A 144179-nucleotide genomic window follows, 5' to 3' on the forward strand; every position below is an offset into this window, starting at 1 on the left:
TTGAGTCCATTATGGACCGGGAGGGGGTTACATTATTGCTATTGCTTTTCAGTTCAAGTAATGCAAGGGAATTTGTAAATGGAGAATACATCTTGTGCTACATTACTGGATAGTCGAATACATAATCAGTAAAAATATGGGGGATGACGTCACAATATCACGAATAATATAATACTCGTGAAAACAGACAAGAAGAAAATAAACAACAAACAAGTACATAAGTCATAAAATAACCAAAGAATACATAAATAAAACCATCTTAATCTAAAAAGTGTCACCTGAGTACAAAGTACCCATTCTATGCTTTCAGGCAGACCTCGTAAGTTGAAGCCATATACGTTGCTTCAAACCATAGCATCAAAATCGACAGTGAGCTGACAAGATGAAATGCCTTGTTGCCGAGGTTCTGATCGACCGCAGTGTTCACCAGCACTGTATTTTCCATTCTTGCAAGCCTGGGAACTGTCAGTCCGTGTAGCTGCATTAACATCCGATGATATTAAGGAAATGTTTCTTTTTTCCATATTTCATGGCACCTAACTTATTTCTGTCCTGAATACGATGTGGTGTACGTTGAGTTCAAAACATACACCACTATATTCTTGTCAGTGGAACATTATATACGCCTCCAAAACTTAAAACCTGAACTCTGTGTCGTCTCATCTCCTGATGATCACTCAACTCCGTTTAAACGTTGGTGTTGCAAAGCGAATCATCAGCAAAATACTTTCCAAGACATTGCGTTGCATATGTTAATGATTAACTTTTACCCGAAATATAGACGAAGGGAGTGCACATCAACGTTTGTCAAGATCTATGCGAGAACATCAATGGCGCATGTATATGTGTTACGGCACGGTCCTAAGACTTTTAACATTTCAGTGTAGTCGGGGTCAATTTGAGGAAGTTCTGATTTAAATGACTTGATATTTGGCAACTACAGTACATTTTTAATGGAATGTGTAGATCTTGAGATTTCCGCCAAGTCACATGACTAACAGGCCATATTTTCCCGCCAAAATCACATATGGAATTTCCAACCACTGAAAACAAATTCGTTAATTGATGTGATATATATATCATTAAAGCTTGTTTGGCAACCGTTGACTGACACAAAGTTGTGATATTGTAACAAACTGATTCTTCAAAAATCTCAAAAATTCAGGTTGTAGTTTTTCCATTGGACATTTGATTCTTCAAAATATTTATTAGATATGTCAAATTACTTTGTTTTGGATTTTGAGATTAGTAACTGATACTCTCTCTCCAAATACGTAGAAAAATATTTAGTACAAAGAGCTCTGTGTGGATGTGTGGGATTCGAAATTTTTGGAGGTCTGTGTTTCCCGATTGATTAAGCTCTACAGTGTAGACCACATAACATATGGAGGAAGAGTGCGTCATGGAAAACTATACCAGGATCTCGCTCCCCTTCGAATCAAGACTCCCCTTTTCAAAACCTTGCGCATATATATAATATAATATATATATATATATATATATATATATATATATATATATATATATATATATATATATTTGGAATTTCTTTCATTGTGACATTCCACAAGCATCCATTGTGAACAGCTTCAAGTATAAAATCAAGACTCATTTGCTTGCCAAGGCATATAATGTACACTGACTCAACCACGCCTTTGAGATAACATGGCTTACTGGTTTTAGTGCGTTCTACTTGGTGTTATCTCCATGGTTATATTTCATTTCAAACACCTCAAAATATCGTTTCTTTTCCTTTATTAAGATAAGTAACAGTAAATGATACCTCACGCCACTTTTCATTTTATAATCTTTATTTACTGTCACAAACAACACAAAGTTTACACTGGAATATATATGTTCATAAATACAGACACATATCATTAATACTTTAAAACTGGTACTACTTCATACATCCCTCTCATTGTTCCTTCATAGTTAATACTTTTGAAAATTCTCAAATCCAATGATAATCTCTAATAATCTGACGTAATCCACGATAGTAAGTTATATGAGAAATAATGTACCCCCTCGCAGTGCATAATGGATGAACAAAACTTTGTACGAAGTAATATATACGAGGCGAAGCCAAGTACTTTACAGAGTACAAAGTTTGCTTGAGACCATTACTGGCCGGGGGGGGGGGGGCATTATTGCTATTATTTTATAGTTTTGGCCATGCCAGTGAATTTGTAGATGTAGGAACATCTTTGGCAAAATACTAGATATTCAGATACATTATCAGTAATAATATTAAATAATGATGTCACAAAATTCTCTGACATTGAAAGTGCTATGATATAAAGGTGATACTGTCGACTAGTCTTAAGCAATCATAAATCGGTTGTGATGATAAAGACAATAGACGAAGAAAAGAATTGAAATAAGCCGTATCGTTCGTATCACTTTCCTAAAACGTGATATTTTGCATTCTATTATAAACAGTTACACTTTAATTCCTCTGATAGGCTAATAAGGTATTTTACATGGTAACAATATTTGATTCTGAATGTTGCGGTTACACAGACTGGTTGCCGTCGCAAAATTTAAAATGCCATGGAATTGTGAATGACAGTGGGGGAGTCGAACTTCCGCCATCCATTTCAAATAAAATGGAAAGTACTGAAAATGTACATTTACAGCATTGAATTGCAATCAGTTGCTATGTGTAGGTATGTTTTTGTTTTGTAGATGCATACGACATTGTAATTGCAAGCTTGTAACCGTACTGTAATAAAATTTTGAACTTTTCTCAATTACGTGAAAAGGTAACATTTAAATGATAATATCACGGTTCATATTCATTTTTATACGACTTCAATTCCCAACCGTCGATACACTTAAGTCAAATGTGTCTACACAGTCTTGTTTTCTGGTTGAACATGAAAGTGCAACATCATCAACATCATCAACAACAACAACAACAACAATAGACCTTCTGAAGAAAGTTCAAAGCAATCCATAAAACAAATTCTCTAGGAATGGTATTTGATCCGTCGGACACACTACAGCCCATTTTCTTTTTTTAATAATTCCATAACAATGTAAACAAATCTCCGAGAGAACCTTCGCACTTCGCAGGTAGGAGTCGTACTTGTATAGCAATTGAATAAGCTGTGCTTCACAAGGATATAGTCGAAAAAAGTCAACGAATTTGCAAAGATGTATCTCAGATAGATTAATGCATATGATTATCGGTCGAAAGTGAATATATAAACAATCTACCTTATCTCTTCTTTATGATGTCACTTGTTACATGATACATTGAATAAACTAAAGAAATTAGTAGCATTATTTAAATAATTAATTAATTAATTAATAATTAATTGGCATCTTACGATAAAGTAATGCATGTTCACTGACCATATAGTGAAGTAACTAGAAATTGATTTTACCCATTGGTAATTTAGAGATCGCGGCCATTGAACATTTTCTTACTAATTAACCATCAGGGACACAAGGAACAGTAAATGTACCAAGAATATCTCACAACGGTTGTAATCGGCATTGCTTTTCACAAGTCTCGTATCATTCAACGACTTCTGATTGTTGTCGATAGACACTGACATGCAAGTTTGAGTATCAAGGTCAAAAATTTCAACTTGGCTGCATTGAAAATTTTGGGTGAATGAATCACTTTCAAAACCATCGATATTTCTTGTCATGGTCACAATCCCGTCGAAACGTACTTCAATCGACATGGTGCAGTATTCTGCAATTATTATCTCACTATCGAATTGCAAATCTAACCCACAGTCAATTGTAATTCGTCTCGACAACGCTCCCTTAAGGTTACATAAATAGCAATGGGAATTTCGATATGTATCCCCCGAAATGAAATCGTGTACGGCAGAAAAATCGGACAAACACGAGGCGTTGTCAATTTGCACAAAGGGAAATTTGATTTCCAAACTATCATCACAACGTTCTATCACATCTTTACCACAAACTCTTAGCTTAGCGCCGGTTTTGTCCCTGGCAGTAGTGAATTTCGGTACAACATGATACGTGCTAGAAGAGTTCTGCCGAGTCTGCATCATGAAATCGCTGACGGGTTCGGAACTATTCGGTAAATGACGCATGAGGGAATTCCATTCGTCCGCAGTCGCTTCGAAGAACACTTCCACCTCCCAAGGAACCATGTCTGATGGAGTCAAGCCGTTGCAAATAGAGCAATAAACATTTCGATACACCTTTAATCCAGCTGTAACCGGTATGTTTACGCCCGCAAACCCTATTTGCAAATCAAAATATATAGAAACATTTCAGTCGAAGACATATTCCAGTCAGATTTCCCTGCATGAGTTGGACTTTTCATGACATTATCGACAGTTATTAATAACAGTAACATTACAAAAACATATCAGGTATTGATAATCCGTGATATTTGGCGATGATTTGGCCGAGAAGTGTTGAGTGCAAAAATTCGTTTTTAGGTGATTCTGGTGACATTATGGGCAAGATGTGAAAATGCAAAAAATGTCAAAGTGTTACGAATTAATCTTATGTTACTACACGGCCTTGTAGATGGGAGCAACTTCATTCGTTTGGTCATCATTCATTTGTGGGTGGTTTACTAGAAGCTGTTTGCAAGTGTCGACCATAAAAAACTTAGTATGGAAAAGGAAATATGGCGACAACTGTAAAAGTTGTAGTGTAAATTAGTTCTCTCACGATTTAATTTGATAAGTCACAGCATGAGGGCTACTTATATTTTTGCTCAAATAAATCCGTGGACGCCATGCGTCAGGCACCCTTTACACCATTTCTGAGCGTTTGCAATCGTTCTTGCTCATCAAAGTAGCACGCCCCCGATGGAACGAGACCAAGTCGATCAGGGCAAATGAAATGGTAGCAGAGATGCGAAGAGAGACTTGTATAGGTGGAAATAGCAAATTTCTATTACGATACATTACTTTTGGCGTACGTATGTATGTGGCCGTCGGAATGTGATGTGGCTAACTTGTGTACAGTACATCCATGGAGGGTTTTCGACATGAGAATGATGATGATAACATCATTAATCTTTTTATCTAATTCAAATAAATTCCCCGCGGTCACGTTTTGGGAGCCTTTAGTTTCGCAGAAAACGTTATTTTCAAGGGAGACTCTGATTATAATTCAACGAGCCAAGCGGTCACAATAGCAAAGTGAGGATCGAAAATTCATCAACGTGTAACAGAACAATAGCATTTTCAATATTGCTTCGAATATAAAATGTTGGGTTTCATAATCTAACAATTAAATGGCCGCAAAATGTACCGCACATGCTGCAAATTCTAAAAAGTTATAATGATTGAGTTTGGTTTGCCAAAAAGGAGCATATGACGATCAAGAACGTCCGATATGTCGATCGTCATGCAGAATATGGATACATCAGTATAAATAGGGATGGACCGAAAGTGCAAGTGAGAAAATCAGATAGGAAATTGGGTAGTTGCCGAAATACCGATATGTCGATATACCGATTTCAACAAGATGTGTCGTTTGGCCGCGAAATGTCATGGATTTTCTTAAAGTCTGCAATCTTGAGACCAATAGACATAACTAAATTATCATTATTTCTTCACTCTCATTTATATTGTTGGGACGTACTATGAGAGAGAGAGAGAGAGAGAGAGAGAGAGAGAGAGAGAGAGAGAGAGAGAGAGAGAGAGAGAGAGATTTTCCAAATAGTAATGTGCAAGTTGTCTTAACTTCGCACGAAAACATACCGAAATTGTTACTGCCTTCGCATTTTTTTCTTGTGACGTCATCTTCATATGACTCAGGACATTTGCTAATCATCCAAATGCCGAACTGATGTCCGTCACTGAACTTCTCGCAGCTTTCCATATCTGTGTCCTTTTCAATCGCTGATCCACTATTGCTACCCGCAGGTTTATGATCAGACTGACCAAGGCAGGCCTGTTGATAGTCGTGACAACAGTCTCCATACTTCATGCAGTCTTCGTCGCAGTTGCAACTCCAGTGAGTGAAGTTGGTTTTCTGATTGTGGTCTGCCAACATTCCACACATTTGATTTTCTTCATTGGTGAAACAGGACTCCATTATTCTTCTGTAAGGATCGGTTTGGCATATCTTGTCGTACGTGTCGCCGTCAGCGGATACCACGGAATAGAGAAATAGGAGTAAACAGACGAAGACCAGCTGACTCTATAAAGAAAGGGTAACAAAGATAAATACCTTATTTAATGCTTACTTTGCATGCACATACACAAACACAAGATTCACGATCTCATGAAACCAGAAGGATTTAAAATGACCTAACTACAATCATGACATGTTTATGTTTATTCAAGTAACATTAATTATTTATTTTGAGGTAGAGAACGAGAGCAAAGTTATACATGTTGAAGCATACATGATGTTTACAAGAAACGAAGTCATTGATAGGTCAAGCCCTCTATTTCTAGTCTTACAAATCCAATCGATACATATGTACTCTCTATATGCAGACAGAAGGATAAAGCGATAGACGACAGATAGATAGATAGATAGATAGATAGATAGATAGATAGATAGATAGATAGATAGATAGATGGATGGATGGATGGATGGATGGATGGATGGATGGATGGATAGATAGATAGATAGATAGATAGATAGATGGATTGATGGATTGATGGAAAGATATGTTTGCACATAGGTCGGTCAACGCAGAGGTAAGGTAGATACTACAGGCGTACGGACATTTCAGCAAAGACAAACACACACAGACACAGACACAGAGACACACGCCAGCTCAAACTGCCTACGTACCGACCCACTTACCCACATACCTACCTACCTCCTCCTAACTCACTACTCACAGAAACAGACACATGCATGTGGACACACACTACCTACCTACCTACCTACCTACATACATACATACATACATACATACATACATACATACATACATACATACATACATACAGACAGACAGACAGACAGACAGACAGACAGACAGACATTCATACAGACATACATTCATAAAGACAGTCACGCACCTTACGACGTACGTCGGACATACAAACATATGGACGGACGGCTGTCTAAATTCTTAATCAGTAGAAATTTTTCTATTGAATGAAGCATCTGACATTTTGTCTATGACAATCACACATTGAACCTATTTTACTCTATTTATAAAGATTTATAGGAAAGAGTAAATTTCTAGGCACGATGTTCACAAAGCCATTTAAATTCCTTGCAAAAATTAGGTCTGAAAAGATGAAAGACACGCTTGAATTATTCTTCCACCTAAAAAGCGAAGACCGTGGTCTTCACATCCATACCATGTTTACATTTTAGATATCGGTCGTCAAGAAACTATACAAAAGGTAACGCCAAGGATGCCTTAGTTTTCTTTGAGGCAGCATCCACATTGTCCCCAAATGTTACATTCAAGACTAGTTGTTAAGTTGAACTACCTGCCTTTTACTAAAACGTACAACTTTATTCCTGCTCAGTAAGTGAAATGTCAAACTCAGACGTTTACCTGTTGTTTAAATAACTCAATCGAATCTTTACTTGAACAGCGTTTCTTGTAGGACGCTTGAGTGTTTGTAGAACTTAAAAATTAACGTATTTCTCAGGCACCACATAAACTTATAAGACAAGACAGTCACAACGCACGAGCAAGTTTAACACGTACAACCGAGCTTTTTTCCCAAGGAATCGTCCCCGAGGCTTTCTTCCGCCCAGTAAAAGCGATGTATTCATCGTCGCTTCGATAAAAGTTTGTGTGAGATGTAGGAAAGTGTGTGTACTAGTGTGTGTGTGCTTCACGAACTCTACGGCGATCGATTGGCGAGGGCGCAGTCAGAATTGCAACATCTTTAGCCCGGTTATTGAACCAATCTTTATATGAGATTGGGGATTTAGCCGAACGGTTCTGTTTGCAGCCTCTGCTGCTAGGTGATTGGGTACCGTGCGTTGTTGGTTCGAGCCCGATTGAAAACCATCGTATCCCATATATTTGACGACAAGTGGTTAGGCCAATAATGAGTAGTTCTTTAATCCTTTTGCGGGTGAAACAATCAGCGTCACTCCGTTCGCTTGAAGAAAACCTAAATCTTAAAAAAATTGCCAATGTACTGTGTCACATTTGATAAATATGTATGATAAAATGTTTGCATTTTGAAAGCCATAACGAACGCTTACCAGAATATTTAAATTGCTCATTATAATATCACGAATGCCCATCACAACAAATGTTACAACATATCGCACATTAACTGCGTTTAAGACAGCTGTGGATTTCTATTTACGCCTTTCAGGTTTTACAAATAAATTTATCCTTGTCATCTTCCTGTGACAGAGTTCCTTACATCGATAGTCGTTATATTCAAAACTTCGAAGTACTGCAATTAATGAAGGGCAGACAATTCATACACATATTTTTGTGCTTAGACGGTAACTTTCCTGCGCTAGAAGCGTTTATTGTTCTTCAGGTGGAATGGTTATTTCTGACAGAGCATATTTCCCATGCAATTAATTTTCAAAGTTCATTGACTGATGAAAACAACAAAGATAATGAACATAACAAGAAGTGAGTATACGGTGGATTGCCAGTGTGTGAAAAGGCCCCACAGAAAATCCAGTACGAGTCTCTATACGCCAAACTGTTTTTTTTTACTTCGATGACAGTAAAACTTTGTGGACAATACACAACTGCAAAATGCAAAAAACTCTCTCTCTCTCTCTCTCTCTCTCTCTCTCAAAACAAATAAATTATTCGAGCGTGGATGAACAGTTTGCTAGTATACTCTAAGAAATAAATGGGTTTCGTACAAGCCAAGAAAGAACAATTCGGTGGATTGTACATTTGGTAGTATGTCGTGACAATACATCTATACTCACCGGAGACATCTTTTCTTCCGGCAAAGACTTGCCGGCCCGGCAGCGATGAGAGCGGAAAATACGAAGTGGCCGTACCTTCGGCGTTGTCTCATATAAATGTGTAACTGAAGGACACGTCAACACCAAGACATGACAGGTTGTTGAATCTTTAAGATACTTCACAATATGGAGAGCTTTAATTTGCATGGTTGACTAAATGAACAACTTAGAACTCTCACGGTCTGCGCAAAACGATGACAACCTTATATAAATAGAATATATATATATATATATATATATATATATATATATATATATATATATATATATATATATATATATATAGATACGATAGATAGATACGATAGATAGATAAAATGTACTACTTTCATATATTAGTACTTTACTTCTATGCAACTTATATATAAAGAAGCACAAATACATACATAACGAAACATATGTATGTATGTATGTATGTATGTATGTATGTATGTATGTATGTATGTATGTATGTATGTTACGAAATACACATACATACATGCACGCACATACGCACGCACGCACACACACACTCACATGCATACATACATGTCATAATACATACATGCATACATACATACATACAGACAGACAGATAGACAGACAGACAGACAAACAATGTCCAAAGCAGATGAATGTTAACTGGATCATTTTATTGTTGCTCAACATGTAATTATACTTCATGGCCAAGAAAATACAATAATAATTTTATACAATAAATTTTCAATCTTTAATGATGTAGTCGACTTCAAGACTCGATTTTAAACGAATATCTATCGCACAACTGTCGTTCTGTAACACATTAAAGGCAATTTTTTACTTGACAACATTTCTCTTCTCTACAGTAATTCCATGAGAGAGCAACTCGATAACCATGAGCACTCCTGCCGGAATCAATTTAGAACGGTTTCACGATCTTCGAAGTGGGGTAGAAGACGAAAGGAGTATTGGTTTTTGCGTTGTGTGTGGCAGAAATGAGGGTGTGTCAATAATTTCCCCACGATTCATTTGATTCATGAGTTGTAAAATATCAGCACATTTTTCATACCAAACTTTCTTTCCATTTGCAGTCGCGTTGATCAGAAGGGGCGAGTTTGAAATTTCACCGCCATCTTCCACCTTTCTACTAAGTTGCAGCAATTGTTACCAAAATGTGAATGTCCTTTGCCTAGTATTGCTTGTTGCTTTAAATAAGACAGTATGTAGAGTATAACTGTGTTATGTTTCATTGATAAATATCAACCGATGAAAACATACAACGCTTATTACAAATGATATTCCTCTGCACATAGTTAATTGCTCTCAATAATTTTAATGTAAATGTTTACTATCAATGGAACTTTACTCCATGTTAAAAAAATCATCCGCAACATTGTTTTTACCCTTCATAAGCAAAAGTAAAATAATACTAAAATCAGTAAATTGGACTGCCACTGTTGATCAGTAAAACTTATGGTCAATGAATAAACAGTTAATGTAGTATCAATAGAATGACTGATTGGTTGGTTTATATATCAATCTGGCAATCAATAAATTGATTGATTGATTGATAGGTGGTTGGATCATTTATAAATATAAGTAGTGGAAGAACACCTTTGCGTCGTTTCGCTATTTTCAGTGTATGCAGCTTGAACGTTCAACGCAAGTAATACATGATAAATAGTTTACAGTCACATCCAATTAAAGGGGCAATGTCTGTAAGTTTTGATGATTTTTCTACTATTTTTGTTCTTCATGTCGACTTCAGTTTCTTGTTCTACTCTCCAAAGCATGTTGAGATACACAGAATCCTGCTTGTGAACTCAACCTGTACAAGTGTAAACTGCATTGTCATTGTTGACTAGTGAATTCTGGTCCGGACTAGAATACAAATGTAAACACTGTGTTGACAGGCTAAATAGTAGGTGTTTCAATACGCAGAGGGTAGAATACGGAGCTATAGTTGACATCGTAAACAAAAACTAGTGAAAAAATAATCAAAACGTTCCACAGCACTGACCCTTTAATGCGTCTGAGCCACATCTTTTTATTATTAAGGTATTGTACAGGAATGTTAATCTAAGCTGGACAGTTGCCTAATTTACTTTTACTTTTTTGTGCAGCACACGCATCTTGTTTAGATAACATTGTAGTTAGAGAGAACCGAGTATTTTGAGTGTTTGGATAGAGATGTCGAATTACTTATCGAGTTCATGAGATCCTAACAGAGACTGAAGTTAATTAAGACAACACTTTGGGTAGACAAAATTAAATATGTATGCAGACGGATGCCATCGGTTTTTATGAGACGCACAGGTAAATTGTGAGTGGAATGAATGGATGCAGTCATTCAGACGTTTGTGATAGACACACCTGTAACTTTTTAGCGTCTATGTTAGTTACACAACTTGTGTGTGCTACATACAAAGGTAAATGTACATATAGGCAACTGTCCAGCTCGGCTGATCTTCCCTGTAAAATGTTGACTTGGGCGGCACCAGGCTTGGCCTTTTTCAACTGCAGATGCGTTGCATAGTTGGAGATCCATCAGCTGTGTCAGTCGATTTATTTCCAAGGTCGTATTTTTATTTCTGTAGAGTTATTTTGCCTACTCCGAAAATGGCCAAAATACCTGGCCTTTAACTTGTGAACACATCCGATGTGTGTATTATTTCAATAGTTCTTTTACCGGTTGCATGATGCAATGCGCTATGGTATACAAAGCCTTTTAGTCGAAGGGTATACGCAGGGTACGTGCCTCAAATCGGCATAGTAGAAGCCGCGAGCATTGTTAACTCTTCTGTCCCAACATTATCAAAAGTTACAGGGATTTCTTCTTTTTTTTAGGTCTGTAATCACTTCGTGAATACTTTGATTTGATTTGCACTTCGCTCCGTGACAGCGACCGTGAACGAGCCATCTCCGTGATCTCTGACAGCCACGCAGTAGGGCCAGTTCAGCTCACCTTCAAAGAGGTAGCTGTCGAGCTTGCCCTCCGGGGTCAGCCTGACAATTCTTCCGTTACCGCTGTCGCAGACATACACGTAGCCTCTCTTGTCCAGAGCAAGGCCGCTCGGAAACGAAAGAGTGTCCTTACCTCGACCTTTGTACAGGTATAGAAAGTTTAAGTCCGTGTCAAAGAACTTGATACATGAGTTACAGTTGTCAGAGACGATAATTTGGTCCTTGTCATTCACGACAACCGCGGCGGGCATTCGAAACTGCTTGTCGCCGAAACCATAGCTTCCGATCTCTGCGATGTGTTTGCCGTAGGTGGTGTACTTCATCACTCGGTTGCCCTTCAAGTCGGTGACTACGAAATACTTCCCGGCCACGGCAATGCCCGAGGGACTGACGTCTTCACCGAGACTGTAAAGTCCGATGACTTGTGAATTCTTGTCACAAAATATGATTTGGGAGTTGCCGTCGTCGACGAGGAAGTAGTAGTTTCCAAACAGCACAGATACGTCCCATGGTAGGAACGGCTTGGCGAATTGAGAAAAACACAGAGAAAACGAGTACGTGTAATCGCTGTTGAGAATCAAGATCGAGTTCTGCCCTCGGTCGCAGATGACCAGCTGGTCGCCGTTCCAAACTATGCCGATCACTTGCTTAAACTTGTGTTCTGCGTCTGCGCATGACTTTTCTCCTTCCAGTATCTGCAATGACCACTCCGAGGTACCTTTGCAACAGAAAACAAATAAAAAAATACAAAAACAGATGATTTGTCAATATGTGGTGTTTTGATCTTACTTTCTGTCAGTTGTGTTGCTCCAAGTATGAATTATCGCTTTTTATCCATTCTCGCATTCATGGTCGGTCGCACACTATTGGGCCCGCCCTCACAGAGTCCTTGCATATGAATTGTGGAGTAAGTTACATGCTGTCAAGCACGGTCCCCTTTTGTGGAGGGACCGTGTGTCAAGGTAGTATGCGCCTCAGAAGTGAAAGACTTTAACTTTTGCTCAAACTTTCCTCAACGAAACTTTCAACCATATCCTAACCATACTCCTACCAAATCGACCATAAAAATGGGGCGTCACAGTACGTGCAAAGTTTAGTACTAGAGGAACAAATTACAAAACATATAATAATATTTATATTCAAAATGGCCACCATCCCTATGTTAACTCTATAGGGGATAGAATTTTCGAATTTTGAAATTTTAAGACCGTAATTTTTTTCTTACCCCAATGAGACCAAGGGTTGGGGAAGTTTGAGAGTCCGAATATTTGTGCCCGAGACACATTCTACCCTAAAGGTGACATGCTTCCTTAGATGGCACGGGTCACAGTGTAGTGTGGTACAAAATTTATGTTTTCAAAGTTTTTATTTTACCAGCGAGCAAGCTGAGTTCGCCTTTTAGGGCTGAACCATTAGATCTTTGGAGTGGTCAGGATGCCGACATATTTTTTTTCACATCCCGATTGAAAAAATAATTTTCTGATATTGTGCAGTATGCACACTGTTAGTTTCAAAATGTGGACACTATTCATCGGCTGATAAAATAATTTGTTTTAAATCAACTTGGTTGACAGTTTCTGAAGATATTTCTCCATGTTGACCGCACCTCCTCAGATCTAATAGTCAAGCTCTGAGAAGCGCGACTTTTGGCAGGCTAAGATGGCAGCTGTCCCACATAATAATAATAATAATAATAATAATAATAATAATAATAATATTTATTTCTTTAAAGCGCACTACACATACGTCTCAGTGCGCTTTACACATTTAAAATTGATAAAATACCAGCAAAGCATGACAAACTAAAATGTAAAAACAATCAAATTAGGCTAAAAACATAACTGGTTAAAAATGATGAAAATTTCTGCAGAGTAAAAACAGTCAAAATACAAAAAACATTTTAAAATTATACAGAGTAAGTAGCAGAAAACGTTAAAATAAATCAAGCATCAGCGGTTCCGGTAAAATGGTGACCCTTCCAAAACATTAGTAATAGTGCTTTGCAAAAAGATGAGTCTTTAAAACGCGCTTAAAACAGTCAACGGAGCTGGCATTACGAATATCAGGAGGCAATGAGTTCCATAGAGAAGGTGCGCAGACAGAGAAAGCTCTCTGCCCATATGCCTTGTTGAACGTTCCACGCGGTGGCACTAAGCGTAACGAATTACTCGATCTGAGATCTCTGGTAGGGGTGTATATCTCGATCAGATCCATGAGATAAAGTGGAGCAGCACGATGAACTATTTTAAAGGTAGTCAACAAGATTTTGAATTTAATTCTAGCTTCTACGGGCAGCCAGTGTAGATCAATGAAAACAGGTGTGATATTATCAAATTTTCGAGTACGCGAGACAAGGCGAGCTGCAGCATTCTGAAGTGATTGAAGGCGTCCGAGCTGAAATTTCCCAACACCATACAAAAGGCTGTTGCAGTAATCCAGCTGAGAAGTTACAAATGCATGGACCATCTTTTCTGTGGTGGGTCTGTCCAACAATTGACGGATCTTGCCAATTCTTCGCAATGCATAAAATCCATTCTTACAGATGTGGCTGATATGGTCTGACATCGAGCCGTCATGGGTAAGTTTCACACCGAGATTGCGAACTGTAGCAGAAGGGGCAATATCTGACTCGCCAATCCTTAGACTTGAAAGTTTCACTGCATCAGATCTGAGACGAGACGAAAACTGAACAACTTCTGTCTTCTCATCATTAAGTATAAGCATATTGGATTTCATCCAGCAGAGGATTTCGTTGGCGCATCCCTCGACAGAAACTCGAACTTCATCAGGTCTGCTACACACAACATAAATCTGTGTATCATCCGCATACATCATATGATTAAAACCATGCTGGACGATGATGTCTTCAAGTTATTACATATTACTCTCTCTGAAAATGTTGACCTGTCAAATTAATACAAGCGTAAGCAAAGCGCGCAGTTTGTGCTCAAAAGAAACCGGAACTCATGTGTGATTTCGTGTTCTGCCCTCGGCTCTTACTCGATCAAAATGGAAGCTATTTTTAGCTCTTTGTCTGATCTCGTTACTACCGTGAAATCGAATGAAATCAAGATAATAAGGGTGGAGCATGCCGTAGGACGGGTATACACGTATGACCCCCTTTCTTCCTCATTTTGACTTTTGATCCAGGAAAAGTTGACAAATATAGACTTGTGAACCCTGGCTGCACCCCAATGCCATGAGGACCAATCAGTATATGTAGTAAATATTAAAAGTGGCGTCAGTGTTGGGACCAAAATGTAGACTTAATGACACTGATTTAACGGAAAATTATAGAGGTTGTGCTTGTTAGTTCGAACAGTTATTCATTAGGGTACATTCTGTACCCAAATCGAGCTTGTGTGCTCTCAACCCCCCTCCCCCTCCCCACCCCGGCCGTGTGAAATAACTCATCTGCATGCAAATGCACAAAAAGATCCTCGTAGGATATTTCGCCTAATATTAACTGATACCCACTTAAATTCTGCGTTGCTGACCGGGAACTTTCCATGCAAAGTTACTGCTCAACATCGCAGAATTTTAACTAGATTTTAAAGGGACTTGTATAGTCAAAAGATGATGATCTGCACAATACAACCAATCAGGTTTGGGATGGATTATATATCATTCTGTGGAAGGAATTTTCAAAACCCGGAAAAAATGTGCAAAAACAAAAAAAAATTAAAACGGTTTTGCGCAGCCGTGCTGATTTTCTGAACAAATGTTCACATGAAGGTCAGCCGAAAACAAGTCGTTCACTTTGGTGAGGACTCTAGCCCATACACGCGATGCGAAAACATGCGTCATATTTTGGAATGCCAAAACACTGCATATCAGCACCATAGCTAGTCACCCCTAAAGATGCAATGGTCCTTCCCTAAAGCAACAGTAGCTGAACCATTTGCTGATTTTTTTCTTACAGGAAGTTTCTTACATAGCTCTTTCACTTCCTGCAAGTTCCCCCTTTTTTCATAGCAGTCACATTATATTCCTTCTGGTTGTCTAAGGCTTCTGGTCAGCAATTGTAATATCAGTTCCTCTTTCCATGCAAAGCAGACGTGCTAGTGTTCCTCGGAGGACTTTCAGTGAAAACATTAATAATTCACTGGTCTTTAATTTCGTTATTTTCGCTGAAACATAAAATCTGCTAAATTAAATCCCAGTGAAAATGTTAAATAACAATAGAACTTATTGTCTTACTGGCAAAAACAGTGAACTTAAATCCTAGTGAAATGTCTCAAATATCAAAATTAAATACCGTAAGAATTAATGATTTTACAGTAGTCGACATCTGACTGATTTAAATTTCTACAACATGTTATCTTACTCAGACATCTTCAAAAATACCAAGCTTTATTGGAGTTATAGTTGTTAAAATACTAAATTTCTCCAAAGTTTGCCGATGAGGATGAGGTAGGATGCGCCTCTGAAACAGATATTCGGGCTCTAAAACTTTTCAGTACTTTTCTGATCTACCACTTGTGAAGGATTTTTTTAAAAGCTCTTGGCGTAAGAAGTTTTTTACTGTCTTAGTTTTTCGAAAATCTAAAATTTTATTTTTCCCCGTAGAGTTAACACAGGGATGGCGGCCATTTTGAATTTTAAATTTCGGGAAATGTTCGGTAATTTTGATTCTCTAGTGCCAAACTTTGCACAGTGAACCATTATTTTAAATCTTTATTTGGTATAAAAATAGTTGAAAGTTTCATTGAGGAATTTTTGAGCAAAAGTTTAAGTCTTTCACTTTAGAGGCGCATACTACCTTACTTAAGAAGAGGCGATATTTCTCCTCGGTCGAGGTTATCGTCTGATGTTTTTCATGTTAGTTTTCAGTATTTCAGTATTACGGTGACATCTTTTAGTTTTGTTGATAAATTTCAATCAAAAATTTCATTATATATTTTGTTTTGAAGAACAGGGGCATTTTGGTCCCTTTTCCTCGAGAGTATGATGAAAATATAAAATGTTAGCCACACAAACAAAACTGAGTACAATATGTTATTGAAGACAAATGAACTCAAGTTCCTCATTCTAATCCAAAGTCGTATCAAAATTCTCTGTATTCAACTCGTCAACACAGCCTGTATGCTTGACAAGCTCCATATCTTTGGGCAAATCAATATCAATACAGAGTAAATTGGAGGAATAAACTATAGCACATTATCTCGTTAGTGGTAATCTGTTGCGTAGATAGTGTGGTGAACGCGTTGGGATGGCCAATCAGCAGCTGCTGCCGCAAAAAAACCATACGACTACCTGTATACATATTTTGTTTTTCTTTAATGGACAACTCATTCTAATCTGGACTCGAAAACAATTTTCAACAATATAACTGCATTAAGTGCACAATGCCTGCTAATTGGCAAACTTCGTTTACAAACATACTCTGGCAAGAAGAAGGGAAAAGTTTACTTTTTTGCAGAATAAGAATAACGAAACCTATCAAAAGCTACAGCTATAACCCTTGAAAGTTTGTGTTACATACCGGTGGTCGGGCTCTTCTTCACGTCTTCAGTCTGCCTTCCCTCCGCCGCATCCTGAACTGAGTACTCCCCCGATGTTTTCTGCAGCTGGGCTCCCATTGAACTTCAGTATCCCAGGTTCAGCTCTAGAAAGTAACATGTCATCACAGAATATGACAGGGATAATTTCTGAATTCAATGTCGACTAGATATGTTATTAAGAGCAGGGAACGAAAGTTTCCGGGGTGAAATCGGCTGTAGCGATACGCTGTGGGTTTTTTTCGCGTTTTTTCAACGATTCACGCCTAAGTGTCCAATGGTCGCTCTCTAAATTTGTGACTGCACAATGATAGCAAAGACGCCAATTTCAACCCGACATTCTGGTAGAAGGCGACTCGGGTACAGGTATTTTGACACTCAAATGATTACAACTCTTTTCTGATCTAACACTGGTGTTGGCTCAATTAATGCTCCTAATACAGTAGTAAATTAAGTTTTCTTTTGTCTTATTACTGTAAAAGTCGACAATGTATTTTTTCTCCGATATAGTTAACACAGGGATGGCGGCCATTTTGAATTTCAAATATCGATAACTTTAAGGGAAACCCCTTATTTTTTCTCCTTCATTTTGAAAGAGAATGGCAAAACATTTCCTTGGGGGAATGCTTCAGGAAAGGGTTAAGTCTTTCACCTGCGAGGCGCCTATTATGTCAATATAGTTTCAATATTGAATTAATTGCTGTGAGAGAAAATCCCCTTCTTATAGATGGTAGAATTATTGACAGAAGGTTGGCCATTTTCGCACCTATGCTCGCACTGCTTAGTCACATAAACGATTCACCCACCAAATTAATACATATAAAAGGACGAAAGTGACGACAGCTAAATGGGGTCGCTATCGATCTGAGATCACGACCGTTGTGTTTGTGATGTCCTTAGAAGCCGGGTGCCGGGTAAATAACCCGGCTGATTTGCATTTTTTCCCGGCTACTTTTAACGTCATTAGATTATTTTTATAGACCTGTAATTTCGGGATTGCACTGCCAGCTGTTAGACGGCACACGTACGATTAGCAGTTTCGGACCCTTTCCCCCGCATGGAACTGCACAAACATAAAACATTTTCTAAATACCCGTTTGCGGCTAGCTCTTTGAGCCCGATCTTTTATTTGTTAAATAGTGTGATTGGCTGATGGACGCGCCTATGGTGTTGTCTTTGTTACGAGCAGTGTAATTGGTTTGATTAGTATGAAGGTTAGCTCTGCATGGCAGGGCTGTGTGTTACCGGCGTTACACGGTGTTGGGAGGCCGTGTAACGCCGGGAACACACAGCCCTGCCATGCAGAGCTATATGAAGGTCATCTTAGGCCATTTTTAACGATGGTGTCAAAAAGAAATGTGGCGTCGGCCACTGGCACCTTGCCGATGGAATATTTTTTCCCGAAGAAAGCCCGTTCGAAAGGTATACTTGATTCCAAAAATATATTTAGTCTATGTATGAAAAACTTCCATTTCGCTGAATTTGCGAGAAAAAAGCGCCGGAAAGATGTGATTTTGATCGACGATTCGAAGTTCATGAGACTGCAGCTTGTTTTCCGCCGCCGCGCTGGCTGCCAACGTCACGGTCACTACGAGTATGATCTTCTCAACAAATCAAATTATTCTCAGAGCAATACCGACGCATTTTCTAGATTTAAAAAAAATGAGCTGGAACTGATTTTTTTAGAAGCAACTGTTTATTTGAATGGGTATTTTTTTTCATTGATTATTTTTACGTACTAGAATCCACGGTCACAGGCATGTGTGTTGCCGACCGTTGCCGACCGGCGCATCATCGTCACGGCTCACGGCTTCACCGTGGCGCTGATCCCAAGCGGGCACTCATCTTGTCTGGTTGTCGCCTAAGCTCAGTCGCGGAGAGTGCTTTCGCAAACATTTTACCATTATCGTTTGCGTATAGAAAACTCATAACAATGAAAAATGCGTAGAGACTCAATCCAATGCGTAATATTCAGTGTTGTCCTTACATTTAAAGTAGCCGGGTAATTTAAGTAAGTAGACGGGTGGACTGCGAGGGAGCGAAGCGACCGAGCGGCGAGTGAGCGTAGCGAACGAGGGGGGAGAGCGCGAGAGGGGGGTGTCCCCCCTCTCGCAAGGCGAAAAACGAATTTTGGAGTGGAAATGGTGTTCTCTGGTGGCATCTGAGGTGACATTTAGCTGAGACTGAAACAGTACTTTTGTTGTGTGTCTTAGACGTGGCTCACATACAACAAAACAAACAAACATGATTTTGTTTTGTTTGTATTATTTATGACACACTTATGGTTTTATTTGCAGTGAAGATGTAACATTTAATCTTAAATCACCCACTGTCTGCTCATTTCATTGCTCATTTCCCATTCTTCATTATCACATAGTTGTTTCCCCAAAACCATCAAACTCATTCTATTCTAATCAAAACACATTCGCTTTTGTTAAGAAAAACATCGGTAAGATAATTCACTGTAACAGTGTTCGCATTTACGAAAAAAATGCATATATAGAAAACTCATAACAATGAAAAAATGCGTAGAGAGTCGATCCAATGCATAATAATATTACGCATTGGATTGAGTCTCTACGCATTTTTTCATTGTTATGAGTTTTCTATACGCAAACGATAATAGTAAAATGTTTGCGAAAGCACTCTCCGCGACTGAGCTTAGGCGACAACCAGACAAGATGAGTGCCCGCTTGGGATCAGCGCCACGGTGAAGCCGTGAACCGTGACGATGATGCGCCGGTCGGCATCGGTCGGCAACACATATGCCTGTGACCGTGGATTCTAGTACGTAAAAATAATCAATGAAAAAAAATACCCATTCAAATAAACAGTTGCTTCTAAAAAAATCAGTTCTAGCTCGTTTTTTTTAAATCTAGAAAATGCGTCGGTATTGCTCTGAGAATAATTTGATTTGTTGAGAAGATCATACTCGTAGTGACCGTGACGTTGGCAGCCAGCGCGGCGGCGGAAAACAAGCTGCATGTCTCTCATGAACTTCGAATCGTCGATCAAAATCACATCTTTCCGGCGCTTTTTTCTCGCAAATTCAGCGAAATGGAAGTTTTTCATACATAGACTAAATATATTTTTGGAATCAAGTATACCTTTCGAACGGGCTTTCTTCGGGAAAAAATATTCCATCGGCAAGGTGCCAGTGGCCGACGCCACATTTCTTTTTGACACCATCGTTAAAAATGGCCTAAGATGACCTTCATATAGCTCTGCATGGCAGGGCTGTGTGTTCCCGGCGTTACACGGCCTCCCAACACCGTGTAACGCCGGTAACACACAGCCCTGCCATGCAGAGCTAACCTTCATACTAATCAAACCAATTACACTGCTCGTAACAAAGACAACACCATAGGCGCGTCCATCAGCCAATCACACTATTTAACAAATAAAAGATCGGGCTCAAAGAGCTAGCCGCAAACGGGTATTTAGAAATGTTTTATGTTTGTGCAGTTCCATGCGGGGGAAAGGGGTCCCGAAACTGCTAATCGTACGTGTGCCGTCTAACAGCTGGCAGTGCAATCCCGAAATTACAGGTCTATAAAAATAATCTAATGACGTTAAAAGTAGCCGGGAAAAAAATGCAAATCAGCCGGGTTATTTACCCGGCACCCGGCTTCTAAGGACAACACTGAATATTATTATGCATTTGATTGACTCTCTACTCATTTTTTCATTGTTATGAGTTTTCTATATATGCATTTTTTTCGTAAATGCGAACACTGTTACAGTGAATTATCTTACCGATGTTTTTCTTAACAAAAGCGAATGTGTTTTGATTAGAATAGAATGAGTTTGATGGTTTTGGAGAAACTACTATGTGGTAATGAAGAATGGGAAATGAGCAATGAAATGAGCAGACAGTGGGTGATTTAAGATTAAATGTTACATCTTCACTGCAAATAAAACCATAAGTGTGTCATAAATAATACAAACAAAACAAAATCATGTTTGTTTGTTTGTTGTATGTGAGCCACGTCTAAGACACACAACAAAAGTACTGTTTCAGTCTCAGCTAAATGTCACCTCAGATGCCACCAGAGAACACCATTTCCACCCCAAAATTTCGTTTTTCGCCTTGCGAGAGGGGGGACACCCCCCTGTCGCGCTCTCCCCCCTCGTTCGCTACGCTCACTCGCCGCTCGGTCGCTTCTCTCCCTCGCAGTCCACCGTCTACTTACTTAAATTACCCGGCTACTTTTAAATGTAAGGACAACACTGCCGTTGTGTTTGTGATGACGTGCTGTTGGGCCGATAAAAAAATAAGATTTAAAGCTCGAAATCAAGAGATTAAGATATGTTATTAAATGATCTTCCTTTTACTTCAAGGGCTGAATCAATATTATACACACTGTTTACAAATATTTCTTATTGGAGGGTGGGCGGGGGATAATCTACAAATTGAAGTGCCACAGGTCACAATATGAAGTCTGTCACGATCACTATATCCACTTATTTTACGTCGAAGAAAGTTCCATGAAAGAGGCCTACAATAGTTAAATTTCCTACAACATACGCAACTGTTCAAAAACCAACAATTTACAACAACAACAACAACAACAACAACAACAACAACAAACACTAGTTCTTACTTGTTGCAGGAATGCTTGACACTTTGAAGACTCATTGTACGAAAACAAAAGCAAATGTCAAAAATCCAATAAAAACTTTTTTGCCCAGTATACCCAGCTCTTGATTGCCGTAAACAGATCACCATGGTTGATTGTAGATTTGTTCTAACACTTTTTTGAACAAAAACTTAAAAACACACGTTTTGAATTAAACAATCGTATGCGCACTGTTTTCGAAAAACTAACAAATTTTCTGAACTCTTCGGTGACCACGTTGATAAAAAAGTACCACACGTCGGGTGTGTGACGTCTTCTTCTATGTGAAAATGCAGATTGAAAATACGTGTCAATGAACCTTAGTCGCTATACCTTAATTTGCATACATGTCGGCGCCTATCTGTTCAAGGGACTGACAATTCAATCTTTGAAGAACCGCCAATATGCCCGCATGCAACTTTTCCATTTTCCAAAGTCTCGCGTTTGCTTTTTTCGCCTTCTTGTGTTTCTTTATGTTGAATAATACTTTTTCCAATACATTTTAGGCTGATTTTCATCTCTCGGTGCAAGATTCGAGGTTATTAGAATTAATTTATATAGATATATTATGTTAATGATACTGTTCCGCACTAAAATTGTATGCCAATAATCCTTTATCATCATGGAATATTCATGTAACTCTTAACATTCATATAATATTGCTTCTGAGAAAGTATCATGTCTGCTATTTTTCGTTGTGCATTTTCTTACACTTTACCCTCTCCCTCCCCAGATATGCGAAATATATTATCCTTGAAGTATTTACATTCACGTAACTTATACCTCACAAGGAAAGACCCATGGCGGAAATAAAATGAGCAGGAAGATTTGTTAAATGTGTGAGACGATATGCAAATTCCTGGTCGAATTTATTGAACGTCGATGAATATTCATTGTCCTTACATACAAGGTTGTGTCGTTAATTTATTGATATTTATTGAAAACCTTGATGTCATTCTCATTTTAGTTCCTGAATAAACATTAATTTTATTCTTCTTATCCCTAAAGCATGTTGACGTGCCAAACATCCAGCCCTACCGACATAATACTGTGAAGTTGTTTCGATATACTTTCTCTTTTCTTCTATATTTTACAATTTGGAATTTCTTACAATGACTTACAACGAATCTAACTTTGACCTAAAGTAACCCTAACACCAACTTCGTCTGACTCATGACCACGTGACTTCCAGAGATTTCCGTACGTAGTCCCTTGACAATTGCTGAAGCTGGGATATGTGCCACTTCACGTCAGATATCGCGAGAGTGACTGATTTTGTCTCTTTACATACCCCGAGATTGAAATAACCGCTTGTAGTCCCTACAAGCTGTACGTGCGTTATTGCCGACTTGTGTGTACGAGTAAGTGGGGTATCGGCGACTGTCAACATTAATAATGTACCTGTCGATAACGTACCCATTCCACTCAGTCACGTGACGATATACTGTGTACAATATTTTGAGAAACAAATTGTAATCCTAGCTGGAATCCAGTTGTTAAAATTCAGGGTTTACACGAGGCCTTTCTCAAATTGAAGTCTATCCTGCATGATTTTGGGACAGAGCAAGAAATACTATTTTACAAAGGAATGAAAAAATACCAGGATAAAAAACATGTCAAAATTTAAAACCTATAGGATCTTAAAGGAAGAGTGTCGTCGAAACTCTGCTCAAAGGTTGCCAGATACCCCTTCGGCCGGTGTCTAACGTACATTGGCGATTGACGATAGTTAAAACATCTTTGTTAATAATAAATATCGTAAAATTTAAGCGTTGCAGGTATGTTGACGCATTGCATCTAGATATCTTGCATGAGATACATTGTTTGTATAAACAAGAATGTCGCACACGCGCAGTTCCGACGACCCCTCCCGTTAAACAACACTAGTAAGAATTTCTCTAAATAACTCTGTTGATAGCAGTCGAAATCGTCGTAGATGTATATGTAATAGTTCATGTGAAGAAGGGTATAAACCACACGAAAGTGAATAGGGAAACGAATTAGAAAAAACTATCGTAATTTCAAAGCTTTAAAATTAGCAACAACTTCCTGGGTACGAAATTTTGGAACTTACCGGTATGATAATTATTTCATCAGAAAATGGAACAGTGTACGCTTCCTTGGTTGTTCGATGAGGAAGAAAATGTGATATCCCTACTGTTCTCACATTTCATCAGTGTATAAGTATTAAACCTCCAGTAGCTGTACTTTTTGCATTTTGTTTCTAAAAGACGGTTTAAAATCGAATACAACTTAAATGCGAAAAATGTTTACCGAAGTGTAACCACAGAAGGTTGTACAAATATTGCCGGCAAGCGCACAGCTTAGATTTTAACTACTAAATATTTTTTTTGGTGTTACAACTCGAATATGGCCGCCGCATATACATACTTGTAAGAAGGTGAATTTAATAGACCGAATCCAGCTCCATGAATTTGAATACTGACATTTTAAAGGACGATACGGCTTAACAATAGGGAGCCAAAACAACTCTCTGGAGATTGATTGGTAATTTTTGGTAAGTAATTTTTCGAAATTTTTGCAGAGAACTGATATCCATAAAGTACGCATAAAAATGTGACGTTATACATTGTAATGTGTTGTCATCAGTTTATGGGTTAAAAACAGAGAAGTGAAATGTCTGCGGATCAGACTACAGCGCGTGGCAAACGAGCGCGCCAAAAACTGATAACAGTCAGAATTTTACGTGTGAAGAAGGAAGTATCTTTCAAGTGTTATAAACAGTGACAAACCAACTACTGAGATAAGCGCTGTTGCCAAACTAAGAACATGAGTGTTTCCTTACTTCCGCCGGGATGTCAAACTGTCGAGAGAAAAATGAATGATGTGTAAAGTGGCCACGAACTATAGGTGAACCCTGTGCGGCTGTGTCAAGTATGGCTTATCTCACAATTGTTTCGATAACCAAAAGCTCATGACACCTGATGTGATAAAGTCCATAGATACATTCAGTCACCTGATCTAGTAGCACACAGTAAATATAAGAAGTTGGCACCTATATTTACACAGCGTTTCCTCTCGTCAACTCGGGTACACCCAAACGAGTGACTCCATGCCCTCTAAATAAAAATGCAGGACAGTCGGTGAGTCCAAATCTTCCTTACACGGAGAGAGTCACATAAAAAAACACAAACATACAGTGAAATGTCACAACACATGCTTATATGATATAAATGACAATACCCTTTACAGCCTTTAAGGTAGTATGGGCCTCGAAAGTCAAAGACTTAAACTTTTGCTCAGACCTTCCACAATGAAACTTTTTATCAATTCTTATCAAATTCAAGAATGAACATCAGGGGTCACCGTGCAAATTATAAAACTTGAAAAACAAATTACTCAATATTTTACTGATATTAGAAATTCAAAATGGCCGCCATCCATGTGTTAACTGTATGGGAGAAAATAAAATGCCGGATTTCACAAAATTAAAATGGTAAAATCTATATTTACTCCACATGATTCACAATGAGTCCCCACAAACTGGTAAGCCAAAAGAATATTGTAAACGTTTGAGAGTCTATATATCTGTACCCAGATAGCTTTCTACCTTGAAGGCTATTGTAAGGACTCGCAACACTGAGAAACGGAAAATAACGCTTAAAATTTTTAATCTTCTGTATTTGGCACCCTGAAATTTCCTTCGAACGATAGCTGCAGACTACAGTTTAAAAAAAGTTGCATCGCGAGCGCAAAGCTTCCTGCCGCTGCATATTTTGCCATTTTTTCGCCCGGTTCTATTAATATTGGATTTTGTGGGCGGATCCAATTTTATGGTTTCCATCATAAATTTGATGGCCATACGTTTGTTGATCTTGTACTGAGTGTTTTAGTTTCCGAAAGCCTCGTCAAAGATTTTCTGTCAAATGTTTATTTTTGCATACCGATGATAAAACTGTGACGTCATCAGGACTGAGCTATGTTTCAGAAAATCGGCAACACTTGTCTCGAACTTCCTATCGATAGCTGTGGTCGTAGGAGAAACGCGCCCTGTCTTCAGCCGCTTGGCGTACTAGCGCAGTGGGGTGGGTTTAGATTTGGTCCAAGTCTGTGGGCTTATAAGTATCAAAACAAACAATAAATTAAGGACTCATAAACATCAGCAGACCGTCTTGCTAATGGTAGGCTGTTGCGTAAATCGTGGGGTGAGAACGCCTCGGCCATGCCAGTAACTCAGCTGTCGAGAAAAACAAGGCGACTGGGGCCCGGGGCCAGTCTAGGTTGGGTTTAACGGGAAGTGAATTTTTCACCTTGAGGGTAGCGGCATGGGCGGCAGAGATTGATGTTGGGTAAAAAGTGCGACTGATCATTCGTCTTATGGCTGTACCTTTAGCCATCATGTCGTCTGACGATCAAGGGAACGAAAGTGTTACGCCGAGAAAAATAAAAAGTTTGTTTCTCATCCTCGCGCGCGTGAGCTTTTTTCTGCTCATGAGAAAAAAAAAAAAAAAAAAAAAATAAACGCAAAAACAAGTGACGATAGTGCATAACACAGTGCTATAAACGGAACCGTAAACAAAATAATTGACAGAAACATTCCATTGAGAACTGTACACATTTGTCACTGTTATATTACGCTGTCAAAACTGTGCATTGCTGCACTAAAAAGTCAAACCGTAGAACTGTTGCTATACAAAAATGATTAAGCAACACTGCTGTGCATTTATCTCTGGGCGCATTCCTATGCTGTTCCCATGTTTCTTTCCTTGTTCTTGTTGATTGAAGAATAAAAAAATTGAGTTTCACAGGTATGAAGGGAAAGGTGTGAGCGCCACAATCAAACGCAATAAAATACCGTGAACTGTGGTTAGGAGGTGACAAGTCCATTGTGGTGCACAAACTTGACTTATCGATATACGATACCAGAAATGACGGATTCGTCAGAATTTGAAATTTGAAGCAATTTTCCTTTCCCATGCGACATATGCTGGTAGTGCCGGGGAATATGGGCGAGTGTAAAACACCGAGAGACGGTCCAGCAAAAGAGGAAGTAAATAAAAATCGGAACGGCCGAGATAATGTGGTCTCACTTCACTGAATCTGGCGCTCCTATTTTCAAACATTTGCGGCAAGTTGTATCACTAGTGTGGAGCGACAAAAAACCAGAAATGAAGAAATCTCTAACAAACATCAAAGCCTTACCTTCCCAGTCGCGCACTCCTTTGACTCCAGCCAGGAACTTATTGCGAGCTACGCAGAAAATGGCGCGTAGTTATCGGGGGATTTCCTCCTTTATATCTTTGACCTGTATTGTATAGGTTTTTAATAGAAAGAATGTAACTCGATGCTGTCGTAGGCAATACGCAGTGGAGCATATTATTCTCCGAGTGCCAATTTTTATTTGCTGTTATACGTGACCGAACAATGGGCTGGGGCCGCCCTGTGCACGATTTCGAATAATATATTATTTTATTACTTCTCTCAAGACTTAAAATAGCATAGTAGAGAGGGGACTTTGAGATTTGCGCTTCACAAAAAAACAAAAAACAAAACTAAATAAAAAGAAAACAAGAAACAAAACAAAAAACAGACAAACAAACAAACAAAAAACACCGATGATATAAGCTGAATTTATGTCGCACATTAATCAGAGATATAAGTATTGAATTGTTCAAATGTCCTGAGCCTCTGTGCGAGATAGTCATATACGTACTCCAGTTCTCCCATCAAGTAAAAGACCAACTGGCATTGATTTTAATTTATTTACACAAGAACATACCTTCTTGGTACTTAAAAATGAAAGAGAAACTTTTGAAGAAACTCACCTCTTCGTGAAACGCTCACTTAAAGAAGCCACCTCTGCGTGTGGAAGTGATCACATTTAAATTATCAAGTTTGTGGCACAGTGATGTTATCTTCCAGACCTTGTGCAAATTTGCTCTCCGAACCCGAAAATACGGAAGTTGCAGACGGCATTTCGGATGTGTCCCAGAAAGTCTCCCGACCGACCACTCGCTAAATGGTTTAGGGCAGCTACGGTTTCGACCATTAAAGCCAAAAGGAGTGGTGAAGAATTTTTTCATGCATGGAGACAACCGTTTTGCGGTTTCGCAGCTTTTGCCAAACAACGATCTGAAAAAAAACCCACACAAACGGACAACAAAACAAACAGCAGGCAATCTGGAAAACCTTTAAATCTCAATAAATCTTTCTGTTGTCAGTTTTCTAACCACCCCTTCAAATGCCTAATGGTGTCGCCCTTCCTTTGTCACCCTGTGCTCATCCTTCGCCGTCAGGTGTTGCACACAACACTGTCTGGTAAAGGGCATAGCTTTAAGTTGATTAGTGAGTCAATTAAATGTTACCCGATGACAACCTGTCCAAGGCTGGTCGCCATAGAGCTGCCATTTTGTCACAATGTCGACCATACGAACATCTGCGCCATTCCAGGTAACCAGGACAACAACCATGGCAACAGTATCAAGAATTCATTGAACGTTGTCAAGGTTTCCCGATTGGCTCTTAAACTTTATCTCACCTTTACTGTAACTGGTCAAGTATATAGGCAGGCAATTTAGATTTCCTCTTTCAGAATTTTTCAAGTTTCCACTGCACGACGTTTTACGACACAAATTGATTTGTTGGCGTTGTGACACAGATTTCAGTCAGCAGTGTTTCAATACACTACCACATCTCGTTAATTTTGTTTTGTTCGCGCCCTTTGGACCTTCGTTACACCTAGTAACTCTTACACCAGCCCATACGAAGGAGTTAGGCCTAATTACTCTTAGCCATGATAGCAGAATGAGCCTCGGGAACAGATATTTGGACTCTCAAACTTTTACAATTCTTTCCTAATATACCACTGGTGGTAGTTCATTTTAAAGCTCTTGGTGTCAGAAAACTTTTCACCGTCTTAGTTCTTTGAAAATCGACAATTTCATTATTCTTTCGTCGGCCATTTTGAATACCTGGCAATATATAACATCAATGAATAAGAAGTAAACGTTGTCATCTTTGAAGACTTTGAGCGTCGACTCTGTTTCTGGAGATGTGGTTAAGGTAGAACGCACCTCGGGGACAGACATTCGGACTCTCAAACTTTTACAATTCCCTTCTGATATACCACATGTGGGGGTTCATTTTAAACTCTTGGTTAAAGAAAACTTTTCATCGGCTTAGTTTTTTGAAATTCGAAAATTTTTTATTTTTCTCCATAGAGTTAACACAGGGATGGCGGCCATTTTGAGTTTCTAATATCGGTAAATCTTGGGTAATTTGTTTCTCTAGTACCAAAATTTGCACGGTGACCCCTATTTTTATTCTTGATTTTGAAAGAGAATGATTGAAAGATTCCTTGAGGAAAGTTAGAGCAAAAGTTTAAGTCTTTCACTTTTACGGTGCATACTACCTTAATTTAATGGCAGCGAGATGTAGCGGCCAAGTCGGCATAACTACAGGACATCGCCTCTGGAAACATCGACTGCATAGGACCGGGTATCTTCAGCGGTCGCAAAAATGAGAATACCCTATGATGGTGGAAGCGCTACACTAACTTTGCAGACTTTCGATGCTGGTCTGATGAAAAAAGACTCAAGGGCTTTGGTCTGTACTGTATCAGATGAAGCTGAGAGGTGATTCCGGAATTTACCTGAGGATCAGCGGGCTGACATGGACATTTTGGCAGAGACTTTCCAGAACCACTCTGATAAGTGTTGTCCTATGTGGCTGTACCACCAGATGCTATTCAAACTGAATTATAGCAATTGTACCACAACATTCATCAGGAATAAAGAAGAAACATACATGGTATTGCAAAGTATGGTGATTTGTTTATGTTACTCTGTCTGTGTGGATACAGACACTGCATGAACTGAAAGCCTGTAGCTGATTAAAGATGTAAACAAGACCACATCAAGCCGTGACATCGCTGATACACGTCAATTAAAACAACACCTGGGCTAATTAAGTTTTGCGGCTTGATCGAATTTGAGTGTAATTTTGAAAGACTTGAAACAGGAATTCAATGTGTCACCTACAAGACTAAGCAACTTTACTCAAACTAAGGGAAATCTGCCTCTATTTTATTACAGAGCAGCAGTGCAAAGTCTTTTCTAACTCTATGTGTGAAAGGTAATCTTATCAACTTGATATGAGACATACAAGTCAGAGGCATGGCCCATGTTAAGTAATTTCACTTGAAGGTGGATCAATTCAACATTTCAACTTTGTACAAGCTGTAACATACTTTAATGATCAGAAAGCTAGTGGGGAAGCTTTTACATGAAGTGTACTTAAAAGATCTTGTGAAATAGAAATATGTTGAAAAGAGTTCCTCAGTTAATGTCTTATCTTAAATTAATAAGTAAATGTGATATCAAATGTATGGCGTATTTTTGGATTGTGGGTAATATTTGTGTGATTGTGGGTTCGGTTGTGAGCTGTTGCATTGCATAAAATGTGGGACCCAAAACAAATTTAGGGACCCAACATTTTCACCAGGGGTGGGTCCTAGGGACCCATCAATTCTCAACACTAGTGAAAACCCTGCCTCTGTATGCAACCGCAATAGTTTTGGTTCTGAATGTAAATGTGAACTTGAACATATACTGTAGAAATATCATGTGTGCTGAACCAAATGGTCAATATATTGACCATATAACAGTTTTCAAAGGTCAAATGATTTGTCCAATATCAGAAATGGCCAATCTATTAAAAAATTACAACCTTGTAGTACCAGTATATTTATGACATTATCTGCGAAAATAACTCTCAATATTGCTTTTTTTACAGACTATGAGAGTATTTGTATTCTTGGTGATCTACTGTGTAAAATCCAAATACCAAATTAGTGTACCAGGCAAAATGGTTGCTGAGATTTCTATAGCCATTATCCACAAACCAGACAAGACATATAATCTGGATTCTCATAGCAATAGTTTTATTCATGTCACAGAAAAACGACCACATTTAATCAACAATCACGATTTCATTTTGAAAAATGTTACACGGAAAGGACAGTTGAACATCCCAGACTGCAAAGACATACAGGGGAACCCTGACAAATTTATTTCTGCCAAAGAATATCTGGTAATTCACAGAAGTACGTACAAAGTACTCTGAAATACAAATTGAAAATATGATCCAAAGAAATGGCTTCCTAGCAAATTAACTTTTTCCTAATGGTTGCTTTACTCATCATCATCATCCTCATCATCCTCATCATCATTCTCATCTTCATAATCTTCATCATCATCATCGTCGTCTTCATGTTCAACTGGCTCAGTTTTGACACTTGTCTTGTCATCATCACTGTCTGACTTCTTCCTCTGATTGTCATCTTCTTCACTTTCATCCTTGAGACAACAGAAATAAAAGAGGATGTTACCAAACTTACACAGCACCATGGAGCTTTTGGGAACTGTACACTTCTACAAAAAATAGTGTCAATAACACTTTGCTCACATTTGACTAGTCGTGGTAGGCCCGATTGAGTATACGCATGATATTCAATAGCTTCAATGGACCTGAGCTTGTAATATTCATGTCAACTGCATTTGAACACATTTTGATGCACCATCCATCAAATACCAAGACAGAGTATGTAATGGTTGGAAACAGTTGTAATGGACACACATGGACAACACCATGCAGCCTGGTACATCAAAACTAGTGACACAATCTACCATACAAAAGTAAAACATATGTCCTCTTGTAATATTATATTGCATGGAATTAATGTACGCAATATTTGGTAATTCATCAAGCAGTAATATTTAAGAAAACCACTTATTATTGGATTGGAGGTCTTTGGTTGTGTTTCTGTACAAATCATCACCAACATATGAAATTCTGACCTCAAAGTTATTGAGATTTTCTCCAAATTTACATTTTTGCTGCTCATTAGCATACTTTGGTATACAAAACTTCATTGGTTGCCCTTAGGAACATGCATACCAAGTTTCAAAGCAATCAGACAACTGGTTTCAGAGAAGATGATTTTTTGACCAAAAATAGGAACATGGGGGCCCGGGGCACCGACGTCCTTTGTACCTCCTTACTGTTTATTAATTGCCATAAATGTGAAATTTGGCAAAAAGTCAAATTGTTTTGACATAAATGAAAGTTATTTGAACTGGTTGGTTACCGCTCCAGCATAAGTTCAAGTGTGGATTCTAAGTATCAACAACCTGATATGAACCATTGACTAACAAGTCATCGTTGATGACACAGCTCCCACTTGTTAATGGGTATTTTGATTACAGGTCCTCAGAGAGGATAGAGTCCTCTTCATTAGGTCTGTGATAAAAATACTTTTGAATGAATTCGCTTGATACATGTCTGAGTTATGGTTCAGGACATGAAAAATACGTAACTAAATGGTCGCACAGTGGCCATATTGGATCGCATCACAAAACAATTGATGTGCATAGCTATGACATTGGTCGATGTCCTTGTACCAACTTTGAATAAAATTGGTCGAAACATGCGGATATGCCTGAGAAATGGCTCTGTACATGAAAAAATCGTAATAAAATGGCCGCCTGGCGGCCATATTGGATCGTATCAACAAAACAGATTGACGTGCATATGTATGACATAGGTCAATGTCCTTGTACCAACTTTGAATAAAATCGGTTGAGATATGCCTGACTTATGGCTCTGTACATGAAAAAATCGTAATAAAATGGCCGCCTGGCGGCCATATTGGATCGTATCACAAAACAAATTGCCGTGCACAGCTATGACATTTGTCAATAAGCTTGTACCAACTTTGAATAAAATCGGTTGAAACGTGCCTGAGTAATGGCTCTGTACATGAAAAAAATCATAATAAAATGGCCACCTGGCGGCCATATTGGATGTATCACAAAACAAATCGATGTGCATATCTATGACATTGGTCAATGTCCTTGTACCAACTCTGAATAAAATCGGTCGAAACATGCCTGAGTAATGGCTCTGTACATGAAAAAATCGTAATAAAATGGCCGCCTGGCGGCCATATTGGATCGTATCACAAAACAAATTGATGTGCATATCTATGACATTGGTCAATGTCCTTGTACCAACTTTGAATAAAATCGGTGAAACTGCCTGAGTAATGGCTCTGTACATGAAAAAATCGTAATAAAATGGCCGCCTGGCGGCCATATTGGATCGTACCACAAAACAAATTGACGTGCATATCTATGACATTGGTCAATGTCCTTGTACCAACTTTGAATAAAATTCTTTGGAACATGCCTGAGTAATGGCTCTGTACATGAAAAAATCGTAATAAAATGGCCGCCTGGCGGCCATATTGGATTGTACCACAAAACAAATTGACGTGCGTATCTATGACATTAGTCAATGTCCTTGTACCAACTTTGAATAAAATCGGTTGGAACATGCCTGAGTTATGGCTCTGTACATGAAAAAATCGCAATAAAATGGCCGCCTGGCGGCCATATTGGATCGTATCACAAAACAAATTGACGTGCATCTGTATGACATATGAAGTAATCCTTGTACCAAGTTTGAATGAAATCGCTCTAGGCATCTCAGAGATATCTGCGTGAACGGACGGACGCACGGACGGACGGACGGACGCACGCACGCACGGACGCACGCACGGACATGACCAAACCTATAAGTCCCCCCGGACGGTGTCCGTGGGGACTAAAAAACATTTGCTTGTTACACTCACCACACTTGTACTTAGTATTTGGAGTGTACACCTATCTACAATACAATGATAAAAAGTTTGGACTCTGTAGGTCAACAGTGCATCTTTAATGTATGAGACTAAATAAGCTTACCCCTCAAGTATGTATAGGCCAAAAACAATATTTAATTTTGAATTATGTAGTGCAGGGAAGGACATACAATATGGTGAAAAGCAAATTAAATATAACAAGTCATCGTTGATGACACAGTCCCCACTTGTTAATAATGGGTACTTTGATTACATGTCCTCAGAGAGGATAGAGTCATCTTCATTAATTAGGTCTGTGATAAAAATACTTTGATACAGATGGCGCTCAATGGCCAAGAATGAGTTCCATGGTGATGAAAACATAAAACCAATGTAGGCCACCATCCTAAAGTTCATAAAATGAGTCAACTAGGAATTAATCAACAGGATGTTGTAAAACATTTTGCATACAATCCTAACACTTAACAGATTATCACTGTTACCATATTTCTTGATGCAGTATTTACAACACTATGAGATCAACATCTGTATCAAGGTTCATCAAATTTGACGTTGTATTAATTTGTGGCTATATCACTCTAATTAGGAAAGTTCATTACTTATGCAATTACAAATTAATTAAAATGACACTGATAAATGTCTTTTTCACTGTTAAAGCAATATGAGCTTAACATCTGTACAAATTTTCATGAAATTTGATGCAGTTTTTCTTGACATATCAGCCTATTTACGAAACTAATGAGTAATTGACATGATACTGTTACATGACGTGAAACAAATTGACGTGCATATGTATGAAATAGGTCAATGTCCTTGTAACAACTTTGAATGATACTGGTGGAAATATGTCTGAGTTATGGCTCTGTACATTCGAAAATGTAACAAAATCACAGCCATGCAGCGATATTGATCTTACTGTTTAAAAAATCAACACGTATATGTATAACATAAGTCAAAGTCCATGTACCAACTTCGAATAAGATCAGTTGAGACTTGCCAGAGTTATGGCTCTCGACATGAAACAACCATAACAAAATTGCTACCATGTGGCCATATTGGACCATCTCGTGAAACAAATCGACATACATATGTATAAATAAGTCAATGTCCTTGTACCAACTTTGAATAAATTTGCTTGATACAAGTCTGAGTTATGGTTCCGGACATGAAAAATTCAGAAAAAAAATGGCACCACTGCGGCCATATTGGATTGTATCACAAAACAAATCAATGTGCATATGTATGACATAGGTCAATGTCCTTGTACTATGTTTCAATGAAATCCGTGAATAAAATCAGTTGAGATGTGCCCAAGTTTTGGCTAAGGACATGAAAAAATTGTAACAAAATGGCTGCCATGCAGCCATATTGGATCATATCTGAAGCAAATTGACGTACATATGTATGACATAGGTTAATATCCTTGTACCAACTTTGAATAAAATTGGTTGAGATATACCTGAGAATTATGGCTCTGTACATGAAAAAATCGTAACAAAATGGCCGCACGGCAGCCATATTGGATCGTATCACATAACAAATTGACATGCATATGTATGACATTAGTCAATCTCCTTGTACCAACTTTGAATAAATTCGCTTGATACATGTCTGAGTATTATGGCTCTGAACATGAAAACATCGTAATAAAATGGCTGCCTGGCAGCCATATTGGATCGTATCACAAAACGAATCGATGTACATATGTATGACATGGGTCAACGTCCTTGTACCAACTTTGAATAAAATGGGTTGAGATATGCCTGAGTTATGGCTCCTTACATGAAAAAATCGTAATAAAATGGCCGCCTGGCGGCCATATTGGATCGTATCACCAAAACAATCAACGTGCCTATCTATGACATTGGTCAATGTCCTTGTACCAACTTTGAATAAAATCGGTCGAAACATGTCTGAGTTATGGCTCTATACATGAAAAAATCGTAATAAAATGGCTGCCTGGCGGCCATATTGGATCGTATCACAAAAAAAATCAATGTACATATCTATGACATTGGTCGATGTCCTTGTACCAACTTTGAATAAAATCGGTCGAAACATGTCTGAGTTATGGCTCTTTACATGAAAAAATCGTAATAAAATGGCCGCCTGGCGGCCATATTGGATCGTATCACAAAACAAATCGACGTGCATCTGTATGACATATGAAGTAATCCTTGTACCAAGTTTGAATGAAATCGCTCTTTGCATCTCTGAGATATCTGCGTGAACGGACGGACGCACGGATGCACAGACGGACGCACGCACGCACGGACATGACCAAACCTATAAGTCCCCCCGGACGGTGTCCGTGGGGACTAAAAACTGAATATACAATTATATGGAAATGTTGTTTTACAGTCATGAGTATCTGGTGTGTGCCGGAGAGACAAATATTAAAATTGGACAGTATCATCCTGACCACAGTTTGTCTGACTGGTTGTTTCCTTCTGATTTTCTGACACGGTGATAGGTACAAAATATTATGCTATTCACGATAGTTACACTTGCATTTTGTTCACAGTAGAACTGAGTTTTACATGTAAGATAACTTTCTCGTAAACTGTAAATTCTGGCTTCTGGCAGCTCAAACGTCGCAATACTACATTTTTTGATATGATATGGAGTGATTTGCACACATGCAGTGACAGTCGATATATTCATAGTATGAGAGTCTACTGTACATTAAAGCATAGTGATGTTGACAACTACATGCATGCCAGTGCACGATTTCAAAGTAGCCAGGAGGAAATTCTAATGGTCTTTTAGTGGAAATATAGGTATTAAACGACAGTGAAACAAACAACATTAGTTATCGTGACCTTGCTAAACTGCAATCTCGGATCATGTATGATCTAATGATCATGCCAAATTACCATGTCGGATTTAGCCCTGCGTACGATGCTGTGTGTTCCGCTACAGCTATTCGCCCCGCTCACCACAGCCCTGCAAAGACCCGCGTACGTAGGGTCGGTGACTTCAAATCCATTTTGGGACTTGACGTAAAAAGCCAAATTACTGCCGAAATTCAGCGTTCTTGGGCCCAAGTCGTATCCCTGCCCGCCTCAGCTACTCGATCGCTTCCAAAAATGCCAGTCTTTTATTCACTTTTCGTAAATAACCGTCGATGTCGGCAACTCTCTCGCTAGCCCTGCGTACGTACGCAGTGTACGCAGTGCATTCCCTGTGTGCGTTCCTAACACACAGCATCGTACGCAGGGCTAGCGAGAGAGTTGCCGACATCGACGGTTATTAAGTAAAAGATGATGTCAAAATCAATGCACAACTGTCGAAATTACCCAAAATAAGCAACAGAAAACTAAAAGTTATCGCTGTGTCGAAAGGACAGTATATCAACATAAAAAGACGCTAGTTTGTTATGACATGGAGGCCGGAGGTAGAAGGACAGAGCATTCCCTCGCTCTCACCCAGCTATTAGTACGGGCCGCCGGTGGGATTGCCTCGCTATTAAAAGCAATGGATTCGCCGGTACTGGGGAGTACGGAGGCCATCATTCTTCAGTCTATCGAAGGAGCGGTTCGTGCCAAAAAATACATGACAGCAATCAAATATACGCTAAAACCTTTAAAACGTCAAAATTCGCAACTGACCGAGAAACATAACTTGTTATGTGCGCATGCGCATATTAAGGGGAGACCCATTTGATTTCGGGGGGGGGGGTATGCAGGAAGTGGGTATGGGAACTTTTTTTTGTTAGAGAGACAGCATTTTTTTATTTCTACAGTCAGACCTGCATCAATTTTTTTTTTCAAATGGAGTAGCAGTGCAATTTTTCAAATTTAAGCCAGTGTTTCACATATCACAGGATGTTTTTATTTATTCATTTTACATTCCAACAAATGACAAACAAAATGGAAAGTCTATTATATATACAACTTTAAATTATAGAACACTTTTTTGGCAAATCAACTGTGATCAGTACTATACCTGCTTTTCTTTAAAACAGTCAATTCCTTTTAAGTTCTCAGGGGAGATGTTATCTTTGTGGTCAGAGAAACAAGGCTCACACATTGTATTTAATTATATTTGTTGTTCCTCAATTTTCATTGTCAACTTGTAATCTTTCTAACATATTATATTGAGAGAATAATGTATTGGTTTTAACACTAGTTTATTGACTCTTATCTTGTGTTTAAATTTTCACGATTTAGAGAAGTCAAATAGTCCCATCTAGATATTGCCTACACCATTATGATATTGCAACAGAAATCCTGAAACATGATTTCTTGGGTCAGAAAAGGGAAGGAAAACATCAAGTGCACCGAGGTGTACAGTAGTGAATGCTTATATCATAAGTGCTGGAAAAAAAACACATAAGAATTACTTGTGGTAAAAACATTTGCATGCCTTGGCAGCATGCCAGCAAAGAATACATGAGAATGAAGTTTCCAAAATTTTGCTCATTTCAACAGCATTGTGACAATTCCTTTTTATTTCTGTCTGTTATGAGAATATTTTTTTCTCAAGCCATTACAGGCTTAATTTTTGTCTTTATTTTACCTGGTGACAATTTTTTTCCTCGAAATCCTCCATACCCCCCCCCCAGAAATCAAGTGGTTCTCCCTAAGTGAGCCCCTGACCTATACGGCCAGTGGATTACTTCCTCAGTAGAACTGATATGCCTGCCAGTACCGGTGTTTATCGCCTGCGGAGGCCATCATTCTTCAGTCGATCAAAGGCGCCTTTCGTACCAAAAAATACACGACAGCTGCAAAAGTGCATCACTGTCACTTCATAACTATAGAACATGTTGAAACACACAGTGAAACGTTCACAATGTAAAAAATGTGCCCATACCGAGAAACAAGATGGCGTCCGTTTCGATTCTTCAACTCAGATTTTGTCCTACAGTTGTGCGCATGCGCAGACGGTAGCTTTAGCGAAAGTGAGGCAAAATCAAGTAAATATAAAATAAAATGGATAAAAATATTGTTTAAAAATAATGTAAGGCATGTATCACCAAATTTTGAACATTTCTGACGGTATTTCAACTATACGAACACCCATGCCAAACATCACAATAATCAAATCAGTGGTTTTGAGGAAAAAGTGAAAATAGTGGTTTTCAGAAAAAAGCTAAAAAAGTGACTTTAAAATGATTCAATCAAAAAAAGAAAAAAGACCGTTTGAGATACATGCCCAAGTGACCACCAGACCAAATTTCAGAAAAAGTTACTGAAGCGTTTCTGAGATACCTGCGTCCACAGCATACGGCCCACTATGTTGGCCGTATTGGGCCGCGCCATCACATTAGTACCTTGTGCCCACAGGGCACAAAGTACTAAAATTGCCCCAAAAATACAAATATGAAAATTTCACCACAATTTTAAGTAATCTGACATAGGTCAACAATAGGATTTTGTATAATATGTTTCAAAATAATTGGACAAGCAGTTTCAGAGAACATAATTCTTTGACCAAATTGTCAAAAACTGCCCCAAAATAGAAAATAAAAATTTCACCACAATTTGAACAAATGTAACTTAAGTCACCATAAGGAACCTACATATGAGGTTTCTACCAAATCTGGCCGGTGGTTACAGAACTGTAGCAATTTGCGGGATTTTGCCTTTTTTTACCTCATTTGCATATTTTAGACACCAACATATTCATTTGAACAAATTCTCATCTTCACTTCAGGGTGCACCTGCATACCTAATACTAGGATGGTAGGTGCTGTGGTTTTTGAGTTTTTGATGTGGAGTTGATGTGCACACTTATAATTATTGTGCGATCAATGTATATCACTTTAATAGTGTTGACATCAAGACAGAAACTGAGAAACATTGCTTGATAGCATTTTCAGATTAACAAGACCGTTGACTACTATTGCCTGTGTTGTCCATTATACCAAAGATGCTGTGAACATAGATATGATCTCTCTGATATTGTCTGGCACTCAAGGAATAAAATGTGTACTTTTTCATTGCTGGTTTTCCAATAGTGGATGTGTGAAGTGCTTGTTAAGATTTTGTTAGTCTTTTGTTCTCAATCAAAATTTTTATCAACTAAATGAATTTTCTGCTAGAAAAATGTGATAATAAGATGGGACTGTTAGATAGCCTGCTCCCCTTTCTAGAACCTTTTTCAAAAACTACTTCACATTATAAACCCCAAAAACCAATATTATGCGTTTCAGGAATGTTTGTGTGCATGTTTAAGGAGCCAATAATTAACAAATTGATAGGATGGCCATGACAAGAATTTAACCTTTAAAAGGTATCTTGTCACCTAGATGAAAGGAAGGGAAAATCTTTGTTCAAAGAGCATTGAACTCTGTAACAACAGGACATCTTTTTAGCTTAAAAGGCTTATCTGCTACAGGCCCTCTGTGCATTTAATGCTCAAACTCACCAGCTGTTCACTAATTTTAGCAGACTTTTATTCTGAGAGAGTGATTTTCCCATCTATAAGTTGGAGGCACACTGTAATTGAATTTTGCCCCTTCCCATCAGCACACTGTGACAATGTGCCACCTTACTTGAAACATTTGTAACTCCTCCGACAACCATCAGACATTTTCCACATGACATCTTATGTATATATATGAAAACTCCCCTTTCAACAGTGCATAATGGTATGATCCGATTGTGTTTCAGGTAACACACATCTCAAGAGAGCTTTGAGCTTTGCTAAAATTTGACTGAAGAAAACTGTACAACATTGTCATTCACAATCAAGCAGATATATCAGGGGTCACTGTGCAAAGTTTTATAAAAATAAATCACCAAAAATTTACCAAAATGTTTGAGATTAAAAATTGCCACATTGACTATAACCTGTGCCAACTCTGCAGGGAAGAATTAAGTTGTTGATTTTCACAGAAACAAGACACTGAAATCTTAACTTGCCCTAAAGGTTTTAAATTCAGTAGATTTTTGATCGTATTTGAAATCAAAACGTATGGCATCCAGTCACCTTGCAAGGATATCACAGTCAAAACCACTCAACCAAAGCCCTACCCTTAAAAAAGAATGGTTCAATAATCAAGCTGTTACAATGTTTCTGACTGCGACCCATCCACATGCTGCAGAGTTCATGAAGAACTAACACTCACATACTCACTATGAACATTGGCCCCAGAAAAGTGGTGGAAAAAAATCAGCGTCCAAGATACTGTCCCCATCATACATTCTACACTAAGTATGAGTTCACAGTACAGCAGGCAAAAATACAAACAGCACCACATAGATTAGACGGTTGCGATGAAGATATTAGTTAGATAGACATCAAATGTACAGATAGAATCATATTTTGCTGTCACTGGGTGCACTGTTGACATTTAAGCGACAATTCTACTGAATATATTTCTGCTTGAAGTCATTAGCTCTTGTAATTGCTCACTGACTTTCAAAGCAGAAAATCACTGCTTTCAATCACAAGTCGAAACATCTCTGACTGTACAGAGTGATGGCTATGTCTATAGAGAGAGTTTGGAGATGGCTCCAATTTCACCATTGACTGCACTGAATGTCAGATGATACAGTTTGAAAACATCCCCAATTTGCCTACAGAGGTACTTCCTGAAATTGCTGTGTTGTCATGGCAACATGTACATCATTATGATGCAGAGAAACCCTGCCAAAAGAGGAGAAGAAAACCCGGAATTCCTCAGAGGAAAAATTTTGCATGGTTGTTAGGATTCCAAAACGACAAGCTAATTATAGAGATTATCACAGAGATTATCATCACTGCTGTCACTTAGGGGCTGTCTCAAAAGTTTGCATCACAGAGAGTGCTAAGCTGTCAAATATAGTTTACATGAATCCAGTTTTGCTGTGAATAAAAATCATCCTGTACAATATACTTTGAAAAGAATCAAATGACACTGTAACTGATTTTAATTCTGGCTACCTTAAGTAGCTTTTGTCTTGTGCTAAGGGGTCAAATCGCATGATATTGAAATGCATTGTGGGTAAAACATTGACCTCTCACCTCAGCAAGAGTTTGAGATGGCGATCTGATAAATACTTTTCACACAAATGAAATTGTTTTTAGGGCAAAAAGTTCTATTTGTTTGTGAGATGCATATAGAAACCCACCATGTTGAAAATCTCATCAACTGCCTTAATGCTAGATTTATATGTCTTACTTGAGTGGCAAAATCATACTTAAAAGGTACACACAATTACATTTAGATGCAATATTTTGATCTAAAACTGCAAAACCTTTTATGCACAGTGATTGAATTTGTAGGCATGTTATGTGTGTTAGTATGAATGACTGACATCGACAAAACTGACTAAAGTAGCTCATTATTGGACCACACTAACATGAGGCAGGGGGATGCTGCTGAATTGTACACAAGTATAAAAGTGCGTGTTGACTTTATATGTTTTTATGGGAAAACAGCTTTATTTTTAAATCATGGGATTACTTCTCACGGTTCCGTCGCAAGTTCTCCATAGCAACGGTTGCTAGGAAGTACACTCACTAAATTAGCAAGTTCAAATTTTCAGCATTTGAATCGCGCCTAGGAATCTCTCACATGTCTATGTGCGGAGATGGCCCCTAACAGCACCGGGTGCTTGGTGGGGCTCTGTATCGACGTGATTAATTTTTCACAGGCATGAAAAGACTTCTCACAGCATAAAAAGTCCCACTCACAAGCCGTCCATCATACGCTACATCTTGATATCAAGGAGATCCTGCTGTCTGAGGAGGGAACCATATCACAGGTAAGATGTACACTTTGAAGTAAAAAAAAATGATGTTTTTCATGGACATCAATGGGGCAAAAAGTTACAGTTTCTTTGATATCAATTATACTGATGATTTAAGATAATACATTCAAGTTAAGAATGTTGTTTGTGAACTGTTTGTGAAAAAATTCTCTGAAATTTAAAAATTTACTGTGTGTAAATCTATCAATGTGGCCGAGAGGGTAACATTTTCATTTTACTGCAGGATGTACAGCATAACCCTGCTATCTCTTCATGATCTCCAGTAGTTAAGAGTACTTCTAGACAATTTGGTTGGGGAATCCTGATACGCAATCCTTTCTGTGTCTTGCTGAAACTACGCAAAGTGTGTTTTCTCAATTGTAATGAAGACATGTGGTGAAGAAGATTCCCGATCAACTTGAGGAAAATGCTGTGAACTGTCCGTACATTCATTTTGAGAAATTCATTGAAAGAATTCATATTAGCCGATTTGAAGGAAATTCAGCAGTAAACGCAGACATCAGGAATAAACCATAGTAAAAGTTCCTGTGTATAAAATATGTTTGTGAAAAACTTTAAGATGAGGAAACAAATTAGCTATGTTCTTTGACATTATTAACCACAAATGAAGGCCTCGTTGAAACAAGCAAAGGAGCAAATATACATAAACAAACAAAATAATAAATAAACAATCAATAAATAAACAAATACCTCACTAACAAATAAGTAAATACAATTAAATTGATAAATCCAATTTGATATCCACTGTCTAAACAGAACCTGTCATCTAGTGCTGATTATGTTTTTGTTTTATTTCTTCTAAAGTTATGTCTGACAGTGGCTCGAAGCAAATGAGAAATCTTTACACCAACCCTGATCGCTACATGAAAACGTTTCAAGAATTCCTCAGATTGTCAAATGAGCATCAAGTGATGTCAGAGTGGATCACGGCCAGAATAACCACGTTTGTGCCGGCTGCACAGAACGACAAGTCATTCAGCATCCTTGGCATAGGAAGTGGTTCAGGTAAAATGATAATACAGTCAGTGCCATAATAGAAGTTTACTTGATTGATAGATTGATTGTGCTGTCCCATGTCCCTTGTTTACATGTGTGAATTTTTGAATATGTAGCGGTAGCTATACATGGATTGTTATATACCTTCTTTTCCTTATCATTTATCAGTAGTAAAATATCTAATTTCTAAATGATAATAAAGGGAAATATAAAGTAATATTCTGCGATACATATTTGTTTATATACTGAGCACAGTGTACATTACGATATAAATTTTCTTTCATGGTAATCATGGCTACATCAGGGTGTTCTGTAACACATTAAAAATGCTTGCACTTTTAGAATTAATGTCGATCTCTTTAGAGCATTGGCATTACTTCGGTGTCGGCATGATTTCACAGCGATTGGGTTGACAATGACAGGCATGATTGATCGCCGAGAGTAATTTGAACTTCGTCATCGGAGCTAGAATAGTCACTTTCCGAACTCGAGTTGCTGTAACTTTCTGACGATGTCAGTCTTGGATCATCGATTGCTCGTTCAGGTTTGAAGTTATTACCGATTATCTTCACCATTATGATTTTCAGTCGAGCGCTGAGGTTTGCGTACCGCGTACGCGTACTCCACTTGGCGTAGAAGAGCTTGGTTATAAGTGACCTCGCTTTGAACCCGCTGTGACTAGCAAGTTTGATACGTCACTTCCGGTTTCCGTGCGTTCAGCTTGTGGCCACTGCGCTAATACGCGCAAGTGAAAGTGAATGAAACCAATGCTATTTTGTTTATTTTTTACTAAATAACGACCTGATTACCTAAGAAAGTCTGGGTAAATTTCCCCTTTCACAGGTCCAAAATTAGCCCTTGAAGATAATGGATTTGAGCTGAACCATGGAAGTGTAAGGTTAGACCTATGAAAGTGTGTTATTGATATGTGGTTGGATAATCTGAAGAAACTCTGAAATATGAGAATTTCTTGGGCTTTATTCCTTTGAGCGCGAGAGTAAATTTTTGTCGCCTTTAAAAATACATCCCAGTCAATTTTTTAAAGATTTTTGCCAAAATTTTGATAAGAAACTGTAGCCGATAAAAAGTGATGACCATTTGGTTCAAAATTATCAAAAAAGTCACAGAAAAATTCAAATATTGGTAAAATGTTGCACTAAAATTTTGTTGGGAAAAATTACAGGACACAAAGGGTTAACATCTGTTTGTCTCTCATCACAGGGGAGATGGACCTGAACATTCTGACATCACTTATGAAGCAGCACCCTAAGATACACAACTGTGTTATTGAACCAAACCACCAACAAATGGACAAGTACAGATCACTGGTTGAAAGGCATCGTGAAATTTTGAAGAATGTCAATTTTGACTGGAATGAACAAACCATGGAAAACTATGCGGTAGGTTATGTTTTTGTAGGTAATCAGCACTTTCTTAAGAACATGCAATGACACGATGCCTACCTTATCTGATCTAAGATATCCCCCTTAAAATAATCACAAATTCATGCAATGTCATCCCAATAATGAGATTTTGAGATCTATTCTGCAGCAGTTAGTGGCTGGCCTAGAGACTGGTATACCTTATCAAAAGGGTCTTGATCGATTTTGCCACAAAAAGAGTAAAAATGTAATTATTATGCAATTTTACAGAATTCTTAAGCAAACCAAAGTACGGGTAGGATATCTTTATATTGTTTCTGTCAAATAGAAACTTTTTTGGATTAAGCTTCCCCCCTCCCAACTTAAAGAATAACATTTTTATCTTTTGACATTGGCCCTAACAGGGCCGCCCACCCCTCTCGGCCTCTTGTGTTCTCCCCAAATACTTTCAGATTCTTACAATTTTTCTTAAGATTGAGAAACTATCAGTAATAAAAGTACACATACCTGTATGCAAAGTTAGGAAGTGGAAGACCATACATAAGTGTAGAATTGACGTCAAACACTTATGCACATGTTTCATTTTAATGTGGAATGAGCCTTTGGGGACAGATATCCAGATTCTCATATTTCTACAATACCTCTTTTGTCTATCACTTGTTGGGGCTCATTTTGAAGCTCATGGATTATTAAAGTTTGCAGTGGTTTAGTTTTGTGAAAACCAAACATCAAAATTGTCCCCTAAAGCACAGGTATGGCCGCCATTTTGAATTTCAAGTATTGGTTAATACCGTATGTTTCTCTAATACCAATTTTGCTCATGACCCTTGATTTACTCTTATGGAAAATTATGGAAAAATCTGAAGAAAACTTGAAGTCTTTCAATTTCAAGGTATGTGCTACCTTACTGTGGAATAGAGTAACAACTTATAGGGAAGATGTTTGCTGACGACACTCCCAAGTCTGACTGTATTCATTTTGTTTGTTTGCAGCATTCTTCCAGTAAGCAGACACGCTTTGATCTAATCCACGTGATTCAGATGTTGTACTATGTTGACGACCCTGAAGCCACCATACTGGAGTTGTATCAAAACCGTTTGAAAGTTGGCGGTGTTCTTGTTATAATACATGTCTCAGGTATAGTATTGAAAGTTGGCGGTGTTCTTGTTATAATACATGTCTCAGGTATAGTATTGAAAGTTGGCGGTGTTCTTGTTATAATACATGTCTCAGGTATAGTATTGAAAGTCTACTATTGTAGTACATGTGAACAGATGTGAAATTTTACATCTTCATGTGTTTTGTGATTATCACAAAAAGAGTATTTTTTGTGTTTTTTGATTGTTATCACAAAAATAGAGTATTTTTTTTCATGGCAGCTGCATTCTAAATCCACTTGTGTAATTCACAGATAATTGAAACTGTTTTATGGAAACTTTTTTATTTACTCAATCATCCAATGGGTAAGAAGCTCATTTACAGGAAGAAGTGTCCGTAACTCACAATCCAATTGAGCACTGAGGAGCAAAGTGCCTTGTTCAAGGGCACAACACTGTGCGAGAGTGTTGAACTCACCACCATCGTACAGTGACTTTGCTCCTCTGGCCACATCCTGCTTTTCAATTCACCGTTCTTTCAGTGTTTTTTGTTAAGTTTGGGGAAGAAATGGTGTGGTAGCCCCAGTACTAGTGTTCCCGCTACGGCTTGTTTGCGCACTAATTGCGCAGTGTCTCCAACTACTCTCGCAGTGAAATTTCATGTTTTGCGCAACTTTAGTCTCAGTCATTTCAATCGGTAGTTTTGGAAACGATAACTGAGGGCGAAATGTGCAATCTTAACTCAGATTTTACTTCCGCGTTTCAAGTTTAGCATCCGTTGGTAGCGCAGTTGCCACCAACGTTCATTGTACGTTGTGACGTACCTCAATAAATTAGCATCTACATGAACGGACCCTGCTGTGAGGTAATCAGGCATATCTAAAGTTGTGCACCCTCTCGAAACCTTAGAGGGAACACTGCCCAGTACCATTCCTGTTGTCCCCTTATACAATGGTATTGATGTTAGCAGGGGATATCTAGTAACATGACTGGGGAACCCAAGTTAAATTTACAGGGTACCGTCTTTAACAACAATACTGTCTTAGATCATGAGCCAAGTTTCCTACCAACTGGGCCATGACAAACCTCAAAATGCTTAACTGCCTTCCTGTGGCTGCAGTGATCTTTACAATACGTGTAGATAAACAAGTATGGCACACACAAATACAACATAATACTGAGACACTATATTGTTTTCCGTCTAAATTGTGAATTTCAAATTTTGCAAGCCTGTCTAGCATCAACTGCCTTCATGAGGGCCACAGTGATTTCTACAGTACCGGTACATACACCTACACAATTACCGGTGCGGTACATACAAATACAACATACATGTGCACATGTACACACCAGTGCACACCAACATTTACCCACTAATACAGACACTACGGAGCAACACCACAAATCAATACTGATCAAACTAATATTCTGCCCACACAGATGATGGAGGGTGGGACAAACTTTGGCAGAAATTCGGCAAACTTCTGCCCCAGAGCGACCAGTGCAACTACATAACAGGGCGAGCAATCCAACAGATCTTGGAGAAACACAAAATCCGATATGAGAACAGACAGCTGCCATCCTATTTCAACATCACGGACTGTTTCCATGGCAACCAAGAAATCGGCAACTTACTGTTGGATTTTATCACAGAAGTGGATAATTTTGTTTCAGAGGCACCTGAGGACTTGCAAAAGGAGGTTCTAAATTATTTGTTATCTGAAGATTGCTCTTGTAAAGAAGATGACAAAATTATTTTTAAGAATGACCTGCAAGTTTTTATCATTACAAGAGAGTGAATTTGATTTCTTTCTGGCAGAAAGTACTTCATTGTCAAAGTTTTGTATTCAGTTCTAAGTGTTATTCTGTTTGTTATTGTTTTGTACCCTTGTCCATAGCTTCACTCTGATGATATTAACCCTTGAGTGCCCAAGTCAATTTTTGTTGTCTTTATAACATATAGCCCGGTCAATTTTTGTCTTTTTCCCCAAAATTTTGATCAAAAACTGTAGCCATTGAAAGGTGATGTTCATTTGGTCCAAAATCATCATAAAACTGCAGGAAAAGTAATAAAAATTGGTCAAATGTGTGCTAAAATTTTGCAGAGAAAAATTACAGCACTCAAAGTGTTAATCATACCATTATCAGCCCTGGTATCACAGCATACTAATACATTCAGATATGCCGGTAAAACTCACACCAGTTACCCTAATTCACAAAGCCAAACAAATTTATCCTTTTCCCTACCAGACAAATATACTTCCCTATCTGCCAAGTCAGTAAAAAGTAGCACTGTACCTAAACCATATATATTTTCACCCACTGGCGTGGTCTGTTAAAGCAGCTTTCATTCATAAAAATCATGTTTACCACATTATCTCTGTTTTACAGTGGCCCTAAAATGTTCACTTTTTTGTTAAAATGTACCATATGGGACATGTCGTCCTTCACTAGTTTTAAACCAACTTGACCTAATAGTGACATATGAACTTGACAGGACAAGGGGTACCCATGTCACATGCAAACACAGTAAGGTATGCAAGTTTCTACAACATCATGTCTTGTGTAAATCATACTATGAGACCACATACTACATCATATATATGGTAAACTCTGAATTCATAATTGATCTTTCCCTAAAGTCTTAGCCCATCCACCCCTTTTACCCTATACATAGGTCCATCCCAGCCAATGAAAACAGGAGGGTTAAACCATAATTTACTTTGTAACAGGGTAAAGTGTAGGAGTAGGAACACTCACTGTTGGTGTAGAATCACATTCCTCACACAGCCACATGTATCCAGCCTGTTTTGGTGATTTCTTACAAGGAGGGTCAAGACATCCAAAGTGATAGCATTTCTTACACTCATCACACCTGAAAATGGAAACAAAAAAAATACTTTCTTTTCAGTTTAGCTCCAATGCAAAATATCTCGTGGGAATACCATGCCAGAAAGTCTCTCTGGAATCTCTAGGGATATTTTGGGGATTTCAGTGGAAATTTTGAATGTTGTCCCCAAATCATAGTCTTTACAAAGTCATGTAAAAATCCTATAGCAATTCAGAGGGATAGTTTCTAGTCTAATATTAACCATACACGATTCCTATAGTATATGAAAAGAGTCCTATATCTAAAAACCCTATTGTTATATTTATGCAAAATTATAATTATGTATGCAAATACCATGATAAATAGTAATTATCAATAATGAATATTCATAAACCACACATCGAGCACATTATAAAATGCATAGCTGATTAAGTAGAAGTGACACAGCAGTATTTGGCTTAGAAAATGTCTTCACTAAACGGCAAGCTAAATTATGTAATACTATGTAGAAATACATCTATAGCCAGCCCTTCTGTAGTAATCTTGCTCACATGAATGAGAATGAAACCTTCAACAATTTTTCCGCTAATAATGAGACATTGTGTTGTTTTCCATGCACCATATGTACTGTGTGTTTCACATTTTGTTAGCCTGTCTTGATGCCAGTTGCCAGATCATATTTCTCAGTTTCTATGTTGACTCACAAAAGTAATTTGGTGAATTCACCAAATAACAATGAATTTGTCGCTTTGGGTCAATCTTGACGGGTGCGGCTAGCTGGCAGGGTACGCTTACCCATTCCGGACACCTGGTACCACCACTATTTCGTGGTTCAAGATGACCCCATTGCCTTTGTCATCATCTATATGTTCCTTGGACCTGGTAAATTTCACAGTTTACCTTGAATGATAACGATTATTGGACCTGATTTGATGTCTATTTCTATGTTTACCAGAAGTGCACCTCCTAACTAACATGTGTATATAGATGTTGCAAATACAATAATAGCATTCACAGTGGGTTTTTTTCCAAATTACACACATGAACCACTTGTATTAAAGATTAGCTGGGGAGAAAAACTGATAGAAGGCAATCTTTGCAGGTCCACACACATTTGTATTAAACTTTCTATGAGGTCTCCTCAGTGAGTCATAGGTTTAATATCAGCAGTTCTAGTTTGATGAGTGTATTTAATCTTTTCTAATTACGATAACTTGATAATATTTGAAAACTTACAAGGAAATACTGAAAGTGCTTGTTTTTGAAACAACACAAGACTTGATAATGGTTTCTATTGACCTTTTGAGTTATTTTGTTATTTTGCACACATCAGATGATATCCTGGTATAATACACAGAGAAAAATATTTTTATTATTCCTTTAAGATTCCTAAACTGATATGTCAGCCCTCAATTTTGCATAGTGTGTAAAAGTTGTTTCAGTATGCAAACTTGATGATAATAAACTCACTGTCAATGGAGAACATTTATGTACCTTGAACTTTGCTCCACAAAGTATTATCGACTTGTTACATACTGGTAGGAAGGCAATATATATTACTTAATTTACTATTTACCTGACCAGTGTGCTATTATCGCCCTCACGTTCACATGTAGCACACTGTGTTCTGATATCAATTTCTTTAGGTTTCCTTGGAGCTGGTTTCCGACGTTCTCTCTTAGCTGGTGGCTGCAAATTGAAAAATATATACCGTGAATCAATCACTAAAAGCACAGAATGACTTAGACTAGAGAGTGCCGTTTGAGATCTAATCACGCCAGAAGTTCCACTGCTCTAATATTTTGACACTATTAGGAAACAACATTTTTTGAATACTGTTTAACTCTATCATTTCTTCTTTGTCTTGCCCCTGAATTTTTTTCTTACCTCTGTCAAGACAAATGTCTGCCTTTTATGAAATCAAAATGATTCATCTGGCTGTTCAGGGTTCCCTCTTAAATTTTTGACACCACACTTTGTCAGAATTCACTACCTTGCACACACAGTACGTCAAATGTGGCTACAGTGTTACCATTTAATGTGCACACAATACCGCAAATTCTAACACAGGTAATAAAAATTTTCAAAATGGGTGAAAGAAGCTTGCTCCAGACCTTCGTTTCATTAAGGTAGAAAGCGCCCAGGAAACAGATATTCGGATTCTCAAATATTTACTGTAACAATTCTTTTCTGATCTACCACTTGTGGGGGCTCATTTTAATGTTCTTGAAGAAAAAAACTTTCACCGTCTTAGTTTTTTGAAAATCCAAAATGTCATTTTCCCCTATAGAGTTATCACAGGGATGGCGGCCATTTTGAATCTCAACTATCACAAATGTTGGGTAATTTGTCATGCTAGTTCCAAACTTTGCAGGGTGACCCTCGATTTTTATTGTTGATGTGGTAAGAGAATCATCGAATGTTTCATGTAGGAAATACGAGCAAAAGTTTCACGTTAAAGGCGCATACTACCTTAAATGAAAACCAGAATAAAGATACAAACATAGGCCTTTACAGACGTGACAAATTTTTACTGAATTTGTGGCAAATATTACTTCGTAGGAAAAAGGCATATTTTTTATGTTGGGTATATTTTTTCATGCTGGGAGTTGGTGATCCTACCAGTGTCACGACGTCATCATCTTCCTCATCTTCCGGATCAAGTTTCCGCTTCACTTTCATTCCTCTCTTGTATTTCCTCTTTTTACTTGCTTTCAGCTGTTGGTAACAAAATTGAAATAGAAAATTGTACAGCCCATGCTAATATCCATAACCTTATATGGAGGTCAACTAACCATATTTGGTATTCTGATGCATTAAATATTCAGTGTGTATTGCCTTATTTGGTGTTAAGTTATTCACTACAGATTTCTTTCCGTGAACTGGTACAATATCCATTACATTTTGACACAGGGTTTTTTAAAATTTCTAATCAATAATCTAATGCCAAATAATGGTGTTGCTTTTAAGGAGGTACGCTACCATTCCAAAAAATGTTGGGACATTCTTGAAGTTGACTTTTCTGAAATAATCTTTATGTGTACATTGCAAAAATATGAAAAAAATATGAGGTACCCACGCAAAATTTTTGAAAAAACACATGCCAAAATTGACAGAAAACCACTAAATGTCCCATTTTGCGAAATTTGCACTTACCAGCAGAATCTTTATTTTATCACAAACGATTAACAGATCCAGTGTGCATACCACATTTTTGCATCGCCAGGACAGCTGAATTAGGACAATCAACTAAAATTTGTGATGTCTTGTCTTAAAAATTAAATATTAGACCCTAAATTTATCATTTAACTGTAAAATTAGTCTTTTTTAAAAATATAAACTTCATATAAATGCACAAAATAATTTTCAAAATGTTAAAAAGTACAGCAATATCTATCAAACAGACAGTGTTCTTTGATTTAGAAGCAAAAAAAGTTGGGGTCACCACGCAAATTTTCTTACTAAACAGCAAAAAGTGACGAAAAAAGGTGAATTTTGTTAGACCTGAGATTTGACCCTCTAGCTTACTGATATTATGTCAGAGCTACAATTGTTAATTATTCTCTACTGATCTTTCAAAATAAAAATAACTGTCGATTTTTCAGTGCAAAAACATAATTTCGATTCTTTTGATTCATAAAAACTTCTGAAAGAAATATTATAAGGTCACTAGCATGATTTTTTGCCATTTTGTCCTGTTATTCACGCTCACCAGGTTAGGTAGTCTAAAAGGAACATGTACATCTTCTGGACAAAAGAGGGCGCTCTCCTATATAGAATGGTAGCATACTACCTTAACTTCACTAACGTGAAATTATCAATAATATCTTCCCATGACAAACAAATTATTGTTAATGTCAAGGCTCAAAATAATATTTTGGCCAATATGCACACTGTGCACCAATTTCCAAACATATGCATCCTTACTTGGTTACAGTTTAGCAGTAATATCGGTACATGCCAAGTATTCCTTCCAATCATGCTTGGATGTTTTATCAACTTAAGAGTCTATACACTCCAAGCCCCTTACATTTCAAGGGCTTTTCAAGGTCCGAAACACCACTTTCCAGTTAAAATTTTAAAACATATCATTTTCACATATCATATTAGAGATTATTTTAATTTGCAGTATCACAACCGATCAGTTCTTAGTTTTCAAAAATCATGGATGGCTTATCAATTTTCCATGACTTTGCATGACTCAGTGTCATCAGAATGACTTAAGGAATTTCTAGGAAGCTCTGAAATGCAAGGACTTTCCAGTAGCATACAGACCCTGTATGTTTTATTGTCGGTCATTGAGCAAGGTACAACTACTCTACAACATTCACTAACTTTACTACGCACAAGACAAAAATTTCATAACTTACAGCTTGTACCTTTTTTACATCGATATAGAGAGCCTGAATTGGGGTGAATTTATTCGGTTCTCGGATTTGCCGACGGCTTCTCCGGGTTTTGTCTCCTTCTGGAGTCGTTGCTTCAACCGCTGCTGGTGGCGCTGTGGAGCTGTCACTGTCACTGCTACAACATTCGGAGCATTGCCTGAGGAATAGGGGTATACCCAAATTGCTACTGCATTAGCACATAACTAAGGCCACAACTATGCATTTTTTGGGAAAAAATTGAATTTCTGTGACCCATCGATATTTTCTTCAACAATTACTGAATGAATTCAAAATTATTCTTCACCTTCTGTCCCCTCCTGTGGCTATACATTTTCTGCAAAGATGTAAAGATGGAGGGTAAATGGTCACCTACCCTAGGGCACATAGTCCCTAGTCTGAACTATAATATGCAATATCCCAAGCTTTGTATCCACTCATCTTCACTCAAGTGGGAGCAATTTGCTGTGGCACTTACCAACCACTGTAGGTTGTTTTCTTTGGCATTCTTGTCAATGGTGGGTCCAGACAGCCAAGGTGATAATACTTCTTACAAGTGTCACACAGGGCCAACAAATGCTGGTCTGTTGACTTGTTGCAGATACCACATCTGATAAAAAAACAACAAAAACACACTACATCAGGACACTGTATTCATCATCAGAACAATTTTATACGTGTACCAATTAATGGAAGATTGATCTTTAATTTTAAATTTGGTGTATCAATTCCCAGTGCCTTAAGTATGAATTTGCTACCTAAGTGAGTCATAAAACTGTCAGGTAGTCAACCATATTTTCAAAATGGCAGATTTCAACAGTTGAAACACATAAGATTACAAAATCAAAGAAAAGTGTTATGTATACAGGAATTTCATAGTGTACGAGAAATGCCTAAAAAAGATGAAAAGATGCATGAGTTTGGCTAGTTTTGCAATCAAACAGAACTTTTTGCCATAAAAAGGATGCAACTTAAAAGTATTTATCTGATCACCATCTCAAACTCTTGCTATGTTGAGAAGTTGACTTTTTACCCGCAATGCATTTCAATATCCTGCAGTTTGACCCCTTAGCACGATACAAAAGCTATATAAGGAGGAGAAAATTGAATTCAAATCAAGACCTCAATTTTCTAATAAACACTAACAATGTAGGGCACAGATACACAGTCAATGTTGACAAGGAATGATGACATTCCATTTGTGTTGTATAGTTGCTCTTGTTTTTATTGATTGCCGTCTGATTTTGAGATATTTTAGAGTAACAAAATGGACACAAAGTTGCACTTAACAAAGCAAAAGAACCCCAAGCAGTTAAGTCACACACAATGGCAGGTGTCGTATATGTACCGGTACTGCTATGCTTCGTGATGCTAAAATTCAGGCTTCTAAAATCAACATTATCATTTATTTTAAATACCACAATGGATCGTTCGGTTGTTCAAACACGAATTAAAATTTCAGTATTTGAAGTTTTTATGACTGTGTTCTATTAACCTGATATCAAAGCAAGATTCTCTGTGTTTGTCACTTATGTGAGTTAGCCCCTATTAATCCAAAACTGTGCAAAATGTTACATGTACAGAATGCGTAAGTCACTCAGCATTGCGTTCTTACTACGGGTGCAATCTCAGCCTCTCTGTTAATAGGGAATGTTTACTTACAGATGAATGACAGCCAAAGTTGGTGACTTTGGAGTTTCCTTCCTGGTTGGCGATGACTTCTTTGTTTTCTGTGCTGGCTTTAACACTGGCGGCAATGGAAATTTCTGAGGAAAATAATTTTGATTTGCATCACTGTGTGCGTATCGTGATTTCCTGTTGAAGCTGGCAAGCTTACGAGAATAAATATGACACATCTATAGCTGATAGTTTGCCATTTTATTAATATTTCAAGAATTTCCCAGAGTGATGTCGCATATTACTCTTCGCCAAAACAAAGAACATGTGTCAGGGGTTCAAAATGTGAAAGGAAAAAAAATTGCAATGATTAAGCTTTGAACTTGAGTCGCAGTGTTAATATTACGGTAACTTTAGTTTCTTGTTCTACTCCCCAAAACACATTGAGATACAGGGAATTGAGCATGTTAACTCGACCTGTACATTATGTAAACTGCTTTCTGGTCTGGACTAAAATTCAAATGTAAACAATAACATGCATTTTACATGCAGATATGCTGTAATAATGAGTAGCTGTTTCCAACATGCTTTGGTAAAGAGAACTAGAACTCCCAATTGACATATACAAAACTAAAAAGTGAAAAGACAGATCAACAGTTACAGCTACTGGCCCTTTAATATTTAATTGTTTGGGCCACCACTGACCTTGTTCCCAAGTTCACTCAGTTTTTTCCACAGCTCTTCACCGGTCATGGTCAGCTTGGTGTTGGTCATCTTCAAAGTTTCAATGTCAGAAGAAAGCTACACACAGAAAAAAAAATTACCAGAAGAGAAAATCAGAGATCTGTAAGTTTTGATGGCCTGAGCACTGTCAGATCCATACATCTCAGCTACTGAGGTTGGCATGGTAGAGTGCCCCTCACTGACATGTTAGCGTACGCCCTCGATCATGTGCAGCCTTGTGCCAATAACTTAAAACTAAGAAGACCAATCAGTTGTAGTGTTACAACTACCGTAGCACTGCCTTGGTGAGTTATGGAGTTATATAAAATAGCTCCATGGTGAGTACAACAATCTAAAGGGTACACCACATTCAGTTCTCCCTGAATAAAAGGTATCCCTGCTATTTAAAATAAAATTTCTGCCTTTTTTGGCTTGTCCATCAAACCTTTGATAGATAAAACCTCTGAATTGCATATGGAATCGCTGACACTACAGTGCGTTTCATCTAGGTACCGCAACTCAGCGTATGAGACGCACACATTTCACGTACAAAACAAACGATAAGTTTGGGTATCACGACACATTTGAAAGTCACCGACTCATTGATTAATTACAGTAAACCAGCATAGAGCAGCTGCTCTGTCTAGACTGAGATATACACTTGATCTACAATGTGTGGCTCTTTAGTTAGTTTCTGTTTAGAATACCTTCACCTCTTGAACTCTTAGCTGACATTGTAAAAGAAGCAGTTACATTGTAGATCAAGTCTAGTCAACTGTTTATCTCTCAGTCTAGACAGCAGCTGCCCTATGCTGGTTTACTGTAATTAATCGACGAGTCGGTGGCTTTGAAATGTGTCTGTGATACCCAAGCCAATCATGTGTTTTATACGTGGATTGTGTCCGTCTCATACGCTGAGTTGCGGTACTTAGGTGAAACGCACTGTAAGTTGTTAACGAGGTGATTTTCAAATTTTGATCCCCTGAAACAGTTTGAGTTGTGAATGAAGTGTTTTCTCAAAGGGTAGGTAATAAGATGACAAGTGTAGCCTCAAATATAATGACCTCCTTTACTTAGTAATGTAGTGTACAATAACATCCTGCATATTCTTATTATGTTTATTAATGCTTAATCTCATTAAGTGGGAAGCACCTAGCCTCCATACCACAGGTGCTTGAGACACTGCCTAGATAAGCTATCCGCATGGCCGCAATGCCCAGCATTCTATGTGCATTGGCTTGCTCACAGATAATTAAATAATACCAAGGTAGGACAAATTCAGTGAACGATATATCAGAAACAAACAGAACAACTGTTGGACGTCAAACAATCTACCTCAGACGATCACAAATGCCCTCAAGTGATTATTCTTCCAATGTGACCATCCTACAAACATTGTAAGTACCATAATTTGGCAATAGTTTACTCCATGCACACATCCCACACTATGCATGTATGGCAGACATGTGGCAAGTGTGCGAATTTAGTCTGGTAGATTTCAGTTTACTCGCGTAGTATACTGAACCAGCGCATGTGTAGTCAGCCACTGGCGTGATTAATACCTCGATAAACAGCATTTGCATAATTAATTATGGTTCCCTCTCAATCAGAACACCCCTTCCAATGTTTCAAGGAGAGGGGAACATTCCCTCTTTGTGAGAGAAACCTGGAGAAAAACGCTGCACTACATGGCTCACTATATAATCGAGTAATCTGCTGATATTTTCTGCAATTACCAGTCCTCTGGGCTGTTGGTGATGCTGAAAACAGTTACCTGGTAGAGATACTGTGAGCGGTGTACTTTGCACTTACTGTGTCGTACTGTTTTCGTAGTGTTTGCTGTTCTAGGTGCAATTTTTCACTCTGTTCCATCAAGCCATCCAGACGCACTTTCATATTCGTTATTTTAACATTACGTTCTGTTGGGAGTGAAAAAAAAGTTAAGTAAATCAAACAAACAGCACATCTTCAACATCACAACCTGTCTTGAAAGCCAAATGAGATTATTTGAATGTGCCTTGGGGACAGATATTTGGACTCTCAAACTTTTTAGAATATGTTTCAGTATACAATTTGTTGGCGCTCATTTTGAATTTATGCAGTAAATAAAGGTCTCATCAACATATTTTTGTGAAAATCAAAAATTTTATTTTCTCCCAAAGTGTTAACACAGGTATGACAGCCATTTTGAATTTCAAGTGTTTTTAAATATTGGATAATTTGTTTCTCTGGTACCAGATTTTGCACCGTGGCCCCTGCTTTTAATTCTAGATTTAGAAAGGGAATCGTTTAAAGTTTCCTCGTGGAACATCTGAGCAAAAGTTTATTAAGTCTTTTAATTTATCAATTCATAGGCATGTACTATTTAAAGCAGAGATACTGATTTTGTTGATAATATTTTGACATGTATATTCAAAATGCAAATTCATCACTCTTCTGGCATGCATATGCTATAAACTGGTCAAAATCTTTTGATATATCTTCCATATTCCCCGCCCCCACCCCTTCTCCTGAATGTACCCATGTTTGACATTACTGGGAGGAAATTCTATTCCTGATATGTTACCTAGGTAATAGTTCACGAATTCCGGATTGAAAGCTGGAGCCATCCGCCATTTACCACGTTGGTCGCGACGCTCTGTCGCTGATCTGGATGACACAGTCTGTGGGAAGTGATGGAAGGGAAGATATCATGATCTTAAGGATTGTTTTAGGTTCATAGGTATATTGTGTAGTCCTGTACAATGATTCAAGTAGCTGTCAGATGTGAGAAGATTGCTGAAGCCTTTTAAAATGCTGTAACTTCAGAAGACGTGGGTTTCTTGAAGCAGAGCAGATCAGTCTGCATGTAGTTAGTTACACAAGAAGCAAAATACCAGTATGCCGGAGTTCAACAATGTGGTGACTGGGTTGAGTGAAAGGACCAGATGATATTATAAGTATCTTGATGGCACAAATATTGCGATCTGATTGATCGAGACGTGAAAATAATCATGCTATATTTGCAATATATATTGGTCGGAACTTCATGAGCTCTCAGCTGGAGCTAAATTCTTGACATTTTGTGCCAGAATTTCAATTTAATATTATGCTATAACAGCAATAAACCACCTCAGCAATGGGTATACCGATATCACTTTGTTTTGACCAGTTCACTCCATATATGCACTCACTATCATTTGTGCACATATGTTGTGAAATGGTCAAAATCTTGTGATATACTGTCGCCGGGTGAGGTTTATCAATTAATTTTACCATACCACTGATTGAAAAATTGCCAATGTGTGAAACATTCATGTACAAATATGTCCTACATGATATTTTGCAATTAGTCATCAACTTTTGAAATTACTTCCATAGTGTTAATTTCCTTTCATGGTAATTCAACGATTATAAAACGTAATTATTTTTCCAGTCAAATTATTAAGAGTTTTCAAGGTATACGTCTCATGTTTTGCCACTTTTAAGGCTGAATTTTGGCTGAACAATTATTGTTATCAGCAGATTCCCCTGCACTGTGATATAAAGTTAACAGGGAATTCAGCAATGATATCTGAAATTTCTACCAGCTAAGAATATTTGTGACAAAAAGTCAAGAGTGCAATGCAGATTGTACCAGGGCTGAGATGAAAGACAGCAGTTTAAATAAATTCCAGACTGGGTCAGTATTTTGTGTGAAGCAAGTCTACAACTGTGTGTATATCTGAGTCAGGAGTACAAACAGTTTTGTAACATTCTGCATACTGGTATAAGTCTGTAATTTTGAATGTCCTGCATTGAAGGTTCTTTGATAATGAAGTTTCCTCACCTCAGTGTTGATTCCCAACAATTCCGCTTTTTTCATCAGCCTCCTACATGCCGACGGACATGTTGACAACAGACGAGGTATCTTTTCAGTCGGAACTTCAAAGAAAAAATACATAGCAAAGACATAAGAATTAACAAAATGAAGACAAAAAACGGCAAGATTGCAGCTTGGTTGACACAAAGAAATTTTGTGCGAATTTTTAGTAACCTAGGGAGTCAACTCATACCATCACTTATTATTTAGAGCCCCTAAGGAAATCTGTTTTAGTTCGCAACCAAAGGCGTGTCCACTAATCTTCAGTCTTCCAGAAATTAACTTATCACATTGTAATATTAAACCTTTCAGCAACCAGTCGGTGGTATTTTCTCACATCACTTTGCCGGACAGAGACAGACTCACTATACGCGAAACACGGTGTGAATATTGAGAGTGACTGTCATTTGTAGCAATTTCATGCTCATGGTATTCTCAGCCACTTTACCCTTTTCTGCTAAATGGGAGCAACGGAACCATACTGTCAAAGTATGTAATGCAAGACCTAAGGTATATGACTGATCTCCACTGATAATGAATCATTATCTTATCAGATTTATGAATTGATTCTCATCGTACACTTTCCAAAATGAATACTAGTACTAGGATGTAAGGAGTGCGTACAGGATGTCGTTCCATGTGTACACTCTTGATTGGAAGAAAAATCGCTGACATTGTGCAAAGATGGTTGCTATTTGGCATATTTGATGTCCCAGTCGTGAATGTATGTATGATGTATGAGAATAATGATTAATAAAAAGCACAAAAAAAGGATGTAGCTACTCAGGCATTAGTACCTGTACATCATCCTCTGCTTGGCTGATACATGTATGCTGTGCTCAAATCCTTGTGCATCTTTTGGTGTATTTTCCTATTAAACGACCTCATATTATCTCATCAGATTCGAATATTTACAAGATAATCATGGGTAAACTTTGTATAAATGAATATTAATACTGGTATGTCACCATTTTAGCATTAGATGGGCACATGTGACACAAATGTGTAATTTTTTTCACCGATAATTCATGTCAAATTTTATCTGCTTGAGCTATCAACAAGTTTTCAACAATCAAACGAACAACCACCTTAGACACATTTCAGGATAAACAATAAAATTCCTTATAGTCTTATCAAAATGAGTTGCAGACACACGTGGCACAATTTTGCATCACACTAATATTTCCAACTGTGCAATTCACAGACAACTTTTACACCGGTACTGCAGAATTAAAAGGATGCAATGTGTTCAACAGACTCGGTACGCCCAAGAAATCATTTGACAGTGGTACAAGCCTATGTGTAGAAACACATCACAACATGTATGTTTCGTGTAACTATTAAATGACAAATAAAGAATGAATGAATGAATGAATGTATTTCTTAGAATGGTTTTGCACATGACGTTGTTTGTACTTTGGTGTATTAGAATCCTAGCTTTCACCTATTCTACAACTTTTATGTATGCCTGATGCGGAGTTGCATGTAGACTTTTGGGTTCTGAAAAGACGTTTATCATAACAAATTTTCCAAAGTTAAGCTGAGACCAGATAATAAAAGCTATACGATAATCTGTACTTACCCCAAGGTGGCTGTCTCTTCTTTCGGGATTCATTGTATCTTACTTTGGATTGTTCTAACTTATCAAGAATGCGTGTCTGAAAAGAAAGTTTATCCTTGAATATACTATTTTCGGCATGACATTCACTCTTGTCAACAATAATTCTGTTTAAGAGTGTGTTTGTTCTCACTTTATTTCAGCCAAATGTCAATTCATGAAAGAATATCGTGGTTTTCAGCATACTTTGGGTAGCAACAAAGTATGAGTTTTGTCAACCGTGTACAGTTTATTCTCTTGGTTTCTCTCGTTAGGAATGTCACCCTCTGCTTGAAAATTTGCGGGGCGTACTTGGTTCTGATTGAGGGAGACTATAACAAATTATGCAAATTTAAGTTATGCAAAATAAATGTCAAATAAAATATGGTCTTTCAGCTTTATCTTATACTTCTGTAGATAGGAAGCTTATATCACCTTATTGTGGCTACAGATAGTGGATTACATCAACTGTGTGATGTTACATCATAGACAGAAATCATGAAGTGGAATGCTATTATAATCTCAAACCTCATTGTAGAAGGAGGAGACATGTCTCCCTTTTGTGATTATAAAGGGGGATTTTCATTAGGTGGATTGAGCAATGGTGCCCCTGGAGAAAACACTGCCTTGTACATGAAACTTGTTTAGTTCTTGTAAAAGATTTAAGATGTATATTTTTGCATAATAATATATGGTTACAGTAGCTGTAACTTTTGATATTTGTGTTATGTTTGCTCTGACAAATAAGTAAACTTTCCTCCTATTCTACCTTAAGGTAGTATGCGCCTTGAAAGTGAAAGACTCAAATTTTGCTCAAACTTTCCCGAAGGAATCTTTCAACCATTCTCTTTTAAAATCAAAAATAACAATCTGGGATCACCCTGCAAATTTTGGTACTAGAGATGCCAATTATCCAAGATTTACAGATCTTTGAAATTCAAAATGGCCAATTTTTATTCCTGGTTTGGTGAGACGAAGGTTGAAAGTTTCACTGGGGACGTTTTGAGCAAAAGTTGAAGTGTTTCACTTTCGAGGCACGTACTACCTTAGTGACACATCTTTAGCTTTATCTGCAAATTGAAATTTACATATCAATGTCTTAATCTCTGCCTTATGATCCATCACATATCTTTCCAACTCACCTTTAGTATTTCATCTTCTATCTGTTCGAGTTTGTGATGTTTGCAGTGTGACTGCACTGCTAGCCAATGCTGTCGTTTTTGTTTCATCGTCTGCTTGTCAACATGCAGTTTACAGTATGCATAAAACGGGTCTGCTATGTCCTATAGAGAAACCATACTTGCTTTAGCAGTCTTCTCCACGGCTTGGAAAAACAGAGGGTTAGTCAATTTACATAACAATCTGTAATTTGCATATTCTTTTGTTATGAAAATGTATTCTTTTGTATGGTTATAAGCATATGAATAGATTGCGCATATCCAAATAATCCCCTTGAGGAGAACCCTGCTTTGGGAGAGAATTTCCAAACCATATGGCAATCAAACAATCTCAGACCTAGTGCTTTTATTAGGTGTTGTGTGTAAAGGATTCTGAATAATTGGCAAATTTATTGTGTTGGACCTGAAACTCGACTTTCCTGACAACACTTTTTATTATCAACTGAAGTGCGATTGGTAACTTACCTCATCCGGTGATGCTTCTGACAACAACCCCACTCTTTGGGCACTGCAAATGAATTTATTATGAAAAATGTTGACTTACACCACCAATTTTAGAAGCAAAAACTCAATAAATGCTATCACAGAGGTAATGACTCACATCAAAGTTACAGTTGTGTAGGAGGAAAGATGTGAGATACTTACATAGTAAATGTTGAATTTTTGTTAACCCTTTGAGTGCTGTAATTTTTCCCACCAAAATTTTAGTGCAACATTTTCTCAATTTTTATGAATTTTTCTGTAATTTTTTTGATAATTTTGACCAAATGGACATTGCATTTCATTGGCTACAGTTTTTCATCAAAAGTTTGCCAGACAATCTGAAAAACGTTGACTGGGGTATATTTTATAAAGGCGATAAAAATTGACATTGGCGCTCAAAGGGTTAGCATTATATCATCATTCAAGTTAGAATAGTTCATAGGTACAGATATTCTGACTCTCAAAGTTTTACAATTCTTTTCTGATCTACCACTTATGGAGGCTTATGTTAAAGTTCTTGGAGTAAGAAAAATTTTCAGAGTCTTAGCTTTTAGAAAAATAAAAAAAATATTTTTTTCCTCAGAGTTAACAGAGGGATGGCAGCCATTTTCAAGTCAAACATCGGTATATTTTGTTTTATTTGTTTCTCTTGCACCAAACTTTGCACCGTGGACCTTGACTCTTACTCTTGATTTGGTAAGAGAATAGTTGAAAGTTTCATGGACGAAAATTTGAGTAAAAGTTTAAGTCTTTCACTTTTGGGGTGCATAGTACCTTACTATGTGAAAACCCATTTACATGATAAGGTGCTATGAAATCGCTAGCAAATGGCAGCAAGAAGAGAAATGACACTTATTCAAGGGCCAGATATCAGGCTCCAGTCTCCCAAACTTGCTTTTATCCAATGGTGAACCCACATTTCTGGGTAACTAAGGGTCTTGAGTCTGGTAGCCTACCAAATAGGCCACAATGCCTCAGTGGTTTTTACAGAGATTCAGGTAGGCACCTCTACAGGATACCCAACAGCAACATCATAGCATCATGCCAACCTGATATTATTTTACGAGATGCAAAACCTGTTTTGCTTTACACAGGAATAATGTACACACCTTTGCACAGGCAGGATTTTATCCGCAAGTTTGTCTAAAGGTAAGGGTATCATATATTGCTGTGGTACGTACCATGTTACATGGAAGTAATTCCGGCACATTCCGGCATCACATCCAATGACAATACCAGTCTTGGCAAATCTCTCATCTTCACAGTAACAGCATTCCTTAAAAGCCAAAAAAAGCAAATCAAATTAAATTATTGGGGACATAAAATTCCCCATCCAAAATGTTAAATAATACAGTCCTTCTAGGACTTTAAAGTAGAGCGATTCTTGGAGATATATTTTGGACAATCAAGTTAGATGATGTAATTCTTTTGTTACATTCCTGGCCACTGGAAGTGCGGGATCGACAGTGTGGGAAAAATCAACCCAACACTCTCAGAAATTGTCCCCCACTGTGTATAAATGTGCATACATGAAAGCGGTATACATTACGCAACCTCTGATTGGATAAAAAATTGCCTTTTTGCTCCATGTGCAAAATATTATCCAATGGAGTGATGAGTAGGATGCGAACCAGAACTACAAAGTAGACAGGTCACAATGCAGTGGCAGACGACAGTGTTGTCACGATTTTAGATAATGTTGTACTCACAAAATAACTAGTGAACATAGGCCAGTCAGAACATATCGCCAAATTTTTCCTGATGGATCTCTCGTCAGGAGCAGAAGTTGAGGTATCGCAGTGAAACCCACCACAGCGACACAGAATAATACATGACTGTGCAGAAGGATAGTCACTGATAGAGTTAAAATAATCTTCCATGTTTCCAGTGTGAATTTAACACATTTTATTGTCAAGAATCTCACACTGCTCATAAGAGACAAAATATCCCCAACTCGTGAGAAATCTGATGCGAGGTCCTTGGACGTCTGAGATTCTTTCAATCTCACCCTTGTGTGGACTCATTTTGATCTGTGATGTCAGTGAAGTATTTGATGTCTTGTTTGTTGTGAAAATTGAAAATTAATGTCCAATGTGACAGTTGACAATTGAGTTTTAGTACAGAATAGAATTCATTTGCCAACAATTACATTATGTCTTGTACAAACTGTATTGTGTTTGCATGCCAAATACTCTGTATTTCATTTGATATAGTCAAGAGAAAAGGCAGAGGAAATGTACTTGTTTCCCAGATGGTAAGAAATGCAAATGATACAAAGGATTACTGGTATTGTCCTCTTCAAGGTAGTATGCACCTCAAAAATGAAAGATTGAATTTGTGCTCAAAGTTTCCTGAGGAAAATTTCAACCATTTTCTTAACAAATCGAGAGTAAAAATCAAGGGTCATCGTGCACGTTTTGCACTAGGGAAACAAATTACCTAACATTTATTGATACTTGAAATTCAAAATGGTTGCCTTTTCTGTGTTACCTGTATTAGGAAAAACAAAATTTTTGATTTTCGATATACTTTGATGGTGAAAATTTTCCTCACCACACAAGCTTTAAAATGAGCCCAAACAAGTGGTAGATCAGAAAGGATTTATGAAAATTCGAGTCCAAAAATCTCTGAGGCGCATTCTACCTTAATAAGTATTCAATGCCCTGTATTCTATCCTTACCCTGGCTCCCCATTTACTGTACTGTACTTCTGACAAGACAACAGGGCTAAGCTTATCAACATCACCGAAGGTTACACCAGGGATGTACAGCGAGCACACAACATGGACCCATCTGAAACCAAAGATATCAACATTAATACTCAACGCTCTTGAGCTTAGACATTTTATATTATCAGTGTGCCTTTCAACTTTCAAGATTTCTGTAAACTTTTGAGTCAAATCATAGACCCTCGAGAAACTCGAGGGTCTATGGTCAAATTCAGGATTGCACAACCCTCTCACAACCATGGTTTGGCCTATTCCATTGTTTCAATGCAGATCATGGACCTGGTCATTGGGTCTCAGGGGTGAAAATATAAAAGTTTCCTGAGTCAGCCTTCCCAATACAGTTTTTTTTTTTTGGAGATAGGTCATATTTCTATTGTACTGTTGCTAAGATTGTATTGAAACAATAAATGCTGATAACATGACTGGAAACTCCAGAAGAATTTACAAGTGTTGCCCTCTGGAAAAACAATGTCATATGCAGAATCTTACTTAGACTGGTATATTACCAGAAAATGCTTCAGAAAGGGATGAATATTCAAAATACTTCGTGCAGATACTTGTAATGCACCCTGTCACCCCTATTTGACAGTGTAGAAGTCCAATCGTGTTAACTAGTCAATAGGAAAGTACAGAAATTTGTAAGTGGGTGAGTTATCAGGAAAACTTCATTCCACACTACATCAGTGCTGCCTGTGATACTTTACTGTAATTCACACCTCTATATGCACATTAATAAAATAAATTGGAAAGACAGTCTTGTTTATTGCATATAGCAATGCTATGTAAAAACATATTTCTCTATTGATTTCGCTCTGTTGGAATGACAGATATGTGTCTACTCTACAACAATATTAGTACACACTTTGTACAACACAAATAAATAACAAAACACTGTGTTCAAATGACAACACAGAATATTATAAAGTCTTGACCTGTTCACCCTAATTCCAAGTGAACACGTCCACACTAATCACCGATAATAATGGGATTGGGCCAAACAATTTTGGTGAAAGGGTTTAAAATGAATATCAATGACCAAAGTATATTAATTGATTCTCATATTAACCTCATCTACATCAGACATTTTCAGAAAGTAATAATGTTAAACTCGTTGCCATTGGTTGAAGGTCACAAGTGTAAATTTCATCCACCAATCACAGATGCTCTTACTCACCTTCCTGTGTCAGTCTCTTTGAAGATGCCTCCATTGTTGGGGCACATCTCACACATCTGATATCAAAAGAAGAATACAGTCATATAGACACACCGATATGTACAGATGAAATACTCATACTTATACTTGTTAATGCGCTCTCATGCAAGACATCATAGGATGCGACTTGAGTTTCACCTTTTCTGCAAATGTCTTCAGATAATGCCAACCAGATTTCAGTTCTGATGAGAGTGCCGTTCGAATTTGTGGCAGGTCAACCGCCATATTTATGAAAATTCACATTAATGGAGATAGTGTAGAATGGTACAGTCAACTTGCGCGCTGTAATGCAGTGCAACCCTGACTGAGTTCTGAGTATATATGAAGGGCGCCACCATGCTGCAGACTTACTCACTTTCAATATCTTGATGTAAGCAATAAGGCTGATTGCCAATAACACCAGAGTTCAATCATTTAATGTGAAAACATAAATATTTGTCAGAAAATTTTGACGAGACTTTTGAGTCATGCTTGTACCACAGTCAGGAATGACAAAGTCACGTCTTTCTCATCCCTATCGTGTTTTCATAACTATTAAAATCATGTGTCAAAAGATCCAACCAAAAATAAACACAGATGGAAAAATGTATCAAAATTTTGGTGTGAAACAGCCAATGTTGCACCAAAAAAAAATTGGCTATATTTAAGCAATAAACCACTCCGGTGACGGGCACACAACAAGATTTTGACTAGCTCACGACATATATACATGACAGCAAGTGCATATGTGGAATGAACTTGTCAAAACTGACTGCTATACATGTTGCTGAAATGGTTTACTGCAATTATGTCACGTTGGTATATCCAAATGCTGGGGTGAAACGTCAAACAAGGAATTTTTCTCTCGCTGAGAGCTCAGGCGTGTTCTCACTGTGCTATGCGGTAAATATATCATAATTATTTTCATGTGGTGACTAGTCAGATTGCTGTATTTGCGCCATCAATATGCTGGTATGATATAATTTGTATTATATCATACCAGTATATTGATGGCGCAAATACAGCAATCTGATTGGTCGAGACGAGAAAAAGAACTGTGTTATATTGGCGATATACCACGGCTGGCATATGCGCAAGCTCCCAGCTTTAGCAAAAATATGTTACGTTCCACGCCAGAATTTCAATATACTGTTATGATATAATAGCAATAAATCACACCCAGCGACGGTATGCCACTTGATTTTGACCAGTTCACTTCATATATGTACTTGCTATCGTTCGTGCATATATATCGTGAACTGGTCAAAATCTCATGGTATACTGTTGCTGGGTGTGCTTTATTGCTTAAACGCACGATTGCGCTCGACAGTTAACTTACCGCTTGTGAGATGCCCGCTTTACAAGCATCACAAAACCAAGGTTCAGTTGAACTTGAAGTCTGGTTACTCTGAGTGGAGTCTGTGTCTGAAGCCCCATAGCAACCTAACATGAGAAAAAGAAATTCACAGAATGATTGAAAACTGAAATTCAAATGGATAGTAGTAAAAATAAAAACTATGGGCTTAGCAGAGTATAGAAGACAAACCTGCCAATGGCTGTTCATGTTCCACCACAATTTTCTGTTTCTCTGCCGCAAATAAAAATTTTGGAATTTTCCTCGAACACACTCCCTGGCTAAGTAAAACACACAGAAACAACAAACAATGTAAACATACAGTCACTTATGTCTAAATTTTTATGTGGACATGGAAAATGAACACGGCTTTTTCTGATTTGTAGTATCATTAACACTTAATTTGTTAATGCATAATTTTGCGTGAAAACCGACAAGTCTACAGACAGGTGAACTAATAATTTGATCAAGGTAAAATATGCCATGGGGACAGGTGTTCAAACTCTCAAACTTTACAAAATTTGTTTTGGTATGGTACAACTTATGGGGGCTTATTTTGATGGTAATATAAGTAATAACATTATTTAATGGCTAATTTTTGTGCAAATTACCAATTTTATTTTCCCAAGTAGAGATAACTCAGGGATGGTGGCCATTTTGAATTTTAAGTGTCAGTCAATGTCAGGAAATTTGTCTTCTTTGTACTGAATTTGCACAGTGACCCCTGAACTTTATGCTTGACTGTGAATCGGAACAGTTTAAAGTTTTCTTAGGAAAAGTTTGAGCAAATTTCTAGTTTTTCAATTTGTGAGGTGCATACTTACTTCAAAGCATCTTATCTGTATACAACTTCCATTTGCCTTGTGTTTCCAGAACCCTTTATTAACAAGTAAACATCCTTTCACTTTGGAAAAGCCCTTTTTTGCAGATTTCATGTAGTAAGAAAGTAACCAAAAATTGGCGACGAGGACAAAGTTACTTTGAAACTAAGGATAGATTCTCAATGAAATGTGTTTGTGTGATGAATTCATGATGATACTGCCCTCTGGTGGTGAGTCTGACAAAATGATAGTGAAGGATGACAGAGAAGAGATAATTTCATACTCTACCTTCATGGACTGGAATGCCACAATTATCACATTCTATGATTTCATCATCGTCATCACTGTAATTTATAGAAAATAGATTGTAAATTTGTCAGATTTTGATTTACTCTGAACACATTCCAAAGCAGTAGTGCCATTACAACATGTGGAATTCTGCATAAATGCACACCTGCAATACGACAGGACGTCCAGTCTTATTTGAGTTAAGAAAAATGGTGGATTGCACTTACCTATGATCACCAAGACACACTGAACAAATTAAAACCTTCATCTTGTCATAATGCTTGCCTTCACGTGATGAACTCTGGGAACAGAAGATTTTAGAATCAAGTAAGACCAGTATTTTTTTTTAATTATTTTGGGTGTTATACAGTCTTGTTTCTAGTCTCAACAACATTTCAACACAAACATCCTCAACCATACTGCTTTTTTATAAAAGTTTGTCTAAACCATAATTTGCATTTTGCTGTTTCAACGTCTGGGCCATTTTAAAATGTTAAAAGTTCATAGTGTTGAAAGTTTACTGACATTGACACAATGGCGCTAATTGTGATTTCAGGTTTGTTACTAAATATAACTACATATGCACAACATAGGACACTACTGCTTGAAATTCAGACAAATTCTATTGTTGCATGCTTGGCTGTTGTTGTAGCTTGTAGTCTGAGCCATGAACTAGCAGTTCACTGAATTAGTGTGATTTTTAGATATCCACAGTAGCACTAGCAGGTATAATTTCTGTCGTTCTTAAGGAGAATGCACACAAATATTTATTTTTTGCACATTAATGAGAGAAAAATAATCTCATTTGTGATCAGCACTATTTTCATTGACTTGTAGCTTGTCTGAGACTGGCAGTCGTCAAGCCTTGCATACATTATAATATCAAATTGTTCACTCACACTCAAGCACACATAGCAGAAGTGCCAAGACATATGAACTACTATGGTTCTACTCCCAAATGAAAAGGACTGGCGGGTGTTCCACAGACTCAGTAAGCCCCAGAAGATCATGTGATGCCGGTACAAACAACCCTACATGTACACACCCGTACTGAAATACATGTACTGTATTTCTATGCGCAATTATACACTTGGGTTGGTTTGTACCATGTTCATTCAAATTCTGGATTTGACCCATCAATATGTACACTGTATTTGAGTCCTGCTCTGAAAGGTGCTTTGCCTGGCATCAGTTAATTATCTCAGATCAGCAGAAAGTCACTGATAATTACTGCAATTTTAAGCAGACTTTCAGCAATTCCACAGAAATTTTAAAAACCTCCAGAAGTTGCCAGCTAATTGCCTTACATGTGATTTCTGTTGTATATATTCATCAATCTGAAACATCAAAAGTCAGAAACCCTACCATGATATATCAAGTTCAAACCTATCAATGCATGTCTCATTTCAGATACTTTTTTACAACATCAATATACAGCACTGGCCAAAAACTAACAGGATAGAAAGTTTGAGGCCATACATTTTTCCACCGTTGTCCAACACTAGCATTATCTTCCTGATTGACTTTTAAAAGACCTACCTTGATTTGTTGTTGTTTAGATTTGGCTTTATCCACCAACTCCTCAATGGTGACCTCATCTTTCTCCTCATCCTCCTCGTCTTCATCATCATCGTCTTCGTCATCGCTTTCAGAATCGGCGGATGAGCTGTTGTCTTTGTCGTTGTCATCACTCTCATTGTCCGAAATTCCTGAGATGTCTTCTTCTGTTTTTAATTAAACAAAAAATATTTAACACTTTTAACATTATCAGTTTTGTCTGTACTTCTCCGCTAGGTGACAGGGTGCCATACGTTGTGAGTTTGAACCCAATTGACAACACCGTATTTTGACATTCTCAGGTGAAACGTACATGTACATGAACATGTGCGATAACTATTAGCCTTGATTGATTCATACATATATAATACATATACAGAGTATTGGTGCTTTTCAAATATCTTACGGGTTCTAGGGCTGCTAGTAATGCCCCTGCATACTTACACCAGCGCTATCCCTTATTATTGCAACAGTACATTAATTTTGCAACAGTATTAAATTTAACACTGAACAATAAAGCTCATTAGCTTACACAGGGATGTAGAAAATGGCTGGCAGCTGGCAAAAACAACTGGCTGTCAGCTAAAATTTGCCTCCAGTGAAAATTTAGTTTTAATGAAAAATAAGGACATTTTACACAAACTTTATGTGGACATACACTACTTGTAACCGCCTGTACTTTCATTTTTGGCTCATGTAACCATGGTTTTCTACATCCCTGTTACAAGAATGCCATACAAGTATTGTAGGACAAATATTCTTGCAAGCCTGCGATTGCAACTAGAAAGCGGACAAATCATTAGATTGACAAACCTTGTACCCACACTTAACAGTTTACAAATCAACATATTCCTAGGAGTCCACTTGTTAATTTACAAATCAACATAATACTAGGGGGTCGGATTGTTATTTTTAGAAAGCAACGAAATCCTAGGGGGTCTAGTTGTTTAAAATGATACTGGACAACCCCTTAGGAAACTCCACAATTTTCATATTGGATATCCGGCCCTGAGTACTCTTCAGGTGTGCCAGACAAAGAAGAATGTTCTGTTATCTGAATAAAAGCTCATACCATCTTCATCGTTATGTTCTTTGATGTCAAAATCACTGTCGTCTTCACTGTCATCACCAAACGCAACCTGAATGAGGTGCTTCTCTACTGGCTTAATGCGTCTTTTCTTTGGATCTCGAGACACTGTACAGTAAAATGAGGACAAATAAAATATTTTTATAGTAATAAATAGAAATTGTAGAGAAACTGGAACAATATGTACATCATGGTTTGGTTATGTATGTGTATGTCATGGTTTGGTTATATATATATATATATATATATATATATATATATATATATATATATATATATATATATATATTGTTTTTTCAAGTACAAATATATATAAATATACACACGTTATTTCAAGTACACACACACACACACACATATATATATATATATATATATATATATATATATATATATATATATATATATATATATATATATATATATATATATTAAAAACTATCTACTGTTGATTGCCCAATCAGAGTGCTCAATTCAGGGTGTTTTATTTACTCGTAAAGCCTTGGTCACCAAATTCAAGAAACGAATGACAGCGCCGTAGTAAAGTACTGTCCAATCAAAAGTGAAGATGTCATATTCTGTTGACATCTGGTACGTTTTAATATTCAAATTTGGTAACATAGCAGAAACCAGCTGCAACACAAAATCTGCTGTGCCCTAGGGCATTTATATAATGTGCCCTAGGGCATTTATAGGATGTTCCATTACATTGGAAGGCTATTTCACAAGTAAAAGTTTTAATTCATATCCTAAACATGTTACATTGACAAAGGGGACGGTTGACGTAAACACATTGAAAACGAAAAATATATCAGTTAGGGGCGATAGTTTTTTAAGTCGGATAAAACCCTCGTACTCGGGCTCTTCTGGTATATAAAGTCCAACCCTACGATAAAATGTCTCGGCCTGGCCTCGACATTTTATCGTTGGGTTGGACTTTATATACCAGAAGAGCCCTCGTACCCGGGCTTTATCCTATACATATATATATATATATATATATATACGAGCAGGACGTAGATGTCTTCATCGGACTGGCAGAGTGCTCAATAGTTGAACTAGAGCTATAGGTAGATGAAAGTCCGGAGCTGGATTATACATATGACCAACCATGGCAACGCTCAACAAAAGAAATGAGCTAATTTCGTGCTGCAGGCACTCTAAAAGATTTCTGCTATCCCACATAAATTAAACAGGTATACGCGCGCGTAAATACGCGCATCACGATATGTTCCATTCAGAATGCCTTTGTTCTATTTTCTCATTACTCTAGAATGTATTCGTTTGTATTTGGCAGTTGCCTGATGACTGCATTGCAACATGCACGAAACTCTGAGTAGCGAATAAATGTTTTAATCTTATAATCCAGCTCCGGACTTTCATCCATCTATATATATATCTATCTATCTATATATATCTATATATATATATATATATATATATATATATATATATATATATATATATATATATATATATATATATATATACATACACACATATATACACACATATATACACACACGCACACGTATACATCAGGGATGTAGAAAATAGCCGGCAGCCGGCAAAAACAACTGGCTGTTAGCTGAATTTGCCAGCTGTGAAAATTTGGTTTCAATAAAAAGTCAAGACATTTTGCACGACCTTTGTGCACTCACACACCACTTGTAAGTAAGTGCATGCCTTTACTTTTTTTACCACGTGTAACCAAAATTTTCTACATCCCTGTATACCGGTATATATGAAACAGTATATGTGTATAACAGCTGCAGGGAAACAAATGATATACATGTTTGGGTACATTATATCTATCTATCTATCTATCTATCTATATATCTCTATATATATACACACAAATACAAACAAAAGAGTCTATATCTAGAAGTAATGATATGTTTATACTGTTCTGCATTGTTGGACTTGAGAAAAAAAGCAAGCTCATTATTTGAGACTGATTTATTACATATACCGGTAACAGGTATCTGTGAACATCTGTTGAACCCTTTATGCAAATTACCTGGGCTTTAAAAAACTGAGTTGCCAGTCAAGTTTATGCAAATAGCATCAAAGATTCTACGGAAACAATGCATACTTTGTTTAGGGACGCTAAAACGTACGTACGTCGACCAAGTGAGAGTCGTTCGTGTTTTGTACGGTGACTTTATAAAGGAATCAAATACAAAAACGACTATTTGCATTTTGAAATACCAGCATTTCGCAACAGTGTTTGCAGCACTGACATCTATCAATGAGCATTGTCTACTACTACTGGTACTGGTGTATGATCGTCAAAATTCAGGGTCATTTTCTTTTTAAATTGTAACACTTACGCATAGTCTTGTAAAGGAAGCCAACGCCATCATCGACATCATCGCCTGCAGCATTGCTGATCGATTTCTTACTCGACATGGCGCAAAATTCTCCTCACGGACAGATATCAATTCCGTTTTGTACCGTATCTCAGTACAAAGCCATTCATTTATCCATGCTCGGTTCAGTTCTCAGCTGTGTGCATCCGGGATCTTTGGTTTCATTCTCTAAGTTCCCTTTTTATTGGTGGTTTGCAGTATGGTCGCAAATACTAAAAGAAGCTAAAACCAGCACAATGATTGATTTAAAAGCTCTGGTGTAAGTATAATGAGATCGAAAATATCAAAATATTGAGAAAAAAATCAAATAGGTATGTAATCGCAAATAAAGGGAGGAATATAAAATTTAGCCATATCAGGTCTAGAGAGCATTATGTATTAATTTCATCACTCTAGGGGTGCTTAATCCGCACCTGTCCGCCATTTTGGTTGCGCAGCTGAGCCATCGCGAAAGTAGCTTTGAATTTTTGTCTGTTTCGAAGAATTTAACAGAATGCAGGGATTTTCGCTAAGAACCCTGAAGGGACATTATTCAGTGAGTATCAGACGTTAGAAACTTACGTTCAGTGTCAAATGTTGAAAAAATGCGATCAGTAAAACTAACTGCGATTTTAATCATCCTCACACTCCCAGTCATCGTGTATATATAGGAGTAACTAGTATAGGATAGGTCAGACAGTCGACGTGCGGCGGGGTTGCTGCAGTTCTGTAGCCCACCACACACACAATCGTCGGGGAAAAGTAACCAATGATCGAGATAGGTATAGCCAGATCTCCTCTCACATACTGTATGCTTCCTGGCAGAAATGAATATTGAAATGTTGTTGAATTTTCAGTAACTAGGGTTAGGTTAGAGGTTAATTGAGGCATTGAGGCATCTACTACCTCCATGATTGAGGTTAGCTTGTCAGGGTTATAATTTAGCGCCCACTAAGAAAATTTCTTTTAGTTTGCAACCAACGAACGTCACTGCTTCCGCGATCTGGACCGTGTATCTTAATGATGGTTTGATTACATTTCTAAATGCAACAAAATTTTCATGGTGGTCTGTTGTCAGCAGAGCAGGCAACAAGAGGGAGCAGTAATGTGACCACGACGTTCAAATAGTGTCTTTCGGGATCACTGCCATATCAAATTTGCGATCATCCATTTCATGTAATAATTTCCCTGTCGTAAATGAATGTTTCAAAAACACAAATAAAGTCAAAGCTAAGCCTGTATCATTTAAAGCATATAAAGGTCAATTGATGTGATGCAAAATGATTACATTTACGTTCAAAAATAATCTGATATTGCCAAACTATTTCAGAGATCATTAGAAATCTCTGAAAACACAGTACATGCATTTAAAAAATGCTGTTAAATTCAAATGAAAAGTTTGTAATAAAGAAAAACTTTTCTACTACCAAACCATATAATTTCGCAACTGTTTTGTCTTACAGTTGGTTCCCCTGTTTGCCTGTGTTGGTGGCGGAGCACTCTTTGCAGCGTACTATTTACTTAGGCTGGCTACCACAAACCCTGATGCAACGTAAGTATCTAGATATTCATCCTCCCCTCCTCTCTCTCTCTCTCTCTCTCACACACACACACACACACACACATACACATGCACACCCCAGTCATCCCTCAGTATGCTTTCAGTGCAGAATATCGGTGGATTTGTTTTCATTTTTGCAAATTATATTAATGGACATGGCTTCGGTATGAAAAGGTATTCTAATGATACTTTATCCATGCGAAATGGTCCTGTACCTCACATCTTACATTGTATATCTGTATGTCAGACACACTGATAAAAAAATTGTGAATTTAATGTATCAGGATATGGCAAGCATGTGAGTAAATGCACTGTTATGACGATTTGTGAAGTGTACATCTCAATGTATTATTTGATTCTTTTATCAACAGATGGAATAGATCATCAAATCCGTATCCATGGACAAAGATCAAACCAAATCAGCAAATTAAGGTAAGCAACATTTTCACATGCACGTTGCCATGCAAGCTGCAGATTACACTGACAACAACTTGGCATCCTATCAGTTTATATTGAAGGTCAGAGGGTCAATGGCACCATGATGGTGCAAATATCAGTCAAAGGAAAATAGCTATTCAGGGTATTGAACCGTGATTGTTCTACCTGAATTTATCATTCAACTAAAAGTTTATGAGACTGCTATTAAATGAAGAATAATAAAATCAAAGGACGGCCTGCTTTGTTTGCAGTGACTTCTCATACGCAGTGACACAATTGACCCTGTGACTTTTCTAGAAATACTGATTTATCTGTGTAGGGAATTGCACACGTATGGCATGGACATAGCAAGTTTTCAACTGTTTCAGATAGGGATTAATAAACGTCAGTTGAAAAGTCCTTGTAATTTTGTGATATGTACAGACGACCTGGAAATGTTTACTATGATTCTTCATCAGTTGGTTTTTACCATTCTTGATGTTCAGTAAATTCACACAGGATAAGTTGATGTTTTTGAATGCATACAGGGCAAAATTTTTGACCAATATAAAAAATTTAAGCCAGAGCATACTGTAAATATTTTGGGGTCTGAAAGAACAGCTGAAGTCCTCGGCTAGTGTGGAATCCACACGTCACAGCATGGTACCAAACTGTGAAACATGAACGTGAAACACCAAAATATGACAGTGCAGCTCTCAAACATGACTGTCTAGCAGTGTAGCGTCCAAACATGATATTATGTTACCCACACATGGCAGTATGTCACTCAGACTATGACAGTGCAGCATCAAACAAGACTTTCTGGCAGTTTAGCGTCAAAACATGACAGTGTGTCATCCAAACATGACATTACGGTACCCACACATGGCAGTATGTCACTCAAACATGATGGTGTGTTACCCAAACATGGCTGTATGTCACTCAAACATGGCAGCATGTTACCCAGACATGACAGTGTGGTACCCAAACATGACTGTATGTCACTCAAACATGACAGTGTGGTACCGAAACATGGCTGTATGTCACTCAAAACATGACATTATGTTACCCAAACATGGCTGTATGTCACTCAAACATGGCAGCATGTTACCCAGACATGACATTATGTTACCCAAACATGGCTGTATGTCACTCAAACATGACAGTGTGGTACCCAAACATGGCTGTATGTCACTCAAAACATGGCTGTATGTCACTCAAACATGGCAGCATGTTACCCAGACATGACATTATGTTACCCAAACATGGCTGTATGTCACTCAAATATGTGTTACCCAAACATGACAGTGAGGCAGTGTAGCTCTCAAACATAACAATGGAGCTTCAAAATATGACATTGTGTTACCTACCGGTAAACATAACAGTGTAGTATTCTCTACCCTTCTCTTGCAGTTCTATGCAGCTGGCAAGATTGACTACGCCAACTTGAAGAAGAGGCACCCAGACTATGAAGACTAAAAATCTGTACAACTGTACTACACAGAAAATCCATCGGATGACTAGGGTTGCTATACTGACAAACATGACAAAAAATGTAAAATAAGAACATGGGGTTTCTATAGGCTGAATCAAATTCAAAAGACAAAGTAAACGATATTGTATACCGACCACTTCAATTGAAACAATATAAAAGAATATTACTTACTTTAGATTATATAATTAAATATGCGAAATGTGTGAATGTTTAGTGTTGTTCATCATCTTCCATCCACCCACATTGACCTTGTGGATAGCCAAGAACTTTGACCTAACAATGAACTTTGACCTCAGCATGCACTTGTTGACATGCAAATGCAGGGAGGAAAAGAGTAGTTCAATTGAAGTGGTCCGTTACTCTGGTCTTCAACGATTCACAAGAATTAAATTTAATCTCTCTAATGCTGATACAGTCACCTTTATATTCTAACTGTTTCCTGGATATTTCTACATTTTGTACTTCAAATATCTCCAAGGTTGTATCATTCCCATTGCCATTTGTACTGGTGTTGTGGAAGACAAGTCTAGATTCTCTCATCAGGTGCAAGAAGCTTGCATGTTATTTGATTGACCATTGAACTTTGACCCTAGGTGACCCATGACCCAGGGACAGTTTCATCCAAGATCGGTAGAGGGGTAATTCAAGGCAATTCTTTACTGGGTGTAATAGTTCTAAGCAGCTGAGAAATCTACACATATACAGACTGAACACATTTCAAACCTGTACATAAGGAGACAGTGCACCACGCAATTAACCCTAGAGACTGTTTACAGGTGAAATACCCACATGATGGCTCAAGGTCACCAGGGGTCAGGGTTTAAAGGTTAAAGTTCGAGCAGTTTCACCTATGTGATGTCATACCAAAACACTGAAGTGTTTTACAGTGGGATATTATACTTCTACAGGGCATTTAGTTTGTGATGCTGTATGGATATTCTGCCACCATTTAAATGCATCCTAATCTTGACTTTTAGTGACATTTCACATTGCATTCAAAGTTAGGATTTTATGAAACAGTATGTTCTTTTTGGTGTTATTTTTATTTCCCTTCACTTTGGCATTATAAACATACAGGGTAGTACAAGCCAGAAAACTGCTGCACTATAATGTAGCTCTGATGTGACCTCTGACCCGTCTGTTGCATCATCAGGAACAAAAACCAGTTTTCCTAGTAATAGAAACGAAGAGACAGTACACCACTCTCATCAATATTAGATGGAATGTACCATGGTGTTGCAGGGGTGATCAGTTTGTATGATATCAGTGCCATACTTCAGAATTCAACAGAAAATAGCACAGGTAAAAAAATTGATTGCAAATTTTCAAAGAAGAAACCCATATCCATATTGGGATGTGTCTTGGAATGTTGATCCTCATTTGATACTTCTATTCCATGTGTAAACACCACAAGGATTGAACAACGTGACATGAGGCCGCTGCGTCAGAGAAATTTATTTTCTGTTGCAAATTCCAAACCATTCAAAGGAACCAAACACTGCTTTCAGCCACACCGCTGTATTTGCATGGCTAATAACACACAACAACACTGAAACTCAGTTTTAACCCTGTCACTACCATGGTTTGGTCCAAAACCATCATTATCAATGGCAATTTTAGACCAGTTCACAGTGGTTGAGGGGTGAACAGGTTACACTTTTCACCTCTGAACTTTGGTATAGCTCCATGGTTGTCTGTGGTCATGGGAGACATTTAGACACCCATTTTGTCACAACACATCCACTCTGTCCAAGCTAGTTTATGGCAACTGTGCCAGTATCAACACGGGGGGTCAAAGTTCACATTGAGGCTGAATTTTTTTTTTGAAAAAAAATCCACCATGACATCGCTAACTGTGCTGTCAATAGCGTAACAGGGTATTGTCATAAAGCGCACATAGAAAAAAACAGCCAATTTCTTTATTTTCTGTCATATTTTTTGGCCTGTCTTTTATTTCATTTTTCCAAAATAAATCCATGAAATAGTTGACCGCGAGTTACAATTACACATTCTGTCAAACCAGAACTCCGTTCATTTATTCTACATTACCTGCTCCTACCTGGTAAGGTTGTTAGATCTGCCAAACAGAACAGACTACCATTTACTTTTCAACATAAAAGGTTTAAAATTTCACTTCAGAGAGGCTAGGCAGCAAGATACCCATACTAACATACTTTTATACCTACAATTTTCACAAATATTCCTGGCCAGTGTGAAGTTTTCTTTTCCTTTTCTTGATCTCACTTGAATTTATTTTGTGAATGGTTGAAGGTTCTATCATTGTTTGGATGTGCCATTGTTGTATTCATGCTTGGAGTGTTGTAGTTGCTTTGAGTAAAAAAAAATGGAATAAAATTATATCAAAATTGAAAGTATTTCACTGCTTCGCATTTTTCATCAATTTAAATGGCTTACCCAGTACTGTCATTTTCAACTGACAATGTTTAAAGGGAGGAAGTCGTCGGAAGTGCACCTATGTAACTTTCTTGTATACAAATAATGTATTTCATGCAGGATATCTGGATCCATCATGTCAACATAATTGCAACATTTTTTACGATACGATATGATAATTTTACGATACAAGAAATTTATACAGTGCCATGTATCCATCAAAATGTTCACTGGCGCTTTACACGGTGTCACATGTCATCAGACTTATCTGACAGGAAATTTATTTGATGAAAATTTCAGTTGAGAACAAAAAAATTGACAGTGTTACGTGGTAGGCCTCAAATGCCTGGGTTTCACCTTCATGTTTGTTGACACAGACTAATTATGCGGTGTTAGTAGGTCGTATGGGACCCATACAACTAATGTAAACACTGTATCCAAGGTACGATGGTGATTAATGAAGGTTAAAACATGTCTGTCATAATTATATCGTACAATTTAAATGTGGCAGCTATGTTGGTGTGGTGGATATAGGTATTGTGTACGAAAAGATGTACATTGTCTATAAACAAGAAACTCAGGAAGGTGCAGTTCAGAGGCTTGCACTTTGCATATCTATTAATTGGAGAACAAGGGATTAAGATCCGGGAATCCATTATAATCCATTATGGCCTATGCTAATCTCCTATTTAGCTTGTAGCTGACCAGTACAGATTTAGAAAATAGCTGTACCAACCAAATGTCCCATTGGCAGCTATACTTTGAAAGAGATGGGCAAAGTAAACGAGCTGTAAATAGGCTGTTTGTTTGGAGTAGTAATCCCTGTCAACAACTAGCAGGAATACAGCTAAGCACTCAACATTTGAAACTATTCTCTGGTTCTCCCTCCTATAAATCACAATAAAAGCTCCCCACTTCCCTCTGCCTGCCACATGATTTGTGCCTCTGTAGGTTCCCACAAACACCTGAATCACAGTCACTCGTGATCGGTCCATTCCGCCTCGCCGTCTATGCCCCCATAGACGTGTGTACATTCTCAGGCATATGTACACACGTCTGTGGGGGCATAGACGCCAAGTGGAATAGACTGATCACGAGTGACTGTGCCTAAATCCTCCTTTGCTAGCTCAGATCGCCTGTTTCCCAAATGTCAAGAATTATAAAAAATACCCACGAGTTTCCCACACATGACGTTTAATAAGTTTAACACAAACAAAAAAGTACAAAGTAACGGTCTGAAAAAAGTGTGAAAGATAAAAATGTGTTTTACTTCTATATATACGTTCAATCCGTTGGGCTTCGAGGCCAACATCTGTGATTGGCACCTCGTACAGCGCCACCAAAAGTTACTTTAATGAGAGGATCTGTAATGGCAACTCAAGGTCATTGGCTCTCCCATAGTACCCTGCGATTTACAGCGCTATCTTTCAATATGGCAGTTAGACGGTTCTCACCGGCGGTCTCAAGAATCGTAAGTATTTGCACCTTTGAAGATCCTTTCATCGAACTTTTTGAGATTGCTTGAATGTGATAATATGCAGTTGTTGAACGGAAAGTTTGCGAGATTTTTTCAGTAATTGGCTGTACGGAAATCGACTTTGTTATTGACACGACACGTGAGCAAGTCACTTGCGTCAGTCGTCTCGTGAGCTGCGTGCAGCTCCCGAACAACTGAGGTCGCCTGACAGTTAATCGAACTACGCAAGCAAATGAGTGGTTCGCACGCAACATTAAGTCTTTGAATAAAACACTCGAACATGAATTTAGATAAGTACAAAGTTGTACGAGTTCTAGCGAAGTCTCAATGAGTGATCGGCAGTCGTATACGAAATCAACTCTAGAAATTTACATATCGGTGTGTTGAATAACTGTTAGTGCAATAGACAACAGTAGCGCGATCAGCTGATGGGAAGCCCTACAGATTATTGCACCAATGGCTTATTCAAAAGTTTTCCACGTAATTCACATCTGTATGTAACCAATCCTCATTTTGGCACAAAATAAGTCATTGCGATGTCACATAGCTGCATATTCATTCAACGGGTTTTGTTTTACAACACTTTCTAAAGGTCAGGCATTCTAGGTCACAAACAATGGGCCATGTAGTTCCTCCCCTTCCGCTCGATAAGATCAAAAATGACATTATGACCTTGCGATACCAAGACAGGAACTGTGATCAGACTCAGCGTTTCATATATATTCACCCTTCCTTTTCACCTGTTGAGTTGATCTGGGAAAGAACGGGGAGGCCCGGGGGTTTAATCTGTGGTTAGTGTGACTTTTACAAATGAGTGCAACTGTGCATCGACGTCAAGCCATGGACTCAGTGAATTTTCAGCTCAATATGTCTTGCTTTCACGTCAACACTAAAACTCAGCCTTTTATGAATTTACAAATTGAAACCGCAAACATTGTGGTCATCATATTAGAAAATTACCTGACCTATATCAGTTTTCTTTTGTCAGTTAAATCATGTTTATATTTTGTCTACTTAGAATGTTTGCCCCTAGATAGTAGGCAGACTTTGATCAATTACTAATCGCTCAGTCTCTACAGCGCAAGTTTTCCCTATGGTCTATGGTTTTCATATATTATCTGATGAACTTCAAAAAGTATCGCAAATTTAAGTTCAGAATAGGTTGGTTTTTGTACTATTTTGTAATAAACTATGCATCATAATGCAGATACCATCGCAATGTGGAGGAATAATGAACTGCAAGTCAATAGTTGATTGTTCTCATAACTTTGTTACTAAATACAGCAACACTAGTGGAACATTTGCTCCTGCCAATTCAAATTCAAATTTCTCCTAGTAACGATACAACTCTGAGTGTTCGTCTGCTGATGATCATACCCATTGGCATATAATTATTATAATTTGATTCTGAACATCAAATATCAAACAAAGTTCCATATATTCTCAATTTTCTTACTAAAGCATGGTCAAAAGTTTTGGACAAATATTTATTTTTCGCATGTTAATGAGGGAATGCTGATGTCACCTTACTGAAAGCTGTACATTTGGTGTAATTTGGTATTTTCTGTGATCTGTCACTCAAGGAAGAAAGGGATTACTGTACATGCAGCCATACATACCTTGAAGTATTTTGTTACAGTTGTACATCAAATCAATTTTTGGGTTTGCTCAAGCTCAACCGTACACACAGAGTTTCTGCTTGCTCTTGCCAAATTTCTAATCCACCCTCTTTACACTCACTGGAGCCACTTAGCAGAATCTTTGTATTTTGTAACAAAACGGTATTGATATAAATAGCATCAAGTAATTGCTTCAGCCAGTGAAAATAGCATCATTTGGTTGAGATGAAATCCTTTTGTAGAGCTTACAAACTTTCATGTGCATTTTTTAGATCGATCAGTGTTCAACAATGAGCAAGTATTGATGAGTCATCAGTTTTTGTGTACATGTAGCCATGGAAACTAGCCTCCTTCACGCAAAAGCGTTAAATATTTCAACTCCCATTTGTAAAATGTAGTTGAAAGTAAGTCAAATATTCAGACAAACTTGAGGTTTAAACTTCTAATATTTCTCACAACTTACATTCTTTTATACGCCATCCATTCAATGCATATATTGCATGTTCTCATTTTAACAAATATGAAGGTTATTTTTTTGAGTTATCAAAATTAAAAAGACAGAAGCTGTTTTGTGGCAAGTTTTTCAGTATTCTGCTTCTGTATATCAACTACCGTGTCTGACCCTAATCCGTTTGTCATGCTGAAATTTTGATTATTCTTTTTGTCAACACAGCTTGTATGTGTGTAGTGATCATTGTTCATTGTTTACAAATGAATTCTAGTCCGGACTTGAATACAATTTTCAACAATAGCAATGGAGATTATAGTCATATAGGTTGTGTTGATATGCTAAATACTTGGCATTAAATTACAGTTTAGGGATTCAATGCAGAAAGTGTAGGGAAACCACAAAACAAAAGTTCTGGAAAAATAGCCAAAAGATACAGCTTATGGAGCTTTAAGCGTAACAGTGTCGTTTTGAAATTCAAATTCACAATTTTTTTGAGGTGACAGCAGAGAACAGATGTTCAACATGATTCAACTCACCAAACGTGGATTATTGATTCAAAACTACAACTTTTGTAATTTAATCACACAAAAATTGCACTCATCGACTCTTCGATTTACTTTTTATGAGGACAAAGTTTCTCTTAAAAGGACATTGTTAAACTAAATCAGTGTGCCTAAAACATCATGTTATGGTGATGAAAAAAACCTTGTGTACAAAATGCAATTATACAGTACTTCTATATTTGGTTGTGCAGGTGGTTTCATTTTATTTATTTATTTTTTTTATTTTATTTGATACACAGATCAACAGGCAAACCCACTAACAGATCTGTGAAACAAAAAAAATCACAACATCACAAGACAAACGTACAAGACAACCATAAATGTAACACGTTACATTTAATTTGAAAAAAATACACAAATCAAAAAAAGAGTACTATTAAATAGACTGGATAAAATAGTTTTAAAACAACACTGTGTAGAAAAAGTAATGTCTTTATAGATTTGTTACATTTGTAAGATGGTTCATTAAAATTCCGGGTTTACCCTTTTTGCAGCAATAATATATTTCTAATTAAAGCACAAATGGGAAAGATTTGGATGCACACAAATGGAAAAGGGATAGATGAGTTCCTTCTGCAATTTTTACATAAAGACGATGACTGAATTAAATGAATATTATGCTGATACAACTAGTGTCTTTTTAATTGTCGACATGAGTTCTATAGTTGTTGGAGTGACTTGTGAGTTTGCTGTGTCTACCATGTGTCCAATGGGCCCACCAAAATAATCGCCCATGGGCGATCTTTTGCGTGGGCCCATTAACGGAAAAACCGGGTAGTATCTGTACCAGTACATTTGTTCTGAATGTTTTCATTGAGTTTACAGAGCTCCATATTTACTGTAGAGAAACTAGACTAGATTTTACATGACTTCAGTTTCACATTGAATAATGTTGATGGTGAGAGTTAACTTTAATTGACATTGGCGCTCACGTTCGATTCATGAGTACATTCTGGATAGATAGAGTCCATTTTCCACTTATAACCGTATCAGCGCCATCCAAAACTCATTCTGTTGTGGTTAATGTCACTGAATAAACATGAGATGTTGGCTAATGAGTTGACCCAGGGGGTCATTTCCATCATGGAAAAGAAAGCACTGGTCCATATTGGATGATGCAATCCGCCAATGTACCGGTAGACCTTCTACAAATTCCATCTTTTGAATTTTGAATATTGGATTCGGTCCAAAATTATCACAAAATTTACAGAAAAATTAATAAAGATTGGTAAAATGTTGCACTAAAATTTTGGAGGGAAAAAATTACAGTACTCAAAGGGTTAAAGTGAGTTTGATTTACAACCCATAGTCAGTGCCCTGTTGACTTGCATGTTGATATGAACAGATGAGCTTTGCAACCGATGCATAGCGGTGACTTTACAATGTGCAAATGAGTGTGCCTGTGTTGCAAGTCCATCGTCCCTTCCTGCGATCTGATAAAACCCCCAGCATCATTCCAGAAGTTTTATAAATTCTTCAGTAACAATGTAAAGCTCATTTGTTGCTGTTATAAAAAAATAACGAAAGCCACATTTGTCACAATCTGAAGCACATCAGATGTAGAAATGGTGATGTTCCACCTTTACTTGTTCTTTGATGTTCTGGTTTGCTGACAGTTGCCTCACTGCAACTATCAGCTGGTCAGATCAGCAAAAAACAGGCAGAAGGGAAAAACATTCAGCTCTGCAGCCGATTGTAATCAGATTGATTTTGTCAAAGACTGATTGATTGTAAACATACAGGTATTGTTTATGTCTGTGCAATAAAATGAAAAAAGTCATATTATGTGAAAGAGGAAAATCTGAAAACTAAATCACAATCAGGAATCAATCCGGTATCTGACAATTTGCACAAGAAGCAATGGAGTATGTTTTCTGTATTTTAAATATTGATAGCACCTTATATATATAGTTCAGGTAGTACATGCCTTGAAAGAGAAGGACTTATTTTTTACTCAAACTTTCCTTTTCTCAACAAATTTATGAATAAAAATCGGGTCACTGTGCAAAAATTGGAAGTAGAGAAACAAATGATACTTTGAAATTAAAAACAGCCGTCATCCCTGTGTTCTCTATGTAGAAAAGAAATTTTGCTTTTTCGAAGAACTAAGTTGTGAAAATGTTTCTTGTCCAAGAGCATTAAACAAGCCCACACAAGTGGTAAAAATCTTAGAGTCTGAATATCTGTCCCTAAGACGCATTCTACCTTAAAGCCCCAGTGCTGCTAACGTTTGATGATAATTTCACCATTTTTTTTTTGAATGTGAACCATAATTCCTTGTTCTTCTCCCCAAAGAATGTTGATATACACAGTATCCAGCTTGTTAACTCAGCCCCTATGGTTGCAAACTGCATTGATATTGTTGAAAAGTGACTTCTGGTCCGGACTAGAATTCAAATGTAAACAATATTCATGCATTTTACACATATAGACGATAAGTTGACAAGCTAAATAGTGGGTGTTTCAACATTCTTTGGGGAGTAGAATAAGAAGTTGCAATTGATTTATAAAATAAAAATAATGAAAAAAACCATCGAAAGTTAGCAGCACTGGGGCTTTAAGGTACCAGATACCAGTAGAACGCCTCGGGGACAGATATTCTGACTCTCAAACTTTTACAATTCTTTTCTGATATACCACTCTTGGGGGTTCATTTTAAAGCTCTTGGTGTAAGAAAACTTTTCACCGGCTTTTAGTTTTACAAAATTCGCAAATTTTATTTTTCTCCATAGAGTTAACACAAGGATGGTGGCCATTTTGAATTTTAAATATCGGTAAATCTTGAATTATTTGTTTCTCTAGTACCAAACTTTGCACGGTTACCCCTGATGTATATTCTTGATTTTGAAAGTAAATGCTTAAAAGATACCTTAAGGAAAGTTTGTGCAAAAGTTTAAGTCTTTCACTTTCAAGATGCATTCTACCTTAATTCAAAATTTCGTATCATCAGTGTGACACAAAACCAGGCATTTGAAGCTTCTCGTTCATTAAGTTAGTCACTTGGCTGATGCAATACCTGAAACAAAGAGACAAATCGATCAATGCTTTTATCAGTGACAGGTACATGTGCTGGTATACAAAAATAGAAAATAACTGCAAACATGTAAAAATAATCTAGAAAGAACTGCTTATTGCAAATGCGTGTTCATTTTTAGCCGGATGCCGGCCAAATTGACCGGCTACTTTCGTATTTTGGCCGGCTACTTTTCAGCACTGTTTCGCTCTCTGGCCCGGAAATTCTGGTTTTGATAACAATATTGTGATTTTTTTGGTGGTCTTGCAAGCCGGAGATAATATTTCAGAAGTGCCGATGTGGCTATATCATGTAGTCTAGCAATTTACGCGGTGAACTTGTTGCTATCACTGTAGTTCCGTGATCAGCGAACGTTATAGCATACTGGGAATCGCTCTCGAGGTCAACCTTGCTTGCCCGATCACAAGCAGAATTATTCCGACGTTCACGTCGGGTATAGCCGATACAATTACGTTATGCTCGCGAATAGCCGACCATTTCCGAGTGAAGCCGACTTTTGTTTCGCTCAAACCCGGAAGAGAAAGTCGACGCTTGAGAGCTTTGGTTTTCTGCGTAAGAGTATAGAGTAAGAGTAGGGCCTTGTCTGATGGGTTTGGTAGGTTTTTGATCGAATCTAAAGCGACCAAAAGTTACTGAGTCTTATTTTTCATACTTTGAAACGCCATGTCAATCCATCCGTGGTCAATCACGATGCCAATATTCAAGTCGATCGACATCGCGTTTTGTGGAGGGGCCGTGGTGCATCGCTGAAGAGAAGTCGACGCTTGAAAACTTTGATTTTCTGCGTAAGAGTAGGACTTTGTCTGTTGGTTTTGGGAGGTGTAGATCAAATCTAAATAAACAAAAAATTACTTGGTCTCACTTTTCGTACTTTTGAAACGCTACGTTGATCACAGTGTCAAATTTCAGGTCGACCAATATCGCGTTGTGTGTACTTTCTTACAATTGACTGCCGGTGCTTTGTACACACACGGTGTAGTACAGGCTGGCGTTCGGTGTCGTTAGTTTGAGGTTTTATCAAACATGAACACTGAAATTTATCTTTCTTTTTCAATTATATTCAACATCACCAAAAAATCCATAATCAGCTCGCAGATTCGTTTTATTGTGAAATTAGTACAGTGAATTAAAATCACTGAAAATTGTGTTCCTATAATTCATTGAATTGAATAAACTGTTTGATTTTACTGTATCTTCGATCAAGTTTATTTAAATCAGTAAAAAACTTTGTATAGCCAGGCTGGTCAGGATTCTAGCGGATCATTTTCTGGGTTTTGAAAACCCCTATTCTATGATGCATTTCAAAATGTTTGTTCAAGTCATGAGCTAATATGATTCTACACAACAGTCTGGTGAAATTTTGCTATTATCCTTGTCAACTGGATACAGTTGACAGGCCCGAGTGATATCAAATTAATTTTTCTGACGTTTTTTAAAAACTGTATCCCTTGAAAACATGTTGTAATTGACAATGATAATGATTATTCTGTATGCTGAAATGGTCTTTAATTATACTGTACAAGAATGCACAAAATTACTCCAAAATGTCTTCAAAATTTAAAAATTTCTTGCCCACAGGGACGGGGCACCCCGTCCCTGAAACCCTCCCCCTGTGTGTATGTTGGAATAGCCTTTTATACACTGTATAAGAATGCATGAAATTGCTCAGAAATGTCTTCAATTTAAAAAATAATACTTGAACACCCCCTCCCCCGGGGAACCTGGTTGCACACAGAAGCTAACCGCCTACTTTTCTTAATTTTCCGCCTACTTCAAAATTTTTTGAGAACCCTGCTGTAAATGGGAGAGTAATTTTTGATTTTCCAAAAATTAAACATCAATTCAGACAATGCTTGATGAGCGCTGCACTGATGACTGGTGAGTGATAGCATTTATCACAAAATCTCATCAATATTAGGAGCATACACACAAACACCATAGATTTCAGTCAGTTATACTTTGTGCGCAGTAATTCTCAGGAGAAAAAAAGAAACCTGTTTTGACAGTCACTATATATACCGATATATATATATATATATATATATATATATATATATATATATATATATATATATATATATATATATATATATATATATATATATATATATATATATGTATATATATATATATATATATATATGTATGTATGTATGTATGTATATACATATCAGTATAAATACACACAGGGCAGAAGTATTTCTAAGTTGTGCATATATTGAAATTTGAGATTGCGACGAACATACTTTTACAGTGTCTGAACCGTAGCCCCCACTCCCCCAACACAACAAGCAAAGGGAGTGGTAGGTATGAATGAAGGAGAGGGTGAATTGTGATTCAGTGTTCATAATCCTGCAAATAATCAACTTTAGTTGAAAATCGGCTCCACATAGAATCTCTCCCGCAAGGTACATGCACCGATTACGGACGAAGGATGTCAACTAATCTGATTGAAACCGGGAAAATGTAATTATTGCAGTTCAACTATAATCCCCAGGGAGTCGGCTGGCATTACACAAACCAATTTCAAGTCAGAATGGAAAACTGATGGAAAAGGAATCCGGTAGAAATCGCTGTATTAGATGGAAATGGGAAATGTTAATACCGCTACTACAAATGTACTGTGTTTTGTATTCCGGGCTCATTGTTTTCAATTGGGATTAAGAAGGATAGGGAACCAAGCGCGAGTTTTCACATCCCTCAGTTTTGGTGTAATTGGTTTGATCCCATTCTTTCACAGCTACCATTAGCCTTCTCCACTCTAAAGTTGGGTGTGAAAGCTTTATTATACCTAGAATACTTTGTGTCATTATTATTTTTGGTACTATGTGCAGGGCTTGTTCTTTACTTTTTCCTCCAGGGACCATCACTCATGATCTTACTAAGACAGTACAGAGCCAACTCCTCACGTCTTACAAGAATGAACGTATAGTACTTTTGTTCAACTGCAGTTTGAGTAACCTGTAAAAGAAAACCCCAAATATGGTACAGTCAAACCAGTCTATACCGAACCCTGTCTAAACTGGAAACCTGTCTAAACTGATCCCTTTTCCCAGTCCCATTCCAATAGAATCAATGTTAAAAGGACCTCAGACCAAACACCTCTCCAAACGGAACGATTTGCTCAGTCCCTGAACGGTTCAGTTTAGACAGGTTTTACTGTATGTATCACTGCACTTGGCTGGCTGTTAGTGTTAGTGCTAGTAATATAAATATTGCTGAATTTCTGGCGTCCGCAGAATAATTGCCACAAAATGCCAGCTTCCGGGCACCCAGTTAATCAACGCAATTTCAAGTAATATAAACATTACTGAATTTCACTCAATCCTCAGGATAATTGCAGCAAAATGATATTTCTGTATACCCTGAAAAATCAACGCAATTTCCATGGATACAAGTAACATATATTTGGCTTTGCATTGCTCAGAGACTAACATGATAAGCACATAGGTACAGGGATGTAGAACATTTTGGTTATCGGCGGCAAAAATGTACGTACAGGTGGTTACAAGTACCACTAGTGTATATATGCACATAAAATTTGTTCAAAATGTCCTCATTGTTTATTAAATCTAAGGCTGCGTTCACAAAAAATGGTTGGGGGGGGGGGGGGGGGCTGGAGGAATTCAGGGGGGGGGGATTCGAAAATTTTTGGGGGTAGTGGAGGGGGGACTTGAAAATTTTGCTCTAACTGTAGGGGGGGGGGGAATTGAAAATTTTTGGGTCCCTTTTGAGTTTGACATTTTCCAATTCCAAGTTTTTGTAGGTATCAATGAAAAATGAATACATTTTTTATGTCATCAATATGTTAGTAATAATTTAACAAAATCTAGAATCATTTTGTCACATTTCATGACTTTTATCTTGAAAAAATCTAAACTCTAATTTGTCGTAAAAAACAAACTTGAGCCTCGTAACAGGGCAGAAGCTGCAACTGCTAATGATTTCTGAAATATTTCTATGCAATATAACAACTAGAGTTTCTTGCTATCTCCCTACAGCATGCTCAAACACACAATATTTAGTTTGTCAACAAAGCCTGTATATATAAATATAAATATGTATTTTGTGATAATTTAATTGGAGGCCAGACTGACAGTCAGTTGTCAGTGATACAAATGCATGGTACACATACATACCGGTAGGCTGTGATAGCAAGCTGAATACTGGACAATTCAACATGCTGTAGGAAGTAGAACAAGAACGCAGTTGTAAAACTGAACAAAAATATTGCCAAAATTATCAAAGTTAATACAGCTACTGCCTATGGGTAGTGTCACTATCAGATACTACCCTGCTACTGTAGTGTCACTGTCACTGCATACCTGAACAGTGACAGAGACAGCTCTGACTCTGATGTACATGGTAGTTGAAGAGGAGTTTTGGTCAAATGACACTCATGACAGTGAAACCCACTTGTACACAAGATCAGGCCAGAGAGCACACATGGAAGAAAACATAGAAATGTGAATTCTGGCATATAAGAATAATCAAATATTAAAGAAAAAAAATAGGGTCACCATGCTTGATTTTCTAAATTTTCACACTCTTATTATAAAATGATACAGAAGTAAAACTTTGAACAGTAAAGACTAAAATAAACAATATGTGACCAAATGGAAATATTTATTTTTTAACCAAATTTACAATTATCACACCCAAAATTTCAGAGATTAAAACATTTATTTGATGGAATATTTTAACTTCAGGTATTGTCAATTTTGAGTAGCATCTAATTCATATACGTCTTGCAGTTTTAAAACAATTTTTTGGTAGGTCACTGTGCGATACGGCAATTAGCCAGAATTCACAATTTTCCTACTCTCTCATTATTGCATTTTGTGTGCTCTTCAACAGGAGCAATTGACCTGGCCAGAGTTGGATTAACTCAAGTTGGCTTTTAGACCAATAAATCTAAAAAATTCACTGATGCACTTAAAGAACTTGCCTTTGGAATATGACTATACAAAGTGCTAATACAGGTAGTGTTGAACATCTGTGAGCAGAACGGCGCAATACATGTTTATTATTTCTGCGCTCACATCCTTTACAAATATACGGGCCTGTGATAATTTTGGGGGGGACTTGAAAAATTTTGACCATATAGAGGGGGGGCATTTGAAAATTTTTTAGGGTACTTGGGGGGGGGGATCTGAAAAAAAAATAAGATTTCAATCGAGATTCCTCCAGCCCCCCCTAATCGTTATTTGTGAATGCAGCCTAAATGTTCATAGTCGGTGAATTATAGCTGACAGCCAGTTGTTTTTGTTGGCTGCTGGCTATTTTCTACCAGGTACATCCCTGATGTACCGGTAGATATGCACAAGGACAACAATGGAGGTGTAACAACTGCACTGGATAGATATTCATACTCGTAAAACTTACCATGTATGTATATTTATCTCAATGAAAATGCAGTGTGTTACATAAAACGACAAGGACAAAAGACAGTTTTTGAATCTAAATTTAGATCAATGGACTCAAATTCGGTGACGAACTGGCAGTCACAATGACAAAAAACCCACTCATATACTAAAGAAAAACACTTCAATATTTCACAGTTGATTATTACTGCAAGAAAACTCACTTTTGATACAATTTTTAAGTACTTTCTTAGTCATTTAGTCTAATATTCAGTTTTTGATGAAATTCTATCAGTACAGATGTTCACAAATCTAATCTGCGGCAGATCTTGCCAAGCAGGTGTTTTTCTACCTAGTAAAATTTGTTGAATTTCCCATTTGCCGCCTTATATCTCCCACAACATAAGAAAATTAAAAGTGTATATTTTTGGAATTTTTTTGACCATCCAATTTCAGATTGTTGATAGGCTATTTGCAGATTACTTCTCACTTTATCGTATTTTAGATAGCTCAGAGTTCTAGTTCATTCAAAATATTAGACATGTCCATTTCAAGGGCAAGTAGGTATAACTCATGAACTCTTATTGTTTACATTTGAATTCTAGTCCAGACCAGAATTCACTTGTCAACAATAACAATGCAGTCTACACATATACTGAGTGAGTTCAGCTGAATATCATTCATCTCAAAAATGCTTTGGATAGTAAAACAAGAAACTGTAGGTGACATTAAAAAGTAAAATACTGAAAATATGAATCACATAAAATTTGTCACTTTTTGAAACCCAAGATGGACGCCATCCCTGTTTTAACAAGATCTTTACCTGTAGCCAGTTTTAACCCTCTGAAAGCCAAAGTCAATTTTTGTAACCCTTATAAAATATACCTCAGTTAAATTTTGTCAGATTTTTTCCAAATTCTTGATAAAAAACTGTGGCCAATGAAATGTTGTGTTCATTTGGTCCAAAATTATCAGAAAAATCACAGAAAAATTTACAAAAATTGGTAAAATGTTGCACTGAAATTTTTTAGGGAAAAACACAGCACTCAAAGGGTTAATAGTCTCTCTATCGCAAGGAGTTCAGAATTGGAATTGACAATCGATACCCTCAAAATTGAGGTGAATGATAATGTAGGCCATGTCATGTAGGAGTGGATTAGGAATCTTCTAAAGTTGGTTGTGAAATGAGGACGAGTAGGTAAAAGATAATAAATGTAGAACTTGTGATTACCATTTAAATGAGTTCTGGAAATAAGGACCTTACTGAATAAGAATTAAGATATCCAGAGTTGTAAGTTGAAATGATTTGTAAGCTAAGCCATAAATTTGTGCGATGCAACAGAAAGATACAGCCGGTTTGGAGAATGTGCATATACCGTACAGTATGAGATCTATGATTTCTAGATTTCATGTATAAGAATTAACTTTCATCTACTTTGGCAAATACGGGAGATTGAAGATGACATTAAAAAGGCTGGCTGTTTGTGCTGTTAATCCATTCTAAATGGCTGAAATAACGCTCTAGAAATTTCTCATTCATCTGAAGAATAGGGAAGAAATTCTGATCGGATAATACCGTATTTGAAACTTCCATTTGCAATTGTGCTGGTGAATGGGCCCATTTGCATCAGTGAATGGAACCCAGCATGCTGCTTTGAAGCGACAATTCTATCACGATGCATTCAAAACAGAATGGTGTCTGTAATAACTGTTATTCAAGACTGCCAATGAATACCATAGTTCCAATTCATGATCTGAGATTATATTTGAAACTGTAGTATCCACTGCCTAAGACATGTTTTGTATGAAGCCGTTAGTTTCTAACTCTGGTTGCTTTCAACTAACTTATATTTGCTTTTCTGACATTTTCATTAAAAATGAATGTTTTCATTTTGTAAATGTGAAAGTAACATCTCCCAGAAAATAATTTGAATGTTGTAATACGCTCAGTTAACTGTGAAAAATATACCGTACAAAGATTGATGCGAAAGTAAGCCCAAAATTGGAAAATGTTGAAACAAATTACGGAGTAATTTTAAAAGGCAAAAATGAAGATCAATGGACACGAAGAAATTTTGTTTGAATTGTTAGTAACCTAGAGAGTCCACTTATACTCCTATAAAAATCACTTTTAGTTCGCAACCAAATATGTATTCACTAATCTTCATCCATCCCTTCTGATTTTGTGAAAAATGTGAAAAAGCCTACAAAGACGGTGAAAAAGTGGCAACCACTATAGTGTTTGCCCAATTTCATGGAATGAAAAGTGTCTTTGTGTCAGTATACGGTATTATTAATCATGATAAACAACAAGGGTTTCAACTACCGGTAGATGTGATATGAAATCATAAAGATGGCTGTCATAGTACCATTGTTTTAATAGTTGAAATCTATCTATCTAGAAAATTTGTATAGCGCCTAATATCCAAAGTTAAACAATGCTCAGTGGCGCTTAGAGTTACAATGAAAATGCTCTCTGGAAGATGTAAGTTTTTAAGCGTCTTTTGAAAATGTTGACATTAGGAGAAGTTTTTATGTCCAGGGGCAAAGAGTTCCAAAGGACAGGAGCTGCTACCTCTGCATTAGGGAATGGGGTGAAAGGGTTTCATTGTCAATTGTTTAATTTTTAGTTTTAAACAAGAACATATTAAAGGGCCTGTAGCTATTACTTTGGTCAGTTTTTTTTCAATTTTTCTTGTCATTTACCGGTACATCCATTGCAAGTTCTTCTACTACAGCCAAAGCATGTTGAAACATCAACAAATAGCTTTTCAACATAGCATGTTATATTGTGTAAAATGCACTGTCATTGTTTACATTTGAATTCTAGTCCGGAACAGAATTCATTTGTCAACAACAACAACGCAGTTTACACATACCGGTATACAGGCTGAGTTGACAAGCTGAATACTGTGTATCTCAGCATGCTTTGGGGAATAGAACAAGAAACTGCAGTTGACATTAAAAATAAAAATTATGAAAAATTATCAAAAGTTACAGCTACTGTTCTTTTAAGCCTTATCATGCAAGGCCTGTCACTTCCTCATCTACCAAGTCAGTAAAACCTCTACAAGTACCTTTTGAATGTTTTCGTTTTTGACAATGCAACTCAAGTTTCCATAGGTATCAGTACATAGGACAATTCTTAGCACACAATTTCTGAAATTCTTGTGAACGACAGAGCCATGAAATCTGGTTACAGGGACAAATATGTATGTATGATATACTCATTCATGTGTGGCTGTATCAGTGACTCACCGGGATAAATTGACAAAACTGTTAAGGAGACACAAAGTAGAAATTTAAACAGTGTAACACTGTGAATTCACATCTCATCAAGTGCTATACAGTTACTCAAATGGGTTTGTTTCGTATTCAGTAAATGTACTTTGCAGGTCTTAACTCTGAAAGGAATCCTTATTCAGTGAGCTTAAAGCATATTGACGTCATACTGATGTTTTATCATGAATTGAGATCAAAGCTGTGTTGAAATTCAGTGAATAGTTTTGTCAATTTTTGCACATTCATTTCTAAATCTGTTTTTCCAGTTTTATTGCAATCTAAATCCACATATATACCACCAGTACAATGTATGTTACTGTTGTGTAGAAAAATCTGTCGGGAAATTTATCGAGATAAAAAAAAACCATGGAAAATGTTTGGTCGTGCTCAAGATAATTTCTTACATAGGCCCATTTGCTTTAATGAGTTTCCATCATTTTGTCCATAATTTTCATTAGAATTACAAAAAATTTCACGCTTCTTGTAAAACTTCAGCAAAATTGTTAGAAACAGACGACAGTGTGAATCTCTAGAACACTAGTGCTATGATAGATAAGGTAATACGTACTATTTATAGACACCGAGTATTGACTTGGAGTAAATTTACTCATCCATGCAAACATCAAAATTGCATTGACATTCATTAAAACCCAGTAAAACGAGGTCTTTAGAGCCTGTAAGATGACTCTACAGAAAAGTTATTAACACCTCAAATCGTTTCAAATGCATTAGGCCACTCATTTAAAATGTTACGTTTCTCTGAGCCACACAGTATCAGATGTTGTCAGGGCCTACCGGTATATTCCAATGGATTTTGGAGCTGCAGTGAAACACACTTTTGATGAGAAACACAAAGGGTAATTGGTCAGCCGTCGGGATTTGTGTGTGGGATATCAGTAAGGTTTACTGTTGAGTGGTGGAATAGACTTTTGTGATGTATGAGCGGGCAGTGTTTGTCTAGAGTCAGGTAATTACCAAGACAGTAGAACCTGGAATTACTGTAATACAAGAGTTCATTTCGTTAGATTTATGGTTAGAATAACGGAGAAGAGAAATGTTCAGTGAGCATTGATACTGTTCATGAAATAAACAAGCAGACAGAGTAATTATTCCATTGATATTATGAATACTGTTACCATTGAAAACCAAATAAAGAAACAAAAGGTATTGGGCTTGGAGAGTATGAAATATGCAGAAATAGATATACCCGGTACTATGAAAATAGACTTGGTTCAAGTCGATGAATTTTTGAAAAATAAAATAATTCGCAACAGTTTCTCTTGTGTCTCCTCTATTTCATACAAACCTATTTGAAATTTGGCAGCCCAAGTGACTATTTAATATCCGCCTATTATTACCTCCATGTTAACCCTCTGAGCGCCAAAGTCAATTTTTGTCCCCTTTAAGAATTATAACCCAGACAATTTTTTTTCACATTCTTGCAAAATTTTTATAAAATATTGTAGCCAATGAAATGTGATGCCCATTTGGTCCAAAATCATAAAAAATACAGAAAACTTTATAAAAAATCATAAAACGTTGCACTAAAATTTTTGTGGGAAAAATTACCAGACGGGTACATCTCCCATTAAAATTGATATGGGCTGCCAAATTTCATACCTTGATGGTTTTTCCTAGTGATCAAATGTGTTACCTTTGAGTCTGTGCAGCAGCAGTAGTGAGTTAGTTTCTGCCGGCAGGTGAAAACTCCCCTGTATCGCATTCATCCGGCTCATCGCTTTAACCCAAGTCATCGCATTTATCACACTCATGCATTTCATATGAAAACTGAGAAATCATCATGTTCATCCCACTCACACGTTCACATATCACAGACTTGAACCAAATCTACCATGAGCGCAAAGCATAGTAAAGACTTGAGATGGCATATTTGTGTTTTTATTTTACCCGTGTTGTTCTCATTTTTGTTCTCTTGTTTGTGTTTTTTTGTTTAGATCAGCAGACGTTTTCAGAGTACCCAATCTGCTGCTGCAGAGCGGCAGGCAGAAACGCAGGCAGCATGGAATGGACAAGAAACGCTGGCAGAGTCCGACCCGGAAATCATGGCACTGGTCTGGGAAGAGAAAGACAGACAAAAACGTGGATTAGAACTCATTGCATCTGAGGTATATAATAATTATATTGACTTGACCTCAGGACAACATGATGATATATTTTGCATACATGCATGTATAAAAATCATTATCAAACTAAAGCACTGTTCTTTCCCTTTAATTTGCATTTACTATTTACTATATCTTGACCCGTAAAGAGGGTAATTCTCGTTTGTAATTTCTTATCCCTCAGAAGAAGTGATGTTGACAGAGCTGAGGTCAATATCTACTTTTATTGCTGAACAGTTTACCAGTGTGTTGACCTAAACTGAGGGCAGTATACTCACTCTCAGCATGCTTGTATTTTACTTTCAGTTGTAAGAAATGATATTGACTTGAACTAGGGTAGCATTCTCTTTTATCATGCACCGTCAGTTCTAAGAACTAATTGACTTGAACTTGGGGCACAAGTCTTTATTGGCCTTAATCAGGGTGATATTCACATATATTGTGCACTTCCAATATAGGAAGCCAAGGCAACATCCTCTTTATTTACCTTTCATGGTATAACAAACAGGTATCTTCGCCACACAGGATTGTATCTTACTCTATGTACATTTTTTCCAGAATTTTGCAAGTCGGGCTGTTCTGGAATCGCTAGGCTCATGTCTCAATAACAAATATTCAGAAGGTTACGCAGGCCAAAGGTATAGTTTGAAAATTTTGCATTCTTCAATTCTCAAACAGTCACTTTCACACTTCAAAGTTTTATCATTTGTTGACGATATCGTTCATCTTAAAAATTTCAAAATTGTCTGTGCCTCTAGGAGTTGTAAATATTTATCATACAGGGTATTTACCAGTTATAGTAGACATTGATCATGATTATACAAAATTCTAGATTTTTGCTCATGCTTCAGCAAGTTCAGTTATCATTATTTAACTTACAAAACACAGACAAGCACTATTGTCCGAGTGCTTTGATGTGGAAAAGTGATTGTCATGATTTAGGTTTACAAAATTATACAATGCAATATAATCCCTGACATTATTAGGCCAATATTTCAACTGTTGTTGTTTGATTTCTGGGTGGAAAAATGGTTGGCTGAATTATGTCAATGTTTCTTAGTGAATATTCAACATTAATATTGATTCATTTGCATAAAATTATAAAAACAAAACAATGCTCATTAATATAATTTGCATAAACGAATACTAATCCATATCACATCTTGCACTGAGAACACAAAATTTGCTCAATTCAAAGCTTGATTTTCAGATAATGCGATCTGGATTTTCCATTTTCTGCCAATGTTTCAGAAAACTGCTACAAAAACCCTACTGTTAGCAAAAAAATTGCCAAAAGTAATTTTGCTGGCAATCCATGCCTCAGGCAGGTTTTTTCTGACGCTGATTAATGTCATTGAAAACAAAAACAGATTATGTATGTAAGTAATCAAGATAGACAACTTATTACTTTCCAATGACGTATTTGTGGTCGATGAAGGGAGATTATCAAGGCTTTTCTAAAGATAGAATACACTCGGGGACAGATATTCTGACTCTCAAATTTTAATAAAACTTTGCTTGTTAGCTCCATGTGTTTGGAATCTTTTTTCAGTGGTGAGCAAATCCACTAGGCAGATCTCAAGGGCCAGCAGTTTTTTATGTTCGGGCAAGCACTTTGTTTCATCTGCTATCCCTGAGAGGAGAAAGAACTTCTACAGTACGATATATACCGGCACTTACACGGTACACCAAAGGTATTGTCATTGCTAGGTAATCTAATGGTATATTAGTGAAATATTTCCAGCATACAGCACTTTCTCTTGATGTTTACCTAGTTTGACAGTATAGACCGAACAGAATTTACAATTTTGTTGACCAAGGGACTAGTGGATTCTGATTGTGGTCGTGTACTTTTTATGAACTACAAGCCCCAGCAAGTGGATCTGAAAAGGATTTGCTCACTCCTACATTTTGAAACCTGTGAAGTAAAGGTTTTTCACAGTCTTGTTTTTGTGTAAGTCAAAAATTGATTCAATTTCTCAGCAGTGTACACATAAATTGGGCAGCCATTTTGAATTTCCAATATCAGTTAGATTTTGGTCATTAGATTCTGTAATCCCAAACTTTGTGTGGTGATATGCATTTTTTATTCTCGCTTATTCTCGCTTATGAAAATTTTAGTAAAACTCGAAAGTTTTGAGGCGCTCACTACCTTAAAGCAAATATAAAGAGAGCAAAAAACACACTGGATACAACATTTTCCAGGCAAGCATTTACCATGATTAATGATGGCTAACGTAGTCTGTATGTGAGTTTTCGCACAATAACAAATTTTATGCAGGAGTGTCATTGAGTGCTGATATTTGCACCATGCGGCATATGCTAGAAGTACTGTCTGTCTCGGCATTTACATGTAATTTTCTCTTATCACACAGAATATCAGTAAGCAAACACCTACCTACATCTCCTTTGGGGGTTTTTTAGACTCAGATATATGTTAAAGATTGCTGATAAAATCTCATAGCAGCTGTGTTCATTTTTGTGTGGGCGAAATTATGACAGACTTCTATTTATGTCATGATATTTCTAAATGTTATATGCCATCACGAAGTACACAGAATTCCCATGCTGGCAATTAGCACTGTAAATAGTCAGAAGTCATGTGATTGTAATATGACATTGATGGCAAAGCAGCAGTAAATTTGATATTACTTTTAGCTGTCAACAGCAACCATTTATTCAACAATGTATAGTTAAGGTAGTACGCGCCTCGATAGTGAAAGACTTAAACTTTTGCTCATAATTTCCTCAGTCAAACTTTCAACCATTCTCTCACCAAATCAACAATAAAAATCAGAAGTCACTGTGCAAATTTTGGTACTAGAGAAACAACTTGCCTAACATCTACCGTACTGATATTTGAAATTCGAAATGGCCACCATCCCTGTGTTAACTCTATGAAAAAAATAAAATGTTTGATTCACAAAAGCTAGACCGTGAAAATTTTTATTAACATGCGGTAGATCAGAGGAGATTGTAAAATATTGAAAGTCAGAATATCTGCCTCCTAGGTTCCAGCATTCTCTCTCTCTCTGTCTCTCTCTGTCTGTCTGTCTGTCTGTCTGTCTCTCTCTCTCTCTCTCTCTCTCTCTCTCTCTCTCTCTCTCTCTCTCTCTCTCTCTCTCTCTCTCTCTCATTCATATATGTTTGTCTTCCCCATATTTCCCCAACAGGTACTATGGCGGCAATGAAATTATCGACAAAGTTGAAACACTCTGCATACAGCGTGCGTTGGAGGCATTTGACCTGGACCCAGCCAAGTGGGGCGTCAACGTACAACCATACTCTGGATCACCTGCCAACTTTGCTGTCTACACTGCTTTGCTAAATCCACATGATAGAATCATGGGCTTGGATCTTGCGCACGGAGGACAGTAAGTATGGACAGAGTCAATCAATATAATTATTTCATTCAAAAAAAAGTATTAATCAAGTGAAATACCCTATCAGAGTTCCTGAAGTCTTGTTAATTATGGAGATTATCATCTTTGTGTTTGGTAAAGACGGAATTTATAGTGAAAGCCATGAACTAATCAACTGGCATTACAGTTACTCTTCCCACTGGAAATTTGCATATTTCCATATATGGTAAAAGAGACGAGGCTAATTTGATTCTCTACATTTCAAACTTTGCACGGTAAAGCTTGACTTGTCATTGTTGACCATGAAAGAATGGTTTCAAGCTTTCCAAGGACAGGTTTTAGCAATATTTCAAAACTCTGTTTCAAAGTATTTGCTATGGTGATGCAAATTTTCAAAATACAGTATTATGTGAGTATTACAGAATGTAATGGAATTTGTTTTTCCCTTTTTCTATTTCAGTTTGACTCATGGTTTTATGTCAGACACAAAAAGGGTATCAGCCACCTCAATCTTTTTTGAATCCATGCCATACAGACTCAATGTAAGTGTGTTTGCAACTTTAAGGTGACACCAAAGGATTCAAATCTCTGTGCAACGGTTGCCAGGGGAAATGTGCAAGCTCCTCAAAAGTTGTTTGAGTATTGATGAAATTTTTGCAAAAAGAATGGTGTAGACTTCTCACCAGTCTTTGTCACCCAGCGTTTCCGTTACAATTTCAAAACGTGCGTACGATTTTACGCAACTGAGTTTTTATTTGCGTAAAATGTATTCAAATGCGTACGGTAGGAATCAGTATCTGAAGTGAGCTGGGCAGTCTTTTCTGTAGAACTTGGGGGGTTTCCTGTAATGCGCATGCTCTATTAACAAAAAACAACAACCTGGGGGGCTTAAAGGTTTAGCTGAACGTTTGCCATGCCGTGATGCATGTCCCGTATATGATCGTTGAGCAGCCCAATGAGTTCATGTTCAAAGAAAATACCTTCTGACTACGAAATTAGTGTTTTCAAAGGGCCAACAAAAAGCAGATACTGTTCAAAGTCCAGCGGGACCTCTCAAGAATGCAACCTGACAGAGTCTAAATGGTCACCCGTAAACACTTTCCAAAAAAAAACATGCGACGTAATGACCATTAACTGTATTGTGTTACCAACAACGTAGACTCGATCGATTCTCGAATTTTTTGCATCTGTAGTGCCATTGTCTGTACAGAACTGATTGACATGACGTTTTGTGATGATGAAATACAATGTTGCATAAAGTGCTGCGGTCTGCTAAAGTCTAAAATGTTGCAATATCATGATAAATGTCACTTGCAAGCAGGTGCATATGTTCTATTTTTGTCCTGCATTGAACCACGTTCAGGCAATGTAGTGCGGGCCAAGTACGTCATGTCATTGGGCGGCATTTCTCAATGCGTATTTGTTTACGCAGTCATGATTTTTTTTGCGTATTTCCGAACAATTTTGCGTAAAATACGCAGGATTTTGCGTTAACGGAAACACTGGTCACCTTTGTTGTAGAATTAACCCTTTGACCCCGGTTCGGAAAAAAATGTCTGTATGACATCATAGGTCACCAGGGGGGGGGGGTCAGGGTGCAAAGGGTTAAAGGACAAGTAGCTATAACTCTGGACTTTTTGACTCTCAATATTTCTCAATACTTTTCTGATCTACCACTTGTTTGGGCTCATTTTAAAGCACTTTATGTAAGAAAAATTTTCATCATCTTAATTTTTCAAAATTCGAAAATTAGATTATTCTTCACTGAGTTAACATGGGGATGACGGCCATTTTAATTTCAAATACGGTTAATATTGTGATCAAGGATCAAAAATCTTAGGTAGTTTGTTTCTCTAGCGCCAAACTTTACACAGTGACCCCTGATTTGTGTTCTTTATTTGGTAAGAGAATGGTTGCTAGATCGCCTTGAGGGAAGTTTGAGAAAAAATTTAAGTCTTTCACTTTTCAAGGTGCATACATCCTTAAAAAAATTTGTTTCTTTCAGCCAAGCACTGGATACATTGACTATGATAAACTTCAAGAGACTGCCCGGCTCTTCAGACCTCGTTTAATCATCGCTGGAACCACTGCTTACAGCAGACTGTTGGACTATCCCAGATTCAGAGAGGTGAGTTTACCCTTTCACCCCAATTACTTTGTGTACGGGGTCCAAAATTTCCTTGAAAACAATAGGATTGGGTCAATCCATGGTGGTCAAAGGGTCTAAGGGACTTGATCCGCGGGATCAAGTTTGTTTTAGTCCATAAGAGGATTATAGAGTGTCATAGCCGTATGTTTTCAATTTAAATTGTAATCTAATAAGTAGCTTTCCCTGCGAGAAAATCTAATGCTGGCACAGGCCTTTAAAAGGTCTAAGGGATGTCCAGGCTAACCATTGCAAGACATCAACATGTTAGAGCGCCCTCTGTCCAAACCTTTGACAAATTTGATCGGCTGAAAATGTTACAAATGTTTGTTTACGCATTGTTGTGATAAATGCAGCAATAAGTTTTCATGTAACGCTGTTTGCAGTTACTGTTTTGTAATAAGATATTAGTGAACACGACATAGGATACTGCTGCTTGAAATGCAGACAAATTTTATCGTTGTTGCATGTGTGGCTGCTGTTGCAGCTTGTCAGCAGAGCCAATAATGCATCAGAGTCTGTTCAGTGTAACATTACCAGTTGACTTTTGTTCGATGTGCTTTGAGCGCTGTAATTGTTCCCATCAAAGTTTTAGTGCAACATTTTTACCAACTTTTATGAATTTTTCTGTAATTTTTAAATAATTTTGTACCAAATGGACATCACATTTCATTTGCTACAGTTTCTTATCAAAATTTTGACAAAAATCTGAAAAAAAAATGACTGGAATATAATTTCTAAAGGTGACAAAAACTTGACTTTGGTGCTCAAAGGGTTATAATTTCCACAAATGTTACCTAAATTTGCAGACAAATATTTATTTTTGCATACTAATGAGATATCAACAGTGACATCTGCAAGCAGTCCTATTACGGTAATATTCGAGGTAACCGTATGAATTGATCAGCCATAACTCCATGAGATATTATAAGCATCTCAAAACATGGAGTTTAAACTTTACTCTGGCAGTTTATTCAAGGAATGTAAATCCATAGTCACAGCCACTACATTGCAAAGTTTGGGATCAGAGAAATATGTTACTAAAGAGTACTGATTATAAAATCCAAAATAAGTGCTACACTTTGTTTGAACTGTAGGGGGAAATTTAATGTTTATTTTCACAAAAACATTTTCTGTTTTCATAAATAACGGTAAACTTGTTTTTTTTTTGCATTTTCCAGATCTGTGATGAGAGCAACGCTGTTATGATGGCAGACATGTCACACATCAGTGGCCTTGTAGCCGGAAAGGTCATCCCATCACCATTTGACTATGCAGACGTAGTCACCAGTACAACTCATAAAACACTGAGAGGACCTAGGTAGGTCAAATTAGGTCAAAGGTCAGGGGTTTTTCTTTGGGTGAGCTAATCATTAGTGTTTTTTGAGGGGATTACTCCAATTATACGATCTTCTGTGAGATATTTATCCAGTAGTATCAGAGGACAAAAGAGATGGTATTGGGATTTACAAATTGTTTACCATACCCCAAAATGAGCAAAAAACTGTAATCATGGGGTGACATACCGGTAGTGTTGTAAGGAATGCTGTGTTGTAACAGCCAACATGACTTGGTTTAAATGTTCAAGAGGACATTGGTTGAGATGAAACTCAACATGTACCAAACTATTGTGGCTTTGCCAATTCTTATTGCTGTTATATCATGAAGCTTCTGTCTGTATGGTGGTACCTTTGAGTGGGCTCTAAGATCATAGGTCGGACCATAGGTCAGGTAGGACCAACATTTTTAGCGGCATTCCACCACAGTTGTAGGGACTGCGTTTCCACCAAACACATGCCGCACATGAATTTGCTATAGATCTCGCAGGTACCGGTAGTTGTGCTGAAAAGCAAACAAAAATGCTAATGCAAGTAGAGCAATCAGGGCTAAACCAAAGTTAAAATGTAGGTTTGAAATTCATTCATTCACTGAATGAAAGGTCTGCTGTACGGTATAATGATAAGTGTAAATGTAATCTTCTGACATCATTGCTTCTTCCAGGGCTGGGATGATTTTCTTCCGTAAAGGCGTGAAGGGTGTCAACAAGAAAACTGGCAAAGAGATAAAGTATGACTTTGAAAGCAAAGTGAATGGCGCCGTCTTCCCAGCATTACAGGGTGGACCTCATGAACACGCCATAGCTGGTATTGCGGTGGCTCTGAAACAGGTGAAGTGACATCTCCATCCCGATGCTCTGTAACATGCAGTCAATATATAATTGATGTTTGACAGTTTAAAAGCTTGCATAGATAAATATATTTGTCTACCCACTTGTGTATAGCTGAATATGCAAGAACAGGGTTACTTTCTTAAATTTGACCTGATCATACTGGTAACACAGTCCGTCAGAGCTGCGATAGTCATGGTGATCTTTCAGGTACCCTTATTTTGACCCTTTCACTAGAATGGTTCAACCCCAACCTATTGTCATCAATGGTAAGTGTGGACATGTTTACTGTGAATTAGGGATGGACAGGATAATGCTGATTTTCACTTCGTAAGAAAAGTGAAGATTTTCATCCCAGTAGGGTGCAAAGATGTACACCTTACCTGACCTAGTTGATTTCCTATGGAAACTCTCTTCAGTCCTGACATCACCAAAATATATTAAAAATTGCAATCCATAAGAAGCTGCAAAGATCTTACAGAATTTTGATATTCAAAATAGATTTACTGTTTTCAGACCTTTGATGGACACTGACTAGGTGAACCAATTGTAATGCCAAATTAATCTTTCTAATGATATTTGATTTGCCAGTTTATTAATCAAACACAAAGAATACTTTAACTAAATTTAGTGGATAGTTATGATGAGGGTCAGTAATCTGTAGGCTCCTGGCAAGTTCTTAACCCTTTGAGAGCAAAGTCATTTTTCGTCCTACTCAATTTTTTTCAGATTTCTGCCAAAATTTTGGTAAAAAGCTTCACCTAACAAAATGTTATGTCGCTTTGGTAGAAAATCATCCAAAAATTTGCAGAAAAATTCATAAAAATTGGTGAAATGTTGCACTTAAATTTCGGAGGAAAAAAAATTACAGCACTCAAAGGGTTAAAAGCCCTTATGTTTCAAAGCCTCCTAGAAAGTACTGGAAAATTGGTTATCCAACAACAATTTTCAAAAATAACAAGTCATCAGTTGAGATATAAAAGTGGCATGTAAAATGACATTATATAAACGATAAACTGTAATAGTGATACCTGGAAAATGATATTTTTGGCCTGAAAAAAGCTCCTTAAAATTTTCTGAACAGGTCTGTGAAAGTCCTGGAATTTTAAGTGACTTTGAGTGTATGGACACTGTATAAACAGACAATCTTGGAGGAAAGTAATGGATATGTTCACCCCAATTTCCTGTAAACAGCTCCCCAATCACCATTGTCAATGAAGGGTTTTAGCTAAACCATCCTGGCTAAAGGGTTTTAATACTTGAGGGTGTTCACCATCTGGGAATGGTGTTTCCTAACTCGTATACACCCTTTCTTTTTTCCATGATTTCACAGGCCATGTCACCACAGTTCAGAGAGTACCAAGCCCAGGTGCTCAAGAACGCACAGACCATGGCAGAATGTCTGAAGAACAAGTATGACTGGGACCTGGTTTCTGGTAAGTCTGTGTATCTTTTGAAGTTTGCCTACACACTTTCCAAAACTCAGCTCATGAACTACAATTAACCACCTGCTTGGTCTTTAGACAAAATTGTAGTGACTAAATATTTTCGTTCTATGTCTATGTTAAATTTGATCGTCCTGTAACGTTTCATGTCTGTAACTGTTTTGGCAATTTACTCAGACTACAAAATCTAACTGGAAATATTGATTTTAGGCAAAAAAATTTGCATTTTGAAATCACAACTTTGAAGCTTTGAACTCGCAACTTGAATGTTCAAATGTCCCAACATGTATCTCCTTTTATCAAAAAAGAGCAGTGATCCCTCTAAGTAACTTCTCAACTAGTGTTACCATGAGAGTTTTGTAAAACCGTTAATTTTACTGAACATCAAATCTTTGAGAATTTGTAATTTTTTCGTATAACAGTTGATTTTCAGACATGAAAGGTATGTTTTGATTCACAAGTGTTAATCTTTCAGAAATCATAAGTCAGTGGGGTGAACATTTTGTATCATTTTATTGCTATCTTAAACAAAGTAAGTATTTCACCTGTGTACAATATAGAATAATTGTATGTAGGATTTTAATACAATTTGCTTCAGAATAGTTGCCTCTTTTGCTGTAATTGACACTACATTCTGTATTTGTTGTCAGGTGGCACTGATAACCATTTAGTGCTTGCCAATCTGCGACCAAAGGGCATCGACGGCTCACGTGCAGAGAGAGTTCTGGAAATGTCCTCCATCACAGTCAACAAGAACACGACACCAGGTGATAAGAGCGCCCTCAACCCCGGTGGTCTGAGAATAGGTATGTATTTTAACCCCATGGGGGCACTGTCCAAATGTTTTTGGGACAGGTGCTACACTCGATGATACTTGAAGCCAAATAACACTTGATACATTTAACCCTTTGAGTGCCAAAGTCATTTTTTATCACCCTTATAAAATGTAATCCAGTCAAATTTTTTCAGAATTTTGCCAAAATTTTGATGAAAAACTGTAGCCAATGAAATGTGATGTCCATTTGGTCCAAAATATCAAAAAAATTACAGAAAAATTCATAAAACTTGGTAAAATGTTGCACTAAAATTTTAGTGGGAAAAATTACAGCACTCAAAGGGTTACTTTAACAGAAGAGAATTTAGAATCTTTGTCACTGTGCTCAACAAGAACGCCTATTTGTTCAATTTTAGTGACATGTTATTATGATTCCTATATCAGTTTCTGTGGAGATTTTCCCTTCGTTACTTTCAGGGGCACCCGCATTGACATCTCGTAACTTCAAACAGAAGGAATTTGAGAAAGTTTCTGACTTTCTGAACCAAGGAATCGAAATCACCAGAGAAGCTAAACAGAAAACTGGTGAGTAAACAACTAAAAATTACTCATGAAAAAAATTGCATAGTCATGTGCAATTTGACAAAATTTAAAGTATTCCAATAAAAGAAACCAGATATCAAGGTGGAACCCATTTCAACAACAGATTGATCAACCCCACCTCATGACTAAAAAGTTCCATGGCAGGACATCCAGACTGAAAATTTAAGAGCTGAAGAGAATCAAACATACATGAATCCATGACTTCTGGATTCAAAAGTGAAGCTTAATCTGCAGATCAGTTGTAAAAAGTATTCATTAATCAAATTTTTCAATGGAACTTTTTTAGTCGTGAGGTACTGTAGACCAATTTGTTGTTGAAATGAGTTCTACCTTGATATCTAGTTTCTTTTATTGGAATGCTTTTAAATTTGTCCAATTGCAAATGACAATGCAATCTTTTCAATGAGTAATTTTTAGTTGAAAAGATTGCATTGTCATGTGCAATTGGACAAATTTAAAAGCATTCCAATAAAAGAAACTAGATATCAAGGTAGAACTCATTCAACAACAGATTGGTCTACAGTACCTCATGACTAAAAAGTTCCATGGCAGGACATCCAGACTGAAAATTTAAGAGCTGAAGAGAATCAAACATACATGAATCCATGACTTCTGGATTCAAAAGTGAAGCTTAATCTGCAGATCAGTTGTAAAAAGTATTCATTAATCAAATTTTTCAAAGCAATGTTATTATTTGGTATCCCTCTGTTAAGATCCAAAGTTGGACAAAAAGTGGAGCAGTATCTAATCTTTTGCAATGAGAAGTTTACAAATAAATTGCTGTGATAGGATACTACCGGCAGTACATTTTATGCCTACCCATCCCTTGCACCAGGTTTGGATGAAAATTCAAAGTGATGCTATTTATCACCAGGGATGGGGGTTAGCGGTGGTTTAAAAGACGATAGAAAAACAAGGAGTTCACCAGAAAGCTACAACTGTGAACTGATTTGAAGTTCTTCAGGTCAAGAGTCGACCTTCATAATAGAGAAATTAACTTTTTAAAATCAAAAACAATATTCTTGATGCTACAACATGTCAAAAAAAGGCGTACAGGGCTCTCTACACTGAGTGAACATGACATATTTACAGAAAGAAATTTATCTGGTTTTGGACCCTCATGTGCTGGAGATATACTGAGGGGGACAATGTCATTGCTCTGTCAGTCTTTGTGTGTTTGTCTGTCTGTCTGTCCATCCATCTGTAGACCAAATTTGTGGAGTTTATAACTCAAAAACTGCACCAAATGTGACCAGCTTTGATATGAGGAATGTTTTGGTGATTATCTAGAAGCAAATGGAACCTCATAGATATGGATTGCAGAATTATGAAAAATTGATATAATGGTTTTTCATAAATTTCAAAACTTTCCATTTATGACAGAGTAACCCCTTGACTACCTTGAACGCCGGATATATCCGGCGCCATATTGAATTACCATATACCTTTAGTGCCGGAAATATCCGGCACAGTTAAATAGGCGTATTTGCTTCGTTTTTGTCCCTAAAAATCCCGTAATTTCGGCATCGGCACGCAGCGTGACTAAGATTGATGTATTCTGATCTGGCCTGAATGTGATTGCGCCCCCGTACGTCCGAGTATGGCCAAAATCCGGAAGCAAATGTCGTGACCCATGACCTCGACCCTGAAAGGTCAGGCTGATCACAGAAGCGTCGCGCTGATTGTTTACAGTTTTCAGAAGTACGGACGATCGCGAAGATTTTTATGGTTTGTTTTTTTTAATGAAATAAAATGTTTATTTATTGAAAACAAATTATGTAAATGTGTTCTATTAACAGCAATATTCTTTGAATGAAACTGGAGGAAATACAATTTTTTACTAAAAACCCAGTGAAATTTTATAGCAGCCATATTGTCAATATTACTGGTCACATGACTGGTCATCTGATTGGTCATGTCATATGTTGTTCCCTAAAATGTATTTTTAAATATTGTGAATTATTTTTTGATAAATCATAGCCATTTTAGATGCATATTTCTGCAAGGAAGACATAAAGCAGGTGTTTACATATAAAATATGTTGATTTTCAAATACAGAATCATGTCAGATGCTGATGTTTGTGGTTCATTTACTGTGCCTTTTGTGAGAAAAATCGTAAACAGGCACATCTATAAATAAAGTAAAGGGTAGTTATTATTACATATGTGTAAAGACAATGCCATGAAAATTGCAACTGTATTCAAATTTGCATCATTTTATAGATTCCATACACGTCCTGATGCTTCAAATATTGATATTCTTCGCCAACTCTGGTCACATGATGAATCATGTGACCAGTCATGTGACCTGAAAATACAAAACTTATGCATAAAAAGTGCAAAATTTCATGCTGATTCAGAAAATATATGGTTTATTGGTACTTTCTTAATTTTTACTCTAAGCAGTGTTGATGCAATGACCACACCCCAGATTTTATCAATATTTACATAGGGGGCCTGGTATATAGGAATACATTGACCTTGGTAGTCAAGGGGTTAATGACAGAGTTACTTCTATGCTAATTGGTGTATGTGTTTGTAGGGACGATTCATTCAATATTTGTTCAACATCACAGCCATATGGGCCATGAAAGTCTTACGTTGATTTTTATCACAACTGGAAGTTGTGATATAGAGGTGGTTTCAACCGGTGTTTGATGTCGTCCATTTCCGTAAACGACAAAAAGTCAAAAACTGCTGAACAGACTGCGTTGATATTTGATACCGATACGTAGACTGGTTCCAAGGTTCCAATTCCGAAAAATGGAGCCAAACGGAGCGCCGGTTAGATAGTTTTGGGAAATTTCTAACCCCCCTTTTTATCTAATTGATTTTAGGGGTCTTTCATATATGTAGTTTTGGAATGTACACCAATCCTGCATTGTGGACTGTTTTATGAGTTGTTGAACAGAAATGAGGTTTTGATGAATGTTACAAATATGCAGGATGGCTGATTCAAAGTATCAGAGATTTCTATGGTCTTTTGGGCATCAAAAGCATAAAAAAAAAACATATTTCATAGTTTAGATTCTCACTTTTGAGATGACCCTAGGCATTTGTTAAGTAAACATCCTTGAGTCAATATACAGACTTTGACATTCCAGAGATTAAGTATCCACAACCTCACATGTTACAGTCTTTCACTACAATGGTATGGCCCAAACCCATTGTTATCAATGGAGAGTGTGGACCTGTCTACAGGAAATTGGGGTGAACAGGTTAGACAATGACGTTACAAGTTGTAGGTTAGTTCTCACAGCAAATTACAGGGAAAAAAATTATTTGAGAAGTTCTCTCCTTTAAATAGAAGTATATTACAATTTAAACCTGTCATGGATAGATTGCTCTCAAATGATCTGAAACACAGTTATTGCCCATTAGCAACAAATCTATAGCAAGATTTATGTAAAGTTCATGAACTTACACAAGGTATTAGACAAAAGATGACCATGACTTTGCTACTTTTCAACATTTATTTCAATCAGATTTCCCCAGCTTAGTGTATAATTTTGTAATCTTAATTACTGTCAACTTAGCTTTACTAACTTATTCATACCTCATTATTCTTACACTACTGTTATACCTTATAACCACAAAATTTCAAGAGATGCATATATGATTGTCACTTAACAAACAATTTACAAATATGTCTTCTGCTTTTTCTCCATATACATATACATGTCTCTTTTCTCATAAAAATGGGCTTAAAATCGCAATGTGAAAAATAGTCTTTCAGCTATATGTTGCTCATTGACTTCGTGGTCTGTCTAATTCACAGTGAGTGTGGTTGTTGATAAATGCCGATAATACTAGGCTGTCATTATGACCAAGCGCCATTGGCGGTATTTTTTAACATAATGACCATAGGTCATTATCACATCTGGAAGTTGTGATATAGGGTTAGCTTCAACCGGTAGTGGACAGTCCATTTTCCGTAAACGACAAAAAGTCAAAAACCGCTGAACAGACTGCATTGATATTTGGTAGAGATATTCAGACTAATTCCAAGCTTCCGATTCCGAAAAATGGAGCCAAACGGAGCAGCGGTTAGATAGTTTTGGGAAATTTCTAACCCCCCTTTAACTAATTGATTTTAGGGGTCTTTCATATATGTAGTTTTGGAATGTACACCAATCCTGCATTGTGGACTATTTAATGAGTTGTGGAACAGAAATGAGGTTTTGATGAATGTTACAAATATGCAGGATGGCTGATTCAAAGTATCAGAGATTTTCATGCGCTTTTGGTAATAAAATTGATAAAAAACAACATATTTAATGTTTTAGATTTCTCACATTTGTTATGACCCTTAACATTACAGACTTGATGACATAACTAGCTGCTGGACCTGTTTACTGGCGCATTGATTTAAGACAAAGATCGTTTTATTTTGTAATAAGGACGTGTGATTTCGTAAAACATAGTCTGTTAGCCTGGAAATGTGATTTTTGCGAATATTGCTTACCCCACTGACAAACAGTGTGGTTTGAAAATGGCTGGAATTTGCTACTTCGGGACTTTGTTTTCTGTGTGCATTTACTGACAAACTCCAAACCCGCAGCACCTACCCATTCAGTATTTCATGTACAGGTGTACCCAGAGATAGAGTAGTTTCACAATGTGCCAGTTGTGATCAAGTGCCGGCACACAGTCCATGTAGCCGACAATGAGATGCAAATGATATGCGGTCAAGGTCTCCTCAACTAACTTTCAGCTGGTTCTTCACTTTCTACTATTTTTATAGTATTTTTACAAAGGCACAGACTTATTCTACCTGCAACTTAAAACTGATAGTGATTTTGTAGCTCATTCTTTACTATTTTTCATAGTTTTTGGTAGCCGGTAACAGACACTTCGTGTTCGTGTCGGCTACATGGACGATCTGCCCAAGTGCCATTGGCGCTATTTTTTCATTGTGTGACTGTTCACCTAACCCTGAAGAGCAAGTTTTGCTGAATAACGTAAAATGCCACCCATGCTTCACTGCTTCATTGCAGGCACAGCGAAGCTGAAGGAATTCAAGGAGTTTATCATGCAAGACGATGTCACCCAGAAAAAGATCAGTGAACTCAGAGAGGAAGTAGAGACATTCGCCAGGCAATATCCAATGCCAGGATTTGAAGACCATTAAGCAGAAAGCATGACATATCACATACAAGTCAAAATTTGCTTTACCCCCTTGGGTAGAATGCTCTTCTGGGACAGATATTCTGACTTTCAAATTTTTACAATACTTTTGTGGGATACCACATGTGGGGGCTTGAATTGAGGTTTATGGAGTATGACAAAGTTTCACTATCTTAGTTTTTTTTTAAATTGAAAATTTTATTTTTCCCCAATACAGGTATTGCAGACATTTTGAATTTCAAACATCTGTAAATGTAAGGTAATGTGTTTATCAAGTACCAAATTTTGGACGGTGACCCCCTGATTGTTATTCATGATTTCGTAAGAGAATGGTTGAAAGTTTCATTGGGGACAGGTAGTTTTGAGGCACAAATTACTTATGAAACTACATTTTCCTTGTTTATTGGCCCATCCTACACACAATATGAATAAACCAAATCCTCTTTATAAAAGGGTTTAGTTAAGAGGGTTTCGTTTCATGATGTTTTGTCTCACAGGGGTGTCAATATATATAAATGTCATGAAAAATTTCATGGTAACATGACCATGTTACAAACAGTGTCTTCATCATGATGCAAAGGAGACTTTGATTCTTGTTTCATTTAAAACAGATAGTGAAATACAAAAATATGTCCATTCTGATACAATTTTTTTGCAGATTTATTTGAAAATAGACTTATACTTGGGTTTTGGCCTGCTCGTGATTTACTTGTTCATATCCCAGTGACAAGCAATACTGTCGTAATAATGTTAGCTGTCATGCAGAATTTTGAATGGCTCGTAGTATTTTTATCGGGCGTACTGACAAAGACAGCTGTTGGTAAGGAATGGTATGTAGTCTGCTTAAGATGCTGCAGAAATGTCAATAGGATGGCTGCAAAATTAGTAAATGTAATTTGCTGCAGAAATTTAAATAGTATGGCTGCAAAGTAGTTTATGAAATTTGTGTCCCTGTGGCATTATCAGATATTCTCTATTACATTGCATTAAAGAACCAGTACCTGTAATTTCTGATGATTTTTTCCACTATTTTTTTGTGTTTTGGCCTCAGTTTCTTGTTCTACTTTTGAAAGCATGTTGAAATACACAGTATTCAGCTTGTCAACTCAGCCTGTATATGAACAAAGTGTCTACAAATAGAGTGTCTACTGATCCTTGACAAGTGAATTCTGGTCCAGATTAGAATTCAAATGTAAACATTAACTATGCATTTTGCATATAAACGTGTTACAGTACCTGGTATTTCAACATGCTGTGGAGGGGAGAGCAAAAACTTGCAATTGACGTAAAGAAATAAAAGTGGTGAAAAAATCATGAAAAGTTACATATAGCTACTGACCATTGAACACAGCTATGAATGTTATTGTGTTGGTGGTTTATGGCATTGCAGAATTATCAGATATGTACAGGTATTGTAACATAGCACTAACATAACATGTAATGAGGCAGCATTACAACTTGTTAACTTTTGTTACATAGAAATGTACACTGTAATATTGCATTGTAACTAATAAGTATACATTGTTGGGGATTGGTAACATTGTAGCAATATCAGAAATGTATGGTATATTGCACCTACACAGCTTAGAATGGAGCAGTGTCACAAGCTGTTAACTTTTGTTGTAGTGCTAAGAAGGTATGGTGACACTGCATTGAATAAGATGGGAATGATACAATGTTGCACATTCCACTCACAGGCACACGACGTCTTTTAAAATCACTTGTCTGTAATAGCGCTGTTCACGGTTACAGGTTTGTTACTAAATATAGCTGTACGCGCGCGACATCGCACACGCAGCTTGAAATGCGGACAAATTTTATCAATGTTGCATACGTGCCCGTTTTTGCAGTTAGTACTCAGAGTCGTTAATATGTTTTTTAGTATTCATTGTTACACTAGCAGTCACCCACTGAGATGTATTTTCGTCGTTCTTGCATGCGTAATTTTCAAAAGCGTTATCTGAAAATGCGGACAAATATTTATTTTTGCATATTAATAAGAGAACAGTGACGTAAACTGTGAACGGCCCTATTTTAATGTTGAAACATGCATTTTATTAAAATCTGTGCAAACGGAAATCGTGCGGGCATCTATTGAGGCATACAGTGAACAGTGCCCCGTGCACGGCTGTGGCCGCTTAGCTCAACTGTTAACGTTACTAATTTTATACAAATGGCGAAATTTAAAATTACTTGCCTACAATTTTATTGTTGAAACATACATTTTATTGATAACTGTGCGAACGGGAATCATGCAGGCAGCTTTTGAGACATACAGTGAGCAGCGCCCAGAACACGGCTGTGGCCGCTCGGCTGTCTTGTACACATTACTCTAAAGGTACGAAACTATTTGGAAAATATTTTTAAATTGGACAAAATTAACGGTTATTGGCCATCCTCGAGATTCAAACTTCAACATAATCAAGGGGATACTTACAAAAATCGATCGATCGGCTTCCTAACTTGTAAAGTTAACATCGGCCCTAACTACGGCTGATAATTAGCGCAATGTTTTTTTACAGACAAGTCCCCTGCCAGCGCCATTTTCAAAGTGTGCAGCTTGAAGTTGACGCATGCGCATACTTTCCTTTTAAACCATATGTCATTGTTATTCGTACTGAGGAATGGCCTTCAAAATGGCGGTGTCACGGGAGTTGTCCGCAGGTGAAATTTAGCGACTTACCATCAATTACATGGCCCGGTGCAGTTTTTGTGTTTCAAGAACCCAGTCGATCGATTTGGTACCACGCATGCGACAACACAGAGAAGTTTAAATCCCCAGAGTTGCCAACAACGTTTTATTTTACGGATTTTATTTAAATTATTTTCCAAATAGTTTCGTACCTTTAGAATAATGTGTACAAGATAGCCGAGCGGCCACAGCCATGTTCTGGCGCTGCTCACAGTATGTCTCAAAAGCTGTCCGCATGATTTCTGTTTGCACAGTTATTAATAAAATGCATGTTTCACCATTCAATTACAGACAAGTGGTTTTAAAATTGGCCGAGTGTATACTATAAGTAACAGCAGAGCTAAACGGCCACAGCCGTGCACTGCACTGTAGTGTAGTGATGGGCACTGTTCACTGTATGCCTCAAAATCTTGCCGCACGATTTCCGTTTGCACATTTGTTAATAAAATGCATGTTTCAACATTAAAAATTCAGATAATTGATTTTAAAATTCGTCGTGCGCCTATGATTCCACTGTAGAATTATCAGATATATTGTAATGTAACATGGCTCAAGAAGATACATTGTTGCAAGTTTGTGACAAAGTAGCACACTCAGGAACGTACCTGTAATGTATCATAGTGTTTACATAACTGGAACAACACTGTAATGTTGTTGCATTATGAGAATGGTATTGTTAAAATTGTTTAGCATAGCTATGAATGATACAATGCTGTAAGTGTGTTACATCTTAGCATGATCAGAAATGTTCCTGAATTGTAGTAATATGGCCAGGAATGACAGTGTTGCTAGTTTTTAACAATGTAGAATTATCAGAAATTTACTGGTATGGCATTGAACAGAAGAATGTATGAGCTTTGAACTTTTTAATTTTGGATCATCTTGAAAAAAAAACCCCATGCCATACATTGTCATTCCATGTGTGAAATGAAATTCTTCCTTAGTCAATATTGGTATACCGTATGGTCAGACTCATTACCGAGAATGATGACTTGTCATTCATAATGACATACAGTACAGAATTGTTGCGTGATATTGTTTCATTCCTGATACAGATCTTGTCATAATGTATATTGGGCAAATGGTATTTTTCTCATTGTGAGGAGTTCATACAAAACAAAGGAGTTTTACTACATTTTGTATATTGTTCAAAATTACTGTGGCTCTTGCAGTATGTATATGGATTATTCTGTAAAAACTTATGTTGATATTGCTACATAGTTACCAGTGTGTGCTTGCATTGTTTTGCAACTACATACATATTGCAGCAGATGCATTGTTACTGTGTTTGCAAAAGGTATTACAATTTATATCACACGCCTGGTAACAGAGAAGTACATGATTTTCTTCATCATCATTAGGAGTGTTGATATTGTTACATAGTCTCCAGTGTGTATTGACTTTGTTTTACAACTCAATGCATATTCAAACACATACATGTACATTGTGAGCAATAGGTTACTATGTTAGCAATATGTAATACAATCATACGATACATATTCCAACAGATATTTTCTCACTATGTTAGCAACAAGTAATACAATTTATATTACACCGATGATAACAGAAATATTCATGTGATATCATGTGATTTATCCACACAAGGGGTACACCATTTGATCCAAGTTGCATGGGTCGGTCAGTTGAAAATGGCAAACAGTGAAGATTAAACATATAAATTGTCTCCAACCATGCTGCTGTTGTGACAAATAAGTCATCTGAACAGAAAAGAAGGATTGTAAATCTCCAAAGAAAGTACGACATGTTCTGCTTCTCTCAAGGAAAAGGAGAGGAAATCTTGGAAGACGAAAATAATAAATATCCTTGTTCTGATCAATTTACCCTCCTCATACTTCCCCTCCTATGATCTGCCAGGGAAGCGTCTTAGAAAGGGTTATATGCAGCGAAGACAAGTCATGAACTTAGGACAGGAAATTCGCTGTCATCAAAATCTTCATTTCCAAAAATAAAAAGAATGGAAACCAATGTAATGCAGTGTATATGTCTTTGGAACATAGCGGTAGCAATATTTTCGAAGTGAGCTTTTGTAGAAGGGATATTGGCAGTAGCAATAGAAAGCTATACTGAATCCGATGTTGAAATTTGACAAATACAAGATTATAGCAAATTTACATGCAAGTTTAAAATAAAGTGCAGACATTGTTCACATTTATAACTGAAGGATTTTAGAGCTTCATGTACAGTATGTGTTTTCAAAAATGTACAGCGCAAACTTCAGGCATGTGATAGCAATAAAATAATGTGTTGTAGTTAAAGAACAATAGATGCTGGACCCAATGTTTGCCGTACATGTATAAGGTCACAGATAGACAATTTGCATATATAGGTTATTGTCATAGAAACTAATTTGCATATACAGGTTATTGCCATAGCAACAATTTGCATATGCAGGTTATTGCCATGGCAACCAATTTGCACATTGCCAGAGGATTCAAGGCAATGCAGGGTTTCTGTTCTGCTCTTATCCAAACACGAGTCAAGTTATACATTGCATTTTCGGTATCAACATTCATAGCAATTACAGTCTTTATTTTGTTTGAACTATGAGTTATAAATCTTTATTTTGCATGCTGTATTTTTGACAATTTAAAGGCAACACCTGTAATGTTTAATGATATCTTCACTGTTTTTGGTCTGCCAAACAAAACACTTATTCTGCCTCCAAAAGTTATTGAAATAAACAGTGTGAGCTTTTTCACCATAACACATTGTTGACAACACAGAATAATATTGTAGGTAAATGGAATTCTGTCTGGACTCAAATCTAGTTGTCAACAATAATAATGGGCAGTGTACACATACAGGCTGTGTTGCACAGTCACACTCTGGACATTTCAACACACTTTTAATCGTATTTAAAAGACTGAACAATAACATTTGATAGTACTTCGAGTGTTAAGGTTGATAGAATACATCTTTATCATGATTGATGTATGTTACAGATTGAAATTTAAGAAAGTCTTTCTTTACATTGTCTGCCAATGAAGGATTTTCAAACTGCATAGAGCATGACATTGGTGTGGTAGTGACCGGTTATTTTTTGATTTTGGTTCAGAATGTATCCGATGAAATTGGTGGCAGTCTCAAAGTTTCCAGAGAAGTAGAAATTGCATTTCATGTTGTGATTGTAATCCACTGACCATTATGAGCTGTACGTGTTAAAGTCAGTGAAAATGGTATTCCTTAAACTGTAAATAAAAGTATACAAGATGTTATCGTTAGTTTTTTTGTTTTGTCTTTGATTCTGGCAAAGAGTTGATACATTCTATTGTACCGCCTGTCAGTTCTGCTACAATTAACATGCCATACACAAAAATTTGATGGATTGTATGCCTCTGGAGGGTCATAAAATTTGTAACTTTCTTCCATTCTCACCAGTTTGAGTTTGGTTTCCACAACGCAAATTTCTGTGAAAAAATCAGTCCTCGAGGTTGACTGCAAAGAGATAAGGAGTTGCTATAACAATGACCACCAAATTTGGAAAGTGCTGCTGATTTGCAGAATTTCCTGAAGTAAACATTGGCACTTTTCCTTTGTTTTTGAACAGTATATTGGTATGGAAGTTAGACTGAAAGATCCATTGCTTGAGGGCGCTCTAGAAGGGGGAAAGTAGAGAGCTCCATCATTCAGTCTATATGGAAGTCTGCATGGACCAAGTAACTGGCATACTTGAAGAACACTTGACCTGATTTTCTATATGAGCATGACTGGATTTTCTCAGGGAAACCTTTGACAAATAAAGAAAAACTGCACTCTGGATATTTTGATGTTTTTTATTTGGCCTAACATCACACTGACTGGACTGGAAATCCTAGAATTCTTTTACCGGTTCCATGATGCATTGCATGCTAGGGTATACACACAGGCGTTATATTGACTGGGTAGTTTGTAAAAGAGTAGTTTATGGACCGTGGTTCCGATGCATGAACTACACTTATACAAACTACCCAGTCAACATAACGCCTGTGGGTATACAAGGCGTTATGTTACTCATAGAACCTTTTCGCCGTAGGACAACGCAGGGTGTGTTACTCATAGAACACTATCCCAGGGTACACCCTGACTTACATTTTCATTACTGATGGATACAGAATACACGAGTCAATTTTTGGCACTGCAAAATTGTGTCAATCTTGTATAAAATCTGTCGTACAACACAAATCAGTATGTTTTTGTTGTTTTGAGTGTGTTTGCAGGTGACTGAAGGGGCAGTGTACGCTGTCATTATCAAGATGAAATTTTACTATACCACACACAACTGACTTAGTAGACTTAGCAAATGTGGAAAACAAGATTTCATATGATTTAAAGGGCCAGTAAATATGTCGTTTGAGAATTTTTCTTCTAGTTTTTAACGTCAACTATAATTCTTGTTCTACTTCCAAAGCATGTACAGAGAGCATTCAGCTTGTCGGCTCAGTCTGTGCATGTGTTAACTGCATAGTAATTGTTGACAAGGGAATTCTGGTCTGGACTAGAATTCAAATGACAACAATTATAATGCATTTTGCATGTATAGATGCTGTATGAACAAGCTAAACAGTAGGGGTTTCAACATTGTTCGGATATTAGAATGGATGCTACAGGGAAACTGATCTCAAATGGCTTGGGGAAAAATGTCAAACTCCCCTGTGTTTAGTGGAAACTGTTCATGTAAACTGTTTACAATTGAATTCCAGTCCGGACCAGAATTCAACAGAAAGAATAGAAAGTCACAATTAATCATGAAGGGTATGTTAAATATTTTAAATCTACTCTTGAGACTACAGTTAAACAAGTCATCGTTGATGACACAGTCCCCACTTGTTAATGGGTACTTTGATTACATGTCCTCAGAGAGGATAGAGTCCTCTTCATTAATTAGGTCTGTGATAAAAATACTTTGATACAGATGACGCTCAATGGCCAAGAATGAGTTCCATGGTGATGAAAACATAAAACCAATGTAGGCCACCATCCTAAAGTTCAGAAAATGAGTCAACTAGGAATTAATCAACAGGATGTGCAAAACATTTGTGCACACAATTCTAACACTTGACAGATTATCACTGGTACCATATTTCATAAAGTTTGATGCAGTATTACAACACTATGAGATCAACATCTGTATCAAGTTTCATCACATTTGACGTTGTATTAATTTATGGCTATATCACCCTAATTAGGAAAGTTCATTACTTATGCAATTACAAATTAATTAAAATGACACTGATAAATGTCTTTTTCAATGTTAAAGCAATGTGAGCTTAACATCAGTTATCATCTGTATAAAGTTTCATGAATTGATGCAGTACATATTTCTTGACATATCAGCCTACTTACAAAACTTCAATAATTGACATGTTACTGCTACATGACGTGAAACAAATTGACGAGCATATGTATGAAATACTGGTAGGTCAATGTCCTTGTACCAACTTTGAATGATACTGGTAGAAATATGTCTGATTATGGCTCTGTACATTTGAAAATTGTAACAAAATCACCGCCATGCAGCAATATTTGATCTTACTGTTTCAAAACTCAACACGTATATGTATGACGTAAGTCAATGTACATGTACCAACTTTGAATAAGATCAGTTGAGACTTGCCAGAGTTATGGCTCTCGACATGAAACAACCATAACAAAATTGCTACCATGTGGCCATATTGGACCATCTCGTGAAACCAATCGACATACATAAATAAGTCAATGTCCTTGTACCAACTTTGAATAAATTCGCTTGATACATGTCTGAGTTATGGTTCCAGACATGAAAAAATCGGAAAAAAAATGGCCACAAAACAAATCAATGTGCATATGTTGACATAGGTCACTGTCCTTGTACAATGATTAAAATTGGTGAATAAAATAAGTTGAGACATGCCCAAGTTTTGGCTAAGGACACGAAAAAATTGTAACAAAATGGCTGCCATGCAGCCATATTGGATCATATCATGAACAAATTGACATACATATGTATGACATAGGTTAATGTCCTTGTACAACTTTGAATAAAATCGTTTGAGATATGCCTGAGAGTATTATGGCTCTGTACATGAAAAAGTCGTAACAAAATGGACACAAGGCAGCCATATTGGATCGTATCACATAACAAATTGACATGCATATGTATGACATTAGTCAATCTCCTTGTACCAACTTTGAATAAAATTGGTCGAAACATGTCTGAGTTATGGCTCTATACATGAAAAATCGTAATAAAATGCCTGGCAGCCATATAGGATCGTATCACAAAACAAATTGACGTGCATATCTATGACATTGGTCAATGTCCTTGTACCAAGTTTGAATAAAATCGGTTGAAACATGTCTGAGTTATGGCTCTGTACATGAAAAAATCGTAATAAAATGGCCGCCTGGCGGCCATATTGGATCGTATCACAAAACAAGTTGACGTGCATATCTATGACATTAGTCAATGTCCTTGTACCAACTTTGAATAAAATCGGTTGAAACATGTCTGAGATATGGCTCTATACATGAAAAAAATTGTAATAAAATGGCCGCCTGGCGGCCATATTGGATCGTATCACAAAACAAATTGACGTGCATATCTATGACATTAGTCAATGTCCTTGTACCAACTTTGAATAAAATCGGTTGAAACATGCCTGAGTTATGGCTCTATACATGAAAAAATCGTAATAAAATGGCCGCCTGGCGGCCATATTGGATCGTATCACAAAACAAATTGACGTGCATATCTATGACATTAGTCAATGTCCTTGTACCAACTTTGAATAAAATCGGTTGAAACATGTCTGAGATATGGCTCTATACATGAAAAAATTGTAATAAAATGGCCGCCTGGCGGCCATATTGGATCGTATCACAAAACAAATTGACGTGCATATCTATGACATTAGTCAATGTCCTTGTACCAACTTTGAATAAAATCGGTTGAAACATGCCTGAGTTATGGCTCTGTACATGAAAAAATCTTAATAAAATGGCCGCCTGGCGGCCATATTGGATCGTATCACAAAACAAATTGACGTGCATATCTATGACATTAGTCAATGTCCTTGTACCAACTTTGAATAAAATCGGTTGAAACATGTCTGAGTTATGGCTCTGTACATGAAAAAATCGTAATAAAATGGCCGCCTGGCGGCCATATTGGATCGTATCACAAAACAAATAGACGTGCATCTGTATGACATATGTAGTAATCCTTGTACCAAGTTTGAATGAAATCGCTTCTTGCATCTCTGAGATATCTGCGTGAACGGACGGACGGACGCACACACGCACGCACGCACGCACGCGCACGCACGCACGCACGGACATGACCAAACCTATAAGTCCCCCCGGACGGTGTCCGTGGGGACTAAAAATACCGTCAAGGACACTATGTGCTCACATTCGGTTTGAATTGGTCCATTCGAGAAATATTTAAACCAGGAAAAACAAGAATGACAAAAGCAAATAAGGTCTCCAACTTAGGTACTGGAGGTCATCTTTAGGAACATGCATATCAACTTCTATAGCAATGGGAGAAGCAGATCCTAAATACATTAGCAAATGTCAACAACAAAAAACAGAGAAGGCTTGATAAAAAGAAAAGGTGGGAGTAGTAGGCAAAAAATGCACAAGGGATCTGGTAAAAAAGTAATGCTACATCATTGATCTTCTAAACCCTACCCCCTCCTGCATATCAAATGTTCCACCCCTTGGTATTACATAAGACCAAATGACAGGAAGTACATTTACAACCTTGGAGATTTTTAATTAATGCCATGAGTGTTATCATTCTAATGTAAACAGCACTTAAGTTAGTTACAGATAGTGAAATGCCTTCCACTGTGGGTGGTGATTACAACATCTGGAATTATCCTGGATCCAAATTTCTCATCAGTTTTTGTATGTCTTACATAGAAAGGTTGCAAAAATTGGTCCAAAATGAAAAAAATCACCTCAGCTTTGTTTTCTGGATCAAACTTTCCTACAAATTGGTATCAAATATGACAAAATTATGTTCACAGCCTTCAAAATTGTCTCACAACATATCCTGGGTTTGTATAGGTCATTTAAGGTCACAAACTGAGAAAAGAACCTAAAATATACAAATTTTGGGGTTTTCCAACACTTTGAGCAGAAAATTTATCTAATAACATCTTTCGGGACTTTATACCAAATTACATTTACAATTACAATTGTGGAGGCATCATGGGTCAGTGGCTAGAGCAGTGGACTCACGATCACAGGATGGTGAGTTCGAGCCCCGGCATGGCCATGGTGTTGTGTCCTTGAGCAAGGCACTTTATTCCTCATTGCTCCTCCCCACCCAGGAGTGATGGGTACCTGGTAGGACAGTGGTTGTAATGTGTGTGTTTAGCTCTGCTGCGCTTATTGGCTGCACATGTGAGCTGTAGTTTGCTCCCCAGGGAGTTGAGTGGTATCATATTAGGTCCAGTGACCAGGGGTAATAATAATTGTAAAGCGCCTTGAGCACATGTACTTGTGGATATGTGCGCTATCTAAGAACCCAATATTATTATTATACCAAATTACAAAGCTATCAAACAAGGGACTTTATACCAAATTACAAAGCTATCAAACAAGTAATGTTGAGATAAAGTTTTCTTGACCAAAAATGACAATATTGTCTTAAAAATACAATTTTTTATATTTCAGGACAATTTCTACATATCTTACTATTGTCATCTCTGTACGTCTGTGTACGAAATATGAAAGCTGTCTGTCCAGGGGTTTTAAAAAGGAAACACTGTCTAAGATTTTTTGACCAAAAATGACAAAATTGCACAAAAATAGTAATTTTCCCAATTTTGTCATAATTTCAACAAATTAGAAGAGTAACACCCTTGCAAAGAGACAGCCCAAATTTGAGAGCGATTGGGCCGGCGGTTTCAGAGAAGAAGAATTTTTACTGAAAACGAGAAAAATCACAAAAAAATTCAGCAAAAATACAAAATTAAGGATATCTTCGCAATATTCATAAAACTGTATAAGGTTAACCTAAGGTACTTGCACACAAAATTTCAAAGCAATCAAAACAGCGGTTCTTGAGTTATTAATTCTTAACCATTTTCACATTTTGTAAGCTCATTTGCATAATTTTGGCAATGCAGACTTCATTTGAACAAAATCCCATCTATAGCCCAGGATGCATCCACACACCAAATACCAAGCTGAAACGTGCAGCGGTTTGCGAGTTTTTGATGTTGACGGACATACTGTACGTACATACATACATAAATACATACACACATACATACAGACGCCATCGACTTCAGCCTATATGATAAACTAAACTCACATTGGTAAAACCAAATGTGAGCTACAGTTAAAAAATGCATGTGGATGTCATGATTTACTGTGATAAACACCCAGGGATCAGGAAACATGCCTTTAAACATGATCCCTTTGTGAACAAGCAGCCAACATGGCATTTTGAATATTATCATAATTTATTCATTGAATACATGGCTCATGCAGCATACAGGTAAACATATCATAGTCTCAATACGTTGACATCACCGTGACTGCGGATTACAGTAAAATATAGTTACACATTTTAAAATTACATGTAATTCACAGAGTCATTCTGGTGCAGTTTTGTACCATACAACGGACAGTAGTTGAAAACCCCTAACAATGCACTATTATCTCCATTATAGCCAACAAAAAAAATTGTTGTTTCCGGTAATATGCCTCTGAAAATTTTAGTTGGGTTGAAGGAATTTTTCGTTTTGTTGGCTGAGATCATAAAGTATGGTAAAAATTTAGATAATTTCCTTAATTTTTTTTTTAAATTGGAAATCATGTCTAGGGGTCAGCTGGTTTTTTAGGGTAAGTCTCGTTACCTCAAGCATACAGTTTTTTTAAATAAACCATGGCAGTTATCAAACCATTTTGATTCTTTTGTTAGCCTGGATACAACAATATAGAAATAATGTACATGCAGTAAACAAAATATCTCCTATTGGGTCATTTCTGAATACTGATGTACCAGACTTGAGGTGGTAGTTTCTGGGATGAAAACTTCTAGGTAAAATAACTTTGAGTTTGCAACAAACTCAACCTGTCTATCGGTTTCCACTATCTGTCAGACTGTTACAACGCACAACTTCTCCATCATTACTATTAGGTTTGTTATTCACTGTAAATAATTGTCTTTTACTCACTTGTTACCAAATAAATAACCTTGGAAACACTGTTTTATTTACGAGAAGTCCCAAAGTTATTTATTTCATTGATTTTCTGGTGGGGTTGCCTGTGATGCAAGCAAATTTTTTTGTTTATATTTAAAGACATAGAGCTGACACAAAGAAATTTCCACAATTCCTAAAAATGACGTAAAAGTTCCAGAAAATATGTTTGTTACAGGATACACTTATGAATACTGAGGATGGGCACATCACTAGGATCTAAGAATTTTTACACGTTTCCTTTATCTGGGCCAGGAATTGTACATCAAAATATGCACAGCAGCAAAACAGGCACTCTACTTGAGTGGGAATTGCAAATCTTGTACAACTACTTGCTTTCTGTTGACATTGTCTGTTAGACTTGCTCCAAGTCTGTGGGCACAGAAATATCAAAATCAAGTAACCTGAAGGAAAAAACTTGGGGAGACTGTCGTTTTGATGGTGAGGTTATAGTGAAATGTTGGCAGGCTGTGAAAAATTGTGGGGTGAACACAAATACTAACATGGTAAGACAGAAACCACTGCAGTGTGCACTGCGTACACCCAAGAAAAGCCAAGCCAGCGACTAGGAGACCAGTCTAGCAGTCTGTGTAAATATTACTGGTTTCATCCAGGCTTTCAAAGTTTGGTGCGCATTGCATCGCATGAAGGAGCCATCATTAAATGGATAATCCCTACAAATACAGTTTCTCTTTATTTGGTTTCTTCTTTACTGGCTAGTTCACGGTCATCGTCATCAAGGTCATCCCCTTGATTCATTTCCTGGCTTGCTTCATACGCATCTGGATACTGCCTTGCAACCTGCGTCTTCAGAACTTTGATTCTTTTGAAAATTGTGTCCAACTCTCTCTTCATGTCCAGCAGAGTTCTGGTGTGGTTCTTGAATTGCTCCACTTTCTCGTCATAGTGGTTTGATGAGAGCTTGTTGAAACTACTCAACATCTCGTTGGTCTTTTCAAATCTGTTCAGCATATGCTTCTGGGTGGAAACGATTTCTCTGACATCCTCCTTGTTGACAAGCGATGACAGCTGATGTACAAAAGCGTCCGACCCAGGTGCTTCCGAATCTAGTGACAGCGCCATCTGTCCCGTTTTCTTGAAGTTGCAACTTGCACTGTGATATTTCGCTTTGATACGGCGACCAGTCACTTTCCCTCGATATGTCGACGACAAATCCGGCGCAGAAAGATTTAAATACCAACCTGCATGGTGTTCAGTAAAGCAATCGGGCTATAAGTCACGTTTATCACAAATCGTTGAGAAACAATTATCAGGTTGGAACCTACGCGTGAGCCTCTTGAGGTCACCCTTTCGTCTGCGTCAATGCACAGGCTCTCTGCTTGACCCAGCGGATACTTCGCCTGCTAGTAGATTCACCGTAATGTTGTTGTTTTTGCTGAAAGTCGCCCCTATTTTCTGCACTCGGCAGTTGTTGTTGTTATTAAACTGTCCAGCGAAAACATTTGCACAAAACAGCCTCAAAAAATATACAACTCACCACAGGCGCTTGGCACATTGCTGGGATAATAATCGTATTTAATATGTAGAATGTCTATATACGACTTGATTATTCAATAAAAGAATCACCGTACGTGATATTAGTGTAGGCCTATAGGCCTACATGTTGACTGGCATTATACACGAATGGCTATGGCTGCCTGGCTCGGGCCCGGCGAACGCACTGCATAATCATCAATGTGTAGAATGTCTACATGACTTGATTATTTAATAAAGAATAACGGTAGGTGATATTACTGTATATGTGAGCTAGCTTAACCGAGCGGCTGTAGAGCTCTGCAGGGCTTGGGTCCGGCTTGGGCCCGTTGTCCACCGCTGCACAGACAAGATGGAAAGGTAAGAAAGCTTTTCACGCCCGATTTCATAAATCAGCGAAATTCACGAACTCTGAGCGTTTCCGGTGATAAAAACTGGTCAACGGTCAGATGGTTGCATAAGCAATCGATCGACTGACCTCTTTTGCCTAAAATCATACCTTACCCTATGCTACTGGCGAGAAATCGTCCTGAAATCGGCTGGGCACACCAACCCAGCGCCGGCCATTTTGAATCAGCTGCATGAAATGTACGCGTCCAATGAGAGAAGAGCGACAATACGTCATCTGCCAAGGGTTGTATGCAGGCATGCAGCTGATTCAAAATGGCCGGCGCTGGGTTGGTGTGCCCAGCCGATTTCAGGACGATTTCTCGCCAGTAGCATAGGGTAAGGTATGATTTTAGGCAAAAGAGGTCAGTCGATCGATTGCTTATGCAACCATCTGACCCTTGACCAGTTTTATCACCGGAAACGCTCAGAGTTCGTGAATTTCGCTGATTTATGAAATCGGGCGGTGAAAAGCTTTCTTACCTTTCCATCCTATCTGTGCAGCGGTGGACAACGGGCCCAAGCCGGACCCAAGCCCTGCAGAGCTCTACAGCCGCTCGGTTAAGCTAGCTCACATATACAGTAATATCACCTACCGTTATTCTTTATTAAATAATCAAGTCATGTAGACATTCTACACATTGATGATTATGCAGTGCGTTCGCCGGGCCCGAGCCAGGCAGCCATAGCCATTCGTGTATAATGCCAGTCAACATGTAGGCCTATAGGCCTACACTAATATCACGTACAGTGATTCTTTTATTGAATAATCAAGTCGTATATAGACATTCTGCATATTAAATACGATTATTATCCCAGCAATGTGCCAAACGCCTGTACAACTCACTAGTTCTCTGTTTCCATTTTGTACCGGAAGAAGCGCCCTCAAACTGTAAGGGTTACGTTTGGAGGAAAGAATTTCCAACAAATTAGTTTCATAAGCTGCTTGTGCTGTTGCCTTGTTCAAGTGGTTCCGTATTTTATAGTGTTTTGCACCTTTTACTCGTGATTTCCGCTTTCTTTGAAGACCAGAAAGGTCAAGAAGTTCACATGTCCGCGTTGAGCACATTGCATCCACAGGTAAGCCAGTAAACACCCAACGTCGTGCCCTTCGTGCCGCGTGAACCATCAGAACGTCATTACACTTTGACTCGACTGTGGAGCATAACTTTGCTTACGCAATGTAAAAATACAATTCGTCAGGGGTGTTATTTACCGACCATGTATTCACTTCCGGCTGTCCTAAACATCAGTAATGCACAAAATATTAGAAGATTAAATTTTATCGTCCGTTTCCCGTAGTTAAGCGATCTTATAGGCGGTTATTTTTGAGCTATGCCGGTTATTTGTGCCTCGTGACGACGAAGGGTCCATGTCGAACGATGGCAAAATGTATGGGGTGACAAAATGAAAGGTCATCGCCCGCAGCTGAGTTAGGTCGTGCGTTTTGATCGGGGTATCGAATATACCTCCATGGGAAATATAAGACTAACTGACTTAATTCTTCAAGATGTTGGACAAACTAAGTTATGTCAAAAAGTCAATAATTTTCAGTCGTTTTACACGATTTGCTGCTTTTTTGTCCTACAGTGTAGCACTCACACCTGCAATACCTGCGAACTCTAGCTCTTTAAAAATCTCCACACGGAAAGGGTTAATGCCTGCGATCATTGTCATTTCACAGCAATTTGCTGGGTTGCCGTTGGCACATCTAGCTGCAGTGTGCAATGCCGTGAAAAACAAAGCCAGCACATGCACTTCAGCGTTCAAGCAACGTGAAAGACAGCAACATAATCAGAGAAAAGAGGAAGAAAAGAAATCTTGCCATGACGAAGCAAGGATAAGCTCGGAAAGTTTAGAAAATGTGAGTAAAATCAGGCTGTATTGGGGTCAAATGCACCCCAGGAAACAGTTTCTCAGACACTTAAATTTTTTTATACTTCTCCTCTAGTGCTTGTTTTGACTCATTTCAATACCATGGAGTACATTTGAGTGAAATGTTCACCATTTCTCAGAGATGCCTGGAGCGATTTCTTCCAAACTCCGTACAAGCATTACTCCCTACCGGTATATGTCTTACATGTGCATACCAATTTGTGTTGTGATACACAATCCAACATGACCATCATTTCCGAATTTTCTTCTCAAGGCAAGAGCTGCTCTGTCTGAACTGGGGCTGAGTGAGTTACCAGATAAGTGGTTCGTGGATTGTTCGCTTCCAGTAACCAGTGCAGGGATACCTTCACAATGGCATACCTCTTATGTGTCGGCTGCCACTTTTTTTGAAAACAAACACGGTGAGTTTTGACGTAGCCAATAAAACCTTTGTCTTTTTGGTCCAAAATTGTCAAAAAATAAGCAAAAGTTTCTTACAAATTCATAATGTTGCGCTGTACTTTTGATTCAATTCGTTTTATTGATTTAGCAGATGGGAAGAGGCAGGATAAAGATAAAACTTTGATATTTGATCACCACACAAGTAGCCTTCCCTCAGACATAATTTCTGAATGCTATCATCACATTGGTTTTTGATTTCTAGGGTTTACAGCAGAGAGTCTATATGAGAAGAGGAGTCTGAACGCTGGCCATGTTCTGACTAATCTTCTGTCAAATGTGCAATTACAACAGCAGAACTATAGCCGCTGGATGCCACAGTCAGGTAAACCATGCATGGGTATTTTCCGTGTTGGTTAACTGGAATTGTTTCTCTTCAAAAAAGGAAAAAAAATTCAAGCAAAATGCACACTTTAAGTCATTTACGCAAAAGGATGAGTGCTATTTGATGTAGCAGTCAGCGGAAACAAGGAGTACAGTGAAAGAGAAATGCTTTAGTGGCCATCACTACAGTGTGTGCAGAAGGAGGTACATGTAGAGACAAAGTGCCTTGCTTACAGTGTTATAGAGTTGAAACTAGTTTTGTTGCGTATGCAGTGTGTCTGGGTCGTGTGGTGTACTCTAACTTACCACCCTCCCATTCTGAGTCAAATTTCATTGCCATTCCCTGTCCTAAACTCACCATCCACTGATTGTGTGTCTTCGTAAACTAGTCATACCTGTGTGACATCATCTATATGATGAGTACGCCACATTGGTCAAACCAAATCTCTATGACTGTGACCCAAACCACTACACTGTGATGCCTACCTATGTTTTTTCAGTAAAATGTACATATAACTGAATGCCTTAACCCATTGATTGCCGAAGTCAATTTTTGTTGGTTTTATAAGATGTAACCCAGGCGATTTTTTTAACAATTTTGATTTAAAAACTGTAGCCAATGAAAAGTGATCGCAATTTGGTCCAATATTGTCAAAAAATTACAAAAAAATTCATAACAATCTGTAAAAGTTTGCACTAAAGTTATTCGCTATAATTGTTTCAGTATTCAACCAAAGGAGAGGCTTTAAGACCAAGAGATCTCATTCCATTGGTAGGATGACATCGAGTGGATTCAAACCGTTTGAATATAAACAGGACACTGCTCCAAGCAGTATCGACAGCATACTTCAGGTAGGTTCCATAACCTGGTCAACCCCTACTTTCATGTAAACAGGTCCACAATCACCATGGATAACAATGGATTTGAGCTGAACCATTATAGTGAAGGGATGTAGGTAATATTCACCTGAATTTTTTATGTCATTGACAAACGTTACTTAAGGAGAATGTGAACCATACCGGTATTTTTGACACACAAAAAACCCCCAAGCAGTCACCTCGCAAAGTCTAGCCTTAAAGCGGCAAACATAAAATTTACTGATATTTCAAATTATTGGCAATTTACAATCACAGGCAAAAGTGGAGGAAAATCACAAGGTTCACCCAACTCAGATGACACTCTTGCAGAGTAACTTCTTGCATATTGAGTCGTGAATGTTTGTTTGTTTGTTTAATTATTTACTTACTTAATTAATTATTCATTTATTTTGGTGGAAGAGAGAGACGTACCAAAACTGTTGTGAGAGCAAAGGTGGCAACCTTAAGTAGGGAAATGTAATGTAAGATGACATGCAGACAGGAGCACACAGAGATATGAAATCAATGGATATACAATATATACAGAGACAGAGGAAGTGAAGGGGAAAAAATGTGCAGTGACATACAAAGCGAGACATTTAGAGATATGAGATGACTGGAAAATAAAATATGTAGAGTTGTGTACACATTCACCTTCTTACATCAAGTGTTTTTTTGAACTCTCAATTATAATACGGTATGTTATAAGAAGCACTAGATCTCAGTAGCCACTGTGCTGCCTGCAGAATTCAATTTTCAGAGTGTAAGGTGTCTCTATGGAGAGTTCATACAGGTCGTGTCTCAGTAACTCCTCTACCATCTTCTCTGCAGAATTTGAGCGCCAAGGAAAAGGAGCAGCTGTCTGAGAAGATAGACAAGGCAATGAAAGAGGAGAAGATTCAAGACGGTGAGAGGGACTCCTTCAAGACAGGGTTTGTGGATGGTTATCTGAGATCTCAGAAGGAAATGAAGAAGTCAGGTAAGACATTGTCCATTGGACAATCAACTACTTAAAACAAATAACAATATTATGAGGTCATTCACCAAATTCTAGTCATGTGTGGACAAAGTGCGTCCAAAACACTTGAAACAAGTGAATGGTTAAAGTTCAAAGGAGGGCTGAAACATCCAAGATATATGTACAGTAACTTTTTCAGTAGAAAATCATAAAGTTATCGCATGAAGTATTACATAGTGTTATTAATACCAGTGAATTTTGTGACGTCATACCCACAGATTATTACTGATAAATATCCTATTATCCAGCATTGTGCCCCGAAATGTTTTCTATATCTACAAATTCACTGGCATTGCCAAAACTATAAAATAATAGTAATAATGTTCTCACACTCAGCCCATACTGTAATCACCGAACTTCACACTACATAATGTACTCGTCTTTGCCTCATACATTAAGTCAGGAAAAAGTGCTTTCATTCATTATGCGTTGCAAGGTGGTACGTTTGCCTTAATGTTTTTCTTTTTGAGGGCATAATGATCAATTCATTGTTGTTTATTTGTTTCACAGATAGTTACAGTCGTTGGCTGAGCATTGTGTTAATTTCCATAATTATCTACTGCATTTACAAGTTTTCATTTCTAGGTAAGTCTTCAGCGGTATCTCATCATCTGCCTCCAATAAGATGATATTCAGCTCTTGTTGTACAGATCCAAGATAGCCATCTGCTGTTTACTGTGACTGTGCTGTTCATGGGACCCCACTTAAAATATCATCTGTGCACTTTGTCAAAAAGACTTCAAAAACCTGTCCCTCACCTGCACTTGAACCAACCTTAAATGAGACCTTTGATCAATCAGACAGGGAAATAATTGTAATGATGTGATTTTTCATTATCTTCATTGGCAGAAAGTATACATACAACCCAGTACTTAGATAGGGTAATGTTATTTTTATAGAGTCTGTCTTCACAAAGAAATGTAAGAAAAATGGATTCCTGCAATCATACTTTTTCAAATACATTTCAACAGGCAAATGTATATGTGCTGTGGAAATGCATCATGGGATAATTTCCTACGCATTGTTGTTCTTGCTTGTGATATGTAAAGGCAAATTATACACCAAGTCCAACTTAAACCAGCAGTTTTTCGTTTCAGTAAAGTCTAACGGTTGCTAAGTCTTCATGGATCTGATTACGCATCTATGCCTTTCCTTCTTTTCTGTTTGTATCTTTCTGTTGCAGCAGCACGCGTCTCCATCACTACTGCACAGGTTGACACAATGAATGTGAAAAATGTCAGCTTTGATGATGTCAGAGGGGTATGTATATGCACCAGTCCAACGTAGACTTAAGGAGGAATACACTTTCGGCAAGATTTTTGTACTTTGAAAAAAACTTTTAAATTTGGCTTTACAGCTTTAGAGGACTACAGAACTTTTAGAGTATCTAACTCTTGAACGACTTACTTCAGTGAAACATTGTCGGTGTCGACAAGTGAATTTTTTTTCTATGCTAGGATTGAGTTGTCGACCATAAAGTTGGTCATTACAAACACAGTCTTTGTTGACAAGTTTAGGTAGTACAGTACTTGAACTTTTGCTCAAAGTTTCCTGAATGAATATTTCAACAATTCTCTTTCAAAATAAAGAATAAAAATCACATGTCACCGTGCAAATTTTCGTACTAGAGAAACAAATAACCAAATATTTACCTATGTTTGAAGTTCAAAATGGCTGCCATCCCTGTGTCAACTCCATTGGGAATAAATTTTTTGATTTTTGAAAAACAAAGTGGGTGAAATGTTTTTTTACACCAAGAGCTGTAAAATGAACCCCAACAAGTACCGTACTCGTCCGAGTATAAGCCCCCGGTTCGGCAACACTAAACAGCTGTAAAACTAGGGGAGGGGCTTATACTCCAGCAACCCCATGCACGATTTTTCTGTCGCTTTCAAAATCGACTTACACATCCAAAGAAACTGATTGTACAATCTCTGAATACAGAAGTGACATTTTGGTGAAATTCAGCGCCAAAAAAACCCCCCAAACTTGAAACAAAGACATCATGTATGCTGCTGATCAACAGTAATCTGAGTAATATGAACAGACAAGCATTGCCTACACGGAAAGGCAACTCAATATTCCAGTATCAAACTGTCTACATCTTGTGAAAACAACAACATAGCAGTGAAAATTGTAATAGTCACCAGGAAAAGTCCTCATAAATGAAAGCTAATTGCTTCGAACAAAAGAAACTGCATGTTTCAAGCATGAAAACATCGTGGCTCTGAATGAAAATGAACAATCTGACGTGAGTGAGACTATTCTATTTAGGCGACGGGGGTGAGCAGGGTCAAAGAATTAAAATAGTACTGGGAAAACGTGTCATTTTCCTTACGATGCTGTCAAGGAACTCCAGTTTCCCATTGTTTTAAGATCTTTTAATGGTTTCTTTATTATCTAAAAGTAATTTTGCCATGTTAAATAAGCAAATATATTCTCCTAACTTTTCTGTATTTTAGTTACACTAGGGTAGGGGCTTATACACGGATGTAATGCATTTTCTAAAATCCTCTGAAATCAGTAGGGGGTCTTATACACGAGCAGGGGCTTATACTCGGACGAGTACGGTAGTAGATCAGAAAAGAATTGCAAAAGTTGAGAGTCCAAATATCTGTTCCGAGGCGCTTTCTACCTTAAATGCCAGGCATTTGAAGTGTTTTGGCTTGATGTGGAACAAGATACTTTATCTGAGAGGCACAAGAAAAATATGTGTACATCAAATATTTAATGTAAAGGATCTTCAATGTATACAGTATATACCTTGTACATCGGCAATATCTTCCTTATTTATATGTTCCTTAGGTTGATGAAGCAAAAGCTGAGTTACAAGACATAGTATCATTTCTGAAAGACCCAGAGAAGTACACTGCATTGGGTGGAAAATTACCTAAAGGTAATTCTGTAACACCTATGCTATGAAGATATGAAAATACCTCAAAAGATGCATGATGATATCAGCACTGCGTATCACCCAATGCAAAGTGGAGGTTGATTTGTGGCACTGATGTCTGAGTGCATCCTTTGCGGTATCTTGGTAACAGCCCCATCCTTGTACATTTTACATTCATCATTAGGGCATCACATGTGCTGAAAAATGACAGTTAAGCATCTTGTCCAAGAACTTCAGATTTTCCATAGTGATTCCTGCACTCTGCAAAGTATAAATCTGTCCACCCAAATTTCCTGTAACAGGTCCACACACTCCTTTGATAACAATAGGTTGCAATGAAGGGTCAACTATTACTCCGGTCAGCTATTATGATTTTTGATAGTATCAATCTTCTTTCCCTAGTGTACCACTTGAATTTTATGACAGAAATGGAGATAACTTTACCAAATTTATCCATAGGTGTACTACTGGTGGGCCCGCCAGGTACCGGTAAGACGTTATTGGCTCGTGCTGTAGCTGGAGAGGCAGAGGTCCCATTCTTCTATGCCTCTGGTTCAGAATTTGACAACATGTTTGTCGGCTCTGGCGCTAGAAGGGTCAGAGAATTGTTTGGTAAGTCAAAGCCAACCATTCCAGCAGTTGAACAAGGAAGCAAGATGTGAGAAAAAACCTTTCATAGAGTACTGAGTAATAATTGCATCCTTCTATCTCCACACAACTCTACAGTTAACTTCTTTGATATAGAAATATGGAGAGATTATAGCATTCCAAATTGTCTTCCAAGTTCCAAAGTCTTAAAGGGAAACGTTTGTCAGAACTGTGCCTGTGCGAGTTTCTTGTTTACAAACAATGTATTTTGTGCACGATATCAAGATGCACCTCATCATCATAGCTGCAACATTTAAATTATACGATGTAGATTATGACAGACATGGTTTAACTTTCATCAATCACCATCGTACCTTGGATACAGTGTTTACTTTGGTGTTATGGGTCCCACATGACCTTTGAGAGCAGTTCTGATGACTGTATCCCTTGAAGTTCCAAAATCTTTTCCCCTAGCAGCCAGAAATATAGCTCTTTGTGTGCAATTACTGATCAACATGATGGTATATTTTGTTTACTATTAACACGGCAGCGCCCTTAACAATACTTTGTCATTAATTTACTCTCCTTTTTTTCCCAGCTGAAGCTAAGATGAACACACCATGTGTCGTATTTATTGATGAGTTGGATTCTGTTGGTGGTAAAAGAGTTGATTCACCGATGCATCCATACTCCAGGCAGACTATAAATCAGTTACTCTCAGAAATGGACGGCTTCAAACAGAACGAGGGCGTCATCGTCATGGGAGCTACAAACTTTGTGCAAAGTCTTGACCCGTGAGTAGAAAAACTATCCACCTCGCAAGCTAGAAATTTCCAAAATTTCTTAATGAACAGTTCTGTCGGTATTTAAAGCAAAAAGTCATTGCTGCTTAATTGTTCTGTGTTCAAAGTTGCTGGTGCATTTCCAGTGTTCTCGCCAGGAATTTTTGAAACAGCACCAGCTATTCTTCACAATTAAAGACATACAAGCTTTATCCTAATTAAGCAATACACACACATTACTCAGTTGCATCAGAATTAATGCACCCTCACAGGATGAGATGAGCTGATGAATTTCACCGGGTCAAATTTCACGTTTACAGGACAGCTTAGCACCAAAATGTCCACATATGATGCTTGAGTTTCATCTAGCCAATGTGTAATTGTTCAGAACTGCTGCAGATGTTTAAATGCTACGTTTCCATTAGCAGTAAAATATCTAATTATAGAAAACTTGTGTAGGACAATCAAGATTAATTCAGTGATTTACGTTTCTTTTTACAAACAGGGCTTTGATGAGACCAGGTCGTTTTGACACACAAGTAACAGTACCTAAACCTGATGTCAGAGGAAGGGTAGATATCTTGAAATACTATCTAGCAAAGGTCAAGGTTCACCCAGGTAAGTTTATCTGTATAGGTTCTGGAAAATTTTGGAAAATCCTTGCATTGTAAAGCTTTACAGAGAGTCCGTTCAGTCTTTGAAAATGAAATTGTGTCCAAGAGAGTCATGGAAAATTGATAAGCCACACACTGTTTTCCAAAATCACTAAATGATAGTCATGATATTTGTGAAAACATTATGTAGAACAAAGTTATAATGAGAAGAACAATAGTAATAGTGGTACCTTGAAAATGTACTTAGGGCCTCAAAAATATATAAATTATAAATAATATATAGATATTGTTAGTCCATATCATACCAGGAGAAGCTGATCACGAAGATCTGAGAAGGAGAGATTTTAAAATACTGTTCTTCAGTGTTAATAGGCAGCTAATAAAAACAGTGCTTTCTCGGTTGGCTGGCTAACAGCAGCAATTTTTTTGCGCAAATTCTGTGCAAATGTGCTTCACTTCCACAGACGTAAACACAGAAGTCTTGGCCAGGGGCTCTGTTGGTTTCACTGGTGCTGAGCTAGAGAATCTAGTCAACCAGGCTGCTTTGAAAGCTGCCGGAGACAGCAAATCTTACATCGATATGACAGACTTGGAGTTTGCTAAGGATAAAATACTGATGGGTGAGTTCTATAAATGTATAGTGAAAATGTAGGTCAACTTCTTGATGTCTAACTCAAATGTCAATGGCGCCTTTATGTCTTCTTTACATTCACAAAATATAACACAATTTTTCTGTCACTGTCTGCGATTTGAAATTTTCAGTGCCATATGCTAAAATTGTTATGTATGTCCAACTTGTGCTGACCTATGGATGTTGATAACATGATGAAAATTGTCATTCTAATCAGCACCTTCACCACTCCCATACCAGAGCAAGCAACTTCTCATAACAAAATAACTTCCTGAAATTACTGACTTGAAGTTGAGCTTGTAAATCTGTCTTATTTAGATCTTGTGAATTTAATGTCTTGGTTTGATTTGTTCTTAGGAGTGCCCCGTACAGATAGATTACAATTTGAATTGTAAAATATATATTTTCAATGTATGGATGTGTTTCTACAATTCTGCCACAGCCCTGTTTCTGTCGCTGTATCTCTTTGTTTCTTTCAAAATACAAAATATGAAGAAAAAACTCTCTCTCTCTCTCTCTCTTCCTTCTGTCAATTAATCAATGAGAAGGAAAAATCCTCAAAATAATATTACACTTTTAAGTTCTCTTTGAATGATCTTACTTTACAGAGCTGTCGAGAGCTGAGATTTGTAAATTTCTTTTTATTTATATATTGCTCTGATAAAATTAAACAGGTGTTTATTGTCATTGTGTGTATATGAACATGTATATATTGCTCTGATGAAGTTAAACAGGTGTTTATTGTCATTGTGTGTATATGAACATGTATATATTGCTCTGATAAAATTAAACAGGTGTTTATTGTCATGTGTGTATATGAACATGTATATATTGCTCTGATAAAATTAAACAGGTGTTTATTGTCATTGTGTGTATATGAACATGTATATATTGCTCTGATGAAGTTAAATGTGAATCTTGAGTTTATCGTCGTCAATTGTAGGACCTGAGAGGAAAAGCGCAGAAATTGACCTGAGAAATCGAAGGATTACAGCGTACCATGAAGGGGGTCATGCTATAGTGGCATTTTACACCAAAGGGGCCAAAGCTATTAACAAAGCCACCATCATGCCCAGGGGGCTTACACTTGGACATGTAAGTATAGCAGTGTTGACCGGATCATTGTCACAAAAGTCGTTCCAGGAACAAACAATATTATTTTGCAGCTAAGCTGTATTGGAATTTCTAATGCAAAAAAACCATGCTAAAATCTATTTCCAGTGGCTATGTAATGGCAGATTTTCAAAAAATGTCATAAGATGTGTGTTTGACATTCTGGATTGTCTTGTCGGCTTATGACCATGAGTGCTCCCTCACAGTCTCTTGAGTAATAACTCTTTCTGCACCATTTCACTGCATACGCCATATACTGGAGGTTCAATCAACCTATTGAAGTCAGTTTTCATGAACCATAGTCTGGTTGTAAAAGCAAAACAACAAGTTTAACAGCAGTATTATCTGCTATCCTTATGTTGCCAATGGGTTTATTAATATCGTGTGCTATATATAAGCCCATTTATTATGTAGAATGGTGGTACTATAATGGTTGAAATAACAAATTATAATTTTCACACAGAGTAAATGTGTGATATATACCGGTATTAGGAAGTCACAATTGTGGTTTTTCTATGCATTACAGTACTACATTTGCAATTCAAAACAACTGACTTTGAAACAGAGTAAATGGTGTGGTATGTGCTAGCATGTTGAAATCAAAATTGGGGGTTTTCTTAAGCACTGCTTTGTATATTTGCAATTTAAAACAAAATATTTTGACAGATTGTAAATGATGTTATATGTATTAGTATGTTTAAGCCAAAATTCTGGCGTTTCTATGCAATACATTGCTATATTTACAATGCAAAAGAAAGTAATTTTGACACAATAAATGGCGTGATATGTACTGGTATATTGAAGTCAAAATGTGGCATTTGTAAGTACTGCTTTGCTGTATTTGTGATTCAAAATAGTCACGATCGATCATCAGGATACTTTGATATATTTTGAAGAGCTCCCTAAATCTTGTCTTACCTTGGTATAGGTGTCACTGCTTCCTGACAAAGATCAATGGAACCAGACCAAGGCTGAGTTACTTGCTGAGATGGATGTGTGCATGGGAGGCCGAGCAGCCGAGGAGCTGATCTTTGGGCCTGATGACATCACCACTGGCGCGTACTCAGATTTCAATCAGGCGACCAAAATTGCACGAATGATGGTCGCTGACTTTGGAATGAGTGAAAAGGTATGTGTCATTATGCTCCTAAAAATTGTCAATAGGGCATTTTCTTATTTTAGATGTGAACTGTCCTGTAGTCATATTCAGAGGTGAGCAAATCCTCAGATTCACCATCCACCGGGCTGGTAGCTCCCAAAAAATACTAGCCAACTATCAGAGTCCACTAGCCCCTCCATCAACAGAGTTTTACTTTCTGTTCAAATACTGCCTTTTATAACCAATTAACCATTATCAGAAAGTATTGTATGTTAGAAATATTCTACTAATATGCTACAGTTTTCCTAGCAATGGCAATGCACTTAGTGGCAGTACATACTGTAGGAATTCTTTTTCCTCACTGGTTTTCACAAATGCACTATTCTGCCGGGCTAGCAGATCAAACAAAGTACAAGCTCAGGCAGAAAAACTGCTAGCCAATGTAGTCAGGCTACTAGATTGGCTCATCCCTGATATTGTTTGTTGTTAAACAAATTGTTATACATCATATATTGATAAATGTTGGTCACTGAATGTTATTGTAACAGGTGATAATGATTTAATGATTTGCCGTTATTATTTCCAGAAATTCTTCAATTACAATATCATTGTGATTTTAAAATGATGTTTGCTCACATTGTGAAATATTCATTGAAACACTTCAAGGGAATACATAGTCTTACAAAAGCTGTGATCAGTGCAGCCAGTGCATCTCTGTACCATGTGAATACCGCTATTCAAAATACAGTGCTAATCAAGCAGGTTAAGTGTTGATCCTTTTCACATTTTGTAGCTTGGAGTGATGACGTACAATGAAAGAACAGGACAGAGTCCAGAAACTGAAGCTATGATTGAGACAGAAGTTAGATTGCTCCTCAAGGTAAATCATGTACTGCATGTGACTGTGTTATATTTGTCATTGTATTTTTGTCAGAATGGCGGTGATTCTCTTCATTTTCAATCCTCTCCAACCATTTATCATTCATGTGAAGTGAACAGATTAACCCTTTGAGTGCCAAAGTCAATTTTTATCACTTGTATAAACTGTGTCCCCAACAATATTTTTTTCAGATTTTTCCAAAATTTTGATCAAAATGTTTTGGTAAGGCAAAAAAGTTTGTGCTGTTCCGATAACCCGACCTACCCATATTTTTTGCCTGCCGACCCTAAACTTTTTAGAGCTATGTAAACACAGAAGTAAAAAGAAGAAGGAAAAAACCTGTGACATCACATGTTCGTTACCTGGCATTTGATTTTTTTGTGAACGAGGATGTCTTTATGTTTTTTAGCTACTATAGACTATAGTCTATAGAAGCTATTGGGATGGGTATCCGTCCGGCGTCCGTCGTCAGTCTGTATGTATGTATGTATGTATGTATGTATGTCCGTTTGTGAGGCGTCCGTCCACTCAAATATCTTGAGAACCGCAGTACTTACTGATTTGATATTTGTTGTGTAGATGAAAAATATGATTTTGAGAAACTATTTTTTTTGATTTTTTGATATTGTTGAAAATAGACAAATTAATGCCAAAAAAGGTGTTTTTGGTAAAAAATCTTCTTCTTCATAACCGCTGGTCAGACAGCTTTGTTATTTGGTATACAGGTCCCTAGGGATAACCCAACTTAGATTTGTTCAAATTGTGATGAAATATGCAAATGTGTATTTTTAAGGAATTTTTTTGTCATTTTTGGTCAGAATTTGACTTACATTGTATGTAATTCTTGTACTGTATAAACCCTATCAATTCACCCAGAAAAAAATAATTAATATGATTTTAAATAATTGAATTAATTAGGAAATCATCAAAGCCAAAATAATTTTAGTGTGGAATTATCAGAAAGTTCAACTTTTTTTGACAGTTCATAGTGAAATGCTTACCATCTTGGAGGATTAAAACATGTAAAGGCAACTTTCCTGAATCCCAACTTTGATATATTCTGAACCACCATTTATGTTATCTAAAAGAAATTGCTCATAATAGTTTGTCATGATAGGGTGGTCAAATAAATACAGATAGAGAAAGTTCTAATTTCCATTTATGGATGACTTGGTAAGGATAAAATAAGATTACTTTTTGAGGAAAAAAATAGAGTGGTCAATTAAAAGAGTGGTCAAAGTGATAGGGTTTTTATGGTAAAGCTGGGCTGTAAGATTCCTCATGTGCTATTTATAGCAATTATGCAATCTGTGTAAACAGTGCAATGAAAGTGTAACATGATTCCTTATAATGCTTTTGATGACCTTGAACTTCTTAAGTTTCAAACATTTGTCTCTTCAGTGTGCTTTCTCTGAGTATGTACAGTCTCGACTTATTCAACAGAACTTACTTACAATGTTAATTTGAAAGTTAAAATGTGCTTGGTTAATAGAATGAAAATACTGATATTAAAAGATAACCAGCTCAAGATTCTTTATAACCTGACAGATATGCTGTTTTTTATGACGTAAATCTTGATTTAAGCAGGTCTTGTTTACTTTAATTAGAATGTAATTAACTCTCGTTTATTTGCTGTTATGACTAATATAGTCTGATGAAATATGCAAATCTGTATTTTTACGGAATTTTTTCCAGTTTTGGTCAGGCCATCCTGAAATGAGCTATCAAAGATATCCACCTTCTTCATCAATACACGTGTCACAAAAGGTTATTCTCTACATCACACAGCAGAGCTCTGTCAACTGTTGAGTCACTTGTTTTTTCAAAACCGCTGGTCAGACAGCTTTAATATTTGGTTTACATGTCCCTAGGATGACCTTAGTGAGATAATTTCATACAGTCAGGAAATACTTAATTTTGTATCCATGTCTATAGTAGCTTCAGGGACTTTGGCCCTATGTTTTCCTTTATATGTATGATACATTTTTCTGGAAATGTTGTGGCCAGTGTTTGATCGCCCTGAACCCCTGAAAAGTGCATATTAAAAAATAAAGATATTTCGGAAAAAACAATCTCTGCCGACCTACCTACCCTATTTTTGAAAACCATGTTATCGGAACAGCACAATTTATTCTTTTTGGCCTTATGAAAATTTGATGTCCATTTAGTCAAAAATTGACAAAAAAATGACAAAAGTTCATCAAATTTGGGTGGGAAATTTAGAACACTCAAAAGGTTAAAACAGTTTGTGCAGTTACTCAAATGTACTTATAAATTTTTTCAGTCATTTTGTTTGAACTATTCCTTTAGTTTGCTTATAACACAATTGGTGGTAGTGGTGGCATTTTTATTTCACTAGTTGAGATCAAGATATATCATTCAATCAAAGAAGCAAAGGATAGGTTTTTTTATGCGAAGTTTATCACAAGGATAATTTGTCTGAATGAAAAAATGATTCTTATGCACTTACGACGCTGCAATAGGGAGATTTTTCCCATTAACCATATTGGAACATAGTTTGTATACTCAACAGGGTTCTCCACAAGGAGGTTTTTAGGGGTGGGCTTGCCGTCTGTTTTTTGATCAATCTTTTCATATGTTAATAACTGTACAAAAAATACATTTTCACAATAAGAAAAGATTATGCAAATCATGCATTGTTATGTACATTGGCCATCCCTCTGTTTTTGCAAGCCATGCAGAACACTGCCCAGATTTGCAGAAGACCAACATACACTCAATATGTTTCGTTGTACCAGCAGCTACTTTGAAAAGCAATACGAACCCATTGCACCTTAAGGGACAGGTGTGTATTACAAGCATCTGAAGAGATAGGTGTGTATTAAAAGCCTAAGTGTGTATTAGAAGCCTCTCTTCCATCTGACGCTGAAACCTCAGAAGAAATTCCTGTATGTGGTACCTGTAAATGATTTTTTTCTCTCAAATTTCAGGAATCCTACGAGCGAGCCAAGAATTTGCTGAAAACCCGTGCAAAAGAACACAACAGATTGGCTGAGGCATTGCTTAAGTATGAAACCCTGAACTTTGAAGAAGTTGAACAAATCCT

The 144179-nt window shown here is 37.3% G+C and overlaps 8 protein-coding genes across 11 annotated transcripts in view; 4 read left to right on the forward strand and 4 right to left on the reverse strand.

Moving 5' to 3' along the window:
• Window positions 1–1803: 1803 nt before the first annotated feature.
• Window positions 1804–9089, reverse strand: LOC139124846 (uncharacterized). Its single transcript, XM_070690954.1, has 3 exons — window positions 8848–9089; window positions 5712–6153; window positions 1804–4231 (listed from the first exon to the last, which is right to left on the reverse strand). The coding sequence occupies exons 1-3, from the start codon at window positions 9031–9033 to the stop codon at window positions 3435–3437; spliced, it is 1425 nt and encodes a 474-aa protein (XP_070547055.1). The 5' UTR covers window positions 9034–9089; the 3' UTR covers window positions 1804–3434.
• A 408-nt stretch (window positions 9090–9497) lies between these two features.
• On the reverse strand, window positions 9498–27893 carry LOC139125007 (tripartite motif-containing protein 2-like). Its single transcript, XM_070691115.1, has 4 exons — window positions 27715–27893; window positions 27092–27194; window positions 17294–17416; window positions 9498–12526 (listed from the first exon to the last, which is right to left on the reverse strand). Exons 3-4 carry the CDS (start codon window positions 17388–17390, stop codon window positions 11700–11702), a joined length of 924 nt encoding a protein of 307 aa, XP_070547216.1. The 5' UTR covers window positions 17391–17416; window positions 27092–27194; window positions 27715–27893; the 3' UTR covers window positions 9498–11699.
• A 2916-nt stretch (window positions 27894–30809) lies between these two features.
• Window positions 30810–74077, reverse strand: LOC139124871 (PHD finger protein 14-like). Of its 2 annotated transcripts, none has more exons than XM_070690970.1 (23): window positions 73785–74077; window positions 71437–71559; window positions 70347–70531; window positions 69035–69108; window positions 68808–68863; window positions 67684–67787; window positions 66327–66382; window positions 65105–65216; window positions 63606–63700; window positions 62407–62449; window positions 61906–62046; window positions 60749–60824; window positions 59134–59228; window positions 57892–57988; window positions 57138–57244; window positions 55308–55403; window positions 54648–54751; window positions 53464–53595; window positions 52980–53145; window positions 51223–51318; window positions 50177–50289; window positions 48531–48645; window positions 30810–31245 (listed from the first exon to the last, which is right to left on the reverse strand). In XM_070690970.1, exons 1-23 carry the CDS (start codon window positions 73861–73863, stop codon window positions 31081–31083), a joined length of 2430 nt encoding a protein of 809 aa, XP_070547071.1. In that variant the 5' UTR covers window positions 73864–74077; the 3' UTR covers window positions 30810–31080. The 2 variants fall into 2 exon arrangements, with proteins under 2 accessions (XP_070547071.1, XP_070547070.1); XM_070690969.1 differs by having other exon boundaries at window positions 52971–53145.
• On the forward strand, window positions 42231–49220 carry LOC139124872 (histamine N-methyltransferase-like). 2 transcript variants are annotated; one of them, XM_070690971.1, is made up of 5 exons: window positions 42231–42289; window positions 43100–43300; window positions 44513–44691; window positions 45666–45810; window positions 47211–49220. In XM_070690971.1, the coding sequence occupies exons 2-5, from the start codon at window positions 43102–43104 to the stop codon at window positions 47567–47569; spliced, it is 882 nt and encodes a 293-aa protein (XP_070547072.1). In that variant the 5' UTR covers window positions 42231–42289; window positions 43100–43101; the 3' UTR covers window positions 47570–49220. The 2 variants fall into 2 exon arrangements, with proteins under 2 accessions (XP_070547072.1, XP_070547073.1); XM_070690972.1 differs by lacking the exon at window positions 42231–42289 and having other exon boundaries at window positions 43087–43300; window positions 47211–48536.
• LOC139124873 (cytochrome c oxidase subunit NDUFA4-like) lies at window positions 74068–79650 on the forward strand. Its single transcript, XM_070690973.1, has 4 exons — window positions 74068–74358; window positions 75266–75354; window positions 75735–75795; window positions 77194–79650. Exons 1-4 carry the CDS (start codon window positions 74317–74319, stop codon window positions 77257–77259), a joined length of 258 nt encoding a protein of 85 aa, XP_070547074.1. The 5' UTR covers window positions 74068–74316; the 3' UTR covers window positions 77260–79650.
• Window positions 79651–81015: 1365 nt separating this feature from the next.
• On the forward strand, window positions 81016–119140 carry LOC139124942 (serine hydroxymethyltransferase, mitochondrial-like). Its single transcript, XM_070691058.1, has 12 exons — window positions 81016–81140; window positions 97414–97584; window positions 98140–98219; window positions 100755–100955; window positions 101404–101485; window positions 102949–103071; window positions 104271–104410; window positions 105091–105256; window positions 106590–106692; window positions 107352–107507; window positions 107954–108061; window positions 113077–119140. Exons 1-12 carry the CDS (start codon window positions 81024–81026, stop codon window positions 113208–113210), a joined length of 1581 nt encoding a protein of 526 aa, XP_070547159.1. The 5' UTR covers window positions 81016–81023; the 3' UTR covers window positions 113211–119140.
• A 6197-nt stretch (window positions 119141–125337) lies between these two features.
• Window positions 125338–127616, reverse strand: LOC139125028 (kxDL motif-containing protein 1-like). The gene has a single exon (XM_070691141.1). The coding sequence runs from the start codon at window positions 127178–127180 to the stop codon at window positions 126791–126793; it is 390 nt and encodes a 129-aa protein (XP_070547242.1). The 5' UTR covers window positions 127181–127616; the 3' UTR covers window positions 125338–126790.
• Window positions 127617–128902: 1286 nt separating this feature from the next.
• LOC139125029 (ATP-dependent zinc metalloprotease YME1L1-like) overlaps window positions 128903–144179 on the forward strand; it is a 16057-nt gene continuing 780 nt past the window's right edge. The window contains exons 1-17 of one of the 2 annotated variants that reach the window (XM_070691142.1): window positions 128903–129058; window positions 129663–129842; window positions 130128–130275; window positions 130518–130637; window positions 131361–131488; window positions 132326–132473; window positions 133023–133097; window positions 133696–133772; window positions 135318–135408; window positions 135865–136017; window positions 136592–136787; window positions 137281–137393; window positions 137854–138009; window positions 138964–139115; window positions 140062–140262; window positions 141026–141112; window positions 144064–144179. The exon at window positions 144064–144179 is cut by the window's right edge and continues 780 nt beyond it. In XM_070691142.1, the coding sequence (XP_070547243.1) occupies window positions 129029–129058; window positions 129663–129842; window positions 130128–130275; window positions 130518–130637; window positions 131361–131488; window positions 132326–132473; window positions 133023–133097; window positions 133696–133772; window positions 135318–135408; window positions 135865–136017; window positions 136592–136787; window positions 137281–137393; window positions 137854–138009; window positions 138964–139115; window positions 140062–140262; window positions 141026–141112; window positions 144064–144179 (2171 nt within the window). In that variant the 5' untranslated portion in view covers window positions 128903–129028. The remainder of the gene's footprint in view (window positions 129059–129662; window positions 129843–130127; window positions 130276–130517; window positions 130638–131360; window positions 131489–132325; window positions 132474–133022; window positions 133098–133695; window positions 133773–135317; window positions 135409–135864; window positions 136018–136591; window positions 136788–137280; window positions 137394–137853; window positions 138010–138963; window positions 139116–140061; window positions 140263–141025; window positions 141113–144063) is intronic. The other variant, XM_070691143.1, reaches the window with a different exon arrangement.

The sequence above is a fragment of the Ptychodera flava genome, assembly GCF_041260155.1.
Source record: "Ptychodera flava strain L36383 chromosome 23 unlocalized genomic scaffold, AS_Pfla_20210202 Scaffold_24__1_contigs__length_23054250_pilon, whole genome shotgun sequence".
NCBI classification, from domain to species: domain Eukaryota; kingdom Metazoa; phylum Hemichordata; class Enteropneusta; family Ptychoderidae; genus Ptychodera; species Ptychodera flava.

Excerpts from the sequence above, each read along its gene's own strand:
- LOC139125007 (XM_070691115.1), bottom strand. The coding sequence starts at position 17,390 with ATGGGAGCCCAGCTGCAGAAAACATCGGGGGAGTACTCAGTTCAGGAT. Across the intron at positions 12,527-17,293 it reads GAAGAAGAGCCCGACCACCG|GTACCTCGGAGTGGTCATTG; the intron begins GTATGTAACACA and ends TCTGTTGCAAAG.
- LOC139124873 (XM_070690973.1), top strand. The coding sequence starts at position 74,317 with ATGCAGGGATTTTCGCTAAGAACCCTGAAGGGACATTATTCA. Across the intron at positions 75,355-75,734 it reads ACCACAAACCCTGATGCAAC|ATGGAATAGATCATCAAATC; the intron begins GTAAGTATCTAG and ends TTTTATCAACAG. Across the intron at positions 75,796-77,193 it reads AACCAAATCAGCAAATTAAG|TTCTATGCAGCTGGCAAGAT; the intron begins GTAAGCAACATT and ends CTTCTCTTGCAG.
- LOC139125028 (XM_070691141.1), bottom strand. The coding sequence starts at position 127,180 with ATGGCGCTGTCACTAGATTCGGAAGCACCTGGGTCGGACGCTTTTGTA.
- LOC139124846 (XM_070690954.1), bottom strand. The coding sequence starts at position 9,033 with ATGCAAATTAAAGCTCTCCATATTGTGAAGTATCTTAAAGATTCAACA. Across the intron at positions 6,154-8,847 it reads CGGAAGAAAAGATGTCTCCG|AGTCAGCTGGTCTTCGTCTG; the intron begins GTGAGTATAGAT and ends CTTTCTTTATAG. Across the intron at positions 4,232-5,711 it reads CGAAGGCAGTAACAATTTCG|GGTTTGCGGGCGTAAACATA; the intron begins GTATGTTTTCGT and ends ATTTGCAAATAG.
- LOC139124871 (XM_070690969.1), bottom strand. The coding sequence starts at position 73,863 with ATGTCGAGTAAGAAATCGATCAGCAATGCTGCAGGCGATGATGTCGAT. Across the intron at positions 71,560-73,784 it reads CTTCCTTTACAAGACTATGC|TGTCTCGAGATCCAAAGAAA; the intron begins GTAAGTGTTACA and ends TTTACTGTACAG. Across the intron at positions 62,450-63,605 it reads AATTACTTCCATGTAACATG|TGCCCAAAGAGTGGGGTTGT; the intron begins GTACGTACCACA and ends ATTCATTTGCAG.
- LOC139124872 (XM_070690971.1), top strand. The coding sequence starts at position 43,102 with ATGTCTGACAGTGGCTCGAAGCAAATGAGAAATCTTTACACCAACCCT. Across the intron at positions 43,301-44,512 it reads TGGCATAGGAAGTGGTTCAG|GGGAGATGGACCTGAACATT; the intron begins GTAAAATGATAA and ends CTCTCATCACAG. Across the intron at positions 45,811-47,210 it reads TGTTATAATACATGTCTCAG|ATGATGGAGGGTGGGACAAA; the intron begins GTATAGTATTGA and ends CTGCCCACACAG.
- LOC139124942 (XM_070691058.1), top strand. The coding sequence starts at position 81,024 with ATGAGAGGATCTGTAATGGCAACTCAAGGTCATTGGCTCTCCCATAGT. Across the intron at positions 105,257-106,589 it reads TTGCGGTGGCTCTGAAACAG|GCCATGTCACCACAGTTCAG; the intron begins GTGAAGTGACAT and ends ATGATTTCACAG. Across the intron at positions 108,062-113,076 it reads AGAAGCTAAACAGAAAACTG|GCACAGCGAAGCTGAAGGAA; the intron begins GTGAGTAAACAA and ends GCTTCATTGCAG.